Raw genomic sequence first — 144,179 nt, 5'->3', positions numbered from 1 at the left:
TTTCAATTAATTATCCTTTTGATTTCTGTTTTTCTTTTCTGATGCATTCATTCTTTAATTTTAAAACAGAAAATAAAGTTTGAAAACCACGTGCTTCACCCCCCTCTCACGTGCGTAATCGATCCAACATATCATAAAAAGACTCTGACATCTTTTACAAAATAAGCCTGCAATCTCTATGATTTAACATGCTAGAAGCTTCGAAAGCACATTTTATCTATAGAATATTTTATGTCCTCCATGACACAAAATGCTAAAAAGGGATGTGAGGTCGTTGGCCCACGGGACCCACATAGGTTCTCTTGGCCCAGTTGTCGAGTCCCTGATATAATCCGACCGACAACCACTCGTGGGAATCACTAGCTCGACCTTGTTGAGCATAGTTGGTGATTTGATCTTCACTCGGCCTCCTCATTTGGCTCAAGCGCACAATATGTCTAATCCATCCATAAGTCTGATCGGTCAAGCTAGTTAATACTTAGCTTCAGGCCTTGTCCCTGCACCAAAGATCGAGACATGAAATCTGCTTGGTTAGCATATTCGGTCGGGTGACTTCTCGATTCGTCATAAACTTCGCCTATGTGTAAGGAGACTGATAATTAACCTCGAGGCCCGATCGACCATAGGGTCTGTTCAACTATGAAGTCCAATCGGATGAGCTCCCGATTCGATTGATGGCTTAGAAGTTTAATTATCTCTTGACTTTGACCGTCTCGTCAACAAACCTCCTAGATTTTGACCTGCGTTCAGGGGTCCATCCTAACCATCCTATCAGGAACCTTTTGAATCGAGTCGAGCTGAGTTCTATACCACTTTCGACAAATCCAAACACTGAACTGCTACAACCTTAACTAAAGCTGGTAGTAGGAAGTAAATTTTGTAATGATTGAGTCTGTGTTTATAATTAAGAGCGGAGCCATGTATTGTGGGGGTCCGACGAGCTGAGAAAGAGGAGAAAGGAATTGTTTATGATCCTGTCCGAAAGCTGAGTCGGACGAAGGCTGGTCACGACGACCTAGATGTTGACGAAAAGTCATGGGGGGATTCGGCTCCCACGGGCGGCTGACGCTGCTGCAGGCCCCTGCACACACTCAGACGATCCTCTTCGTTAGAGACCAAAACCCCAAGGAAAAAGTCCCCAGGTCAGGCCCTCCGACGCTCAAGTCAGGTACTTTTTCCCCAGAAAAGACGCAGAGAGAAAGAAACGAATGCCAGTGAAAAGTTGTGGAGAGGAAAAAATGACGAGAGAGCGTACCCGCGTACGAAGAAGCCTCCTCTTTTTATGCCCTCGCCTCCTTCTAGAACCTGCAACTATGTCAGAAAGCGTTAGACGCTGGATTTTGTCGCGTAGTCCCGGACACCTGTCGTACTGCTATTGATTGTGAAAGCATCTTCTCGTTTAGGGACCTCGGCCTTTACACATGGGTTTTGTCTTGTAATGAAGGACATATGTCAGGCTGCTATTAGTTATAAGGGCATCTTTTCGCTTAGAAACATCCGCCTTCGCACATATCGCTGATATGTAATGATTACCCCTTGACAGACAATTGTGCTTCTCCGACTCTCGCACGGCTTAGCTCATCCGATCTATTGTGGCCTGTGTCCGCCTCGCATCCTCCGATCAGATCCGGCCTCTAAGTGTCACCTGCGAGTCGGGCTGTCTCTAAACAGCTCTGCCGATCCCGACCTATGCCCTGCGCTTTGTGTTTCCTGGCCTTCGAATCGCAGGCCTATAGATCGAGCTGTCTCTAAATAGCTCTGCCGCTCCTGACCTGTGATTTGTACTTCCTGACCTTCGAATCGCAGGCCTATAGATCGAGCTGTCTCTAAGCAGCTCTGCCGATCCCGACCTGTGATTTGTACTTCCTGGCCTTCGAATCGTAGGTCTGTAGATCGAGCTGTCTCTAAATAGCTCTGTCAATCCCGACTTGTGACCTATGTTCCGCCTGTCGTCTCCCTTCTTCTTTCTACTGCTTCGCCCCCTTGATCAACAAGTCTGTCTGGCCTCTGACTATCCCATATGCTTGACTTTGACTGTCCAGTCAGCTTGACTATTGACTGCCACATCACCTTGACTTTTGACCGTTATATGACCTTGACCCCTCTCATCCTTTCCTTTTGGGCTCCTCCATTGCCAGCCGTATCAGTTTATAATTAGCAATTTTTTCCGATCAGCCATGTTGACTCCGCCATTGTTTATACTCATATTATTATACTTATGTTTACAGAAATATGACTAACAGGATTATCCAATATTGCACGAGATATAGTACGCCATTAACATACAAATCACGTGGAAAACACAGAATATTGATTGTAAAGCTCTCTAATGTCTTTGTTCTTACTACGCAACAACGTAACTAGCAAATATTCTCACCAAAGGATTGTTTAGCAGTCTAGGCCTAATTTTAAACTTCTTGTAAGCCAATTGGACACGTTTAATATCTATACATTGGAATATTCTACCATATTTTGGTAAATAAATATAGAATGTTTTGCCAAATAAAACATATTTTGTTTCACTAGAATAATCTGCCATAATTTGCAGTTTCTTGTTTCTAATTGATGAGATCTAGAGATGGAATGACTCAATAAATTAACAACGATTGAGTACTTTCGACCGGCTAGATACTCTTCGGGGTTGACTTTCTTTCAGTCGAGAAGTTAGCCTTACCAGGTAGGTCGGAAAATCAGCTCTGCTCAGTAGGTTGGGAGATCAACTTTCTTCACGTGGTCAGCTTCCAATTGCCAAGCACCAAAGAATCTTCGAACAAAGGTATAGAAAGGTTCAAAGAAAATGTTAGAAGAGGGCAAGACGAGTCTTGTCAAAGCGCTTTTGATGCTCTAAGTTAGATCTTAAAGAAAAGGATGGAAATATTGATAGAGAAAAATAAATAATAAAAAGAGTAAAAAATAATTAAATGGTTTGCCTTGGTAATTACAATCAGTTAATAGAAAGTGAAAGGATGATGCTTATTTCAAAAAGTACACCTCTTCTTTTTCTTATCGAGCGATATTTGCTTGGTGATCGATGCTTCAATAATCACATTCTTGGATGATCGACGCTATAGCAATTGCTGGGTTGAATCAGAGTTCTGTTGGATCGAGACCACGCTAGAGGGGAGGTGAATAACGTTCATGGCTATTTCTTATAATTCGTAAAACAAATGAGTAAAAACGCAGCGGAATGAAGAAATAACAAACACAGAGAGACAAGGAGATTTACTTCGTTCGGAGCTTAAGGCGACTCATACTCGAAGGCCCGCGATCCTTGATCGCTTTCCGTGGGCAACAACTATAAGCACGATAAAAATATTACAGACTAATTACAATTCAAAGTAGTAAACAGATTATACCGACAACAAAAACTAAATCTGAAGCTCCGGGTTGTCGGGGTGTCGTTGCAGCACTTTCTGGATCGAGTCGTTAGCAGCTTGTCATAGAGAGATTGCTTAGAAGATTGTTATACTGAAGCTGCACCTCGACCCTTCTTTTATATGAAGTTCCGGGCGCCTGGATCCCTTCTGGGCGCCTGGAGTGTGACGTGACCAACCAACCAGGATGCTCCACGTGGCGAAGTCGCGGCAGGGATAAAGTTTGGTCCCGGGCGCCCGGACAGCCTTTTTCCAGCAGGTTGCTCACCTGCAAACAAAGGTTAGTCCGAGCAAAATCCCCTGCAAGACAGTGTTAGAATAAGATAAAACATTGTAAAGAAGAATTGGCAGTCTTCGGACTGTCCGAGTCTGATTTCGGATTTCCAACCGGAAATCATAGGTCGACCCGATGCCTACTGTTCCCTCTACGGGGAACGCGTCCTCACCTACTCCACTCAGGAGATTTACCTGTTGCCAGTCAATCCTCACCCGACGCTTCCGGACTTCTGCTGGACATCCGCTTCCCGGCTAGTCCAGTCTTTCACCGGTTCGCGACACGGGACTTTCCACCTAGGGTTACCACCCCTAGGATTTTTCACCTGCCAACCACAGACTTTCGCACAGGGTTACCACCCCCTATGACCTAGGGTTACCACCCCCTAGGGTTTTCCATCTGCCTAACCGCAGCTAGGACTTTCCTGAAATACTCATTCAAACATGTTAGATCACACACTAACTTAACTTTGAATCCTTTGCCATTATCAAAACTAAGGTTCGATCGTCGGATGCTTCTGCACCAACAATCTCCCCCTTTTTGATAATGGCAACCGAAATTCAATGTTAAGTAAAAATTATGCAGTTATATATAAGCACAAGAAGCGTGATATAAAAAATAAGCATAAACATAGCTCCCCATTAATACAGGCTCCCTTTAAAATATTTTCTTTGAATTTCTATTTTATTTCTTTCTTTGAATTTCTCTACTCTCCCCCTTTGCCATATATCAAAAATGAGCTAGTTTTGAAAAACCTAATTTTTCAAGACAGAATTTTAGCAGAAAACCTTTTAACTTGGGCAAGGAGCGAGGTAATATAGCAATATTTTTCAAAATTTTCAACCTCAGAAATTTAACAAAGTTTTCAACTTCAGAAATTTAACAAAGTTTTCAACTTCAGAAATTTAACAAAGTTTTCAACTTCAGAAATTTTAAGCAAAAAAAATTTTTAACTTCAGAAATTTTCTAACAAAAATATTCAAATTCAAAAATTTGCTAACAAGATTTTCAACTTCAGAAATTTTCAAACAAAATTTTCCGCTTTAAAGATTTTCAAGCAGAATTTTCAAAAATTTCTTGAAAGAAAATATTCAGGTTTTTAAAGAAAATTTCCAAAGGAAAAAAAATTTTCAAAGCTTTAAATAATTTTCAAAAACCTTGACGAATTTTCGAAGAGGTTTCAGCTTAAATAACTTTTTAAGAAAACAATTCAGAATAGAGGATACTAGAAAATTTGGAGAAAGTTTTTAAAAAGGCTGCTTTGAAATGTGTTTCAAAAATACTTAAGGCAAAGGAGAAGCGATAACCTTATTTGTTAATAGCTTGTCATTTTGTTTTAGTAAGGTATCAGAGCCCTAAAGTCCAAGTATGAGTAAAGATTTGGTTTTGATCAGGTATCAGAGCCCTTAAGTACAAGCATGCTTAAACTTTAATATTGCCTCTAGAGAACATCTTGCCAATTAGCTAAGTTTAGAAAATAATTTAACTAAGTTTAGTTAGAGAAAACTTAATTAAGCTTTGAAAACATTTAGCTTATAGAGGAGTTATAATTTAAAGGTCAGGTCATAAATAATTTTAATTTTTAAAATAGCTTGAATTTTTGAAGATATGCCGAAACTAGTTTTTAATTTTGAGGTCAAGTCAAAAAAATTTTTAAAAAAACTAATTTTAAAACCGACTCAAAATCACTCCCCCTTAATTAATGCCTTAATAAATTTTTGAGTTCAGGAGTTCAAGCATGAGAGGTTAAAAAAAAATTATTTTCCTAATTTTCCATCTCACTCATTCTAGAGTAACAAGCATGTTTAGCATATGAGTGAGTGTGAGATGGAGTTTACTTTAATTTACAACATTGAAAATATCAGTTAGAATTTCAAATAGGTGACCATTATTTTGAAGATTTAAAAATTAATTGAGTTTAGAATTTCAAGGAATTTAATAATCTTCTAAAAAGGGTTTTGAAATTAATTTTTCAGGGGATTTTTCAAATGATTTGAAATGATTTTGAAAAGATTTCTCAAATAAATTTTAAAAGAATTTTGAAATTAAGTTTTAAAGATTTTGAAATGATTTTGATCAAATAAATTTTAAAAGAATTTTGAAATTAAGTTTTAAAGATTTTGAAATGATTTTGAAAAGATTTCTCAAAATTTTAAAAGAATTTTGAAATTAAGTTTTAAAGATTTTGAAAAGATTTTTCAAACAATTTTTAAAGGAATTTTGAAATTAAGTTTTAAAGATTTTGAAAAGATTTTTCAAATAATTTTTAAAGGAATTTTGAAATAATTTTGAAATTGAGTTTAAAAGATTTTTAAATAATTTTGAAATAATTTTGAAATTGAGTTTAAAAGATTTTTAAAATAATTTTGAAATTGAGTTTAAAAGTTTTTTAAATAATTTTGAAATAATTTTGAAATTGAGTTTAAAAGATTTTTTTTAATAATTTTGAAATTGAGTTTAAAAGTTTTTTAAATAATTTTGAAATAATTTTGAAATTGAGTTTAAAAGATTTTTGAAATAATTTTGAAAATATTTCTCAAATAAATTTTAAAAGAATTTTGAAATTAAATTTTAAAGATTTTGAAATGATTTTGAAAAGATTTCTCAAAATTTTAAAAGAATTTTGAAATTAAGTTTTAAAGAACTTAGTCATCTCACCCGATCTAAATTTTCGATCAGGTAATCCTATAATTGTTGTGAGATGAATTGAGGTTCAGTTTAAGGAGTTGGTTTAACTTTGTGTTAGATTCAGGTTTAGTCTTGGGTTTAACAAGTAAGCATTCTTTGGATAAACTTCTGGGCTATGGTGAGTCACAAGGAACTCATTAAAGTAACCATACCTTCGAGGTTTTCCAAATAGTCCTACTCATTGAGCTTAATACTAAACCTTGGTCTAACTAGTTAGGATCCATTTAAGGGTAGCTTCGGTCAGTTCCACTTGGCCAAATGCACCAGGTCGAAGCCATATCTTCCTAGACATGCGATGCCCAAGCTTCCCTAACGTACTATCATCCAAAAACTTCACCAGTACCGTGGGTCAAGTTAAACCTAGCCCATTTTATCTAACCTTAATTACCCTGCCGGGTAATCTGCTCTTGGTTACCCTTATCGGGTGGATTAAGTTCGGAGGTGCCAGATAATCTGGAGCCTTCCTTTGGATTTTAATTTGATTTAATTAACTTCGAATTTAACTTGATTTTAATTTGATTTAATTTAATTTGCATTTTAATTATTTAATTTCGATATTTTGAATTTCTGAATTTAATTTCGAATTTTATATTTTTGAATTTATTATTATTATTATTTTTTGAATTTAAATTTTTAATATCGTTTTTCTTTTTGCTCCCCCTGGATCATGGCCTCGATATGGTCTATCGAGGTAGTGTATTTGATCCTTCGGGACCCAATATTGACCAAGTTCAACTTGATTGATCAATTTGGACTTGGGGACCCATGCTTGGACTGAGTTACTACTTTGTTTGTATATTAAGGATAAGTAAGATTTATATTTACTTTTATATCCCAGCCCAGTTCTATTGTAAATGGCCCTTTGTGTCCCAAGAATTAAATCCAAGTTCTTGGAGCCCAAAGAAAACCGTTCTAAGGTAGTTTTTAAATTTTTAACCTGATTTTTTAGACTTGAATTTTCTTCCTCAAGTTTTTGAACTTGAGTTGGAAATTCGATCGACTCTGATCGATCGGGTTTAGTGTCAACACTTCTTTAAGGATGATTATTTCCTTTAGAAGTGACTTAACTTTCAGGTTTGACTTAGCTAATTTGCGCAATAAATAACTAACTAAAATGTTTAACCGGGAGATGCTTACAGCGGGGTCTGGTCCTTCGGAAACGGATACGGATCCGTGGCTTTGCTCCGACTCCGCCTCAGACTCGCTCTCGCTTCCGGATTCGACGATTTGGTCCCGGCCCATTAATGCGAGTAGACTCGTCTGTTCGAGCTCGTCGTCGTCGTCCTCCGATGAAGATTCGTCCCATGTTGTCTTAAGGACCTTTTTCTTTCTTTGCTTTTTGACCTCCTTCAGGTTAGGGCAGTTGGATTTGATGTGCCATTTTTGGTTGCACCCGTAGCATGTAACTTCAAACTTCATCTTTGAGTTCTGTGAACCTTCCTTCGTTTTCACTGCCTTCTTTAGATCTCTTTTGTTGAAGCCCTTCGTCTTGTAGAGCTTCTTTACGAGGTTTATCAGCTCGGTTGTAATTTCAATGTCTTCATCGTCTGAGTCTGGTTCATCTTCCGACTCTGGTTCCGTTCTTCGTCGTGATCTCGGTTCTCGTGTTCGACTTGTACCTGCAACCAACGCAATACCTTTCTCGGTTGGTTGTGCATTAGTCTGCTCATGAAGTTCAAATTCACAAAATAGTTCGTCTAATTTTAATGAAGACAAGTCCTTGGAAACTTTGTAGGCATCTACCATTGATGCCCACAATGTATTCCTTGGAAATGAGTTTAAAGCATACCTTATGACGTCCCGATTCTCTATCTTCTGCCCGATTCCGTGAAGAGAATTGAGGATGTCTTGGATTCTCGCATGTAGGGAATTCGCCGTCTCGCCTTCCTGCATCTTTAGATTATATAATTTATTAAGTAAAAGATCTCTTTTACTTACCTTGGCGTCGTTAGTGCCTTCGTGGAGTTCGACTAGATTTTCCCAGAGCTCCTTTGCGGAAGAGAACGGGCCGACCCTGTTGAGTTCTTCTTTGGAAAGGTCGCACTGGAGGGTGCAGGTAGCTTTGGCGTCGGCTTCCACCTTTTTGATTAGAGGGGCGTCCCACTTCTCGCAGGGAGTTGGTTTGTCGTCGTCATCGGAAGGTAGCTGAAGTCCCGTCTTAATGATCATCCATGTTTCGAACTGGATCTTCAGATACGTCTCCATTCTTCCCTTCCAGTAACCGAAATCATCTCCGGAGAATAGTGGGGGACGAACAGTACTGAACCCCTCTTGTTGAGTCATTTGTATTATGCAACAAGAACAACAAAAATATATGTTCCAAGACTAAGTCTTGGATTAGTAGTGCGGGAATAAAGAATAGTAATAATAACGAGCTCGAATGGTGTTGTACCAACTTCGAGAAAAAGCCGATTCGATAAAAGAATTAGAATAAAGCTATAAGGCTAGATTCTAATTGACTCCGAAAAATATAAAATATCACGAAAAATTTGTTTTGAAAGGTGGTTGCACCAATTCAAAACGTCCCCGCTCTGATACCAATTGTTGGATCGAGACCACGCTAGAGGGGGGGTGAATAGCGTTCGTGGCTATTTCTTATGATTCATAAAACAAATGAGTAAAAGCGCAGCGGAATGAAGAAATAACAAACACAGAGAGACAAGGAGATTTACTTCGTTCGGAGCCTAAGGCGACTCCTACTCGAAGGCCCGCGATCCTTGATCGCTTTCCGTGGGCAACAACTATAAGCACGATAAAAATATTACAGACTAATTACAATTCAAAGCAGTAAACAGATTATACCGACAACAAAAACTAAATCTGAAGCTCCAGGTTGTCGAGGTGTCGTTGCAGCACTTTCTGGATCGAGTCGTTAGCAGCTTGTCGTAGAGAGATTGCTTAGAAGATTGTTATACTGAAGCTGCACCTCGACCCTTCTTTTATATGAAGTTCCGAGCGCCTGGATCCCTTCCGGGCGCCTGGAGTGTGACGTGGCCAACCAACCAAGATGCTCCACGTGGCGAAGTCACGGCAGGGATAAAGTTTGGTCCCGGGCGCCCGGACAGCCTTTTTCCAGTAGGTTCCTCACCTGCAAACAAAGGTTAGTCCGAGCAAAATCCCCTGCAAGACAGTGTTAGAATAAGATAAAACATTGTAAAGAAGAATTGACAGTCTTCGGACTATCCGAGTCTGACTTCGGATTTCCAACCAGAAATCCTAGGTCGACCCGACGCCTACTGTTCCCTCTACGGGGAACGCGTCCTCACCTACTCCACTCAGGAGATTTACCTGTTGCCAGTCGATCCTCCAGATTGACTGGACTTTTGCTTAGCACTCGATGCTTCCGGACTTCCTGCTGGACATCCGCTTCCCGGTTAGTCCAGTCTTTCACCTGGTTCGCGACACCAGGACTTTCCACCTAGGGTTACCACCCCCTAGGATTTTTGCCTGAAGCCATCGACCTGCCAAGACTTTCCGCATAGGGTTACCACCCCCTATGACCTAGGGTTACCACCCCCTAGGGTTTTCCACCTGCCTAACCGCAGCTAGGACTTTCCTGAAATACTCATTCAAACATGTTAGATCACACACTAACTTAACTTTGAATCCTTTGTCATTATCAAAACTAAGGTTCGATCGTCAGATGCTTCTACACCAACAAGTTCCAATTTGGGCGGATCAAACTTGAATGTGACTCGAACGTAAATTAAAATCAGAGTTCCATATTCCTCTACCATTGCTATATTCATTTAGTCCTTCAATTAAAATCAAATAGAATTAAATTAATTGAAACCGAATAAATTGAGATGTTTTGAATCAACTGAATCGACTAAAATTTTAATAAAAATTGAATAAATTGAACTGATAAAAAATTATCGATTAATTCGATCGAAAATTAAATTAATCAATTTTTTTAATAATGATGAATTTAATCAAAATTGAAATAGAATTTTGTTAACAATACCGATTCACTTTAGTTTATTCAATTTAACCGAATAAGGAATTTAAAATTTTAAACTGAATAAATTAATTTTTTTAAAGAAATTGAAATACCAAAATAATTGAATCAAATTTTCAAGTTTGATTGATTTGTTTGGTTTAAATGAATTTTTATTTACCCCTAAATGGGACATCAACACTCACATAGAACTTAAAAAGGAATTGAAATGTGAATATAAACTAATGAAATTGTAGTAAACAGAGCGAGAGCCATATAAACTAAGGAAAGTGGAAGTGATTTCTTTTCATTACCTTTATTTTTGTTTATTTTCCCATAAGATAGTAAACACAGCCTTGGAGTTGAGGACATTCTTTTTGTTTATTTTCCCCTAAGATAGTAAACACAGCCTTGGTGTTTATTTTCCCCTAAGATAGTAAACACAGCCTTGGTGTTGAGGTAGTAATTCTAGATTAAATTGTATTTATCGTTAAAATCTATTGTTGCATTTAAATAAAGGTAGTAATTCTAAGCGACATTTGTTTACAGAGTATAAAACAGTCAAATGAGAGTGTGCATATGTGAAACAAAAATATTTTTCAAAAGGGAAAATAATGATACATTGTAAAAAACATTCACTAGCTAGGAAAAAAAATATAAACTGAAATACATCTGAGTGCATATGCAAATTGCCTAGATTGTAAGTATAGCAAATCCCTTGCAATCATTCTAGCTATACAAATGCCTAGAACATTCACCGAACCTAGATGAAGTCTTAATTTTAAAATCATAAAACAAATACCGTGAAGAGATATGACAAGTTTAATTGCAATTAGCAAATTATGGCAGGGCGTGTGTAGCACTACAATCCTGTCAAAACAATTGAATACTTGCCTGTATGGCAAATCCTAGATCAAGTGTTTGTGCCAGAAGTTAACTTTAATAGATAAAACAAGACAGAGAACTTAGCAAGCCAGCTAGAAAGATTCAGTTTGAGTATACCAGCATTCTAGAGGGTTAAAGGCTAGGTAACAAGGAAACATTACTTAAAAGATGAGAGTATGGTTATACTTGGAGGAACAACATAGCGACCAGGAAAAAAAAAAGAAGACATTATATGAACAACAAGTACAACAAATTGAATCTTCTACTATCTTGATGACATTAAGACCGTTGAAATATGAATAAGATCCAAAGTTGAACATAGAATAATTGGGATTTAGTAGCTAACATTTGTAATAATAGTGAAGCCTTTCTCTAAAATTAAGAGTGAAACACTATAGAAAACTACTTAATAGAATCAAAATGAGAATTTTATCAGTATCAACTATAAGTATCCCGTGGTAGTTTTTAGTATGATTAACCAAGTCAAGTTAGTGTTGGAGTGTATACTGAAAGCCTAATCTTTTGTAAACATTTATGTTAAATAAAGAATCACATTTGGTCAATTTATCTACATTTGATTGTAGTTGTTCAATTAATTTATATTGTAGATAATATAGTATGTGGTGTCACATATAGAAGATGATGCTATCAGTACCTTATAAATTATAAACAGTAGCTCACGACCAAAATGGAAAGGAACAAACCATTGGAAGGTCGTAGTGTAATTAGGAATTAGTTTATCTTGACTATATAATTACACTAGTACACTTAGAGTGTATTGAGTAGGACCATTTGAGGACGTTTCTTTTATACTGACTTTATAAAGGAACAAAGATCTCAGTTATTATGGAAGTGTGTGCTCTTAATCCTAATATAATAACAAGCACATATATTTGATATTTATTTCTTTAATTTATCAATGGGTGAGATTTAGTTCGATGAATCAATAAGCCCGATAAATTGGGAAATAGTATCACTTATAGTGTGTGTTGTTGATTATAGAAGGAAGCTGTGTCCTAGAGATACTAGGTTGATAATGTCCTCAAGAGGAGCTCATAAGGATTGTCATGTTAAACCCTGCAGGTGGACTTAGTCCGACATGATGATAAGGTTGAGTGGTACTACTCTTGGACTAAGATATTAATTAAATGAGTTGTCAGTAACTCACTTAATTAGTGGACATTCGATATCTTAAACACAGGGAGACTAACACACTCATAATAAGAAGGAGCCCAAAAATGTAATTTGGGATTTGTGCGGTAGTTCAATAATAGTTCTCTAGTGGAATGAATTATTATTGATAAAATTAAGTTGTGTGTTCGGGGCGAACACGGGATGCTTAATTTTATCGGGAGACCAAAATCAATTCCTCCTCTCGGTCCCTATCGTAGCCTCTTATTTATAGAGTACTATACCCACCTTCTATACCCACCTAAAGGGGGCCGGCCAAGCTAGCTTGGGAACCAAGCTAGGGCCGGCCTAAGCATTGTTTAGGGTGGCCGACCCTAGCTTGAACCCAAGCTAGAGGGGGTCGGCCACATTAAATTAAAAAAAGAATTTTAATTTTAATTTTTTATTATGTGGAAGATATAATTTATTACAGAGAATTAAAATAAAAATATCTCTCTTTAAAAGATCTACAAAAGATTAAAAGAAAGAGATTAGATCTCTTTCCTTATTTGTAGATTGGAAAGATATTTTATTTTTTTTCTTTGAAAATTATTCACATGTAGAAAATTAAGATTATAGAAATTTCTTTTTATCAACCATGAAGGGATTTTAAAAGGAAATTTTATTTTTTTAAATTTCCAAAGGCAAATAAGGAAGTTTTAATTGTTGATTAAAACTCTCCTAATTTTTCTATTTGAGGTGGCCGGCCATGATTAGTTGATTAAGAAATTTTATTAAATTTTTCTTAATTAATTATTGTCAAAGAAAGTTAATGAAATTTTATTATAAATAAATTTCCTTATTTGCTAAAGCCAAGGAATATAAAAGAAGGGGTAGGGGTGCTTTCATGGGTGACAACCTCTATTATTCTCCCTCTCCTATTCCTTGGTGTGGCCGGTCAACATCTTCTCCCTCTCTTCCTCTTGTGGTGGCCGAACCTCTCTCTCCCCTTGGAGCTCTCGTGGTGGCCGGATACTACTTGGAGAAAAAGAAGAAGAATGAGAGAAAGCTAGCATCTCTTGGAGCTTGGTTGGTGTTTTGATTTTCTTCCTTGGTGAAGCTTCCTTATTGTGGACGAACCTAGCTTGGAGGAGAAGAAGGTGGTTGGTGGTTTCTCATCTCGGAAGATCGTTGCCCACACAACGTCCGAGGTTAGAAGAGGAATACGGTAGAAGATCAAGAGGTCTTTCTAGAAGGTATAACTAGTAGTTTTTCCTTTTCCGCATCATACTAGTTATTTTGGAAATAATACCAAATACAAGAGGCTTACGTTCTAGTATTTCGAATATGTTTTTTCGAAGTTGTGTTCTTTTGTTTTATTTTTCCTTGTGATTTGATTGTTCTTTTCGGTTAACCTAAAGTTATTTTAGGAAATTAAATATTAGATTTCTATAAAAGGTTTTGTCTAGTCGGTGGTGGTTGTTCCCATATCCAAGAAGGTCATGTGCCTCGCCATGTCAATACTGGGAACCAATTATGGAAATTAATATTTAATGGAATTAATAACTTCAGGTGATTTGGGTCGAACGTGTTAAGTTCCGCAGGAGATCCAAGTCAAAACCTAAAAGAACAAATAGATTAAGTTTTGGATCAAACGTGTTAAGTTCCGCAGGCGATCTAAAATTTAATTTAAAAGAATACATGGTAGCTAGGAAAAGGTTCAGACCTTTGTACAAAATTTTTGTACAGTGGAACCTCTAGGCTTTCCGAGTAGCAACCAACAGTTAGGTCCTGTCATATTTGATCCTTGTGTGTAAGTGTGTAGGTGTTAGACATTGCATTAGTTGCAACGTTAGGAAGTTGAAGGGGTGTCCATGCAACTTTATCTTTCTCCCTTAACCTTCATCTTTCTCCTTTATGTGTCATTAATGCATCGGTTGCATATCAGTAGATTCTCCTCTTATATATAGTGTCCAAGAGCAATCGTGAAAAAAAGGAGAGAGAGTGGTGCGCAGTAGAGGCGACGATGGGCAAAGGAGCAAAGGAGAACATATTGTCGGGATTTGATTTATGATCTTGCAAAGAGCTTTCCGATCTGTGATTGCTCTTCTGACAACAAGCGAAAAGAACTTGTCGAGATTTGACTCGTCGTCTTCAAGTTCGTCTCGGGAGATCACTGTAAGTGTTTACCATTGTTTACAGATTTGTTTTATATTTCATGCTGTTAGAACTAATAATGGTATTAGAGCGATTAGTTCTAAGTGCATGAAAAATCCCTAAGCCCCCAGAGCTATGGTGCAGCTGCAGGGTATCTAGGTTGTCACCTAGGCACCCGCTGTTCGAGCCCCGGCTATGACGAATTTGCAGCAATTTTTCCTCCAAATGGGGCATGCAACTAAAGGATACTAGGCTCCTAGGCTGCCCATTGCGAGCGCTTCCAAATTTACCCTGATGGCCAGTGGAAAACTTTCGTGGGACTGGGGCGGTCACCCCAGGCTCGACGTTACCCAGCCTGGTTAATCATTTTATGAAAAATCCCTGAAATTCCCTCAGTTTTTTTATTTTGCCCATGATTTTGTTGACGAAATTATAATCTACCAGTTGAACGCAATCGCCATCTGCGATTAACGTTGATAGGCGACCTGCTTCCGTGGCCAGCAAACGCAGATGACCGTGTTGAAAGACTGGCGATTGGTTGGCTACCATATTTGTTATGAGAAATAGGAGCACGGGCGAAAAAAAGTAAAAAGGGAAAAACGAGAAAGATGAACAGTGATTTTTAACGACACAGTAAATTTTTTTTTTCATGTTTTAATCGATACTCAATTGATTCATTTAAATCAATTAATTTTACGACACAGTGATTCATGTGCTTAATCATCATGTGCTTAATCGATTCATCAATCGATTGAATGCGTGTCAAAAATTTTTTGTCATGTTTTAACTGATTAATTAAACTATTCATTCAATTGAATCGATTGAATAAAATCTTAACCGACTCAAAAGAAAAAAAATGAGATGAACAATGATTTTGACGAAGCCGAGTGAGTTAAAAGAAAATCAAACATTTTGCGTGCAAACATTTAGTTAAAATTAATTAAATACATTTGTTAATTAATAAATGTAAATGCATATTTAATTAATTTATGATTTAATTAATTAAAAATTGAACTCACCAATTTAGTCTAGTCAAATTCAGGTCTAATTTAAATAATTATTTGATTTAATCAGACCAATTTAATTCATTAATACCAAGGTCTAGTTCAGACCATTGGTTGGTTTAACCAGATCAATTTATTATTGAATTAATTGGGGTGGTTTGATTACATGAGATGGGATGATAAAATAACTAGATTTGTTCTATTGGGTTAGATTTAATCAAAAAAGATTTGATTTGTTCTAATATGTTAGACTTAATCCAATGAACATTGATTTGATCAAACAAACCTTAATTTGATCAATAGGTCTGAGATTAACTTAAATGAGCTTAAATTAAATAATAATAGAACATAGGTAAGAAATTCATATCCAATTAGATTAATTCTAACGAGGACAATGGACTAAACTTAGGATCTGGATTCCCGATCGACCGGTCCAATGGTCAGTCGACTTAGACTCCTAAAATTGAGAAGATTTATTTTTCTTGATTTATAATGATGGTTCTATGCCTGTATAAATTGAATTAAACCCATTTTGTACTAGTTTGTCAGTTTTGTACTGACTTATTTAATTTTAATTTTTCAGATGGCATGGACGATTACCACATTGACTCGTCGCGAAGTGCGGTAAAACCAGCTTAGGGAGGAGATTCAGGAGATAGAGTATAACTCTGCTTATGGAGTCGACAGACATGTTAAACGGCTTGATAGACTATTTTAAAAACTTGAGCAAGAGGAGTTTCCAGTCCTAGATAGTTATAGGATTTGGGCTTTGATGCGTTCATTGCCAAAGTATCCTAGGGTGATAGCAGACTATATATGGGGTTGTCATAAAGGACGTGTCATATATTCAGAATTGTGTGAGGAACTACTTTACCATATGGCTAAAGAGGATCCTGAAGAGTTAGACAAGGACCCGGAAATGTTCGAGGAAGATCTAGAAATAGATCCGATTGAGAATCTTGAAACTGTCCCACCTGAGATTACCCCAAATGAGTCTAGGTTGAAAGGGATTGATCCGGAGGTAACGACGGGGGACCCCCTTTGAGGGACGTCAACGCCACGTGGAGGTCAAAAGTCAAACGGCCGATCGGAGAAGGGGACGCCGACCGGAGAAGAGGAGGCCGACCGGACGAGCGGGATCCTAGCGGAAGCAAAGACACCCCGGCGGGGAGCCGGGGTTCCGACGCTCATGCTGAACAGGGTCGTATGGTCGCTTGGCCAAAGGTATAACGTAGCAATACTGCTAACAGTCTCCACAGAGCACACGACCCAGGAACCTCCCGAGCGGACCAGCACATACGACCGACCGTACATGAGGGGATTGCCGACCGGACGGGCACTCGGCATGGAGTAAGAAGAGACAAAAAGACAAGGGAACATCTTCTGACAGCGGGTATGTTCAGCGACCAGGCCATACGCAGGATCTTACGACAGAGGGTTCCACTGTCCCATCAGAGATGTGCTCGGACTGTAACAGTATGGTGTCAGGTAAACTCTTCTGACAAGCCCATACTGAGGTATGGTTAGAGGACATGTATTCGCCTCGGTATGTGTGCATGAGCCTCTTCACAGCTCTATATAAGGGGCCTCACACTTCGCCTGAGGTACACAATCCTTTATTTTGGAAGCCACTTCCTTCGTTTCCTTTTGCCTGACTTGAGCGTCGGAGGGTCATCGCCGGGAACCCCTTCCCGGCCCGACTTCTTTGCAGGTTCGCCGGAGCTCCATACGGTCAGTCATAAAGCCACATCATCGGTTTGGAGAGCGCTACGTGCCCAGCGTCCATCGATTCAGCGTTCGGACAGGATCAATTTGGCGCCGTCTGTGGGAACGCACCTGCATCCGAGCGGAAGCAATGGACGAAGCTGGACGACCGCATACAGTGACGCTCTCCACGGAGGAGCTCGACGCTCTGATCGAGTCAAGGGCAGCTAAGCTCATGGAACAACAGAAACAGAAGGCACAAGCCGAGCGGATGGAGCAACAAGCGACGTCCGGGTCGGCAGGCCGAGCGGAGGCACCGCCTACTACGGTTCCCTTTCACCGGGCCCTATTCCGTACGCCTCCCGAAGTTGCAGCAGTTCACCGTGATCGAGGATCTTCATCTGACGAGGCACCCACGCGAGACAACAGAAAAGGCAAGGCTCCCCGAACGGACGCCTCCCCCGAGCGGATCAACCCATAATTTTCAGAGGCTATCCTGCGAGACCCTCTGCCAAAGCATTATGTTCCACCGACGATCGGGGAATACAATGGAACCACCGACCCGGACGATCATTTGGGTAAGTTCGACAACACTGCTACCCTACACCAATACACAGATGGAGTAAAGTGCCGGGTATTCCTTACCACTCTCTCGGGATTGGCACAACGGTGGTTTCGGAGGCTGCCAGACGGATCCATCACAAGTTTTAAGGACTTCCGCACGACCTTCCTCCACCATTATGCAAGCAGTTGGCGTTATCAGAAGACCAATGTCAGTCTATTCGCCATCAAACAAGAGCCCAGAGAATCGCTCCGAGCTTACATCCAGTAATTCAACCGGGTGGTCATGGATATTCCAACGGCCACCTCGGAAACAATGATGAATGCATTCACTCAGGGTCTGACAGATGGTGACTTCTTCCGCTCGCTCATTCGAAAGTCGCCCCGGGATTATGATCATATGCTACATCGGGCCAACGAGTACATCAACGTGGAGGAAGCCCAAGCGGCCTAAAGGAAAGAAGCTCCAACCGAGCGGCAATCCCCTGCCGAGCGGAAGCCTCACACTGGTCACCAGCCGCCCAGAGGACCGTGAGTTGAAGCAGCCCGCCCTCAGCCACATGCAAGATCCCACGCCATTCAAGAGGTATCTGCCGAGCGGCCCAAACCAAAAAAGAAGGTATGGACCCCAATGTTTTGCTCATTCCACCGGGCGGACACGCATAATACGAGAGATTGCCGGAGCCTTCCCCTGATCGCCTACCCCGTGCCTCGAGGTGGCCACCGTCGATCGCCATCATCCGACAGGCGACAACAACACCATGAGGCCGATCGAAGACAGTCTCTCGAGCGGCATCATCCTCAGAGGCACGATGACAATCCCCGAGTATCTAAGGAGCGGCCTAGGCCGTCCGCTCGGGAGGAAGAAAATAGAAGCAACACGTCCCGCAGCGAAATCAATATCATCGCTGGCGGGCCGACCGGAGGTGACTCCAACAGAGCACGGAAAGCAAGTGTCAGGCAGCTACAGATCCACGTGGTCGGCTGTAGCCAAGAACGGGCGAGCGGACCCAAAATCAGCTTCGGACCTAGGGACTTGGAGGGAGTCAAAGTGCCACATGACGACGCTCTCCTCATCAAAGCGGTAATAGCTAACTACACTATTCACCGCGTTTTCATTGATACAGGAAGCTCGGTCAACATTATATTCAAAAAGACCTTCGACCAATTGCAAATTGATCGAGCCGAGCTGCTGCCCATGATGACCTCCCTCTACGGGTTTACGGGCAATGAAGTTCTATCGGTCGAACAGGTCCGACTGGCTATTTCGCTGGGGGAGGAGCCACTCAGAAAGACTCGGACTGCCAACTTCGTAGTGGTCGACTCTCCTTCAGCATACAATGTTATTTTGGGGCGACCGGGGCTCAGCGAGTTCCAAGCGGCCGTCTCTACCTTCCACCAGAAAATCAAGTTCCCCGTGGAAGATAAAGTGGGAGAAGTACGAGGAGACCAGCTGGCGGCTCGGCGATGCTACATCGAGATGGTCCGAGCTGAAGCTAATTCCGCTCGGAAGACGCCACGGACCGAGGTGAACGCTATAACCGAAAAATCACCCTCTTTGGTTTATGAAGAAAAAGAGGAAGTGCAGATTCACCCGACCCGAGCGGAGGCCACCACATTCATTGCAGCCGATCTGGAGGCAAGCGAGAAAGAGGAAGTGATCAAATGTCTCCAGAGAAACTGTGATGTCTTCGTTTGGTCAACACATGAGCTGCCCGGAATTTCGCCGAGTATAGCGCAACACGAGCTCCACGTCTGACCGGACGCTCGGCCGGTGAAGCAAAGGAAGAGGGACTTCAGCGCCGAACAAAATGCCATCATCCGAGTGATCGATGAAGAGCGAGCCAAAGCGTCCGTCCGGCTGATGGCGTACAGGCAAAGAATGAAGCAGAACTACAATCGGTGCGTGATCCCTAGAGCGTTCCAAGTCAGCGACCTAGTCTGGAAGAAAGTAAAGTCGGTCGGCGGCGTTGGCAAACTGGAGGCTCCTTGGGCGGGTCCCTTCAAAGTCATCGAAAAACTCCGCTCGGGTGCTTGTTATTTGGAAGATGAGGACGGGCAGCGGCTGGATCGACCATGGAGCGCAAATCATCTCCAGCCATACCGAGCTAGGTGAGAGGTGCGCTGGTGTAATTCATTTTGTGTATCTCTTAGTCGCCTGTGTTCTCTTAATGCAAGAAGCAAAATGATAAGATAAACGCATTTGGCAATCTTCGCCAAACGGAAGTGTTGAAAGTAGAGCGGAAGACCGTCGAGCTCCGACGTTAAAAATCGAGAGTCGAGCCGGCGACTATAAACCCTCCGAGCGGAAGACCGTCGAGCTCCGACGTTAAAAATCGAGAGTCGAGCCGGCGACTATAAACCGGCGACTATAAACCCTCCGAGCGGAAGACCGTCGAGCTCCGACGTTAAAAATCGAGAGTCGAGCCGGCGACTATAAACCCTCCGAGCGGAAGACCATCGAGCTCCGACGTTAAAAATCGAGAGTCGAGCCGGCGACTATAAACCCTCCGACCGGAAGACCGTCGAGCTCCGACGTTAAAAATCGAGAGTCAAGCCGGCGACTATAAACCCTCTGGCTGGACAAATGCAATAAAGATGTTTCACTGGTGAGTCGTTTAGTCGATCGGCCGAGTACCCAAAAGTACTTCGTCAACGTCCAGCGAACAACCTCTTTTGTCGAGATAGGATATATTCAGCCGAGCGGACTAGCTATGCAAAATACTTCGTAAAAATCCCTTTCGAACGCAAGGGAGGAGGGATGAAAAGTGAATCACGGGGAAAGGAGGAAACATGAACGGAAGTTGGGTAGCCGAGCAGACATCACACGTATTGACTTGCACAAAAAAAAAAGGCAAGCAAAAGGATGGCATATCATTAGAGAAATTAAAGCCGAACGGTCGAATTACAAAAAGGATAGTTTTTGGCCGAGCGGCCGAATTACATATAAACTTCTATTCTAGATAATCGTAAAGGTCCTTCGGGATGTTGTCGAGGAGCGCCACTTGATCTGCTGCCGGGATGAGAGCGGAGTTGGGAAGAAGACCCTTGGACTTCAAATATGTCGTGGTGGCGGTCATAGCAAGGTCGAAGGCAGTGTACATCCGTTCGCAGACTTTCTCTGAAAATTCAGTCGAACGGATGTAGTTTGGCCGCAGGGCTGCGACTCGGCCAGGCTCAGCGTCTTGATATTCCTTGAATGCCGCTTGGGAGGCTGCGAGGGACTCCTATAGAGTTTTCAGCTCTTCCTTATGCTTATTTGCATCAGCCGAGCGACCCGCCTTCTCTCCATCGAGCTGCTCCATCAGCTCTTTCACTTTCTGCTCCAGGCCACGAGCCTCTACATTCTTCTTCTCCAGATCCGAGATAGCTGTCTTCTTTCGCTCAGTCTCCAGGTTTATCTTGCGATCCAAGGATTTATTCAGGCGATCAAGTTCGGCCAGATTATGAGCTTGGTCGGCCGTCTTCTTCCGTTCGGCCTCCAACAGATTTTGAGTCTTTTTGAGCTCCTTCTACAGCTCGACATACGATGGGCCTTGGGAAGGAGCGCCGCCCGAACTCCGCAGCCTTTTGAGCTCCTCGTCCACCATGGCGAGCCGATTGGAGACAGCAATCTCCTCCACCCATCTCTGGCACAAACGAAAATTATTAAGGGCCGATCGGAAAGAATGCATAAAAAGCTTAGGAAGAAAATGCACTTACCCCAGTGGCCTGTTGCATGTGGCTATTGGCCAAGTTGCTGAGTGGAATCATCGCCACACGTGCCCGGGCGTCAGCCCACATTTCGACTAGAGGCCCCTTCAAAATGATCGTGTGCTCGGGCGCGGTAGGCCGATCGGCTTCGGGCATTAATTCCTTGGTGGGGAGATGCAAGGAGACCCGGACGGTGCAGCGCCGACCGGGGGTCGTCTGGGCGGAAGCCGGAGAAGGATCGGAAGCCGGCGCAGAGAACTGGGATAAAATTGTTGAACGCTGGACTCGGCGGGGAGCGGGCGGAAGGACGTTAACTAAAACGGCCTCAAGAGGGTCCGCCGACGCGTCCAATTGTGATGGGGTCCGATCGGACGATATCGCCTCGACTGCTGGGGCTTTGCCTCGAGAATCAGCCGTGGTCCGCTCAGAAGGATGGACCACCAATGTAGCCGAGCGGAGTGGTGTCTCCGTGCGGCGCCGCTTTTGTCGGGTGGGTCGCTCTTCCTCTTGAGCCGAGCCTTCCTCCCGGGTGGAAGGCTCTCGACTAGCAGTTGTGCCAGCCGCTGGCTCCGGGAGAGAAGCCTGAGCGGCCGACTCCCCTGCATTGGTATCACTCTCTTCTTCATTAGAGCCGACCGGCTGTATGCCAAGCGTCTCCATCTCTTTGGTCGCCGCGGCCTCGAGCGCCGCCGCCTTCCTCTTCAAAATACCAGTCATCACCGACTCCATGACAATGTTTGATGCAAAGGAAAATAGAGAAAATCAGTTAGCAATTAAAACGAATGCACAAAGTAAAATTCTTACCGAAGCCGCTCGGAAGGGGGGTCCTGATCGGACTCAGACCGAATATATACATCACCCCTTCAGGCAGGAATTTGTTGATGTCAAACCTCAGACCGGCCAGCATGTTGGCAGCATGAAGATAGTCCGGTTGGGTTTTGAACCTTTTGAGCTCTGGTGAGGTGGGTGGTCCGATCTGCCACTTCGTTAGGAAGGGGGCCCGCTCGGGAAGGCGAATATAAAAGTAAAATTCTTTCCAATGCTTATTGGAGGAGGGTAGTTTATTGAAGAAAACTAAACCAGGCCGAGCCTGGAACATGTAAGTGCCCAACTCGGACTGTTTAGGGTAATAGAAATAGTAGAAGATATCCGGTCGGAGGGGAATGTTATGGATTTTGAATAGGACGATGACGCCGCATAGAAGGAAGAAAGTGTTGGGGACTAGGCTTCCGAGCGGAATGCCGAAAAAGTTGCAAACTTCAACGATGAAGGGATGAATGGGGAGTCGCAGACCGACAGTGAACTGGTCGCGGAAAACATAAAAGGCGCCGCGCGGCGGTTTGTGTGGCCAAGCGGAGGGAGTGGGTAAGATAATTTCGAGGTCAGAAGGGATGTCAAAACTATTTATCAGAATGTCGACGTCGCGCCGATCGAAGCTGACTCCATGGTGGTATACCATGGGCCAAGGGCTTGGTCTTGTGGCTGGGAAGAGCTAGCCATTGTCCGAGCGGACGAATCCAAAAAAGGCGAAGGAAAGGTAGAGAATAGGAGAAAGAAGACAGCAAACGAAACGATGCCCCGAGGATCGAAACTCGGGAAAGAAATGCAAAGAAAACACAAGAACCAAAGAGAGAAAGAAGGAGAACCTTACGACGAAGAAGAGGATCGAGGGAAGAGCACCGGAGATCGCCGAAAACAGGAGAGCGAGATCGCCAGAAATTTGGAATGCGAGAAGCAACGGTGAGCACGCGACAGTAGAAGTGAGGTGAAGGGAAGAAGAGAAGGCTTTATAGGGTGGAGCCCGAGCGTCCTCCACCGTCGGATCCAGGTCACGAGAATCGGAGCACGCATCGCGTCGTCCATTTCAAACCGCCTCGGTCTCATCACCCGCGGCGCCGCCGCCGTACGATGACGATAGCAAGGCCACGTGGCATTCCATCACGGGTGAGCATTTAATGAGCGCCTTAACGAGGCACAGAGCGCGTGCTCGACCTTAATGATGGAGATTGGCGAAAACTTCGAAAAGATACCGAGAAGGGTTGGTGTTGACTGGCGTTTTAACTGCTACCCGTGGGGGTCGAGCGGAGGACAGTTGCTTATGGACGCCGCTCGGCGAAACTGATGGTTCAGTCAGTCGGACTAATCGCCTCTTTCGACTAGACTTGAAGGGGAGGCAAGTGATCCGGAGGTAACGACGGGGGACCTCCTTTGAGGGAAGTCAACGCCACGTGGAGGTCAAAAGTCAAACGGCCAATCGGAGAAGGGGACGCCGACCGGAGAAGAGGAGGCCGACCGGACGAGCGGGATCCTAGCGGAAGCAAAGACACCCCGGCGGGGAGCCGGGGTTTCGACGCTCATGCTGAACAGGGTCGTATGGCCACTCGGCCAAAGGTATAACGTAGCAATACTACTAACAGTCTCCATAGAGCGCACGACCCGGGAACCTCCCAAGCGGACCATCACATACGACCGACCGGACGTGAGGGGATTGCCGACCGGACGGGCACTCGGCATGGAGTAAGAAAAGACAAAAGGACAAGGGAACATCTTCTGACAGCGGGTATGTTCAGCGACCAGGCCATACGCAGGATCTTACGACAGAGGGTTCCACTGTCCCATCAGAGATGTGCTCGGACTGTAGCAGTATGGTGTCAGGTAAACTCTTCTGACAAGCCCATACTGAGGTATGGTTAGAGGACACGTATTCGCCTCGGTATGTGTGTGTGAGCCTCTTCACAGCTCTATATAAGGGGCCTCACACTTCGCCTGAGGTACACAATCCTTCATTTTGGAAGCCACTTCCTTCGTTTCCTTTTGCCTGACTTGAGCGTCGGAGGGTCGTCGCCGGGAACCCCTTCCCGGCCCGACTTCTTTGCAGGTTCGCCGGAGCTCCATACGGTCAGTCATAGAGCCACGTCATCGGTTTGGAGAGCGCTACGTGCCCAGCGTCCATTGATTCAGCATTCGGATAGGATCAGGGATAATGTTGGCCACTACACTAGTGTTTGTCCTAGTGGGAGTGGTGTTGGCCTATCTAATTTATTAGAATTCTTTTATGAAAAGTTATGTTGAAAGGGATAATGTTGGCCACTGCATTGGTGTTGGCCTATCTAGTTTATGTACAAACAATATTAGCCCATTTAGTTTTTGAGTCGTGTAATAATTTTTGTCGTTATGTACGAACAGAGTTATTTTATGAAAAGTTATGTTATGTGTTAACAAACTTGAAAATGATTAGTTCATTTCATGATTCGTTCATGTTCAATTCAATGATTAGTTCATATTCCATGATTAGTTCATGTTTAGTTCATTTTATATATGATTAGTTCATATAAAAATAATTAGTTAATTAGAAGGGATATGTGTAATATAATTGATCAATGTTGATTGAATTGACACATACAAATGATGAGTGGAAACATAGTTATCACTTAATTTTGTAAACCGATTTTAATTTACACAGAGTCAATAATTAATTAAATACATATGAATTACACTGAAATAATAAATAATGTGTTTATTTATGTGGATTATGGCAACTAAAAACATCATAGCTGAACTTAATAAAGGAGAAAAATTATATAAGGATAATTACAAAATCTGGAACCTCAAGATACAATACATTCTTGAGGAACAAGAAGTTCTAGAGGCTGTAAATCAATTTATGGATGAACTGACTAATGGTTCTATAGCACAGCATAGACGTGACCTTGATACGTATAAGATATGGAAAAGAAATGACTCCACTGCTAAGGGAATATTGATTAGTTCAATAGTGGATGACCTAGTATTTGAGTATGAGCTATTACTATCGGCTCATGCTGTCTGGGTAGCCCTTAGAGAGAAGTTCATTGGAGTAAGTCTCCGTCAGCTAACAATTAAGTTTGATAGCTGTAAAGAACACTCAAATGTTACCATGACCCAACATCTAAGGGAGATGAGTAACATGATTAGAGAGTTTAAGACTACTGGTCATGCATTGACTGATGAACAACAAGTTCAGGAAGTTATCCGTTCCCTTCCTGATTCTTGGGAAATGATGAAGCAGAACCTTACCCACAATGAGAGTATTAAGAATTTCATTGATGCCTCACGCTATGTTGAACTTGAGGCAGAGATGATTGAATCTGTAAGGATTTCTGGTCAAACTTTTGTAGCTAAAGGTTCTAGTTCTTAGAATAAGAAAAAAATGATTTGAGAAAGGGAAGGGAAGAGGAAAGGAGGCTAGCGCTGTTGCTACGAAAAACCAAATCAAGAAAAAAGGAAATAAATATGGATAAAGACCTAACAGCAAGTTGACTTGCTATAACTGTGGCAAGAAGAATCATTTTACTCGGAATTCTAGCGATCCTAAAAAGGTAGATCCATCTTTATCTTCTTTCCATGAGCATTATGTTACAAGTACAGTGTTGTTAGTTGATTCTTATCATTTGTGGATTATAGATTCAGGAGTAACGAACCATGTAGCTCGTGATCGAGCTACATATGTGAAGTACCATCGGGTACTAGCTGGCAACAAATGGATATATGTGGAAAATAATGTAAGAATTGAAGTTAAATGAATTGACACTTATAAGCTCAATCTATGTGGTAGACGGACCTTGTTTCTACATGATATCTTATATGCTCCTGAGATTAGATAGAATATGGTTTCCGTCACTTGTCTTCTTGATTTAGGTTATTGTGTATTTATAGTCATTATGTGGAACTTCGAATTAACTATTTGTTAATTGGGCATGATTATGTAACAAATGGTTTTATGGTTCTTGATATAGAATCAATTAATAATGATGGTTGTTTTTCAAACATTGCTCTTACTAATAATACTGATATTAATGATGAAATTTGGTATGCTAGACTAGGACATATAGGACAAGAACAAATGGATAGATTAGCTAAAGAGTGCCCTTTAGGTGCTCATACTAAGATTGATTTGTCTATATATGAGTATTATTTTGCTAGAAAGGCAACTAGAAAATCATTTGGTAAGACTATTAGGGTTGAATCATCATTGCAATTAATTCATTCGGATATTTGTGGTCCAATGAATGTGAAAGCTAGAAATGGAAGTTCTTATTTCATTATATCTATTGATGACTTCACACATTATGGTCGTGTGTCTTTGATTTCTCACAAATCTGAAACATTAGATTGCTTCATTCATTACTTGAATGAAGTTGAAAATCAATTAGAATATAAGGTTAAAACCTTGTGCACTGACTATGGAGGTGAATATTTGTCTAATCACTTCAAGACAATGTGTAATGAGAAAGGGATTATTAGACAGCTAAATATCTCTGTAATACCACAACATAATGGGATTACTAAAAGAAGAAATAAGACTCTTTTTAAAATGATTAGGTCTATGATGGTGCAGGCTAATTTACCGGTCTCCTATTAGGGAAATGCATTATTAGTTGTGACCTACATACTTAACAAAGTACCTTCAAAGTCAGTTTTATCTACCTCATATGAATATTGACAGGTAGAAAAATCATATTTGAATAATTTAAGACTTGGGGTCAGCTGCCTACATTCATGATAAGACTCACAAATATGGAAAATTAGAACCTAAAGATAAGAAGTGTATCTTTATAAGGTATTCTGAGACTTCTAAGGGTTATGTCTTCATTGATGAGCGACAAGATGGAACCATATCTAAAATAGAGTCAAGAGATGCTACTTTTCTCTAAACTGAATTCCTAACATGAGGTGAAGTTGATAAGACAATTCCTCTATATGCAATAGAGGAGGAGGATAATGTTCCTTTATCAACAAATCAAGAGATGCTTGAATCTAGTCAACCTAGTGGGAGTAATTTATCAATGAATGAGTCAGTTTCTCAACAGTCTAACGTACGAAGAAGTAGTTGTCAGATTATTCCTTAGAGAAGGTTTGATATTGAGAATGAGGCATTGATGATTCTCCTAGTTGATGATGAGGAACCTCAAATAGTTGAGGAAGTTTTGAGAAGTTCAGTAAGTGAAAAATGGAAAATTATAATGGATGAGGAGATGAAGTCAATGAGAAAGAATCAAGCTTGGGATTTAGTCAATCTTCCTTTGGGTCAAAAGACTATTGGGAATAAGTGGATTCTCAAAATAAAGAGGAAAGCAAATGGATCGATTAATCGATACAAAGCTCGATTAGTTGTAAAAGGATATACCCAATTAGGGATATTAATTTTGAAGAGACATGCTCCCCCGTTGTGAAGCTTGTGTTAATACGTGTCATTCTACCTATAGTAGCCCAATTTAACATAGAATTACATCAGATGGATGTAAAAATAACTTTCCTTAATGATAATATTGAAGAGAAAATCTACATGGTACAGCCAAAAGGTTATATTGTTGAAGGCTAAGAAAATAGAGTATGTAAACTTGAGAAGTCTATATATAGGTTAAAGCAATCATCAAGATAATGGAACATAAGATTTAATGAAGTCATTTTATCTTATGGTTTCAAAATGATCAATGAGAATCATTATGTTTATCTAACAAAGAAAAAAAAAAAAGTTTGTCATTTTATCATTATATGTTGATGATATACTAATAGATAGAAGTGACATAAAGTTTATGATAGAAGTTAAATCATGGCTTTTATCATAATTTGACATAATAGATATGGGAGAAGCTGAGTATATCTTAGGAGTGAAGATCATGAGAGAACGATCAAAAAAAAACTTTTGGGTTTATCTCAAGAGGCTTATATCACTAAGATGCTACAATGCTTAAATATGTCATATTGCAACACTGAACAAACACCTATAGCGAGAGGTATTATTTTAAGTAAAAGTATGTATCCCAAGACTCCTGAAGAAATAGATGAAATGGAAAAAGAATCATATGCTAGTGCAATTGGTAGTTTAATGTATACTATGTTATGTACTCGTCCTGATATAACCTATGTTGTTGGCTTAGTTAGCCGTTTCCAGTCAAACCTAGGATCAAAACACTGGAAAGCGATGAAGAGGATATTAAAATACCTTAAAGAACAATAGATTATTGTATCTGTTTCCAAGGATCTAAGATGAGCCTAAGGGCTATATAGATGCAGATTAAATAGGAGACCTTAATGACAGAAAATCCACATCTGACTATGTCTTCTTGTTGAATGATGGCACCATCTCATGGACAGGCCCGGACCTTTAATGTAAATTGTGAGGCAAGTGCCTCGGGCCCATAAATTTTAGGGGCACCAAAATTTTAAAAATAATATATATATATATATATATATATATATATATATATATATATATGAGAGTTGTGATATGTTGCGCGACACTACTGTGCGCATCGTGCAACATATCAACTTTCTCTTCTTTTTTTTTAATTATTTTATTTTAAAGATTTTGATTTCTTTATATAAAATCTTAATATATAGATATATCCCCTAAACACATTACAATACTCTGTAAATACTTAAATTTATTTTATTTTTAATTTTTCCTTTTAATTAAATACTGTAATCCAATTAGGAAGGGTTGAATACTATAGGTAAAATTTTAAAAAAGAAAATTAGTTTAAAAATTATAACCCAATTGAGAAGTCTGAACCCTAGAAAATAAATCTTAAAAAATAATTTATTTAAAAAATTTAAAAAATAAAGAAATTTTGATTAAAAAAAATCAATATTTCCTTTTATAAATCCCTAATACATTAATATACCCCCTCAACATACTACAATACTCCGTAAATACTTAAATTTATTTCATTTTTAATTTTTCTTTTAACTAAATACTATAATCTAATTGAAAAACCTGAACCTAGAGGTAAAATCTTTAAAAAAAAATTTAATTTAAAAATTATCATCCAATAAGGAAGTCTGAACTCTACAAATAAAATTTAAAAAAAAATATTTTAATTATTTTTTAATTCAAAATTTAAAAAAAAAAAATAATGAAATTTGATTTACTGCGCAACGTGCACAGTTCGCAACTGTACGCATCGCACAGTAGATTATATATATATATATATACTTTTATTTATTTATTTATTTATTCTTTTTCTTGCCCTAAACACTCTTGCTTCTCCTCTCTGTATACCACATCATGTTCCCCCTCTGCAACGGTAGAAGTGCTGCAAGCCGCCTCCGCCATTTCGCCATCAGCTGTACCTCTACGGCTCTGTGTCATTGCTATTGCTCCCATCGACGACTCAACAAATTCACCTTCTTCCGCTCACCTTGACGGCTTGGCCTCCCCTTCCCCCATTTAATCAATACTTTCGCTTCTAAAACTAAGAGGCGAGCAATATTCAAGTGACATACATTGGTTTGGAAGATGAATTTTATATTTTGTTTTGATCATTTTGATTTTATTAATATTTGCTTGTAACATATTATTTTGTATGATATATTTTTTTATCTTCTATTTCTAGAATTAAAAATATTGTTATATTTACATTGATTGAAAAATATATGAATGTCAAATTTTGAGGGCATCATTTTTTGTGCTCGCCTCAGGCCCCAAAATCACAGGTCCGGCACTGCTCATGGAATAGCAAGAAGCAGGCTTATGTAGTATTGTCGATAATGGAAGCTGTGTGGCTTCACTTGTGTAGCCTTATCGATAATAGAAGCTATATGGCTTGACCTTTATAGCCTTGTCAACAATAGAAGTTGTGTGGCTTGTGCAGTCGTTGTGAAAGAGGTTGTCTAGTTAAGAAGGTTCCTGAAGTATCTGAAAATTGCTGAGAACAGTGGGGATCCTGTTACAGTGTACTTTGACAATCAAGCTACTATAGTTTTTTCCAAAGATCCCAAATATCACAGCAAAGGCAAGCATATAGAAATTAAGTATAATTTTGTAAGGGATATTGTTGACAAGAAAAAAATAGTTCTTGAGTGCATCCCTACACGTAATATACTTGTCGATCCTTTTACTAAGTCATTGACTAAATAGTCATTTCAAGGATATGAGAAGTCTTTATGACTTTGTAAAATATAACACGTGGTTAAATACCATGATCTATTCAGTGTATATATCTTTGTTACATTTGAAAAAAAAATCTTGATAAATATGTTGGCAGAATGAGATTGGTCCACTCATATGGGCAATCATCTCTATTTGTGAAGTATAAATAGAGGTAAGACCGTTGCTTATTGGACAGTTTATGTAGCTGTGAAAAGAGACATACCCATAAGTTAAGGTCACCTTGATAATTGTGTCAAGATGAAATCATTTATGTAATGATCAAAATAAATGAGCTCACCATTTACTGAATCTTCTTAAGGTCATATTAGAATTCATATGTTGAATTCAGGATTAGACATTAGGTATGTCTAGATCAAAATATGTACGATGTTAAATTTTGAGAAAAATATGCGCTCTTTTTAGTAAAGAGAATAACATCGTAGCATGTGATTCATACCACATGTACTATGGCGACAATAAGGATTGTAGAAGAATGAATCTCTACTTCTCTACTATGTGAGACCCTTGAGATTATAAGTTAATCTCAATCTTACCCTAAGTGACTATTTAGCTATCTACTTAAAGTTCTGATTAGTGTCTACTATTTTAGCATGTTTCCTATTGGCTATAGATGATTCAGTCTATGGAGCATAACTACGAAAGTGACTGATTAGAATGAATAGATTCTAGCTAAAAAGGAAGATTAAGATTGATTTACATCTATGATATTTATTCACTGGTACCAGTTATATTTTTGTTCAGTACATAAAATATAATTGTGAATAACTGTGTTGATTGGAGATGTTGAATATGCTCTTGACATAATGATCATTATGAGATATTAGAGATATTCATATTGATGTAAATGATTTAATATGGGGTAAATGCAAGTTATTGATATCTCTGATTCGTTCTATATAGCAGCTATGTAAGGTGCAACAATCTTCTTAACAATAATTGCTCAGTGTGCTTGTCGTCGCATAAACCAATTTCCCTAATGTATGGAATGGATATTCTCATTTGGTCATTGTGACTAATTAATGTTTTGCTCTGGTCTTTGTGATATGATTATCTTGTAGTCTATGTGACTGACATGATCTATGTAGTCATATAACCTTTATGGATTGACTTGGATAAATGGAAAATGTTGGACATTGCATTAGTTGCAACCTTAGGAAGATGAAGGGGTGCCCATTCACCTTCATTTTTCCCCACTATGTGCCATTAATGTATCAGTTGCATATTAGTAGATTCTCCTCTTATATATAACGTCCAAGAGTAATCGTGAAAAAAAAAGGAGAGAGAGTGGTGCGCAATGGAGGCGACGGTGGGAAAAGGAGCAAAGGAGAACATACTGTCGGGATTTAGTTTGTGATCTTGCTAAGAGTTTTCCGTTTTGTGATCACTCTTCCGACAACAAGTAAGAAGAACTTGTCGAGATTTGGCTCATCGTTTTCAAGTTCATCTCGGGAGATCACTGTAAGTGCTTACCATTGTTTACAGATTTGTTCTGTATTTCATGTTGTTAGAACTAATAGCAGGAACTTAGGAGCACAAGAAGTCAAGTGAAAGGCGCAGCTAACAAGAAGGATAGCATGAGAAAGAATCGACGGGCTTAGTGCATCCGAGGGCCGAAGTGCTACAGAAGAGTACGCTGGCAGACGAGAAAGAAATGCTCGACATTTCCGAGGGACAAGAAATCGGAGCAGAAGATTACTCGAGGTGAAAGCCGGAGTTGAATTCGGGTGAGCTCAACTCTGGAAGGTCAGAGCATCACCCAATGAAGATCAGCTAAGGAGCTTATTTGCTTCGGGAAGGCGCCTTCAATTGCTTGGAAGGTGCCTTTCATGAATAGTATTGAAGGTGCCTTCCAGCCTATTGAAGGTGCGTTCAGATGACCATTGGCCGAAGATAAGGTTTATCTTCGACTATAAAATTTCTCTGATTGAAGGAGCCTTGAACCCAATTGAAGGCACCTTCTAGATTCGGATAGAGTTTTCTAGGGGCTATAAAAAGACCCCTTGAGCTAGGAAATAGACAACAAGTTCTGTATTCATTTCCTAGCAACTTTCTGAACTATCAAAGAGTGTAAGAGGCTTCTCCATCTTCAACAAAGGAGATCTTTCTAGTGCTTTCATCTATCTTGGATTAACAACCACCTACGTTGTAACCAAGTAAATTCTGGTCTTCTTATGCATTTCTTTTATAAGTTGTTATTTCTTTTATGTTAATTATTTTGATAAATTAATTGTGCTTACTAATCAAAGTCAAAAGAGCGAGAAAGGGTTGAATTTTATTTCAGGCTATTCACCCCCCCCCCCCCCCTCAACGCCCCCTCTAGCCGGCTGCATTGGGACTAACAAGTGGTATCAGAGCAAGGACTCTTCAGAAGGACTAACTACCAACTGAAGCATAAAGACGATGGCCAGATCCAATATCTACCCGCCGAAATTCGAGGAAGACTTCGCAACGTGAAAAAATGCATAGAGGTATTCTTCATGATCAATTTTGAAAGTTTGTTAATTATAAAATACAATTTTGTAGTACCTAAGGATCAACAAGAAGTAGACAAAGAAGAGTACATATGGACGAAGAAGGAACAAGCCAACTTCATGGCTAATGACAAAGCAAAATTCCATCTGCTTAGCGTCCTTCCGCCTTAGGAGGTCAGCCAGATCGGAGGTTACGACTTTGTAAAAGAGCTCTTGGAGAAATTCTTGGAATTTCACGAGGACACTTGGGAAGTAAAATTAGCGAGATGGGATATCCTCCAAATTCAACCAATGAATCTCCGGATGAACAAGGGAGAGAAGGTAGCTCAACTTCATGCTAACATCAAAGATCTGATCACCCAGTTCAACAACCTCAGAGAAAAGGTAACAAATTATGACTCTTTAAGGTACGCACTTAACACCTTTCCAAGAACTCCAGAGTGGTCAGCCTTAGTAGATGCTTACAACATCTCTAAGGACCTCGAGATAAATACGCTTGAAAGTTTATTCTCTATTTTTGAACTTCATGAGTCTCGTTGTGCAGATACTCAAGACATAGAAAAATCAACAACATTGCCCTAATTTGTATTTTTTAATGCTTAAATTTACTTCACTATGTTTGTTATTCCCTAACTTGTATTATTCACAATAAAAAGAGAGAAATTGTAAATACCCCATGGTAATTTTGGTGTGATCAACTAAGACAAGTTAGGTCTTGTTGTATTTGATCCTTGTGTCTAAGTGTGTAAGAACATAAGAGTACAAGAAGTCGAGCGAAAGATGTATCTAGTGAGAAGGATGGCACGGGAAAGAGTCAACGGGTTCGGTGCGTTCGAGGGACGAGGTGTTACGGAAGAGTAAGCTGGTGAACGAGAAGGATGTGCGCAGTATTTCCGAGGGATGAGAAGCCGCTGTAGAAGATTGTTCAAGAAGAAGGCCGGAGTTGGGTTCGGGTGAGATCAACTCTCGAAGGCCGAAATTGGGTTCAGGTGAGCTCAACTCTGGAAGGCCAGAACATCACCCAGATCAACTAAGGAGTCGATCTACTACAAGAAAGGCACCTTCAATGGCTTGGAAGACGTCTTCATGAACAGTATTAAAAGGCCCCTTCTAACCTGTTGAAGGCGCCATCAAATGACCATTGGCGAAGATAAGGTTTATCTTCGATGATAAAATTTTTCTGATTGAAGACGCCTTGTGTTGGATATATGTGAATGGAGAAAAGGTGGAATAAGAAAGATGTTTCATTATGAATGAGACTTTAGTTCCACATTGGAAGTTTCAAGGTATATTGATTAGTCTATATTGATTCACATGCATTAATGATATGAACAAATGTATGGGGAGAGACTCTCTCTCATGCGTGAGTGCACAAGGGGGGCGTAAATCCAAGGCCCGGATTGCACTGAACCAAGTCGACTCATGTGCGAGCATGACCTGCACACACCAAATGCTGGACCGGTCGGGGCAAAGTTTGGCTAAGTGGAACAACCAATATTTTGCTACGTAAATCTTTTTACTGCTTATTTAAGTGTGTAATAGATGCATTAAATTAAGATTAATGCAGAATTTAAATAGTCGAGTGAAATGTTGATGTTTCACAACTTGGCAAGTAATAATCATTAATCGATCATTAACATTGCCCATTGGTGTGAGCTTCTATATAAGGAGGCTGCGATCATTACAAAAGAACTTACGCACACAAAAGCTGGAGCTCTCCACCTATGTTTCCCTCCTCCTTTATCGTGCATGTCTTGCTCGACAGTATACCCGTGATAGCAGTCAGATAATGCTCAGTTCACCGTGACCACCAGTGCTTGGTGTGCATCATGGATAATCATTGTATCATGTGAAATAGACGACCCTAGAAACTATCGAAGGACAACTGGAGATGGGACGAATATGTTTCAAGGAAACTGTGTCCATCACAGGCCTCATCCGCTCATTCACTCATCTGCTCTAGTCGCTCATCCGTTCTGCTCATTCGCTCAGCTCATCCGCTCATCCCTTTGCTCACTCATCCGCTCTGCTTGCTCACTCATCTACTCATCCGCTCTGCTTGCTCATTCGCTCATCCGCTTTACTTACTCGCTCAGTCGCTCAGCCACTCGGCCTCTTTACCCGCCCAATCTCGTTCCCGACCATTTGCATGCTCTGCCTGCTTAGCTACTGCGCAGTCTTCACTCAACACTTGGAAAAAATCAACCCCTGCTGGAATCCTGAGATTATCTGCTCAGGTCATCTCGACAGATAAGTTGAATTTAATTTAGTGTAATTTAAATTCAGCTAATTCCCCAAATCTCCAGCAGATTGTCGAATAATCTTGAAATAGATTCTAGTTCTGTTGAGATTATCACAGAACAAAGTGTTGAGATACAACAGACTCAACACCTAAAGGCCCCATCTGTCCCAATTGGAACTGCGTCAATCAACAATGGGGGAAGGCCAGAGAAGTTCACTCCAGTGAACTTCAAGAGGTGATAGTAGAAGATGCTCTTCTACTTGACCACGCTCAATTTTGCTCGGTTCTTGACCGAGGACCCTCCCAAGCGTGTTGAGAATGCTGATACGTAGACCATCAGTGTAGTGGAGGTATGGACTCATTCTGAGTTCCTTTGCCAAAACTACATCCTAAATTGTCTTACCGACTCACTGTACGCTGTGTATAGCATGAAGAGAATGACTAAGGAGCTGTGAGAGTCCCTAGACAAGAAGTATAAGACGGAGGATGCAGAAGCCAAGAAGTTCATCATGGGATGATTCCTGGCTTACAAGATGGTTGACTCCAAGATGGTGATCAGTCAAGTCCAGGAGCTTCAGGTGATCTTGCACGAGATCCACTTAGAAAGGATGGTTTTGAGTGAAACCTTCCAAGTGGCTTCTATCATTGAGAAGCTACATTCCAGCTGGAAAGACTTCAAGAACTACCAGAAGCATAAGCGAAAGGAGATGAATGTGGAAGAACTCATTGTTAGACTTCGCATCGAAGAAGATAACAAGAGTTTAGAAAGGAAGTTATTCTCTCAGGCTACTATGACAGCCAATGTGGTCCAACGTGCTCGATCACGGTCAAAACTTGAAACGAAAGAACCCTAAGTCTTCCAAGATGGGACCTAGAGGAGGCATCAGTAAAAATAAGTTCTCTGGGAAGTGCTTCAACTGTGACCGAGTCAGTCACAAATCTTCGGAGTGTAGAAAGCTGAAGAAGAAGCAGGAGGCCAATCTGAATAAGGGACTAGAAATGGAGGATCTTTGCACCGTGGTCTCTGAATTGAACCTGGTAGGTTTAAACCCATGATAATGGTGGATTGATACTGGAGCCAATAGACATGTCTGTTACAATAAGGAGCTACTCTATAATTTTGAAGAAGTCAATAGAGATAAACTGTTCACGATGAACTTAGCAACCTCGTACATCATGAGCCAAGGAAAAGTGGTACTGAAGATGACCTCGAGTAAGGACTTTACTCTAAATAATGCGTTGTATATTCCAGAGATTCGGAAGAATCTAGTATCCTAATAACTGTTAAGCAAGCATAACTTTTGCATTGTCTTTAATTCGAACAAAGTTATGCTGTCCAAAAATGGAATGTTTGTTGGAAGATGTTATATATCTGATGGGCTATTTAAGTTCAATGTAATGACCATAGGCCTAAGATAAATAAAAATAAAAGTTCTTCCACTTATATGCATGAGTCTTCTTATTTGTAGTATGGTAGACTAGAACATGTTAACTACGATGTGTTACGTAGATTAATAAACATACAAAGGATACCTACATTCCACCTTGACCCAAAATATAAGTGTGAGATTTGTGTTGAAGTGAAAATGATAAGGTCATCCCTTCAATATGTTGAGAGAAGCAACGAACCACTCGGGCTAATTCACACCGACGTGTGCGACCTCAAAGGTACTCTAAGACGTGGTGGGAACAAATACTTCATCATTTTTTTAGATGATAACATAAATATTATTATGTATATCTTCTCAAAAGTAAGGATGAAGCTATAGAGAAATTTGCTCTCTATAAGAATGAGATTGAAAACATACTTAATCGAAAGATTAAGGTGGTTCGAAGTGACTGAGACAGTGAATATGTATCACCATTAGCTGAGTTATGTGTTGAACATGGGATTAGACACGAAATAATAGCTCCATATACTCCTCAACAAAATGGAATTGTTGAGCGTAGGAATCAAACTCTAAAGAAGATGATGAATGTTCTTCTATTAAACTCTGGACTGCTAGAGTTCATGTGGAGGGGAAGCTGTGTTAATAGCTAATTACCTTTTAAATAAGGTGCCCCGCGAGAAAATAGATAAGAGCCCTTAGGGTTATAAATGAACCAAGAGTTCGTGAACAAGCTTAATGTTCAGCTTGGTAAAAACTTATTTATGTTCGTTCAATATAGACAAGATTAATTAAACAAACAAGCTTGAACAACTCATTAAGCTAAACAAACAAACTTGAATATATATGTGTTCATCTCGTTAACGTTCGTGAGTAACGTTCGTGAACAACGTTCGTGAACAACGTTCGTGAACAACGTTCATGAACAATGTTCACGAACCATATTCATTAATAAAACCATTTTCAATATGTTAAATAAATAATGAAATAAAATACATAAATAAATTTAAATTATCAAACTCAATAACCAATCAAACAACTAAAAGTTTCAAATAATCAAACAAGCTTGAATTGAGAGCTCGATAACATTTAAGCAAACCAAGCTCGAACCAAGCTCAAGACAAATTCGAACTAAGCTCAAGCCAAGCTTAAATTGAGAGCTTGATAACATCTAAATGAACCAAACTCAAGCCAAGCTTCAAATAAGCTCAATCTTATAAAAAATAAATCAAGCCAATCTTGAACAATCATTTCAAAAGCTTGGTTCATTTTAAGCTCGGCTCGGCTCGGCTCGGTTCAGCTCAGTTACCTTATCAAATAAGCTTGAATACCCCAAAGCTCGGCTCGGCTTGTTTACAACCCTAAGAGCCCTTATGAGTTGTGGAATGGAAGACAACCGTCCTACAAATATTTACGAATGTGGGAGTATCTTGCCAAAGTGTTGGTGTCTGTTCCAAAAATAATTAAAATAGGATCAAAGATTGTTGATTATATATTTATAGAACATGCACATAATAGCAGTGTGTATCAGTTTTTTTGTCTATGAGTAACAAATACAAGATATACATAAGAACTCGATAATAGAATCGAGAAATATCTTGTTCTTCGAGCATGTGTTTACATATAAGACCCAAGAGGATGCTAGCTCCTTAAAACGGGCATATAAAATACAAGGCGAAGATGATGATGGTGAACCAGTCGAAGTTGAGCCTAGACAGAACAAAAGAGCTCAGGTAGAAAAATCCTACGAATCAGATTTTATCACTTTCATGTTGAAAAGTGTGCCCCAAAGTTACTCTGAAGTCGTAAGCTCTTCTGACGGACCTCACCAGAGAGAGACAATTACATTTGAGTTAGAATCTATCTTGTAAAATCACACTTGAAAACTTGTGGATCTTCCTCCGGGAAGTAAACCACTAGGTTGCAAGTGGATCTTCAAGAAGAAATGAAGATAGATGGTACAATTAATAAGTATAAGGTCAAATTGGTAATCAAAGGATACTGACAACGATAAGGCCTTGATTACTTTGATATGTATTCTTCGATGTCAAGAATAACTTCCATTAGAATATTGTTGACTATTACTGCTCTATAGAATCTCAAAATACATCTGATAGATGTAAAGACAGTCTTTCTAAATGGGGATTTAGAAGAGGAAATCTACATAGAGTAACCTGAAGAGTTTTATGTGCTGGGACAGAAAAGAATACAGGAGTTGTTATCTATTTCCTAGGTCTAGGGGTATTTTTATAGCCCCTAGAAAATATTATCCGTGACTTGAAGGCACCTTCTATAGGGCTGGAAGAAGCGAGGCGCCAAAGGATAAATCTTTTTTCCTTTGGCAACGGCTAAAATCAGCCTGGTTGAAGGTGCCTTCCATGTACATTGAAGGCATCTTCCATGAAGGGTTGAAGGCACCTTCCAAGCACATTAAAGGCACCTTCCATGAAGGCTTGCAATCGCCTTCAAGTGCTTGAAGGCGCCTTCTAGCAAAAGGATTCAGCAGCTACCGAGCTTCACTCTCTTCCTCTGACTCTTCTGCTTGGGTGATTTTGGCCAACCGAAATAGGGCTCACCCGAACCCATTTTCCGACCTTCTCCCTCGAGCAGGCTTCCGCTCTGGCTTCTCGTCCCTCGAACGTCGTGCATGTCCTTCTCATTCACCGGTGTACTCTTCCGCAGCATCTCGTCCCTCGGATGTACCCAACCCGTCGACTCCCTTCCCATGTCATCCTTCTCGTTAGCTGCGTCTTCCGCTTGACTTCTTGTGTTCCTAAGCTCCTGCACACTTAGACACAAGGTTTAAACACAATAGGACCTAACTCAACTTGGTTGATCACATCAAAACTACCACGGGTTCAAACATTATGTACCTGATGAGTTGTACATGACTAAACTTGGCCTACGCAGTAAGTAAACTAAGTAGATACATGAATAATCCCTGTGTTAAGCACTACAAAGGAATAACAAAAGTACTGAGGTACTTAAGGTATACTCATGAATATGGACTGCACTATATGAAATATCCTACTGTAATGAAGGATATATCGATGTAAGTCTGATATCAGACATAAAACACTCTAAGTCTAGGAGCGGATATATATTCACTTTAGAAGGTGCAACCATTTTTTTAAAATTTTCTAAGCAAACGGTAATAACCAGATCCACGATGAAATCTGAGTTTGTGACTCTTGACAAATGTGGTAAAGAGACTGAATGACTACGATAATTCTTAGAAGATATTCTGAGATGGCTAAAATTTGTGCCGGCAATTTGCATATATTGCGATAGTCAATTAGCAATCGGTCGGACACATAGTCATCTGTATAATGGAAAGTCTAGACATATACGTCGTGGACATAATACCATTAGACAACAACTCTCAATGGGAGTTATTATAGTTGACTATGTGAAGTCAAATAACCTAGCAGATCTGTTAACTAAGAGGTTAAACAGAGAGTTAGCTGTAAACTTATTGCGAGGACACCCAACCTATGCTGACTGGAGATCCCAAGAACTAAGTTTAAGGAACAACTAATTTGCACTGACTAAACACATTGTAGGGGATAATCCAATAAAGCAATGATCGGACCAAGATATTGTTAGGATGTATACTAAAAGTCTAGCTTTTGGTATAAACATTTATCTAGAAATAAGAATTGCATTGGTCAAATGTCTACATTTATGATAAATGTAGTTGTTCAATTAATTTATATTATAGATAACATGGTGTGTGGTGTCACACACAGAGGATCATGTTGTCAGTACCTTATAAATTATAAACAATAGCTCACGACCAAGATGGAAAGGAACAAACCATTGCAAGGTTGCAGTATAATTAGGTATTAGTTTATCTTAACTATATAATTACACTAGTACACTTAGAGTGTATTGAGTAGGACCATTAGAGGTCATTTCTTTTATACTGACTTTATAAAGGAACAAAGACCTCAGTTATTATGGAAGTGTGTGCTCTTAATCCTAATATAATAACAAGCACATATATTGATATTTATTTCTTTAATTTATCAATGGGTGAGAATTAGTTCGATAAATCAATAAGCTTGATAAGTTGAGAAATGATATCACTTATAGTGTGTGTTGTTGATTATAGAAGGAAACTGTGTCCTAGTAATCTAGGTTGAGAATGTCCCCAAGAGGAGCTCATAAGGATTGTCATGTTAAACCCTACAGGTGGACTTAGTTCGACATGACGATAAGGTTGAGTGGTACTACTCTTGGACTAAGATATTAATTAAATGAGTTGTCAGTAACTCACTTAATTAGTGGACATTCGACATCTTAAACACAGGGAGACTAACACACTCATAATAAGAAGGAGCCCAAAATATAATTTGGGATTGATGCGGTAGTTCAATAATAGTTCTCTAGTGGAATGAATTATTATTGATAAAATTAAGTTGTGTGTTCGGGGCGAACACGGGATGCTTAATTTTATCGGGAGACCAAAACCAATTCCTCCTCTCGGTCCCTATCGTAGCCTCTTGTATATAGAGATTTATACCCACCACATACCCACCTTCTTACCCATCCAATGGGGCCGACCAAGCTAGCTTGGAACCCAAGCTAGCCGGAACCCAAGACCAAGTGGATGAGTTGGTGGCTGGCCAAAGCTTGGGTCCCAAGCTTAGGTGGTCGGCCACTAGAATATTAAAAAGAATTTTTATTAAAATTATTTCTTATGTGGATATCATGGTTTTAAAAGAGAGTTTAAAAATTAAAAATTTCCTTTTATAGCTTTCTACAAAAGATTAAGAGAAGAGATTAATCTCTTTCCTTATTTGTAGATTAAAAGGATGGTTTTAATTTTTGGTAAAATCTTTCCTTATTTGTAAATCATCTACATGTTTAAAAGAGAGTTTAAAATTTGAAATCTTTCCTTATTTGTTGATTAAAAGGTAGATTTTAAATTTTAAGAAAACTTTCCTTTTTAACCATGTTCATGATTTAAAAGAGAGTTTAAAAAATTAAATATTCTCTTTTATAAGTTTCTACAAAAGATTAAGAAAATATTTGATATCTTTCCTTATTTGTAGATTAAAAGAGATTTTAATTTTTAGAGATAACTTTCTTTTTATCCACATGTTTAAAAGAAATATTTTAATTTATAAAATTTCCTTTTTATTAACCAATCATGAAGGGATAAAAATTATTGGAGAAATTTTTATAAATTTCCGGAAACAAATTAGGAAGTTTTAATTCTTGTTTTAATTAAAACTTTCCTTGATTTGGGGAGAAGAGTGGCCGGCCAAATAAATTGGAGAAGAGAAAATTATTTTTAATTAAATAAATTTTCCTTTTCATGGCAAAAGAATTAAGAAAGTTTTTATTTAAATTTCCTTATTTTCCAAGACCAAGGATTATAAAAGAGGGGGTAGAGGTGCCTTCATAGTGAACAACCTCTATTATTTTTCTCCCTCTTTTCTTCCTTGGTGTGGCCGACCCTTCTCTTTTCTCTTCTCTCCATCCTTGTGGCCGAACCTCACATCTTCTTGGAGATCAAGTGGTGACCGGATTCTAGCTTGGAGAAGAAGGAGAGAAAGCTTGTATCCCTTGGAGCATTGGTGGTGTTTTCTCTTCATCCTTGGAGAAGCTCTTGTTGTGGCCGAACCTTGCAAGGAGGAGAAGAAGGTGCTTTGGTGGTTTCTCATCTCAGAAGATCGTTGCCCACACAACGTCCGAGGTTAGAAGAGGAATACGGTAGAAGACCTAGAGGTTTTTGCTTGCAAAAGAAAAGGTATACTAGTATTTAATTTCCGTATCATACTAGTTCTATCTTCATGTAAAAATACCAAATACAAAAGGCATGTGATTCTAGTATTTTGAATTTGTTTTCGATGTTGTGTTCTTTTTTTTTTCTTTTCCTTGTGATTTGATTGTTCTTTTCAGTTGACCTAAAGTTATTTAAGGAAACTAAATATTAGCTTTCCTTAAAAGGCTTTGTCTAGGCAGTGGTGGTTGTTCCCATATCCAAGAAGGCCATGTGCCTCGCCATGCAGTCCTGGAAGCCAATTTTGAAAATTAATATTTAATGGAATTAATAACCTAGGTGATTTGGATCGAACGTGTTAAGTTCCGCAGGAGATCCAAGTCTAAACCTAAAAGAACAAATAGATTAAACTTTGGATCAAACGTGTTAAGTTCCGCAGGCGATCCAAGTTTAATTTAAAAGGTCACATGGTAGCTAGGAAAGGTTCAGACCTTTGTACAAAATTTTTGTATAGTGGAACCATTAGGTTTTCCGAGTAGCAACCAACAATTGGTATCAGAGCTAGGGTTTTGCCTCTGTGTATTTGGTATTAGTTTAATTATGCACATGTCATACATAATTTAGGCAGGTTAATAGTAGGATGTGCTAACTTTGTGGATGCAGGATCCAACTATTATGGCTTATAGTTTTTATGTGTGTGATTGGACTCTTGGACATGTCAAGGGCATTTATGTGTGTGCATGATTGTATTATAAAATATAGCAGGAGCTGTATTTAGTTTTATTAGGATTTTATTTTTGATCTAGATACATGTACATTCCTTCGAGGAATATAGGATCGAAAAATGTAAAATTATATTTATGTCGCGGATCGAATCTTGCAAGGCATGGAACCTTTTGAGGACCAGAGGCGCAGCGGAACAAGGAGCAAGATGGATGCGACAACTAGACCCGGTGGCGGTGGCCAAAGATGGCAGTAGCTAGGGTTGGCAACACACGGAGGACAGCAATAGATAAAAGCCATAATAGTTGAAAATTAGTTTTTTTTTTATTTATTGCTTTTTATGTTGTGTTGTGTGTGTTTGTTAGTATACATGCTAAGTAGGCTAGCATAGTCAAAATTGCTCACTTTAAATAACTAAGTGGGAGAGGGATTTATTTTTTAAATAAATTCCACGACCTCCATTACTGGTTTATAAGTGATGCAACAAGCTTGCGCGTTAGCTCTGAGTGTCTTCCTCCATATCGGATGAGCTTGTTTGCGGATCACTAGCTTAAACTTCCATTTTGGATGACTATAGGAAGTTAATTAAGAGCGTGTGATCTTCCCCATCGGAAGGGGCACAATCTTATTAATGGACTTAGTGTCAAGTAATGGTATACACTTAGGCACGTCTAATAGTATCCTCCCCATCGGAGTCACTGCTATTATTTGTGTGGCCAAAGAAAACCAACTATTAATTTGTCAAATAAATAGGTTGACAAGATAATAAAATTAAAAACTCCTCTTACAAATATTTGATTTTGTATACGTCCACACTATCGTGGCATACAAAATTCAACGGTGTTTGAGGTAATTTTATTTGGTCATAAAGATTTATTGACAAGATAATTAATGGGTAAAACCCTCCTCTTACAAATGTTTAAATTTTGTATACGTCCACACTATCGTGGCATGCAAAATTTACGATGTTTAAGGTGTTGGTGAATTTAAATAATATTGTTTGAGGAATCAATGTTATTTTAAATTCAAAAATTTTTGACCAAATATTTGATCAAAGACAGATCAACTATTAATTTTATTCGTCATAAAGTAAAGTTGACGAGATAATAAAATTAATGGATAAAATCTCCTCTTTGATTTTGTATACGTCCACACTATCGTGGCATACAAAATTCATGGGGATTTTAAAGAATTGATCTTGACCAAATATTTTTGTGATTCTTAGGATTTAAAATGTTTGTCAATCCCCTAGTTATTATACTATAGAAAAGACTTAGTAGTCCCAATTGTAATGATTGGAAATAGGACTTGGACATTAAGGTTGACTGTCTTCTTAGAACTAAGAACAATATAGGTGTATTTAATTCATTAGTTGAAACATGTTTAGTGGTGTTATCTACCAGAACCTGGAGTGTGGATACAGATGCCATTAATCATGTCCGCAATTCATTGCAAGGTTCCAGGGAACCCGACAACTAAATGAAAATAAAAACACCGTCCACATGGGCACTGCTATAAAAGTGGCAGCTGTTGCAGTGGGAGATGTTTATCTTTTGATAAGAATAAAACATGGATTTTTGAGTAATTGTCTTTACGTACCAAGTTTAGAAAGAACTAGTTTTAAGTTTCTAAACTATTCAAAGAACTTGATATTCTACTTCTTTTAATAACAAAGTTGTTATCAAGAAAAAGAGAGAAGTTATCTGTTCTGGTACGTTGGTTGGCAATTTATAAATCCAATAACTCCCACGATGCAACAAATGGAAATTAGTAACACATCTTCTAACTATAAGAGAAAGAACCTTCAAAATGAACCAAACATATCTTTGGCATCTAAGGCTAGGTTATATTAACTTGAGTAGGATTCAAAGGATAATAATCGATGAACTCTTGGGTTCATTGGTAGAGGAAAATTTTCCAACCTGCGAGTCTTACTTGGAAGGAAAAATAACCAAGAAGCTTTTAAGTCTAAGGGGTTTGGAGCCAAAGATATAGGAATAGGTTCATTCTGATTTGTGAAGACTTTTGACTATCCAGGCAAGAGGTTGTTTCAAATATTTCGTCTATTTTATAGACAACTATTTGAGATATGGATACATTTACTTGATGTGCCGCAAGTCTAAGTGCTTTGATTAGTTCAAAGAGTACGAGGCTAATGTGGAGAAACATCAAAGTAAAAGTATCAAGACACTACGGTAAGATCGTAGTGGCAAGTACCTCTTAGGAGAATTTAGGAGTCACTTATCAGAAGTAGGGATTCAATCCCAACTAACTGCACCTGGTACACCCTAACAGAATGGTGTAGTAGAAAGAAGGTATAGGCTCTTATGGAATAATTAGATCGATGATGAGTTATTCAGAAAATTACCAAATTTGTTTTAAGGATATACACTGGAAACGGAAGTGAACATAGTACCTTCTAAGTCAGAACTCTCTACTCCCATAGAATTGCAGATTGGGCGTAAGTCTAGTCTGAAGCATATTCGGATTTGGGAGGTCTAGCACATGAGAGACACTGATAAAGTTGGACAGGAATTCACTTGTTTATGGGTTATCCTAGAGAAACAAAAGTAGGTTTATAGTCTTAAAAATCAGAAGGTCATTGTTAGCATCAATGACCGATTTTTAGAAAAGGACTATGTAATAAACCACAAGCCCATAAGTAAATTTGTTCTTAAAGAAATTATAAAGGACATGTCTAATCTAGTACCAACTGTACAAGATGAAATATCACAAGAAACTGTAACACGTATCATAAATGATACACGATTACAGACAGTGGCTCATCGTAGTGGGAGGGTTGTCAAGCAAACCTAAAAGATTCATATTTTGGGAGAGTTTTTGGACTTGATCCCAAATGAACATGAGCCTGATCCCTGACATATGATGAAGCATTCCAAGATAAAGATGCAGCATCTTGGCAAAGAGCAATGAATACAGAATTAGAATATATGTATTCTAATAAAATCTGGAAACTTGTAAAACCACCAAATGGTGTAAAAGCCATTGGGTGAAAATAGATCTATAATAGGAAAAGATGGATAGACAAGGTGGAAACTTTCAAAGCAAGGCTTGATGGAAAAGGAAACTTTTTTACTGGTAGTCATGCTTAAGTCTATCCGGATTCTTTTATCTATTTGGCAAGAAGATGTCAAGACAGCATTCCTTAATGAAAGTCTTGAAGAAAGCATCCATATAAAGCAACCAGAAGGGTTTATTGCAAAGGGAAAAGGGCATCTTGTGTGCAAGCTCAATCAGTCTATGGACTGAGGCAAGGCTTCAAGGTCTTGGAACATCCGATTTATCAAAGTAATCCAGACCTATGGATTTATTTAGTAAACGGATAAGTCTTGTGTATACAAAAAGTGTGATGGAAACGTGGTGGTATTTCTTGTACTATACGTAGATAACATTTTTGGTAGTTGGAAACAATATCAAAATGTTGTCAGAAGTAAGGGTATGGTTGTCCAAACAATTCGATATGAAGAACTTGGGAGAATGTATATATTCTTGGGATCAAAGTAATAAGGGATCGCAAGAAAAGAATATTTTACTTATCCCAAGCTTCATATATCGAAAAAATCCTTGCTCGTTTTAAGCATGCAAAACTCCAAGAAAGGTTTCTTACCTTTTTAGCATGGAGTAACTTTATCTAAAGAAATGTCTCCGTAGACATCAAAGGAGATAGAGGAAATAAAGGCAGTTCTTTATGCTTCGGCTGTCGGAAGCCTAATGTATGCTATGCACGAGATCAGAAATCTGTTTTGCCAAGGGCATAGTTAGCAGATATCAAAGTAACTCTGGACAAGGACATTGGACTGCAGTAAAGCATATATTGAAGTACCTTAAAGGCATTAGAGATTATATGCTAGCTTACAAGGCAGTTAATTTGGTCTCTGTGGGTTGCACGGATTTTGACTTCCAGTCGAATAGGGACAATAGTAAGTCAACCTCGGAGTTTTGTGTTTACTTTAGGAGGTAAAGTCATAACTATGGAAGAGTGATAAGCATAGGTGTTTTTCTGGACTCCACCATAGAAGCTGAGTATATGGCAAACCTCTGAGGTAGTCATAAAAGCTGGATGACTTGATAATCTCAAGATAGACTTAGATATGATTTCTGGTTTGTCCAAAGATTATTACAATTGTAATAATAGTGGTGCAGTAGCAAACTCGAAGAAACCATGAGTCTATAAGGCAAGTAAACACAATAGAGCGCAAGTACCACTCAATACGAGAAATCGTATAAATGAGGAGAAGTTGTTGCTGCCTAGATTGTATCAGATAATGACCTATAGATCTTTTCACAAAGGCCCTTAAGGCAAGAGCTTTTGATGGACATGTTGAAGGGTTGGGATTCAGATGTATGGCAGCAGATATGGCATCTTAGTCTTTTAGTATAAGTGGGAGATTGTTAGGATGTATACTAAAAGTCTAGCTTTTGGTATAAACATTTATCTAGAAATAAGAATCACATTGGTCAAATGTCTACATTTATGATAAATGTAGTTGTTCAATTAATTTATATTATAGATAACATGGTGTGTGGTGTCACACACAGAGGATCATGTTGTCAGTACATTATAAATTATAAACAGTAGCTCACCACCAAGATGGAAAGGAACAAACCATTGGAAGGTTGCAGTGTAATTAGGTATTAGTTTATCTTAACTATATAATTACACTAGTACACTTAGAGTGTATTGAGTAGGACCATTAGAGGTCGTTTCTTTTATACTGACTTTATAAAGGAACAAAGACCTCAGTTATTATAGAAGTGTGTGCTCTTAATCCTAATATAATAACAAGCACATATATTTGATATTTATTTCTTTAATTTATCAATGGGTGAGATTTAGTTCGATAAATCAATAAGCTTGATAAGTTGGGAAATTATATCACTTATAGTGTGTGTTGTTAATTATAGAAGGAAACTGTGTCCTAGTAATCTAGGTTGAGAATGTCCCCAAGAGGAGCTCATAAGGATTGTCATGTTAAACCCTGCAGGTGGACTTAGTCCGACATGACGATAAGGTTGAGTGGTACTACTCTTGGACTAAGATATTAATTAAATGAGTTGTCAGTAACTCACTTAATTAGTGGACATTCGACATCTTAAACACAGGGAGACTAACACACTCATAATAAGAAGGAGCCCAAAATGTAATTTGGGATTGATGCGGTAGTTCAATAATAGTTCTCTAGTAGAATGAATTATTATTGATAAAATTAAGTTGTGTGTTCGGGGCGAACACGGGATGCTTAATTTTATCGGGAGACCCAAACCAATTCCTCCTCTCGGTCCCTATCGTAGCCTCTTGTATATAGAGATTTATACCCACCACATACCCACCTTCTTACCCATCCAATGGGGCCGACCAAGCTAGCTTGGAACCCAAGCTAGGGCCGGCCAAGACCAAGTGGATGAGGCAAGTTGGTGGCCGGCCTAAGCTTGGGTCCCAAGCTTAGGTGGCCAGCCACTAGAATATTAAGGATTTTTATTAAAATTATTTTTTATGTGGATATCATGGTTTTAAAAGAGAGTTTAAAAATTAAAAATTTCCTTTTATAGCTTTCTACAAAAGATTAAGAGAAGAGATTAATCTCTTTCCTTATTTGTAGATTAAAATGATGGTTTTAATTTTTGGTAAAAACTTTCCTTATTTGTAAATCATCTACATGTTTAAAAGAGAGTTTAAAATTTGAACTCTTTCCTTATTTATTGATTAAAAGGTGGATTTTAAATTTTAAGAAAACTTTCCTTTTTAACCATGTTCATGATTTAAAAGAGAGTTTAAAAAATTAAATATTCTCTTTTATAAGTTTCTACAAAAGATTAAGAAAATATTTGATATCTTTTCTTATTTGTAGATTAAAAAAGATTTTAATTTTTAGAGATAACTTTCTTTTTATCCACATGTTTAAAAGAAATATTTTAATTTATAAAATTTCCTTTTTATTAACCAATCATGAAGGGATAAAAATTATTAGAGAAATTTTTATAAATTTCTGGAAACAAATTAGGAAGTTTTAATTCTTGTTTTAATTAAAACTTTCCTTGATTTGGGGAGAAGAGCGGCCGGCCAAATAAATTGGAGAAGAGAAAATTATTTTTAATTAAATAAATTTCCCTTTTCATGGAAAAAGAATTAAGAAAGTTTTTATTTAAATTTCCTTATTTGCCAAGACCAAGGATTATAAAAGAGGGGGTAGAGGTGTCTTCATAGTGAACAACCTCTATTATTTTTCTCCCTCTTTTCTTCCTTGGTGTGGCCGACCCTTCTCTTTTCTCTTCTCTCCATCCTTGTGGCCGAACCTCACATCTTCTTGGAGATCAAGTGGTGGCCGGATTCTAGCTTGGAGAAGAAGGAGATAAAGCTTGTATCTCTTGGAGCATTGGTGGTGTTTTCTCTTCATCCTTGGAGAAGCTCTTGTTGTGGTCGAACCTTGCAAGGAGGAGAAGAAGGTGCTTTGGTGGTTTCTCATCTCGGAAGATCGTTGCCCACTCAACGTCTGAGGTTAGAAGAGGAATACGGTAGAAGACCTAGAGGTTCTTGCTTGCAAAAGAAAAGGTATACTAGTATTTAATTTCCATATCATACTAGTTCTATCTTCATGTAAAAATACCAAATACAAAAGGCATGTGATTCTAGTATTTTGAATTTGTTTTCGATGTTGTGTTCTTTTGTTTTTCTTTTCTTTGTGATTTGATTGTTCTTTTCGGTTGACCTAAAGTTATTTAAGGAAATTAAATATTAGCTTTCCTTAAAAAGCTTTGTCTAGGCAGTGGTGGTTGTTCCCATATCCAAGAAGGCCATGTGCCTCGCCATGCAGTCCTGGAAGCCAATTTTGAAAATTAATATTTAATGGAATTAATAACCTAGGTGATTTGGATCGAACGTGTTAAGTTCCGCAGGAGATCCAAGTCTAAACCTAAAAGAACAAATAGATTAAACTTTGGATCAAACGTGTTAAGTTCCGCAGGCGATCCAAGTTTAATTTAAAAGGACACATGGTAGCTAGGAAAGGTTCAGACCTTTGTACAAAATTTTTGTACAGTGGAACCATTAGGTTTTCCGAGTAGCAACCAACAGATAAGTCGATGGGCTTTTAATGATCAAGAAGAGTAGATAGTTACTCTTGAGAGATCACCTATGTGAGAAAGAAGTGAGGTCACTTCAAAGAGAATTGGAAGCATAATTCTTAGAGTTTTTCACAGAACCAGACGTGTTTATGGCCAAGAACGAAAACATTGATGAAAACTGAGTTGTATCAGGAAAAGTCTTGGGTAAGATTTGACAATGCTTACTCAGATGGCAGAACAATTCAAGGACATTGTATTTACTGTCATCCAGTAATAAGTATTAACACATCCATATAACACTCGGGTCTTGTCCAAGTGCCAAAATTAGAAGTATTAACCCCAGCATTAGCTACATTCTTTGATTTTGGTGCCCCGTAGTTATGGTGCAGTGGTAGGGTATCCAAATTGTCACCCTGATATCCACGGTTCGAACCCCAGCTATGACGAATTTGTAGGAATTTTTCCTCCAAATGGGACATGCAACTAAAGGATGTTGGGCTCCTGGGCTGCCTGCTGCGAGCGCTTTCCGATTTACCTTGGTGACTGATGAGAAACTTCCGTGAGACTGGATCGACCATCCCAAATTTAATGTTACCTAACCTGATTAATTATTTAATTTTGATGGACCATTAGCCAAACCTAAAAAAAACAAAGCATTTAGTATCTCACAAGCACGAAACGAGAAAGGTAAGACACTCAAGATGGAGTAATCATAAGAATTTTGTGCTAAAAACATTTCTAAACATGAAATGATTTTTTTTAAGTATTTGAAAAATCCTTACAATAGCTTTATTGGTTTAGACTTGAAAATGCGTTAGGTGTAAAATAGCCGACATATAAAGATAAATTGTATTGTTATCATCACAATCTGGCATAACCATAGCACATTAAAACTACAACAATAAATATGTAAAATTGCTCCCAAAAAAAATATATGCAATTTGATGTTAAAACTGCCAGGCCTTAGGCTCTAAGCCCAAATGGAAGAAATTGTAAAATTGTTTCAACTATGTGAGAAATAAGAAATTCATGTAATAGGCCCCCAAATTATATTGTTGAATGATGGTACTATATAAATTCCATGCCAATTATAGTAAAATTTTGATATTGTATGATATACTAAAAATTTCTATATAAATATCATACAAATATCGAAAAATTTAATACGTATAATATTAACAATTCCTTATCATCAAGTGGAGTCAGATTCATGGATTTTTTGTTCCATTATGCTCTATGCATATCCTTATGTTATTCCAATTAGTCAAGTTATTTGTTATTAGATTAACTATAGTTTTTCTTTAATATTTCTTATTCCCTTACTGCTTCCACTCTAAAAAAATTCTACTCATCTATCAATAAAGTTATTTTGAACATGCCAATATCATCTCAATTTATTTTCTATCATAGCTATCAACAATAAAGCTATGCCTAGTTGCTCACGGATATTAAAATTTCTTTGATTTTAGATTTTCTTGCAATACTATACTACATTTTAGCAATGAATATGCTACTAAAGAAAATGACTAAAAATTTTTATTTTGAAAAGATGAAGAATCATATATACCCAATTTAATTATTTATTTTCCTGTTCTATTTGAATTTTACCTAAATTGAACTTTATATATTTTTTAAAAAAAATATGTTGTTCATGGCTAGGTGACATTGACAAGCCTTATGATTTAAGTTGGTAAAATTAACACTAATTTACAATGAACAAATACTAGGATGATGCTAATCATTACCAATCCATATAGGTCAAACTAGTTAGGTGAGTCAAATAGACCAAGTGATTCTGACAAGCAAGATTAGTTTGCTTGACGAGACAAGCAATATGAGTGGTCGAGTCAGCTAAATGAGCCGAGCAAGTTGAGCTATCTTGACAAGATATCCCAAGCTAGACATGCTAGGTGAATTGGATGAATTAGAACAAATCGGGTGTGGCAGATAACTGGGTCAAATTAGATAGATTGTGTAGGTACGTTTGGTGGATTAAGATGAATTGGACTTGTTGAATGCATAGGATGTCAAGGCTGACTATGTGATTAGAGAATTATATAGGTTAGGCGGACTGAGGAGACTGATTAGGTTGGCTAGGCAACTAAGTGAATTGGATAACAACACAAGTCAGGCGGATAAACCAAGCAAATTGGATAAGGCTAGTTACATTTGATAGACTAGGCCAAATGTGCTATACATGTTAGGCTGGGTGGATCAAGCATGTTAAATTGGTTAGATTACCCAAACATAGAATGAGTCATTGCACTTGTTATATCATTCTATTAATGCATTCAACAAAGAATTAGAATATTCCACTCAATATCTTCATTCATTCTCATTCCTATTCCATTCCATGTCACCCTAAGTTATAGAACATCTTAATGGCTTGGACACTTTTAAGTGACCTATACCTAATAGACGACTTGATTTCAATACGAGGGGAAATTCAAGATCTGGTCTAAAAGCAATCTAGCGAACAAACTCCAAAGACTAGACACATTCCTCTTCAAACGCGTCAATAAAGACTTGAATAGATCATAGGAAATCTAGGAGCAACAATCACTTGGGATTAGGGATCGGGAAAGAGAAAACGAACCAACGATCGAATGTAGAGAGGTCGAGACGGGGAGGAGAAGCCGCTGCAATGGACTGCTTATGTCTCCGCTCATCTACTTCCAAACTTTTCAAAATATATATAAAGTTTCAAATTTTAAAATTTTTTATTTAATTTAACTAATTAAATGCATTTAAGTTTTCTATGTCCATAATCCGGTTTAATTGGATAAATCGACGGAACCAGTTGAATTTAAAATTTCAATTTAATCAATTCAGTATTTCAATTTTTTTTTATCACTTTGATTTAATTTTTATTTTAAAATTTCTAATTCAGATAAACTGAATAAATCAAAAAAAAAATCTCCTATGATTTCATTATTATTTAAAAAAATCAATTTAGATTTCGATTAAATCTTTCATTATTCTAAAAAATTTGGTTAATTCAATTTTCAACAAAATTAACAGATATTTATCGGTTCAGATTGTTCAATTTTTATTGGATAATTTCATCGATTTGGTTAGTTCTAAAAAAAATTTGATAATTCAATTTTTTAATTAATTTGATTTGATTCAGTTCAGCTTTAACTGAATACTTACTCCTATTTCTATGTTCATAGTTTGTCAACACTTCCTCAAAGTTGAAGTTGAGTAATTAAGTATTTATAAAAATTTAGCGATTTTCATATAAGTTTTGGTATTTCATCCAAAACTGACTAATGACTTTAGAAAATTTGGAATCAATTCAAATCAAAATCAATATACTCTTGAGAACCTCATCAAATTTTTAAATTTTTAAATTTTTAAATAGTATAATCAATTAATCAATTTGGATGAAATTGATTGATGAACTTAGAGAACTTCGAATCATTTCAAAATAAAATAAATATACTCCTAAAAACCTCCGTAATATATCTATGTTTCATATATGAATTCAATAACATAAACTGAGAGTAGTGAATTTTTGAATTGGTAGAATAAAAATTTAAAAAAAGTGATTTCAATTTGTGCTATCAAATTTAGCTCCAAAGACATAAATAAATTTAAAGATTTTCAAAAATACATGATCAATTTTAATTTAAAATAATTCAGAAATTAATTGAATATAGTTCATGATTTAAATATTATAAAAACTGGATACATGATTTATTTAGATTAAAAAACTGAAAATTCATAGATTGAATTAAAACTGTCATTAATGCTATGATACATGAAATTGTTCGAGAAAGTTCTCATGTTTTAGGCGTTCGTCTGGATCACCACGAGCAAGTACGACTTCACGTGATTGCAAATTACACACAAGTCAAAGTCGACATAACACGAGATCTCTCACATACCATAAAAAAAGAAAGTCAATTGATCACGAGAAAGAAAGAAGGCGCGCCCGCCCGCGCTGACATTACTCAACAGCCCATTTAAAGCGTCGGTTTCTAGTTGATCAGCCACGAGCGCGATGACGCCAGCTCGACTCTCAGGAGATGCTCCCGAGTCTGGGTGTCACCTTTCCTCGCTCACATGAGCGCGCGGAGAATGCTTCCACGTGTCCGTCGCGCAAGGCCGACCCTCAACAGCCGTCCGCTTCGCTTTCGCAGCCTCGTCCGGCCAACGAACGACCCATGACATGCATGCTAACATGATGGCCCCACCTCCTTTTCTGCTCTGCGCAGTTTATTATAAATAGGCAGCTTGAGGCCTTCGCTCCTCCTCGTCGTCGTCGTCGTCTCCATCGTCGAACAATGGGTTGCTGGTCGCCGGTGGACGCCATGAAAGCTTACCTACGCACTCTTCAATTGGTCGGTTTCTAATTTTGTATGTAGATTTTGTTTTTGATAATTGGAATTGAAGAGCTAGCAATTGATTAATTAATTAATTAAGCGCGATGATTAATCGGATGTTGCATGCGATGAATTGTACAGTGCGAGGAATTCTACGAGTACTACGAGGAAGAGGAAGTGGGCATCGAGCCCATGTGCGTGGAGTACATCTCCGCCCTGGCGGCCGGCAACCGCGCCAGGGTCATGGTGGACGTGGAACCCGGCGGCATGTCGCCGTCCGTAATCGCGCTGGCTGCGGCGGCGCGGCAGACGGGCGGGCGGGTCGTCTGTGTGCGCCGCGAGCAGGAGGCAGGGGAGCTGCTGAGGAGGCAGGCCGAGGGGTTGGGCCTGGCGGACGTGGTGGAGTGCCGGGTGGCGGGGCGGCCGGGGGAGGCGGTGGAGCGGCTAAGGGGAGTGGACTTCGCGGTGGTGGACCGAGGGATGGGGGAGGAAGACTGCGAGGAGACGGTGGCGGCCGTGGACGCGGGCCCGCGCGGGGCGGTGGTGGTGGTGAGCAACCTGTTCGATGGCGGGAGGAGGTCGCCGGCGCAGGCGCCTCCTGCGGGAGGAAGGACGAGGGTGCAGATGAGAGGGAGATCGTCGTCGGTGGTGCTTCCGTTCGGCGGAGGGATGGAGGTGATACGAATTGTGGGAAGAAGGGGGGATGGAGATGGCGGTAGGAGGGGCAAGAGGAGGACTTTTGTGGTGTACTATGAAGATCGCGAGACAGTGCATGAAGATTGTGTAGACCTTGAATAAGGATGAAAAGATAGGGATAAAATTAAGGATCATTTTTCTATCTCCAATGTATATATATATGTAATTTTAAATAAATTTATGGATGAATTAAATGGTGGATGGAACAATAATCTACTGCTAAAATGAAAATTCTCATTGTTCAATTAATCTTTCCATTTATATCTTCACTTAAAGCTTTCTATAAGCTACGTGTCATATAACAACGACATTAAATCCGGGGAGTAAATCATTTCATCTAAACTTGCCAAAATTTCATCATTTATTTTTAGTTTCCAAGTTTCAACTGTGGTCAGAGTCGCATACTAGACAATTATGTTGCTCAGAATATAGTTTGCAATTAAAAATATATATTACTATATATTTAACTTGTGGATTTAGTCATATCAAGTGATCGTGCCGGAGTGGTTATCGGGCATGACTAGAAATCATGTGGGCTCTGCCCGCGCAGGTTCGAATCCTGCCGATCACGTTTTTAATGGTAAGTTCCTTAGTTTTTAATTATTAATTTTTTAACCGAAGAATGATTTTGTTCTCTTTTTTGTTTTTATTTTATCTGCACTTTTTAACATTAATATTTCTAACAGAACCATAAACACATCCTTTTAATTTTAGGTCGGGGCCAAAGATCCTAATGTTATTGAAGCATCCTTAAAAAAAAACATGCTCAATTCATCTTAAACAATATCCAATTGAATGAAAAATAAATTGGTAATCTAAATTAAATAAGTTGGCAATGTAACTGCTCAGAAATGCATAAGCTTCTTAAGGAAAAAACTTTTATTTTAAAATTTTTTTTCTTGTATAACTCTTACAAAATAGTTCATATATACCTTTTTCGAGTATTTGATTCCTTAGCAATACGTTGATATGTTATTATCCACCCATTACCTTTTTTTTTTTTTTTTCTAAATACCTTTTTATCTAGCTTTTCCTAATTTTTATCATACATATAAATAAACAATAATTAAGCAATTAACAGAACATTAGAACACAATATTATTACATGGAAGGGGGTTAAAAATATTAATAGGTACGTCAAAGTCTACTTTAAAAGGATAGGAATCATCGACCGTTCTTTTAAAAAGAGGTTATTATCAACTGAAAAGTTTATATTCATCGCCAATAATATATATTGGTAACAAAATAGAGCTATATATTTTGTAAAATTTCACTTTCTTCTTTCTGAATAACGTGTACAGCCGTTCTATCACATATAACATTTTTTTTCTTCGTATCATTAGGATCATGAAGTTTAATTTGTTTTCTTGAATGTAATCCTTTACAATTTTACACGCATCCAACTGTATAAGCGGTTCTTTTGTATCCTTGCATATAGTTAGCGTCGGACGCCTACTATCTGCAAGACGCTTAAGGTAAGAAATTAAATCATCCCTAAAGTACTAACTACCTCCCGCCCTATCGTACTTAAATTAGTACTTTGTAAGACTTTAGATCGAGGAGATATGACCGGTCGAGTATGAAATGCCAGGTCGGGATATATACTTGGGTCCGGAATACTCATGAATTTTTTTCAAGATCAAATCAGGGCCCCGTGCTCAGATTAAAATAGTTCAGACTCCACTGAGTTAAGACTAAGAAAAAGGCATAAAATCTAGAAAAAAAAAATGTAGCCACAACGGTAAGTACCCATTAATAGAGTACAATATAATGTTCATGCACAAGTCATTTGAATTCTACAAATACATCGTCGAGCATCTCTCTGAGCATGCGACGATGATCTAGATAATCTTCAAGAGGGATAGAGGACAAATACCCTTCCTCCTCAAGTTGTTGAAGTGCCCCCACCGCACCATAGGCCCGGACGTGACGAAGTGATCCCCCACCTGTGAGCCGAACTTTGGAGAGTGTAAATATTCTTCTCGGCTCGCTTGTAGGCGGTCACTCTCCCCAGCCTTGTAGGTCTCTAAGGCAATAACATAGCTCGATAAAGCAGATTGAGCCTGAGACAACTTTGCCTGCAGAGAACCCAGCTCTATTGCCTGAGACTCCAGATCCCGCCTCTGGTCCATGATAAGCAGATCCCGGGAACTCAGCTCTTGGGTCATACGATCCATCTCCTGCTTATGTGTAAGCTTGAAGTCCTCTAGAGCTTTTACCTCCCTCCATATCCGTGGGGCCGGCTCTAGGGGGGTCGTTGATGTGGCGGTTCCACATTTTTGAAGTCCTCTAGAGCTATATATCGCTTAGACAGTTCTGATTGAGTCTCTTGACACTTAGCCTCATATGTTTGCAAGAGAGCTTCAAGATTTTCCTTATTATCTCGGAGACAGTTGATCTCTGACTAGACCTCTTCCAAGGGTTGTTCCTGGGAGGCGCTCACTTTCTTCAAGGTCGCCACCTCCGCCCTAAGTCCGGACACGACTACAGCAGGGTCGGAGATTTGAGACTCTAGGTCTGCAACTCGATTCTTTAAGATCTTATTAAGCTAGTATATGTGCAGGATTGTTTGATTTAAGCAAAGAGACTGGGCAAACATCTGTTCATAATCATGTTGAAGTGAGAGCAGAAAGACAGAGTAGGAGGAGCATAACCACAAAAAAGAGTGGGAGCTTACCATAGTGGCAGTTTCAGAGGCCAAGTCCACCAAGTTAGGCAAAGTGTGTGTATCCATCGCCTGCATGGTGTGCTCCCATTGAGATGCTAATCGACCCCGCAATAGGATATTACGAGCAAGAGTGGCGAGAGAGCGACACAATCCCCACTCTATGGGCAGAGTGGCGCGGTAGAAGCAGTCCCGCTCGGGCTAGGCTGGGTGGAAGTGGACCTTGGTTGAGCAGATGGACCTGGCGGGGTAGAAACAGACCTTGGTTGAGCAAATGGACCTGGCGGGGTGGAAGTAGATCCTGATTGAGGAGATGGACCTGGCGGGGTGGAAGTAGATCCTGATTGAGGAGATGGACCAGTCGGGGTAGAAGCAGCCCCTGGTTGAACAGAAGGGTCAGACGAAGAAGGAGCAGGCCCAGGATGAAATAAAGGGATAGGTTGAGCAAACGCGGTCGGTCAAGGAGAAGGTCTGGCGGGGGCGCTAGATTTATGTTGCCGCCCCGGGTCAATTTCGTCTTTAGCAGCCGGAGCCTTCCCTCGTTCAGCTTCAGCCCTGGTTCGAGGCGGCCTAACAGGATCACTCGGGGGTTGTGGATCTGGATCGGACGTAGAGGCTGGTCGAGACGACGGAGAAGCAGTCGGGGCCTCAGGGTCCAGGCCTGGTCCCATAGGTTGGCATCTAATCTGTCGTGAAAGTGGCTGCTCATTTGAATCCGACTCCTCTGATAAAGTTCGGGGCAGACGAGCAAGAGGCACGGGAGGACCGTGCCTTGAGGGCTCAAGAGCGAAGCGAACGTGCGGGATTGCTCGAGCGGCCGACCAAGGAGCAGTTGAGGCGGTTGCCCCTATGGGAAGGGGAGCAAGGTGCGATAGACCCCTCCTATATAGTATTATGTGTTCCCCGACGATTTATTTCCAAATCACTCAGGGGAAGAAGCCTGATCGGAGACGCTCGAGCTAGAGTGTCAGCTGTAAGAAGAGCATCAAAATCAAAATAGGGAAACGAAAGTCAGTCGAGGTAGGGTAAGTCGTACCTAAGGAATGTGGTAGCTCTGAAAGAATGCGGCTCAGCCTGAATAGAAACAGTACATCCTCTGTCAACAATCTAAGCAGGTCCAATCGTCAACATCCCAGTTGTGCGGAGGCTTATGTAAAGTCAAGGTCTATCTGAAAATTACCTAAAGGTGGTGCCGGAGGTAGAGCTGAGCGCCACTAGGTAGGTCATTCTACGGCTAGGGGAAAACTGAGGAAGAAATATTTTTCTTTCCACTCCGAGTCTAAGGATGGGAGAGAAACAAAAAAGGTAGTCCGAGTGCGGGTCTTGAGACGGAAAAGGCCCTCACTGTGACGAGGAGGGGTACAAAAGTAGTGGAATAAGCGGGGAGTCTAAGATATGTCGCACACTTCGCAGAGGAGGACGAATCCAGACAAAATCCTCATAGAATTAGGGGAAAGTTGGCAGAGAGGGGTGCAGAAGTAACGACTCACTTGGAAGAAGAAAAGGTGAATGGGGAAGCGAAGGCCGACAACAACCTGCTCCTTGAAGAAGGTCACGTACCCTACCGGAGGTGAAGAGACCCGATGGAGCTCAGAAGGTATGATGATCTTCATGGCCATAGGAATCTCATATGAGAAGAGAAGATTGTCTAGATCTACGCCGGTGAAGGTTGACACTCCGGGAGCATAGGTAGGCGCAGGGGAATCCATAAGATGGTGTAAGCACGAAGCACAAGGGGTAGAGCACAGCTAGTACCAAAAAGAGGAAGGGAGACGAAAAGTTCACTAAAACAGAAGGGGAAGGGTATTTATAGCCGCCAAAGGGGGTACAGAGGGCCTCGTCATCAACGACCATCAAGCGATTTGATTTGAAGTAGCTGGCGTCAGCCATAAACTTGAAAACAACGATAGCCGTAGGATCCTTCTAGAAAACCACGCCAAGGAGGCGTGCTGTAAAAAGCGAAGGTAAGAAAATGATGGAGATAAAGGTTTATCGTGGCTTTGGGAATATGCGATGCTACAATAGCTTTCTCTTAAAACTCTCGAGTATCGGACGGGTACTTAATCGTGCGTAACTAGGTCAAGAGCCCTAGAGTAGACTGGTCAGACAAAGCAACTGATCGAGTCGCTCAATCACCCAATCCGGTCGGGACATTAAACAGACTAGTTGGAATAGATGCCCGGTCAGGTAAAAAACCCGACCGGTCGCATGTCTTGACACCTACACGAAGGCTAAGTTAGCAAAATCTCTGCAGGAGGGATAAGCACTTAGCAAACTACACGGACATATCCAGTAAGAAATAGCATGGACCATAGGAGAAAGTACTAAATGAACTATACAACGATACATTACAAAGACAGTCTGCCTAAGCATAGGTCTTTCACAATGCTCAAATCAAAGTCAGAAGAAAGGAAGCGCAAACTAGTCATCGAAAGAAGGAAAGACGTCATCAGAAAGCTTCTGGAGAAGGCGACCCCTGTCCAAGAAATCGTCAGGAGGGGCTGATCGAAGGTAGCCTTTCTCACAAAGTTGTAGCAGAGCACCCACACCACCGTAACAGACCATCTAGTCGATGAGACTGCCTATCTTCTCTCCAAATACTTTAGAAGCAAGGTAGGTGGCCTTATAAGCTTCCAGACGAGTAGTATCACCGGCCTGATAATCCTTTAGCTCATCCTTGGCCTTGTCTGTATCAGCTCGGACCAAGGCTAGCTCTTGGTGTGTGGTGGCGGCCTCGTCCTTGGCCTTAGAAAGGTCCTCTTGCAAAGACTTGAGGGTAGCCTTGGCTACCTCCCATTGCTTTTGAAGAGCAGCTTTGTGATCAGTGCTAGCGGACAGATCTGGATTTTTGCCTCCAAATATCTCGTTAGAGGAGTATGTGCTTCTTGTAATTCCTTTAGCTGCAAAGAGAGGGTAGTCACCTCAGCTTCCTTCTCCTCCAGATCAGCCAAAAATTGGGTGTGCCTCAGCCCTTCAGACTTGAGCTTGGACTCGCTAGTCTTCAGGGTTGTCTGCAAGGTTTGTACTTTCTCTGACTCTGCCTGAGCCAGATCCCAAGCAGTTTAGGCTTTTTCCCTGATAGTTTGAAGATAGAATCATATCGGGTTATCAAAGGTGGTCAGATAAAAAATGTGGTCGGTTGTAGTAGGAGATTCCAACTCTCGAGGGTCAGCCATCATGGACTCATTCTCTCGCTACAGGCTAGCCACGTACTGTGATATGCTTAGACCCATGGCACAGGTCTGTCAGGAGCAGGGAAAGATTAACCTTATCTCAAGGATCTGAAAAAGAGGCAGAGAAAACTCACTGATACCAGCTGTTGCGAGAACAGGTCAGCCAACTCCAGGGGCGGGCCTTCCAAAATTTGGTCGGCAGTAGCTTTCCATGAGTCCGCTAGAGCCCCGTGGAGTTGCACCTGGCCATGGTGGGGAGAGACACTGGCCGAGGAAAGGGGCCCCGCACCTAGATAGATTACAGTTGAAAGGAGGAGGTGAAAGCATACTTGCTCCGGAGGCGCTCCTTATGATGGAAAGAAGAGGCAGGTGCTGGAATTGGAGTAGGATGTGAAAGAGATGGGGTCGCGAAATCCTTGGGCTGGTCTCTTGCTCGAGAGATGGTCTGCTCTGGGACAAAAACTGGGATAGGAGAAGAGGTCGCAGCCTTTGTTACCGAAGGAGGGGTTACCTGAGCAGGGGTTTTTGCCTTGGCCTTGGAGGAAGTTTATGACAAGGGAGGTCTCGATGGAGAAGCTTGGACTGATGGGATGACTCGCTTTCTTTTGCGCTTGAGGTGCAAATGCTTCTCTGGAGGCGGAGAGGGGGTCCTTTCACTCGCGGTCGCTTCGGTAGGGAGCGATTTAGTTCCAAGGGTCTCGGGGTCCCGAGACGGTTGAGAGGAAGCCTCTGCTGAGGCGCTGGCAAGTGGGGTCTGAGGAACCTCATGACCCTCCAAAATCATTGGGCCTAGCCTCTTCAGAATATCGCTAGGCAGCTTAGAAGAATCAAGGGCGTAGGCGCGAAACATAACCGCTTCTGCAAAACAAAAAGAAGATACCTCAGTTAGCGAAGACCAAGAAGTGAGGACATGGGGTCTTACCAAAGGGAGCGCCCAAAGGCATCCGAATGGGGCTGAGCCCAAAAGTGTGTAGCACACTCTCTCGTAGCATAAAGGAGAGCTACAGTTGCACGCCCTCCAACTTTTCAGAAGTTGTGTGGCAAGATATGGTTGATGTTGATGATCGCGTAGCTCAAAGGGAGTGGGAAGAGTATAGCGTCACTCAGTGGGCCAGTATGTTGACTCGGGCAATTGGACATAAAAGAATATAGGCTTCCAACCTTTGTTGGAAGAAGACATCCCTTCAAAAAACTTGTACACGACCTTGGACTGCACCATGAAAACACTCGGCTCGGAGCGTTTGAGAGTGTAAAAATGGTGAAAAAGTTGTGGGGTCAGGGGAATTTGATATAGGCGACAAAGGATCACCATTCCGCACATGGCGCGAAAGACGTTGGAGGTGAATTGGGACAACGAAACGTCAAAGTACCTGCTCAAAGAGGAAAAGAACAGATTGATAGGAAAGCGAAGATTGCCAAGGAGCTGGTCCTTAAAAAAGATCACAAAACTGGCAGGAGGGGAGGAAGGATGGTCATCATGCCCCAGAGGACGAAGCTTGTAGGCCTCAGAAAGTTCCAAACTTGACCGAATTGCCCTAAGATCACTCTTATCCATGTCGGAACGGAAGTATGCATACCAGGGTACCTCCATCTCACCGGCCATTACAAGATCAAAAGGAGTGGGAGATGAAGAAGGAAGAGTACTTACAGAGGACAAAGGAAATGCATGAAGGAGAAGGCGAGTAAGCGAAAGCAAGAATGAAAAGAAAGGTCAAAGGAAGTCGAAGCGATAAGGAACGACGGCGGACAACCTTTAGGGTTTTTAAATCAAAATCCTTAAGAAGCATCGGAAAGCGAGTTGGACAACTGAAACGACATAGAACACGTCAGCCGTCAGATCGAGAAGTGGAAGTGATTTGGGGTCGCGTGCAAAAAACGTACGTCATACATTATGACGAGTTAAGTTCATGGGGCTCGTGTCATCTCCCTATGAATGGATATTTATGATGGAAATGACAAGAAAATCATGGAGGGGGATATGCGAACAGGAATGTCTTACCTTGTGAAGACCATACCTCGGGGGCTAAAAATTCCATGCGACTGCCTCGGAAAACGAAGAAGAAGACGGCGGGAAGTGTCACTCCAAATTTGGCGCCTTTACGCCTCCTCGAAATCAAACCATAGATGTTGCTCGTCCGACCCCACTTTTTTGGGAAAACCTTCGCATGAAGTCCTGGCCAGGTCTCCTGATCCATTCCTAGTCAGACCTCCAGATCTATTCCTGGTCAAGTCTCCAAATCAAGTCCTGATCAGACCTCTAGATCCATTCTTGGTCAAGTCTCCAAATCAAGTCCTAGTCAGACCTCCAGATCCCTTTATGGTCAAGCCTCCCGAACGCTTCCTGGTCAGACCTCCAGATTCATTTCTGGTCATGTCTCCAGATCAAGTCCTAGTCAGACCTCCAGATCCCTTCCTGGTCAGGTCTCTAAATCAAGTCCTGGTCAGATCTCCAGATCCATTCTTAGTCAGATCTCCAGATCCATTCTTAGTCAGATCTTCAGATCCATTCTTAGTCAAGTCTCCAGATCAAGTCCTGGTCAGGCCTACAGATCGCTTCCTGGTCAGACCTCCAGATCACTTCCTGGTCAGGTCTCCAGCTCAAGTCCTGGTCAGGCCTCCCGATCGCTTCCTAGTCAAGCCCCCAGATCACCTCTCGGTCGGGATTCCAGACTCTCGCCCCAGCTCGAGTTATAAGTGAGCCTGCTCTCATGACCAACGACCTCTCAGTCGGGATTCCAGACTTTGCCCCAGTGCGAGTTATAAGTGAGCATGCTCTCACGCCTCCAGACTCTCGCCTGAGCGTGAGTTATAAGTGAGCTTGCTCTCACGCTTCCGGACTCTCGCCCTAGTGTGAGTTATAAATGAGCATGATTTCATGACCAACGACCTCTCGATCGGGATTCTAGACTCTCGCCTCAGCGTGAGTTATAAGTGAGCATGCTCTTACGCCTCCAGACTCTCACCCCTAACGCGAGTTATAAGTGAGCTTGCTCTCACGCTTCCAGACTCTCGCTCCAGTGCGAGTTATAAGTGAGAATGCTCTCACGACCAACGACCTCTCGGTCGAGATTCTAAACTCTCACCCCAGTGTGAGTTATAAGTGAGCATGCTCTCATGCCTCCAGATTCTCGTCCTAGCGCGAGTTATAAGTGAGCTTGCTCTTACCCTTTCAGACTCTCGTCCCAGCGCGAGTTATAAGTGAGCTTGCTCTCACCCTTCCAGACTCTCGCCCCAGTGCGAGTTATAAGTGAGCATGTTCTCATGACCAACAACCTCTCGGTCGGGATTCTAGACTCTCGCTACAGTGCGAGTTATAAATGAGCATGCTCTCACGACCAACGACCTCTCGGTCGGGATTCCAGACTCTCGCTCCAGTGCGAGTTATAAGTGAGCATGCTCACGCCTCCAGACTCTCGCCCCAGCATGAGTTATAAGTGAGCATGCTCTCATGCTTTCAGACTCTCGCCCTAACGCGAGTTATAAGTGAGCTTGCTCTCACGCCTCCAGACTCTCACCCCAGTGTGAGTTATAAGTGAGCTTACTCTCATAACTAACGATTTCTCGATCGGGATTCCAGACCCTCACCCCGGCGTGAGTTATAAGTGAGCTTGTCTTCACGACCAATAACCCCTCGGGCAAGATTTCAAACTCTCGCCCTCGCATTTTAGCATGAGCTATAAACAAGTACACTGTCGCACTTAATAACTCATGGGTTAGCCTTTTACACTCTTATTCCCCGATGGGTTATTAGCAAACAAAGAAGTGCCAAGGAAGAAAGTAAAAAAGAAACAAAGACTGAAGTCCAACCAGATTTGCATTTATTTGGTAGAATACAAGGGACACCACTCAAAATCTCATTCCCACAATTAAGGACATCTAAGTAATCAGAACTTCGTTCTAGTGTCAGTAGCCGGTCGACACCTCGAGCAAAGGTGTTCTGCATGACCTACTTGCCTCGAGTAAGATCGCGCCTGAACTAGCTCTGCCTTGGTGAATTGAATAATGCAACGCTACTGAGTAATAGTTTCGTCTTTGAGTCGGTTCTCTTCTTAAAGGAGGGCTATGGAAGCGGCATGTTTCTCTTTTAAATAGAGCAGGAATTGGGCCTGGCTCTCCAGATCCGTATAAGCTTTCTGCTTCAATGCTACTTTAGCCCGGGCCCAAGACTTAGAGGCTAATCAAAGTTCCTCAATGTCTTGACGGAGAGAAGATTGAAGATCTCTATCATGCGTCATCTCGGCTAAAGCAATATCCTTTTGGTCAAGTAGTTGAGTCATATGGGCTAGTTGTTGGCACAGGGGAGACACCTCATCAGACTCAGAGGTAGATTTCATGGTCAGAAGGAGTCAGCAAGAAAAGTACAATGGTGCGGGGGGACTCAGCCCTTTTAAAGAGGGAGATGTGAAGAGTCGGCTTCAAAGGGTTGGTGTGACCTTTCTCTCGAGGTAGATTGGGTGATTAAACAGGTTACGTATCCGAGGATCTGGGGAAAGGAGTAGCATTTAAGGACATCATAGTGGAACAAGTAAACTAGAGCATGAGTCTAGTCAGTCGGATCTGAGCCTCCTTCGACTAGACTTGGGGGGAGGCTTGTGATACGGTGCATATTGGTGGGGTCCAACAAAGTTGGGTAGTCAAAAGTTAAGAGGACATGACAGTCAGAAGTCAAGGGGGTGTAACAGTCAGAAGTCAAGGGAACGTGGCAGTTAGAAGTCAAAGGGACGTGACAGTCAACATGTATGAAAAGAGAAAGTAGGACCGTGTGACGACATCAGCAACATGATTTCTAGGTGGGTTCTCGCGGACCAGGACTCCATATCTGAGACACCTTGGTCTAAGACCTAGTAGACAGTCGAGATGATACCTGAACTGGATCTGACTGGTCGAGCTCTCATGGCCTGGTTGTATCTAGGCCTAGTTCTCTTAGTAAGATAACTCCCAATCAACCAACTCCCGGTCGGCTCTTGGACGATCTTTCCACAGTTCCCGACCCCCAAGGTTTAGGCCAGGTATTATACCCAACTGATCATCCCGAGCTGTCCTATTCATACCCGGTTGAGACAAAAAGCGCTACATGACAACAGGGTCAGGGAATCGTAACCGTCTGTTAGAGAATAATTGCTGCGTGTCAAAGAATATTCCAACGGTTTGCAGTCATCTGCGAATGGAAGCTTCCTTCAGCCTACAGGAGGATGTCACGTGTCCTCCATCACTCGACAGGACCTGACACCCGACATTCTCTGATATCGATCAGCCTCCAGAGGTACGCACTGTCATATAAAAAGGGAGGTCCTTTCCCTTGCACAGGTATGCTCTCTCGTACATTCGCACTTGTCTTCTACTTTCTTTTTCTTTCGTACACTGTTCTTCTGGGGAAAAGTACATAACTTGAGTGTCGGATGACCTGTTTTGGGGACTTTTTTCCTGATTTCTGGCTTCTAACGTCCGTGTGTTTGTTTGAGTATGTGCAAGCTCAGGTACCACCGGCTCAGTCATCGTCGTCCGTCAGCACCACGTGGGAGTCCATTCTTGTAAGTGCATACGAGAAAGGTATCTCAGTCACCCATCCGTCAACGTCAATAATAACTCATCTGGCCTTATCTAATTCAGATTCCGAATAGAATCCAAAGTGAGCATGATAATCAAAACTTAAATGTAGTTGTAGAAGATGATCTCCTTGTCTCATTTAATTAAGGGGTAGTAATAATAGGTCTAGAATAGAGTAGCAGCAGAGCTCCAAACCACGTTACACCTTTCATGTTACTATGTTACCATTGCATTTTTTGTTTACGCTTTTGCATGTGCATTTTATGTTGCTTTAGCTCTCAAGAATTAAGCATCATCTATTCATCCTCTCTAGTCAGTCATGCCATACATAGTCTTCCAAATTCTTATTATTCCTTGATGGTTATAACCTGGTAGTGTTGCCAAGGCCCAAATTAATTGACACACTCTCCAAGGTTCATCAACACACTTTTCCAGAGAGAAAAGTTGGTTGAACAAACTTTACTAGATTGGTCGACCCAACTACTTTTGTATCATTGTTGGTCAATCCAACATTAGAGTGAGCAATAGACATTATTTACGGTGACACATTGAGCCTATATGAGATGATCCTTTCAGTTTGACCACAATCAAGAAGATCTTATGGAGGTGATAGAGGCTGCCAGGATATAGAGGGTGTAAAGTTGGGTAAGGAAGAAAGTGCACCCGTATAAGAGGCTCAGATATGTGAATTATAGCAACATGTCACATAAATTTCTACTTAGTCATCCCTCACACGTGGTTCATGAAGCTCAGTTTGCACTAAATAAAACTCAAGCTGATTAAAGCGATTTAGTTAAACACTTTCACTTCCTCAAGTTCAGATTGCATTAAATGCCTAATCTCATTCTATTATTTCTTGGCTTTTAGAGTACTTTAACTGCTTGGTCGACCTCCAATCATCTCCTTAAATGCTTGATTCAAGCGACACATGGGTGCAAGTCTATCAATTAAGGAGATATGTTCACTCTTGTTCATTAACAATGCATGTAGAAATGCTTTTGCGCATTTTTCTTTTGTTTTCTGATATTTAGGATCCATCTATACAAAACTTTATTTTTTTAGTTCTTATTCTAAAATGAAATAGCTTTTATTAATGAAGAACGTTCTAAAATCTAATTTACCTTGGAAGAAGACCGCTGTCACTCGGAAATCTCCTGGATCCGGTGGACAGCTGACGTTACTGGTTGGAACTACAATTCGCGACGGTGGAAGCGCGAAATCCTTGAAGAAACCTCTCCTTGGAAAGCTGTTGGAAGCGAAGATAATCTGCCAAGAATGTCAACCTAGATCTGCCCTCTTCACCGTGTCGGGCAAATTAAGGTTGTGTGATGCCAAAACCTCGAAGATCATCACATGGAAACTCTCAGATGAAGGGGAATTGGGTGCTGCTGGAATCTGAATCGCTGCCTTCTTCACCGTTTCCGGCAGAGACTTTGAGCTCCGGCTAGTGGTGATGTGAATGGAATGAACGCCGGAGAAGAACCAAGCTCGCTGCCCGTCGATAATTCGCCACCTTCTTCACCGTGTCCGGCAGGAACCCCGACTGGGATGCGAGGTGGATGAAGAACCCACTGAAGTAACCACTCCGGTGAAGCCCTGCGATCGTCGCTGCTATAGATCCGCCGGAAATCGCCGTCGTCGTCTTCGTGTCTTCGATCGAGAGAAGGAGGAAAGGGCGTCAGACTCGCGTGCCCTAGTCGATGCAAACGCCAGGAAGAGGGAAAGGATGTGGAGGACCAGCAGGCGGCGGTGAAGAGAAGAAGTGGTGCCACCGGCCGGAGAGAAGGAAGAAAGGAGAGGGAGGTGGTCGTGTGCCCTAGCGGCGCTGAGGAAGAAATCACGAGCCGACCGCTACTGTGTCGTGCGTGAGGAGAAGAAGAGGGTTTCTTAACGGGTTCCGGATCTTGGGTTTTGGTTGAGAAGGTAGATCTACTAAAGCTAAATCCGGTTCATTAAGGTAAGGTTCAAATTGGGCTTCAAATTGGATGAATTGGGCCTTTATGATTGGGTTTGAATTTGAGCTCTTAGAATGGGCTTGAGAAGAGTGGGCTTTAAGAGTTGAATTGTTTTTCTCTTTGAAATGAAATGAATCTCAACCTTAGCTTTGTGTCCAATTAATTTGACTTAGCTCATGTTTATGACATCTCTTTAATTACCTACAAAATCATGAAATAATGCCAAAATTAGAGAGAAATTATAATAAGCTCACAAATATATCCTAACTCATAAATCATGATATAGAGCAAAATTTAAATGAATGAGAGGATAAAAATACTAAGTATGAGAGCTAAAATATCACATAAAAATACCCATTATCAACCTGCCGCTGCTTGGGGGTTCGGTCGACCGATCCCGGTCAGTTCTAACCCTGCATAAAAATGTTAGTTTCCTACAAAACAAAGTTAGAATAGAAAAAAGAATAATAATTAGATTCAGTCTCACCGAGACCGGAATCTAGTCAAGATCTTGATTTAGAGTTCCGAAATGACTCTAAGTCGGATCAGCGCCTAAGTTCCCTTCCCGGGAACGTGTCCTCACAGTCACTCAACTCCAGTGACTTACCTTCACCCACCTGCCAGACGTCCGGTCAGCCCTTCGACCCGTCTAGATTTCATGCCAGCTATCCGGTCAGCCCATCGACCTAGCTGGGCTTCGTGCCAAATGTCCGGTCGGCCCGTCGTGTAACGTCCCGACCCTTTGGCATCTTGGGCGGCCCTTGTGGCGGCCCAACTGGAGGCCCTTATGTCGTCGGCCCATTTGGCGACCTCTAATGTCGTCGACCGACGACCCTTGGCCGTGTTGTTACTCACTAGGACTTTCTACCCCTGGCAGTGGATTTTTGCCTTCCCCAGGATTCGAACTCTAGACCTCCAGGCTAAGTAGTCGAGTTCATGAATCCTGGTAACCAAGTGAGCGCCAGGATTCGAACTCTAGACCTCCAGGCTAAGTAGTAGAGTTCGAATCCTGGGAAAGACAAAAATCCACTTCCAGGGGTAGAAAGTCCTAGTGAGTAACGGCATGACAAAAGAGTCGTCAATCGACGACATTAGAGGTCGTCAAATGGGCCGACGACATAAGGGCCGCCAGTTGGGCCGCCACAAGGGCCGCCCAAGAGGCCAAAGGGTCGGGTCGTTACACGTCGACCCGTTTGGATTTCGTGCCAGCTATCCGGTCGGCCCGTTGACCTAGCTGGGCTTCGTACCAGACATCCGATCAGCCCGTCGACCTGTCTGGACTTCTCTTGCACACTCAATCAAAGTGTTAGACAACAACAAAACTAACTTAACCTAATTTGTCATTCATCAAAATCTTAGTTAGACCGTTAGTTCTAACCGCACCAACAGTTATGGTGGAACAAGTAAACTAGAGCATGAGTCTAGTCAGTCGCACCTGAGCCTTCTTCGACTAGACTTGAGGGGAGGCTTGTGATACGGTACATAATGGTGGGGTCTAACAAAGTTGAGCAGTCAGAAGTCAAGAGGGCGTGACAGTCAAAAGTCAAGGGGACGTGACAGTCAAAAATCAAGAGGGCGTGACAGTCAGAAGTCAAAGGGGGTGTAGCAGTCAGAAGTCAAAGGGATGTGGCAGTCAACAGGTATGGAAAGAGGAAGTAGGACCGTGTGACGATGTCAGCAACATGATTCTCAGGTAGGTTCTCACGAACCAGGAGTCCAGATCTGAGACACCTTAGTCTAAGACCTAGTAGACAGTCGAGGTGATACTTGACTTGGATCTGACTGGTCGGGCTCTCATGGTCTGGTTGTATCTAGGCATAGTTCTCTCAGTAAGATAACTCCCGATCAGCCAACTCCCGGTCGGCTTTTGGACGATCTTTCCACAGCTCTCGGCCCCCAAGGTTTAGGTCAGGTATTATACCCGACTGATCATCCCGAGCTGCCCTATTCATACCCGGTCGAGACAAAAGGCGCTACATGACAACAGGGTCAGGGAATCGTAACCGCCTGTCAAAGAATAACTGTTGCATGTCAGAGAATATTCCAACGGTCTGCGGTTATCTACGAATGGAAGCTTCCTTTAGCCTACAAGAGGATGTCACGTGCCCTCCATCACTCGACAGGACCTGACACCCAACATTCTCTGACATCGGTCAGCCTCTAGAGGTACGCACTGTCATATAAAAAGGGAGATCATTTTCCTTCCGCAGGTACGCTCTCTCGCACATTCGCACTTGTCTTCTACTTTCTTTCTCCTTCGTACACTATTCTTCTGGGGAAAAAGTATCTAACTTGAGCGTCGGAGGGTCTGCTTCGGGGACTTTTTCCCTGGTTTCTGGCTTCTAATGTCCGTGTGCTTGTCTGAGTGTGCGCAGAGCTCAGGTACCGTCGGCTCAGTTATCGTCGTCCGTCAGCACCACATGGGAGTCCATTCTTGTAAGCTCATACGAGAAAGGTGTCTTAGTCACCTATCCATCAACGCCAGTAATAGCTCATCCGATCTTCATCTGACTCAGATTCCGGATAAGATCAAAAATGGGGCATGATAATCAAAACTTACATATAGTTGTAGAAGATGATCTCATTGTCTCATTTAATTAAGGGGTAGTAATACTAGCTCTAGAATAGAGTAGCAGCAGAGCTCCAAACCACATTACACCTTTCATGTTACTATGTTACCATTGCATTTATTGTTTACGCTTCTGCATGTGCATTTTATGTTGCTTTAGCTCTCAAGAATTAAGCATCATCTATCCACCCTCGCTAGCCAGTCATACCATACATAGTCTTCCAAATTCTTCTTATTTCTTGATTGTTATAACCTGGTAGTGTTGCCAAGGCCCAAATTAGTTGACACACTCTCCAAGGTTCATCAACCCACTTTTCCAAAGAGAAAAGTTGGTTGAACAAACTTTACTAGATTGGTCAACCCAACTACTTTTGTATCATTGTTGGTCAATCCAACATTAGAGTGAGCAATAGACATTATTTACTGTGACACATTGAGCCTATATGAAATGATCCTTTCAGTTTGACCACAATCAAGAAGATTTTATGGAGGTGATAGAGGCTGCCAGGATATAGAGGGTGTAAAGTTGGGTAAGGAAGAAAGTGCACCTGTATAAGAGGCTCAGATATGTAAATTATAGCAACATGTCACATAAATTTCTACTTAGTCATCCCTCACATGTGGTTCATGAAGCTCAGTTTGCACTAAATAAAACTCAAGCTGATTAAAGCGATTAGTTAAGCACTTTCACTTCCTCAAGTTCAGATTGCATTAAATGCCTAATCTCATTCTATTATTTCTTGGCTTTTAGAGTACTTTAACTGCTTGGTCGACCTCCAATCATCTCCTTAAATGCTTGATTCAAGAGACACATGGGTGCAAGTCTATCGATTAAGGAGATATGTTCACTCTTGTTCATTAACAATGCCTGTAGAAATGCTTTTGCGCATTTTTCTTTTGTTTTCTGATATTTAGGATCCATCTATACAAAACTTTATTTTTTAGTTCTTATTCTAAAATGAAATAGCTTTTATTAATGAAGAACGTTCTAAAATCTAATTTACCTTTTTTTTTTGTTTCTTTTACGCTGAGGAAACTATAAAAAAATTACTGATAGAAAATTCCGTCAGTGTATTCATTTAGTAAGAGAATTATGACGGGAAATCATTTGTTGAATAGTTATGTCAGAAACGATTTCACCGATAGAATTTAAATTCCATTGCAATATTTTCCAATGGAAATTCAATTTATGTAGCAATTTTTTCTCAACAAAAACAATGTTTTCGTTGGGAAATACCAACGGAAACATTGTTTTTATCGGTAATTTATAATAAGGATTATCGATGAAAATAGTATTTTCGTCGGTAGACATTGACGGAAATAAAATTTCTGTGGGTAATCCTTATTGTATATTGCTGACGAAAACAATGTTTCCTGACAAAAATACTATTTCCGTCGATAATTTACAATAAGGATTACCGACAGAAACAGTGCTTTTGTCGATAGACACCGACGGAAACGGTGCTTCTAAAATGCGGACTAGGGTCCTGGTCCACTGCAGTGATAGATAAAATTGAATGGACCGCACCTGCTAAACAGGCGGAGGCCATTAATCCACCTATCACTATCCCTGGTCCATGAGCAGACCAGGGCAAACGGGACTAGAGGATCCTGCCTGCTGCCAGTAAACACCGACGGAAATAGAATTTCTATTGGTAATCCTTAATTCCTTATTGTATATTACTGACAGAAACTGTGTTTTTGTCAGTAAATAGTGTTGATATACATCGACAAAATATCGATTTTGTCCGTAATATAAAAAAATCTCAAGCACCAATTTATATTCAGGATCTACCCTATTTATAATTTCTATATTTATATAAATCATCACAGACAATGACATTTCATAATCATGCAAGCAAACAAACATAATATCTATACATTCACAATCCATACATACACAATACAAACAAACAATCATCACATTTCACAATATATACAAACATCCATAATATCAAAAATATCCATAATATAAACAAACACAATCATCCATATCTAAACAAATACAGTCTAAATAAATTACAAACACAATAATAGAAGTAAACTAAACTATCCAAATATTTGTTTATTGGCCTTTTTGAGCATGTGATCATAATCTCTGGACGGCTTCCTTATGAACGATCGGAAGAAGTCTCCCTTGACGAGCCCTTGAGTGAATGCATTCATCATGATCTCGGATAAGACCGAGGGAATATTCATGCCCACCTGATTGAAGCGCTGAATATAAGCTCGTAGAACTTCTCTCGACCCTTGCTTCAAGGAAAATAGGCTGACGCTTGTCTTTTGATAACGTATGTTGCTCGCGAAATGGTGTAAAAAGGTCGTTCGGAAATCTTTGAAGCTTCTTATGGATCCATCCAGCAGCCTTCTGAACCAGCGTTGCGCCGAATCGGAAAGCGTGGTGAGGAAGACTCGGCATTTCACTCCATCCGTGTACTGGTGGAGTATGGCTTCGTTATCGAACCTATCTAGATGATCATCTGGATCGGTCAAACCGTTGTAGGACCCGATCGTCAGCGGGGGTGTAGTGCTTAGGGAGAGAATCTCGCAATATGTCCTCGTAGAACTGACGGTTGATCCGCTCGAGAGAAGTGTTGCCTCGAGGCGCCTTGCCCCAGGGATGGATCCAGGAATTTGAGTTGGGGGGGGCTTGAAATTAATGTAATAAATTATATATTATTATAAAAAATAGATGTATAACAAAAAAAAAGTCATTACATTATTTTATTCAACAAAGTTGTGCTCTACGAGATTTTAAAACATAAAATTCATCTATAATAGAATCTACATCTATATCCTTAGCTAAATCTCGTTCAATATAAAGTGTCAAACAATCTTCAAGAAATTCATCCTCCATTTTATTGCGAAGTCTTGTCTTCACATTCTTCATTGCTGAAAAGGCTCGCTCAGTAGTGGCAGTAGAAACAGGTAACGTCAAAACTAGATGAATCAATCTAGTCAACATAACATAAACCTTTGATCGTCCACTCTCAGTTAATTACTGACATAACTCAACAAGTGTAGAAGCCTTCAAATTTTGTATCACATCAAGTTTATAATGTACCAATTCATACTTCAAAGCAATGATATCTTGATTTGTGAAATCTTCAGGATAAAACTTCGTTGCAAGCTTGCAAATATCATCAGTGTTAATTGATTCAAACGAATTTTTAGGATCTAAAGCGGTACTAAGAGAAATAAGTTCCACGATGACTCATTAAATCGAGTATTTAACTCCACCAAGATAAAATCTATTGCTGCATTAAAAACATCAAAGTGGTAATGATGTTCAACTGTAGTTTGCTGACGGGAACGACCAATCTTATATAGACAATCAAAGTCAGGCACATCAATTTCATTTCTCGTACAAAAAACTTTCACTTCATGAAGAAATTCTTCCCACCCGCATTCTCTAAGTTCTTGAAGGATAGTTTTGGTAGTAGAGACAAATGTAACAGCAGACAAAATATCTTGAGATTTTCTTTGAAGAATTTGACAAAGAGTATCTATTGTTCTCATAATTTTATGCATTAAATGCAAAATGAACACAAATTCAAAACTTGCCATATTTCTATAAATCCCTCGAACTTCAGCCTTAGCCCTTCCATTTGGAGAATGGTCACTAAGAACTTCAAAAACTTTGCAAATTGCAGCATACATACCTATCAAGCTTTTTACTGAGTCATAGTGAGAACTCCAACGAGTAGCTCCCGCTCGATGCAAATTACCAATCTGATTAGCCCCACTTCCAGAATCACGTTCTCCAATTGCCAACATATGCTCGATTTCAATTCTCTGTGCAGTATGTAACTCAGCAATGCGTTTAGTATAAGAAGTAACAATATTTACTATATTATCCAAATGAGAAAAGAATTCCCAAATAACACTGACATCCTTGGTTGCAGAAACTAATGTGAGTTGTAATCGATGGGCAAAGCAATGGACATAGTATGCATAGGGACAATCTCTGAGAAATAATGCCTGAAGTCCATTCCATGCGCCACGCATATTGCTAGCACCATCATATCCTTGGCCTCTGATTTTCTTAACTTGTAGGTCATGATGAACAAGAACATTTGATATTTCTTTTTTCAGGTTCAATGAGGTACTATCGCTAACACTTTTAATGGCAAAAAATCTTTCTGTCAAAATCCCATAATTATTCACAAACCTCAAGATAATGGTCATTTGCTCTCGTTTAGATATATCTCGTGCTTCATCAACAAGAATACAGAAACATTTATCACTAACTTCTTCACGAACCATCTTTCGTACTCTATTAGCCATAATATGTAAAATCTCTTTCTGAATTTCTGGAGCAATATATTGAGCATTTTTTGGAGCATTCTCAAGTACAACTTCATCAATTTCTGTACTCATTTTTGCAAAAGCCTTTACTAATTCAAGAAAATTCCCATGATTAGATGAAGATAGAGATTCATCATTACCTCTAAAGGCACACCCTTGAAGAGCTAGCCAGCGAACAGTGACAATTGAGGTCCGCAAACGCAAACGATTTTTTTCTTTTTCCTCTTTAGATTGGGCATGCATGACATTATCAATATGTTGCGAGGGTCTCATCAAATTTTCAGCCTTTCTCTCGCACATAGTATGAGGCGAAGAAGCTGCAGAACCAATATGTGCAAGAAATGCACATGTTTTTCCTTGATTTACCCTTTTCCAATTGTCAAATCCTTCATTGACCAATGCTGAGATATTAGATGAATTAACATCATTCAGGAAAAGAAAACAATAAAAGCAATATGCCTTATTTGTTGAAGGCGAATACTCCAACCAATGAAATTTATGGAACCATTTTTTTTGAAACCGACGATTTTGACTTCCAAATTTTGTAGCCGGATACTCCAACATATCTGGTTGATAAGGCCCCATCTTTAGATATGAACATCTTATCTCATCTCGTTCATTAATATGATATTCACATATCTGTTTTCTTTTTCCTGGATCTCGTTCAATACAACTAGAGGATAACTGATGATCGTTGCTAGAAGAGGAAATTGAAGGAATTTGGACACTAAGAATTGGAAGACTTTCACTAGATTGATGTTGCATTTTAGGGACGGTGGGAATTGAAGTGCTTTCACTAGTTTGATGATCTCTTTTTCTTAAAATATGAGGCTATCATCTTTCCTTTCTTTACAGCAGATTGATGTTCCATTTTAAAATAGTTCAAGTTATATCCCTAAATAAATAATGAAATAACAATCGAATAAGTAAACAAGTAAAAGTAACAATAGATATGCTACAACTCGGAATAAAATAGACAAAATCAAAATCAAATGATTAACCATAAAAAACCAAGACGGTAGTAGCAGTCACAACGACAGCTGTTGTTAATTAGTTTTTGGTTTTCTATTTGGCCCTTATTTTCATCCATCTTCTCACAATATTCCCAGCATACATCTTTTTCTCGAACCAGAGGTAGCCAATTATCATAAGCAATCACTATTTGATTTTTAAATAGTGAAAAGTAATTGAAAATTCACTCATTAATCTGGAGAGCATTAAAGATGAGACCAAAGAAATGAAAATGGCAAGATGCAATATCTCATGTTTTGATGGCTCAAAATGATGCTTAATAGAATAATAGTGGTGATAAAACTAAGAAAGTTTAATGAAACTTACTGATGCTAGTGGAACAATCAACAATATCCAATATGCTCTCAGCTCTCCTCTCTGCAAAATTTGAGCAAAACAAAAATAAACAAATATTACCAACGCCCGAACGCCGTATTTTAAGAAAGGATAAATTATCATAGACTCATAGTCAATAGAGATTACAGATTAGAGAAGATGGGAAATCAAAATTCCTAAAGCAGTAAAGCACAACAGCCATTCTTAAATCCTGAAAAGCAACTCCTGAGAAAATACTAACCTTTCTTGATTTCTTCTGTCGATGATGGACGATGGTCAACCGTGGACGCCGACGCTTCCTTCTGAGTTCTCTTGCTGATGCGGTGATACCTTGCCGATTAGCCTATTCGCCGATCGCCGACTCATACGCACGAAGGACGAAGCGTCAAAGCCAGAAAGGCAGAAAAGCAAAAATTCCCTTGATCGCCGACTCTTTATTATATATATCCTTATAAAAATAATTTTTGGGCTGGGCTATAGCCCAGTATAGCCCTAAGGAAGATCCGTCTCTGCCTTGCCCTTTCGTGCGCCCCGAACAGGCGCTTCGTCCGAAGAAGATCCCTGTTCTTGGTTAGCTTGGGCTATCTCCGCGGGTGTTTGGGACAGTGCCTGATGAAAAGGTATGGGCGCGGGTGGTGCCTCGCCATGCGTGCCAATCGACAACCTATTCTACCCCCAGATAGAGAGTTGCTCCGGGCGGTCCTCCTGTACTGCTCGGCCTCCTGCTGCGGACATTGCTTGCTGTGCTTGCCGATCGGCTAGTGCCTTTTGTTGTTGCTGCTCGACTATTTTTGCGCTCGGGCATGCACGAGCAGGTCGAGTTCTTCTTGGGTGAGCGATACTTTGTAAAGTCGTCCAGCGTCTTCCATCCTCTCGTCTCGGATGCAGGTTACGTTCCCATAGACGATGCCAAATTTGATCCTGTCTGAGAGTCGAGATGACGGAAGCTAGGGATGTGGCACTCCGGTTGACAATGTGTGACTTCTCGCGACCCTGCAACCACAGTTGCGTCAATGCCGAGCTAGGGAAAGGGTCCCCGACGATGGCCCTCCGACGCTCAAGTCAGTCACCGATGATGTGTGGGAACAGAGCAAAGTAGTGAATAGTATCAGCAATAGTAGATTATCGCATCTAACACATACCTCCGTCGATGCTTGGACCCCCGCTTTATATAGGGCTCTTGTAGTGCACATGAATACTTCCCAAGGAGTGCACGCTTCTTGAAGCTCCTCCTGAAAAGATGTATCAGTAAAGTGTCCCTAGCACAATACCTTAACGAGCCGAGCATATCTCTGAAGTGACGGTGGAAGCTTCCGTCGTACGATCTTCTGTCTGAACCAGCCACCGACCATGCCGCCTGTCAGTGGCACATGCTCCCAAAAAGATAATATCCAGCTAGCAGTATCTTTTACTAGGCCGAGCGGGATAACGGCTCGAGGGATAACCGCTCAGCTCGGATGAGTCTGTTATCTGGCCGAGCGGGAAGGTCACTCGACCGACGCTTCCGTTGTCTTGAGAAAGCCGCTTGGCCACCCTTCTGTTTCTGCATAGCTCGGTCGTCAATCCGCTTTGTTCTTGTAGCTCTATATAAGGTCGAGCGGGGAAGCCGTTCAGTGTGCCCTTGTAGATACCTACAGTTTTTTTAAGCGTCGGAAAATCGGAATCTCACCGAGCTGTTATGATGTTGGATCGGGTCTTTTCTTATCCCGATCGGGCAAGCGTGCTACCCGATCGGCCGATGGTATAGGAACGCTTGACCACCTTTACTCTGACCTCCACCATGACAGCGAGGTAGACCCTCCCCCCCGCATCACTTAGTTTTGTTTGTACTTTACACTCAACTTAATCAATGGTGATTAAGTTATTTGGTTACCTTTAATCAAATTCCCTTAAATATATTGTTCAAACTAAATCATCAAAAATTTGAAGGTCGATTAAACCAACATAGAGATGGTCAATCTCACACTCTCAGTAATGAACTTATCACTATAAAGGGCGAAGGGGTGAGACAAAGACAATTGAGAGACGACATTTTCAAACTAGAATTTCTATAAACCCTTGATACGGAGGTCTCTACATCTAGATGGGATTTTTGAGATACACGAGGATTGTTGGGAGCCATAAACAAAGAAACAAGTTGAGATTCAATTTAGTAAGTTCGTCTCAAAAAAATTGTCAAACTGAGGAAACCTAAAAGCCACAACTCACTAAACAATGGAGACAAATTCTATTTTGTGCAAAGGATTGATATCAATATTTACCCACTTTGACAAAGCTACCATAACAACAATTGTTAAAACAGACTTTTAACATGTATGGGGATGGTTTCTTCAATGTGCATCTCAGATCTAAAACATGTAGTTTCCATTATATTACTATATTAATTTTTAGTCATTTTTACAATACCAGTATATTCTTTGAACAATTAACATTCTAATTATGTTATTATTTCAAAAAAAAATGATTTTAGTGATGGAAAAAATCATCCAAAATGTACAGCAAAATTAGCAAAAAAAAAAAAAAAAAATCTTCAGTGACCAATAAAGAAATTAGCAAAAAAATAATAATTTTCATCATAAAATTAGCAACAGAAAACTTTTATCACAAAATCCGTGGTTGAAAATTTTATTGTCACAAAAATCATAGTAAATTAATGACAAATATTGAATTTGTTGCAAAATTAGTGATAAAATTTTAAATTTATTACAAAATTAACAATGAATTTTGAATTTATTACAAAATTTGATAATGAATTTTGAATTCCTCGTTAATTTTAAAATGAATTTAAAGTTTGTTGCAAAACTTGACAACGAATTCAAAATTTGTCCAAATTTTGTAATGATTTACAATGAATTTTGAATTTGATCTAAATTTTGTAACGAATTTTGAATTCGTAGTAAATTTTGGAACAAATTTATCATGAATTCTTCAATGAATATATTTCGCCACATATTTTGTCACAAAATCACATTATATATGAAAAATTATGAAAGTATGAAGGGTGGTCGTTTGAAAGATATTCTCTTTCTCTTTACCTCTCTTCGATCGTAGATCTGGCAGTTGGACTATTGAATTTGTACATATCTACATAGATATGTGTCCTAGAGGCTAGATCTGCGTAACCCTATGGGGTCATGCATATATATGTCCAGATTTATGAGGTCTCCATATAATATAAAAACTTTGGCAACATGTTCATATATTTCTCTTCCTTTTATATTTTTTTATTATTTTTTATTTTATATAATTTTTCATATATGCCATTAGTTATGGCCCACATATTCATTTATAATACAAGTAATAAGTATATCAGTAAATGGAGTAGAATTTGGAGACAATATTAATTAAAAAATTTATTTTTATATAATTTTTTTGTGTATTATTACATGTCACCGGGACTATAGGTCACAGTAGGATATCCAGATTATCACCTAAGTACTCGTGGTTCAATTCCAAAAGATGTTGAACTTCTGGACTGGCAGTGCTTCCCGATTTACCCTTGTGGCCGATGAAAAACTTTTGTAGAATCGGACTGATAATCCCTAAAGATAATCAATCAGACTAATTAGAATTATCATTTCTTTTATTTGAAAAAAAAATTATTCATAAATTATAAATATGTTTCCTATTAATTATTAGTATTTTTTATTAGTTTTATATATGTAATTCTTATTTGATCCATATATTTATACTTTTTAAAATTTTTACTAATAATAACTCCTAAAATCTATAATTAAACAATAAATAAAATTACAAACATATAATAAAAAAAATTATTTAAAAATAAAAATAAAACTGATAAAAAATAAAATTGATAAAAAATAAAAAAAACTAGTTAAAAAGCACAAAACCAATAAAAAAATAAAACTAAATCAATAAAAGAGCGTAAATAAAATTAAAATAGGGTGGAGACAAGGAGAGGGTGTGTGAGGGGTGCGAAAAGCACCTCTTATATATATATTACCAACTTACCTTCTGTTTCTCAGCGCTGAAACCCTAAAAAAGTCGTCGCCTTCTTCTTCTTTCCGACATCGCGCCCTGTCGCCTGAGAGGTATCATTTTCGATCCGATCCGGCCGTACCGGAACGCCTGCTCTGGCCGTTCCACGTCCGTTCTTTTCTTCGTCAGGCAGGACGCCACGACCTGGACCCAGATGCCCCTCAGCCTCATCGTCAGTACATCCAGCTCCGCGTCCCTGAGACGAAAAGCCCGCCTTTCTCGCCATCGCATGCCCGCCATCCTTCACATCCTCCCACAGCGAGTTCCAGTTTCTCGTCAAGAGGTTCCCCGGCTCCACCGTCGCCCTTCTGTGCGGGCTTGTCATCGAGCTGAGTGTGGTCATGGAAAAGGGATTTCCGATGGACTGTATGTCGCCTCCTGACACCTTCCCTACTATTAGGGGTGTCAATTCGGGTGGGTCGGGTCGGGTTGGGTCGGGTTGAGTTTTTTTTTTTTAACTCAACCCGAACCCGAGTTCAACCCAAAACACCTCAACCCGAACCCGACCCATATAATCCGAAAATCCGATTCAAAATGACTTTTTTTTTTGCTATTTTCCCTATAATTCTTCGCTTTTATCTCAATACTCCATCATTATCATACAAACATGATATTAATATACATAAAAACATCTAAATTTTTAAAATAAAATTTGATTTAACCCCAAAAAAAATCCACAAAATCCTATATTTAAGTCAACCCGGGTCAACCCGAACCCGACCCGACCCAACCCGAAAATTTTTTACTCTCCAACCCTTCAACCCGAACCCGACCCGAACCCGAAAATGCCCAACCCGAATCTGATTTTTTTCGGGTCGACTCGGGTTGGGTCGTCGGGTCGGGTTCATTTTTGACACCCCTACCTACCATCCTCATATTTGCCACCGGATCTAGAATCAGATAGGGTTCTGTTCTTGTTTCCACATAAAAGTTACTACTACTTTTAAACTTTTCTTAAGACTAACTTTTTTGTTTGAAAATAATCCTTTGGCTGCATATTTGTCTTTCATTTAAAAGAGTTTCTTTTTCTATAGTTGTATTAGTATTTTTTTTTCCCTTTAACAATGGCCAAGTTAATTGAAATATGATGAAAAATTCACATTGTCTTAGTATTTTCCATAGGTTCTATTTCTCTATACTTCGATCTTTTTTTTCAAATGAAAAAAAAACTGTTTTAGTGAATATATATCAGTGGCAAAACAACAAATGCCCTATTAGACTCTATGAGATTAATCGAAGAAGAGGGTCATCAAAGAAAAGTTGGTTAACAATGATAAAAAAAAATACAATTCATTTAAATATAGATAACGATATAATAGGGGATCAAGTCAAATCACCTTGGAGAATCCATATAGCCGACTGTAATTAGTGAGATAAATATTTAGTTGTTGATGTTGATGTATAACAGTGGCAAATACTACCGAAATTGAACTAATTTGATTTGTATATGACACTACATATGGCTCAATAGGCGCATGAGATCCACTAGCTGACTCAAATATCTATTGTATTATCGGAGTTGATGTTCTTTACTGAATACTTAGGTATGATCATCGATGGCCTGATGAGATCCATATAGTTGACCCAAATATCTGTCTTACATAAGTAGTTGATGTTTGTTACTTTCATACCTAGGTACAATCATCTAATCTCTGATGACCTTTACATTTTGTTTGTTTCTTGGAACTATTGAAACATTTTTGGTTGACTCTATAACTTATTATCTGTTTATTTGTAGAATTTTGTACAAATCTCTACTATACTACATTTTTGAATTAGTTGTTGGCAGGTTTGCATTGTTTGTTAATGTGAGGTTGTAAGGTGATCCTTGGCCTATTTCAACCCCTAAGAATTCAACATATGTAACAGCTAAAATTCTGGCCTTTCCAGACAAAATGGAAGATACTAACACTTTAAGAGCATTTCTAGGTCTTCTAAATTATGCGAGACCCTATCTAAAAGATATAGGAAAAATTAGTGGACCTTTATACAATAAGACATCTTTGACTGGACAAAAACGCTTAAACCAACAAGATATTGCTTTAGTTCATCAAATCAAACAACTGGTTAAAACTATTCCTAAGTTAACTTTACCTCTTGACTCAGATTATTTAATTATTGAAACAGATGGTTGTGAGATTGGTTGGGACGGTAACTTATATCGTAAAACTTCCAAATATGAACCTAAATCAACAGAAGCCTTATGCCATTATGCCTCTGGGAAATACCACGAAAAAGGACACTTAACATCATTAGATTATGAAATTTTAGCTGTTATTTACTGCTTAGAAGCTTTTAAACTATTTATTTGTAACAAACCAGAAATCCTTATTAGAACAGACTGCGAAGCCATAGCCAGATATGGTCAATAAACTAAAACAGTCAGAAAAGGCCTCAGTACAAAGCGTTGGTTAAAATTTACAGATACTATAATCAATAAAAGACTTAAGATACAATGGGAACATATTAAAGGGGTTAATAATTCTTTAGCGGATACATTATCAAGATTGTTACATTAACATTTTAATTTTTAGTCCTTACAGGATGGACAGATCAAGGAAAGTTCGTACTTTTTCCACCAAAACCATGCGTTTTGGCACTCAAGATTTACAAACTTTTCACACAACTAGAAGATCATTTTCGCTTTGTTGGCAGAGACAGACTTGACCACATCCAAAATTATCTTATTGACAATATTTGACATATCCCTACACTTCCAGGAAGCTCTAGACATAAAATTGCAGTAATAAACGCTCTTTCCAACTACTTTCTTACCACTATCCAGAAACCAGCAGGAAAGAAAATTTTCTATTACGTAGTCTTTTCAGGACCCTAGGCAGGGGTATACTCTACATGGGAAGAAACAAACTTAGCCATTCAAAACCTAGAATATCCATACTTTAAAGGCTATTATTCACTTGAAGAGGCTTTTACATCAGCCAGAGCCCATCTAGGACCACATTTCTTTGTGAATACAACTCTACAAACAACACCAATACAAGCTACTAGTCCTAATACAAATACTTTTACTTATGCTCAAGTTGTGCAACATACTCCTGAGAATAGCCTGGCAGAACCTTCAACAGAACACACCAATACTCCTATCAGACCAGAGTACCTAACTTTGGCTCAACTTAAAGAACAAAATAAGACTATAGCTTTACAAAGAGCATCTGAGATGCGCTTGGCAGGCTTCCCAAATACTATTCCTGAGGATATTCATACTTATGTTCGCAGTCTGGCTGAAAAATCTACTTTACAAACGTTTATAGAATTATGTGAATCCCTAAAAGCTTTTCACAAAACACCTCCTGAAGGAATGACTATTGTATATGAAGCTGAGTTCAACCCAAAGCTTAAATGCCAAAAGAAAGGATCACCTTGTATAGAATCAGATAAATATGAATGTCAATGCCAGCTTCTCTATGCTTTTAGAAGAGCTAACATGGATTATGAATCCTACATTACTACGACTTACAAAGGGAGACAAATTACCCCTTTTACTCTTCTTGACTTCGGCCTCTTACATAAATTATGGATTCATGACCCAGATTCAGTTAAAGATTTCCCAAAGAAACTTGGTACTGTTATTTCTACTGCTTTGGAAGAAGAAGAAACGTTTGTAGTATGTACATTTGACAGTACTCCTCAAGAATGGATGGACCTCAAAATCGAGCCAACCCGACATTTAGTTAAAATTGACATAAATGAAGTTGGCAGTTACCAAGCCGAGCTACAAGACTATCCTACAGACCCAGACTGTGATTGGGAAGCTCCTCCCTCCTTCTCCGACCAACTTAAACACTGGAGAGTTTCAGTCCAAGGGACGCATTGGGGTTGGGACAGACTTGAAGATCCTGATACTTATATCCTGGTTGGAGAATCATTCACTGAAAAGATTTATTGGCCGAAAGATATGGGTACTAGGTTTTTCCCTTTTCACTTTACTACACAGCATACTACCCTGTTTCAACATTACCAGAAGAAGACAGAAAGAATGAGTAACAAGAGATTAGCAAGTTCCACCCTTTCAGCTAGAGCCTATTGAGCTGCCTTAGCCAGACACAGAGCACTAAACCAAGCTTCCAGCTCACAAGCACCATCTTTAGACTCAACCGGAGAAGACAACATTGATAATATGATGGGCAGCTAAGAATGACAACCATCGTACTCAACAATGCCACCACTACTACAACAACAGTACTCAACAGTGCCACCACCACTCACCAATGTCTCCGCTAAAACCAATACTACTTTCCACCTGTCTCTTTTGCAGATGCCTTCCTTTCAACACCTTCCTTCCACCTGTCTTACTTTCCAAGATGCTTTCCTTCTCTCCCAAGCAAATGTTTCCTTCCTCCCGAAGACATCTCTCCACTCTTGCCTATAAAAGGCCATCTTCCTCTACCTATCAAGGCATCCACTACGAGCAACTTTCTCTCTCTCTTTGCCTCCTCACACTCTCTCAACCTCCCTCTCCAGCTCCCTCTCAAAGCCCTTCCTTTCTGTCCGTAAGTATGTAAAATAAGTCAATTTCAGTATGTAATGTCTTTTAACTATTTCTGTTTCAGTATGTAAGAGTTTGCTTAGTATGTAAGAGTTTGCTTACGTTTGCTTGTCAATCTGTAAGATAGTTCTGCTGCTTAAACCATGTATGCATCTATAAAATACCTGGCTTAATAAAACATACTCTTATTTCATTTCTCTCTTCCATATCTTCTTCAGTCCTTATCTCAGTAACTCAAAGGTGAACAATAACTGTAAAAGAAAGTAAAGCAAAATAAGACCTGTGCTGGTTCAGGAAGGCTAACAAGCAGCCATCATCCTACATAGCGGGGGCATTTGGTTTTCTTATAGTTCTTTTACATGTGAGGCTCACTAGAAGACCCTCCTAGAAGTTAAAAAGAGAGAGTATATATATATATATATATATATATATATATATATCATTTTGACTGAAACCCACTGATCGACCTAGAGACCTCAGATTGTAGTCATTTCAGGTCCTGTGAATTTCTAAAATTGCAAGGAGTCCAAATATGCTCTCCATTGTTATTTTCGACATTTCTAGTGGTGGACCAGAGGTTTTAAAAAATCTAAATCTCTCTCTTGTTTTTACTATTGTTTGACCTAATATCTCCTCATATCAGGCCCAACGTGGTTCTGATATCCTATAATAGGTTTAAGAAAAAAAAGAAATAAAAAGATTAGCTAAAAAAGAGGACAAGAAAGAGAATATGCATAGTTGAAGAGAGAGAAATGATAAAAAAAAAAAAAAAATAGTTAAGTTTACCAGAGGATAAAATAAGAAGATCATTATAAAAAGGTATGTTATTTGGTAAATATCAAAGTAACGTAAACTTTTTGATAAATTTAGATCTCTACCTACGTTTTTTTTGGTAAATTGTCGAAAAATAAGAGTTGCCTTATAGGAAAGACAATGGGAATGAATCAATTCGAAAATGACCACACATTTTACGTAATATCCAAAATCAAGTACACAATTAAGTAAAATATTATTTTTATTAACTTTGCTCATCTACAAGGAGCCAACCAGAATAACCTAAACTTTTGGAAATAGTTTGTAAAAGAATAAAGTCCAGGTGTAAAAATGAGATTTTTGCAAAAGGAAACGACGGCTCGAATAAAGTCGACTCGGGGAGGCTCGAGCTTCGTTAGAGTGTCATGGTGGAAGGATTTCGCCGTTTTGGCTTCCACCCTAGTCCGTAACGTTCGGCCAGTTCTCTGCTCGCTGTGGGTTCTCTTCTCTCCCCCATTCCTCCTTGTCGTTGGGTCGTCCGTTGCTATGGAAGTCCCTTCTGTTATTGGACTCGATTATGTTTGGTTTTGATTTGGGAGAGGAATGCTGGCTTCTCGATTCTCTGATGATTGATCGAAGCGCAGTTTGATTGACAGAAAAATGAGGTGGGTTTGTGCTGCTTTTTAGGTTCTGCGTGGATTTTGGGATCTGTCGAGGTTTTAGGGATCCTTATCGAGGTAAAGGAGTCGATTTTAAACGTAAGTGACGCGGGTTTAATATGAGTAAGAAGTCAAACGAGGAGGATTTAGCGGAGGGCTACTGCTTCATTTGCAAGGATGGGGGAAATTTACGGGTGTGCGATTTCAGGTGACCCTGTTTCTTTCTCTTATTTTTTACTTGTGTATCTTTTGGTGCTTTTTTCTGCATGTGCTTCTTACCGCTATTCTATGTTAGCATGGTCAATCTCATGCATAATACGTCTCTCATTTTTTTTATAGTTTTGGTTATGGATTGTTGTATCATTCTTCGTTTTCTTTATCTCAAATACTTCAACTTTAATTAGTTCAACTTGCATAACTATTCAATTTGTGGGTCATGCTTAAATATGTGAATACCATATCATTGATATATTTTCTCTCATTATATTTTCTTCATAGCTACACCCAATTGCTCATAAATACAATATATATATATATATATAGGTTGTTGTTGTTGTTGTTGTAATGCAACCTCTCACACGTTCTCTTGCATCTCTAAGATCGGTCGTCCCATGTTTGATGTTACCTGACCTGGTTAATCATTTTTTGCATGATTATCTCTACCATTTTATTATTATTTATTTGTTGTCAATGCTCTAGCTCATAAAACATAATTGGTCACACCATAATCTTATATATATATTTTATTTAAGGACCATTCTGCAAGCACACAACAATCTAGAAGCCTCCATTCATTTTTTACCTTTAAGTATTTCTCCTATAAACAATGTTCTCATTGATTTTTTGTTGTTGAATAATGGATTCAAATATCATAAAATCTATTTGTAAATAGAAAAAATTGTAAATAATTTCTATCTATCCAAGTCCATCCATGTTATATGTTCTATTACTTTTCTTTCTTTAGTTGTTGCCTAAGTTTGTGTAGTCAACTATATTAATCTTATCCCTCTATTGAGATCTATGTGTAGCTATATTATCTCAATATTCAAATTAACTAATTATTTTTCTAATACAACATATAAAGTTATTTTAGATCTCCATGCATCCTTTACATCTTCCATTTTAATTGATTCAACTTGTTCAAGTATATCTTTATTACCTGTGAACGTGTCCATGCCTCCATGCCATTCCAACTTATTCTCTTTCATTTTATCACGTATTGTAGGTGCACCTAATTATTTCAACTTAATGATTTTTTTTTTTTCTATTTTATTCTCTTTAGTAATCCTCATATCCATCTTGATAATCTCATTTTTATTGAATTATTTTTTAAATACATGTTTTCTAACAATCCAATATTAGTCCATAAAAGATGGTTGGTCATACTGCAATCTTGTAGAACTATTCATTGGCCAATATAATAGGCTTGCAATAATTCCACAAATATAAGATCCTCTTTATATTACCTGTTCATGTTTCCCTATTAATGATATATTTATTAGTATCTCCTTCCCAGCAAATGATACACCTAAAATATTTAAAACATGAAATTTTTTATTCATCCAACTAAATTGTGCTCTAAATCCTTTCTTATTATTGCAACTATATTTCACATATTTAATTTTAGTTCGTCTTGAAACTACTAATTTCTAAAAATTTCTCCACAATTCAACATTCGACTTTCAACTATTACACTTTGATTGTTGAAGATACATATTTATTTTCAATCTTACTTAAGGTTAACGTTATAGTCTCAAAATCTCATGTTTTGTGATTATTTTGAATAAAATCTCATCAAATTTCAAAATAATACCTACCAAGGTGAGACTAATAATTGAATCTAGTTTCTAATTTATGAATTAAAAAAATTTATCTTCTTCTTCATTATCATCATTAAGCCATGTGTGAGTTAATGATTTAAGATTCACTACATGAGTTTTATCTCTTCATTAAGCATAATGAATTATTATATACTACTCATATTCAAATTAATTAAATAATTTTTATTACATTGACTAATAAAATTTAACTCTTTTAACTATACAATCTCTTGGTCACCTTCAAATATGGTTTTCCCATCTCAATATATATTTTTTTCATTTCTAGTAACTCAATGCATGCATCAAACTATTCTTATTCCTACTACATTATTATTATTTTTTATTATAGTTCTATTCTACCTAGCATTTGTTTCATAGCATATGATGTATCATATGGTCTTATAAAAATTTCCTTTAACTTAGAGGAATATCCTTGCTATTTTGACAACCCATTCTTTGCCTTATCGATGATGTCTTTTTTAATATCCCTTGTTAAATAATTGTTCAAGATGTCTAAAACTTTCACTTACAATGAATTCTTTTCCATCAATCCTAACTACTCCATTAATCTTTCTTATTACTCAAATTACATTCCACATTTAATTTTAATTCTACTTACCCTAAAATCCATAAGATTTTTAAACTTTTCCTCCATAATTAATCTTTGAATTTTATTTAATATATTAGTTAACACAATATTGCCATTAAATAACATATATCAAATTGTCAGGTTATCAAGTGGTAGTGGAAATGAGATAGGGAGCATACGGTTGGTCCTTGATCTAAACTTATAACCATTGGAAAATCATTCGTCACACTTACAATAGTTCTAGTACTGGTAACAAAATTTATCATACTTATCTTTTATCACATTATAATGATATAGACTCATAACTAAATGCTGATGAGACAACAATTATATGAAATTTAGTAGTTGTACCTTGCTAGTTCTAACTTCTAACACTAGAAATTATACTATTATATGACTTTGTACATACCAATGTACTCTTCTTGATGCCAATTTTTTAATAAGATCCACCATCTTAATTTTCTAGTAACTCTTATATATTATTTTTCCAAGTATGAAAATGTTAGGCATTTATTCAGCTTGCTGATACAAGCATATATATAATGCATATGATAAGGGAATAATACTAGTTAGGTAAAAATTGAATCAAGAAGATTTTGAAGAAGTTTCTCAACTAGAGAAAAATGTTAAAGAGTGAAGGAAGTTGTTAATCATTGTAAGAAAACATAGAATATAAAATCTGGATGAAACACTGTTCTTTTGTTAAAATTTATACAGTTTGAGAGTAGACTATTAAAGAGTTAGGTAGAAGATTGTGTCAAGAGAATTTGGAAGAAGTCTCTTAACTACAGGAAAATGTTAAAGAGTGAAGGAGGATGTTAATCATTGTAAGAAAACTTGAAATCTAGAATCCGGATGAAACACCTTATAAATGAGAACTTTAGTGTTCTTTTATTAGAATTCATATAGTTTGAGACTAGACTATTTAGGCTTTCATAATTTTAGCAAGTTGCTAGTAAACAAAATGAAACGTATCTTTGCTGGTGAAATTATTATAGTTCTTTGCTTGGTGAAAATAAAATTATTATAGTTCTTTGCTAAAATGTTATATAGAGATATATATAATCTTAGTTTAAGTACTTCTTAGAAATTTAAACCATAGAACACAAGGACTAAAAAAATGTGTTTCAAAAAATGAGTGAACACATTTAAGCTAGATAGATTGATCTTTGGATGATTCTATTGCTTGTGAATCCATTTTGCATATCAACTCGTTATTTAAATGTCAAACCAATGTTCAAAATCTTGAGTCGTGTCAAAATTTCGATCTTTGAATGGGATAGTACTTGTTTTGTATTGTGTTGATAGTGCCAATAATGAATTAGAATTGAAGAAAGAAGAAGATTAAACATAGGAAGGAGACATTGCCTATGTTAGGTATGGTTTTAAATCTTGTACCATGCGGTCAAAGAGTTGAAACATATTTTGTAAATTACTAAAATTCCATACCACTCAGCATAGACATTGTCTCCTTCCTTTACTTCATTTCCTTCCTCCTTAACCTCAAATTTGTCATTGATGCAAGGGATACCCCCATGGGTGTGGTGTAGTCATAAAACACTTAGAGGAACAATAAAGGACGAGAGTTTAAATCCTAAATAGAGATGAATATCCTGGAGGTCGGCTTCTTAGTGTGCAGAAGCTGTGCTCTGGATTTACTTGATAGTCAAATGGGGAGGGGGTAGGGGGAGAGAGAGAGAAGGCCGCCTACCTCTAGGATTAGTCGAGCGAAGTCCGGACACCTTGATTGGCAAAAAAAAAATATATATACAAGGGACCATCCAAATTCTGTATACTTAAGTTCTGTGCAGTATGTTTTGACCTCTTCTTGTCTTCAACTTTTATGCAATTGGAAGCTTGCCTTTATGGGAATTATTTTTAATTGTGCATGCATGATAAATTGGAATATTCTTTTTTATTGGCTGTAGCATGTTGCATCTTGAATAGTTTGGACCATTGTAAAGTTTTTGCTTACCTGTGAAAAATGCAAAATTAAGATCAAGAGATATTCTGGAACAAACAGTACTAAATCATTCAATGGTCCTTCTAGGAATTGTCTTAAGGCTTACCATCCTGATTGTTTAGATAAGGATCCGATCTTCTTGGAGAGTGATGAATGCTGGACATGTGGTAAATATCTAATACCCTGTTCCTATACATCTTTTCTATCAGTTGCTGTTTGCAGGTTTCTTATGCTAGGAACAGATACATAGTATTTACTTCTTGTTTGGACAAGCATCTTACTATATAATTTTGTTTAAAGTTGGAGCACAAAGCTTCAAGCTGACGAGTAAAAATGTAGCAAATAAACCAATGGTGAATTTTGAAGGCGATAATAGCCACCTAATTGAAACATTTTGTGCCAAAAGTTGGAAAATTGTGCTTCTCTTATCAAGTTCATTGGGAAGAGAAATCCATGCTATCACCTGGTTATTAGACGATAATCTCTCTCTAGACTCTAGAGTTACTAACCTTGAGGAAACTGATACAGTTATTCCATGGCATTTTCATGGAAAAGTACAATGCATTTTATGTCATGCCTCTAAGATCTTGTCATAGAGTGTGATCCTATGTGCAACCTGTGTGGTTGCCTGAGTAGATGCATCAATGGGACATGCCCAGGCTGCTCCCTCTCAGCATAAATGAAACAAAAAAAAAAAGATTTAATTTGTTCTTCATTAATAAAAGCTATTTCATTTTATAATAAGTACTAACAAATAAAGTTTTGTATAGGCTCCGCTTGGATCCTAAATATCAGAAAATAACCGAAAAATGCGCAAAAATATTTCTACAGGCATTGTTAATGAACAAGAGTGAACATATCTCCTTAATTGATGGACTTGCATTCATGTGTCTCTTGAATCAAGCATTTAAGGAGATGCTTGGAGGTTGAGCACGCAGTTAAAGTAATCCAAGAAGTAATAGAATGAGATTAGGCATTTAATGCAAGCTAGAACTTGAGGAAGTGAGAGTGCTTAACTGAATCACTTTACTCAGCTTGAGTTTTATCTAGTTCAAACTGAGCTTCATGAACCACGTGAGGGATGACTAAGTAGAAATTTACCCGACACGTTGCTATAATTCACATATCCGAGCCTCTTAAACGGGTGCACATTCTTCCTTACCCAACTTTACAACCTCTATGTCATGGCAGTCTCTATCACCTCCATAAGATCTTCTTGATTGTGGTCGAATTGAAAGGATCATCTCATATATTATAGGCTCAATGTGTCATGCTGTAAATGATGTCTATTGCAAGCTCTAATGTTGGATTGACCAACAATGATACAAAGTTGTTGGGCCGATCAATTTAGTAAAGTTTGTTCAACGAACTTTTCTCTCTAGAAAAGTGTGTTGATGAACCTTGGAGCAGTTTGGATCCTCTGTCCCCATTTCTCTCTGTCCCCGTGTCCCACTGTCGATCGGACGGGTCAGATTACATCTCAATGCATCATGACATCTTTAAGATGTGTGCAGTATCCTTGTGAAGTGCAAGGCATCCTTGAGATGTAATCTGACCCGTCCGATCGGCAGTGGGACACGGGGACAGTGAGAAATGGGGACAGAGGATCTGAACTAACCTTGGAGAGTTTGTGTCAACTAAATTGGGCCATGGCAACACTACCAGGTTATAACAACTTATACACCTCCATTACACTTGAATTAAGCTACACAACCAAGAAATAAGAAGAATTTGGAAGACTATGTATGGTATGGCTGGCTAGAGAGGGTGGATAGATGATGCTTAATTCTTGATGAATCCTTTTGCAAACTCATTAAAATACAAGGGTTAGTAACAAAGTGAAATACATGTAACATTGTATTGTGGTAGCTATAGCAACATAAAATGCACATGCAAAAGCATAAACAATAAATGCAATGCTAACATGAAAGGTGTAATGTGGTTTGGAGCTCTGTTGCTACTCTATTCTAGACCTACTATTACTAATTAATATGAGACAATGAGATAATCTTCTTCAACTACATTTAAGTTTTGATTATCATGCTTCACTTTGGTTTGACATAGCCGTCTTTGCTGATACAATCTATGTGGCAGGTTGGCATTATTGCTGTATTTGTAAAAGAGCAGCTGCTATCCAATGTTATTGCTGCCCAAAGTCAGTATGTGGCACCGACTCATGTATAAAGGAAGCTGTTTTTGTGCAAGTTAAAAAAAAGGCAAAGGGTTTTTGTAGTCACTGTTTGAAGCTAGCAATTTTAATTGAAGAAAATAAGGATGTTGATTCAGATGGGGTACGCTCTGTATAAATCTCTTAATAGATAATGCATGAATTTCTTTGGCATTAAGTAGTTGCATTTATGCAGTCATAGTTGATTTTAGATGGATTTAAAATCTTTATTTGAAACATTTATGTATCTTTTCAACTTTGAAATTCATGATTCTTTTGCCTCCTTTGCAATATCTTGTTTAATGAAGACAAAGAGCTTGCTATGCAAGTAGTGTGATTTGTTTTGGTGATATTTCTCTTTCCAATGGTGTGATATTGATGTTACGACGTGCTACTTTTTAATATTCTAAGTAAATATGTTCATATCGAGTTGAAAGCCATTTTCTCCAGGGAAAGATAGACTTTAAAGATACCACTACATATGAGTTTTTGTTCAAGGATTATTGGGAAATCATCAAGGATCAGGAAAAATTTACACTTGTTGATCTTCAGACAGCAAATGCTCTTCTTAAAAGAGGTGAAAATTGTCAGACTGGATCAGATTCAGATGAACTTGAGGAGGTGGAATCTGATTTTGATGAGTTTAAAGACAATTTCAATAATGGGTTGGCAATTTTTGACGATTTGAAAGGCATGTCTGTTAGATCAAAGAAGCGGCAAAAGAGATCCAGGCCAAAGAAAAAGGAGTTTGTTGGTTGGGGTTCAGTAGAGCTGATTGGCTTTCTTGCATCTTTTGGTAAGGATACAAAAGAACCACTTACACAGTTGGATGCGTGTGAAATTGTAAAGGATTACATTCAAGAAAACAAACTTCATGATCCTAATGATAAGAAGAAAAAAAATGTTATATGTGATGAACGGCTGCACACTTTATTCAGAAAGAAGAAAGTGAAATTTCACAAAATATACAGCTTACTGGAAAGTCACTTTGCTTCAAGTGATAACTCAGACGATGAGTTGTCCTTTAGTTCGGAAGAGGGTGATGATGCATTTGGTGGGCGTAAGAAACAAAAGAAAAACAATGATTACCAATTTGATACATCACATCTGAAGAATCAAAAGAGAGACCTTTCTGCATTGTATAAATCTCACTATGCCTCCATAGTTAGCGAGAACATCAATTTGGTTTATATGAGGCGATCTTTAATTGTAGAACTTCTTAAAGATCCTGATACCTTTGAAGCTAAAGTTTCTAGATGTTTTGTGAGAGTCAAACTTGATCCAAAATATTTCTACTCTCTGGCTGAAAAGATGTACGTGCTCGGGCAGGTTACAGGTTAGCCCTTTTGCATGCATTTCAAATTTTTAATGACATTTTTGTCCTTTTTTATATTGAGCAATGTTGTTAGCTCTAACCTTTGAACCGCTGAACTGGCAGTGAGGCAACAATGTTTTTTGTCATGTAGTATTAATAAATTTTTGAAAGTTTTCTTGCTTATGGGTGCAAAATATACTACTAACTATGCGATGCATGACTTGAAATTTCGAGCTCTGTTGTATAGTTGGCATGAATATCCACTCCTATGCTTCCCATGCCAAGTTCTGTATCCTGTCGACACTGAGCACACTTCAACACGAGTCAAAATGTTTCAAGATGAGTTGAAATGAATTCAACTAATAATATCTGCACTAATTTTTGTTAGTTAACATGTCTTTTTTACTTTGTTTTTCTGAAATTTTACTTCAAGAAAATATCTTATTGCTATGATCTTATTTTCAGACTGAAATAGCTTAAATGAAAGAAGATTATAAGAGGAAAACTATGTAAATTCATCTCATTATGCTCTAATACATGTTGAAGTGTGCGGACAAGAAGGTGACATGATATTGTCCTGTCATTTTTGATTTAATTAACCATCAATTTTTAATTTTCTTACTTTTAAAGTTAAAAAAAAAGTAGAAAGGGATTAGAAGAACAAAACTTAATTGAATATTTGAATTCATCTTATCATCCACATCTTAGAAAATGTGGTAAAATTTTATTTAATTTGCTATCTAATTGCTATAGTCTATTTTTAAAAGGAAATAAACCCAAGTAGGGGTTAAAAAAAATAAAATCCACATGAATTGTTTCAACATGTTTCGATGTATGTTACGTGTCAACATATTATAGTACCAAAACTTTACCATTTTGGCCACAGATCAAAACCGTAAAAGGAAAGATACTAAATCTCGGGAGGGTGTATAGACCTAAAAAGCTACATATTTTAATTGTAAATCCTTTCATTGATCTCAAGCTTACTAAATCTCAAAAATGTGACAAGGGATGATATGAAACTGAATTGCAAACAATTTATGTTTCTGTTTGACAGGTGTTAAAAATGTCTCTCAAACATACAAGATAGGGGAAATGTCCACAGCTATAGTTCTACGTGTATCCAATATGCACAAGGATGTTCCAATATATATGCTATCTGATGATGACTTTCAGGAGGTATGCACAATGGTATTTGAATACTTGGATGTGTATTGTTGAAAAAAATGTTTCTATTTACTTTTGAAATTCTAACATAATTCATCACACTCCGTAAGGTATATTAGTTGTCTATGAATGTTGTTTAAGGTTTGTTGGGCTAACCTTGAAGTCCATATGCGTATTATAATATCTTTATTCTCCTATGCTTGTTTAAGAGTTGCATAATTTATTTGTAGGATGAATGTGAAGATCTATGCAAGTTAGCAAATAAAGGCGTTTTCAATAGGCCTACTGTTGTAAGTTCATTCCTCCAAGATTCCATTCTCTATAATGAAATATTTCTCTATGCCCATGTCTGATATTTTGCACTGTGTTTTTCTAATTTTTCTTTTATGACGAAATATTTCTTAATATTCTTCTGATAATTGTTATTGTGCACTATAGAAGGTGTTAGCCAAAGGTTCTCAGTGTTCATTTTCTTAAAGATGCTCATTGTTTATGTGTCAGATAATGTTGTCTTGTTTATGTGTCAGATGATGTTATCGGTGTTGCATCCTTCTTATTTATGATGTTAAATATTTCGGGAATGATTCCATCATTCTATGTATGTATACGAACTTAGCATTAGGATTATTTTTATACTAAGATCTAGTTTACTTCGAAAGGAGGCGATCAGAAAGAAATGGATTGGAAATAGTTTTTTCTTTCTTGGAAAGCAATAGTTGGAAAATAGCCTTTACACGAGTTTGCCTGAAGGGAGGAAACGATAGAAGAAAGGAAGAGCGCTAGGGAAGGGAGAATATATATATATATATATATATATAGAGAGAGAGAGAGAGAGAGAGAGAGAGAGAGTTTAGGGTCTAAGCTAAAGAAATTTAAAAAAAAATAAATTACACATGGTGCTTACAAGGTAAGTAGGGTAACAACCTCTTTCTCTCTATATATCTAGGCTCATGATATCCTAGGCGTCTCTCACATCCAAAACACTTGAGGCGTCCATGCGCCTCAAGTAATGAGGGGCACCCATGCTATCATGAGCTTGTATATATATAGAAGTAAGTGTTGTGCTGGGCAGCCCCTGCATGCACTCGGTGCCCACAGGGGTGTGCAGGGTATCACCCCTACACACCCACTTTAATTTTGTTGTTCTTGAGGACTATATGGTTATATTAATCTTTTTAACACAAGCCACACATGCACACCCGCCCAAGAAAATAGAATGGAAGGTATCTTCTAAAAATATTATAGTATATGCCAATTTATAATAAATCTTCTCTCCCACCTTAGCCAACAAAGATACTAAAATTACACTATATATTCTTCTCCAATGAGATTCAATCTGCTTGCATAATCACATTATTCATAATTGAATCATTTATGGATATTGATGTTGTTTTATCATATTCAAATTGTGATCCTTCTAGTCTACCTCCTAAGTGAAAAAAGAGCACTTGCAAATAATATTCAATTGTCATATGTCAGGGGTGTAATTTCCACTTATCAACAGGTACCCCACTTGATGATAGTGTGATGAGGACCATTAAAACATCATATGAACAATAGAAAAATAAAACCAAATTAGGAATCAACATGTTGAGATCTTTGAGCAATTATATGTACTAGCTGAAACTAATTATAACCTTTTTCTACAAAATGAAAACTGTACCGTGTAAAACATCATATGAACAAAAGAAAAAAACAATGAAATAAAACCAAATCAGGAATCAACAGGTTGAGATCTCATATAAAATTCAGCAGTTAACATCATCCATCCTTCCAAGTAGACATAGTGAAAAAAACCGCATCTACCCTTGGTGTTTTCCATCCTTTTTATATCTTCTACCCATTCTGAGTTATCAAAGATAGGTTTCACTTGATTTACTGAAAATTAAGATCAGGATTTCCTTTCCAATTTGTGCAAGAAGTGGCTATACTAGTCCATGAGGTTCAAGTGAATGTCAATGTATCCACTCTTCCCTTGCGTACGAAAGAAAGCAACTTGAACTCTTATCCAACTTTATTTTTGTGTCAAGGCTCACCCTTTTATAACTATTGTTGCTAAGTTAGTCATTTGAAATAAGTAATAGTAATAGTGAACACGACAACAACCAAGTCTTATCCCATAGGTAGGGTCAGCTATATAGATCCTTCTACGCCATTGAGCTCTATCCCTATTATATTATCATTTATATTTAAATAAATTTTATCTTGTTTTATTATTGCTAACTAAGTTTTTTTTTTTGATTTTCTTGGTTTGATGTGCACATTTGTCATATTTTTACATTGCCTAACTAAAGCATCTATTTGTCGTCTACATACATATTTGTATTATTTTAAACGTGTCTCTCGGAGTTTTCCTTCAATAGGTGCAACTCTGACTTTTTTTTCCTAATATTTTCATTTCTTATCTTGTTCATCCTTGTATGTCCTCTTTTTGTAACTCTTATCTTCTAGTCATGTACTCAAGTCATATCTCAATATTCAGCTCTATATAACATAACACGTCTAATTGCGGTTTTGTAAAAATTTTTTTTAGTCTTAGAAGTACTTTACAATCACAAAGAATACTTAACGCTCTTCTCCGTTTCAATCATCCCGATTGTATTAAGACATCTCTCTCAATCTCTCCATCCTTTTAAAAAATGATCTTGAATACTTAAAGCTCCCCGTTACATCATCTCTTATCTTAACAATTGTCTCATTACGTCTCATATTACTAAACTTAAATTCTATATATTCTGTTTTTACTCTACTGGGCCTAATTTTTTTTAACATTTACTCCTTCACGGGTCTCATCTACTAAAACAATATCATTTGCTAACAACTAACATCACAGTACTGTATCTTCGATGTGTCCGGTGAGTTCGTTAATAGTCAATACAAAAGAAAAAAAAACATTGTAGGTGTTTGGTGCAGGATAATCAAATTTGTGTTTTGATATTGACAAAGGGTTCAAAGTTGAGCCGTGTTGATCTAATGAGGTTGACTAAGTGTCGATCCTATAGTAGGAACTCCAGTTGTTTACACTTGGTTAATTGGTTCAGAAGCAAGTTTACAATATGTGTTCTAGTATCCTTTAACAGTGTCAATCAGGATAGGTCGACATATATCATCCATGTGTTGGGCGGATATGTGTAGATCGAAAGATGAGGGTGACATGGGATTTAGAGACTTGCGGGTGTGGAGCCTAGCCCTCATGACTAAGGTTCTCAGGAGGATTCAAGAGAAGGAGGATGCATTATGGATCAAGTGGATACATCATACCTTCTTTAGTCGCATTGATCTGTGGACGTGGGAGTTGCTCATTCAGATTCCCCGCTGATCAAACGCTTGTTGCACATACGAGATCTTATCCTAGAGGTTGTTAGACGAAGATTGGCCAAGTGGTTTGCATAGGATGGAGGAGTAGCTCGGGCTTACGACTTCTTCAGAAGCTCTCTAGTCCTAGGGTGCCATGGCTCGGGTAGTGTGGAAACTTGTCGTTCAGCCGAGCCATGCAGTCACCTTTTGGATGCTGGCGCAGCTAAGGCTTCCCACTAAAGATCGAAAGGAGTATATAGACGATTGACAATGCACTTTTTGCGGACATGTGCCAAAGACACAGGAGTATCTGTTCTTCTAGTGCCCCTCTATTATAGACCTATGGTGGAGGATTTGAAGTTGATTTTAAATGCGCCCAGAGATGTTGACCTATTGGAGGATGATTTGTGTCTTTGGACAACATTACTGTGGGAGTAGGGCGGTGACAAAGGCTCGTCATTTGACCTTATCATCACTGAGACATTATGTGTGGAGAGCCCAAAATCGTAGTTTGTTTTTGTGAGGGACAATTAAATGTGGAAAGGATATTCAGAAGTGTGCAAATATATGTATACATGTCTTTAGGTATCTATACATTATCTAGATAGACCCAAAAACTTCATTTTGTATATTTTGGATACATGATATTCCATTTTCACTTATCCGAAAAAAGGGAGAAGCAAAGGAAGAAGAGTAGGGATAGAAAGAAGTAGAAAAAGAGTAAGAAGTTTAATGGGTATGAGGTTATGCTAAGGGGTACATTCTTGATCCTTAGTAAAGGATTATTGTTGATTGAAAAGCTGCTTATGTTCTCTGTAATGATCAGGGTTTTTTTTGTAGCCATTGCGTGATGTGCTGCGACGACCCAGATTAATTTCTGTGATGATCAGTGATTGGCTACTTCAAGCTCCTTACAGTGTAGCGTAGCAAATCAAATGTGCTGTCAAGCTTGGCTCTAATCCTCATCCACCTGCCATTTGGTTTTGCTTGGAAATGAGCCAAGAGCCTGAGACGTACATATGTATTTCCCAATACAGATGATACCTTGATTTCAAGCGGCATGTGTGGCACTTGAAGCGATGGTTTGGATCGAGTACCTAGCATTGACAACAGTTGAAGCAATGGATAAGAGTAAAATGGCATGTGCTGGCCATTTCTTGGTTTTTAGTGTTTTCTGTTGATATTCAATGGTATGGTTTATATATATGCGTTTTTAATTTTTATGAAAATGTCAAATGTCTTTCATTAGAATTGGCTCTTGGCGTATTTTGTTTTTGTTGAAACTAAATCTTCTAAAATTGTTTAAGCTCTTTTTGGTATCTGCTTTTTTGGTGAAATTGGAAGATGTTCCATGAAATTGAGCATTTGGAGTATGGTTGACAGGTTACAGCAGTAATCCCCTCAGCATACTGTTCGTTCATGAGATGTGCATGAATGGTTATAAACTCTGCAAAGGAAAAAGAATGTCATTTTATTGATCTACATCCTTGAGTAACGGTAGAGAGAAAATGATTGACAAAATTTATTTAAGTATTGTTTGTATTCTGCATCAAGTTATCCGAGGCAGACGAATGGGGTTAAATGGAATTCTCTTATTAACCATTGCTTGTGCTTTATGGATTATTGATTCAAATGGCTGACATAGGTTGTGCATCTTTCATCAATTTGGATATCATCCTTTTTGAACGGCTCCTACGTATGCATATACATAGTTTAGTCCATCCCTATTTTATTGGTTGCATACTGTTTAGTTTGGATAATAAGATTGCTATTTTAAATGGAATTCCTGCTAAAATTTTATTTTGCTCGAGTGACATCTGGTTGTATGTAATTTTATAATTTGTATAGCTTATCCTGTATCATGTTATTTTTATGAAGTTTTGTTGTTTTGACAGGCAGATCTTGAGGAGAAGGTCAGAAGTATTCATGCTGACATAATGAACCATGTATGTCATTATGTTTCTTTGAAAGAACATGTATTTCTATTTGGTCACTTAGAAATACAACAATTAAATTTTATGATAGTTATATTAGTTAACCCATTTTGATAATTGGTGAAAAAGTTTGCCACTCATCATAAAATACTAGTACCACAAACTTATGTTTTTTGGCCTCTAAGGGCAAAGTTCTTCTCACACCTATACTATCATGTCAAATTACCTATTACTTTCTACAATGACTGTTAACTCTACACAACAACTCTAGATTTCTTGCAAGTGATTCATGAATGACCCAAATAAGGGATTTCTCTAAAATACCAAATCTATTGCTCTTATCAAGAGATGAAGTGAGAACCAAGAGAAGAGGAGAGATTACAAAAGTTGAAGCCTTCAAATCTTGTACAAGCTCGTGGATTTTCTTTTGGCGTTTTTGTAGCAATAGAGCACAACAAAATGACTATGCAATGGTGTGTCTCAATGGCTGAAACAACTCAAAGCCTCATATATCCTCTGGTCAAGCATTCACTTGGAAAAAGCTGAAACATATGACTTCAATTGGCTGAACCAAGGTTCCAGTTAACTATTTGAATATAATTTGAATGTTGAAAATCTAACAATACTAATCATAGTTGGCTGAACATATCTCCTCAAGGTTTCAATCCCGGACTGGAACAATATGATTTTGGTATTATATCATGCCGATATAGTTTCGGTATTTCTTTAAATTTTAAATATAAATGTATATTAGTTTAATTAATATTTGATTATTAAATATGTTTTATATTTTGAGATGTTGAATTTATATTTTAATATTATCTTATAAGATAATGCCTATTAATTTTTATATATATATTTTTAAAAAAAGTAATTCTCAAAATTCAAAACTAAATTTAAAATTATAAAATCATTTGAAAAGTTAAAAATAATTCTAAAATTATTTGAAATGTTTAAAAATTATATATATATATATATTTTAATTTTAGATTATTTTAAATTTATATTTAATTTTATTAATATTTATTAATTTTTAAAATTGTTTAAAAATTTTGAAGTAATTTTTAATATTTTATAACTATTATTAATAATAGTTTATTTATAAATAAATACATATTTAAAAAATAAAAAATTAATTAAACAAAAAAAATTTACAGTTGTAGTGATCTGAGAGTTTTAAGAATATATAAAATTTTTTTAGAATTTAGATAAATTTTTATATATTTTAATGTGATAATTCAAGTAGTATTTTAAGAAATATGTTTGACTATCTATTTAAGTTAGGTGTTGATTGAATTCATTAAAAAGAATAATAACATAGCTAAGAGACAAATAAATAAATAAATTTATTATATATTTTTAGAATTAAAATAAATTAATATATAATTAATTAGATAATTTTATTAGAGTTTAATTAAGTCTCTTTGGATTATTCTTATCATAGCTAGGAGTTACTTGGGACAATTAACCTAAGTTCAGTTTTAATTAAAAAATGTGACACGTCGTAATCTCTGGTGCTATTGTCGGGGTTGCACGACCCCTTCGGCGTGGCTGCTATGGTGTGTGACACCTCTGCCGCTGGTGTCGGGTCATGCCGGTTCCGGTTGGCAGACGGAACGTCGTCCGTTTTGACCGGCTCAGAACGATATTTCAATCCTTAAATCTCCTAGATGATTAAACATCATCTAGTCAATTGGTTCCAATTCCCAGTTCTAGTTAACTGAAATATGTCCAATCGACTAACATTGGTTGAGAAATTATATGAGCCACATAAGTTACCCTAAGGTCTTGGCCATAAGCTATTAATAAAAGCATGACCCACATAAGTTACCCTAAGGTCTTGGCCATAAGCTATTAACAAAAGCATGACCCCCTGAGCACTCTTAAGTTGAACTAATAGTTAACCATGTCATTGGTCGAGCCTTGAAAGCCTTGCCTCCACTCCAACTCCCTACAAACGAAACCATAGGTCGTTGACAATGTTCCGACACATAAGTCCATGAGGGGACCCCAATAATAATATCACTAAGTTATAAGGATTCAAAACATAAATCAACCCTAATGAAACTCTACCTAGGCAATCATACCATCAATACAATTTAATTTGAAAATACACCTAAGATTACAACACACAATTTAATACAACATCACATAGCTTCAATTCCTTCTCTAGGGTCAATGACCATCCATGAGTTTGAAGCTTCTTATGCCTCTAATACAAATTTAACTTAGTTTGTATTGCTAAACCATCAAAATGTTGTAGTTAAAGCAAATCTCAAGGGAAGAAACTATAGTCCCAATAATTTGTGTTGTATATCTATTTTTAAGTATGTAACGTACAAGGATCTAATTGTACTTATCTTTAATCTAATTACATGTTGGTAGAATAATGCCTAGGCCATTGATTTTGGTGAGATTATTCTCCATTAATGGTATCTGAGCTACCTTTATTTATTCTCTTGGAATTGTGAGTCACCCTTTCATGTCTCCTTCCATCACGATGGGGGAAGCATACATCTATGTGTCTCCCTTTTAAGAATTGCCCATGCATACACTTCTCTGTCGTTGCCTCTGTTCCTCCACCTACTTGTCATTTGCAACCATTGTCTTTTTTGGTTTGTCACCATGCTAAGAACTTAAGATGCAAGGCTATCCCTATTGTTGCAAGAGCTTTTGGGATTGTCTACTTTAGATTCACATGTCGAACACATTCACTTTCTTCCATATTGATACAGTGTTCACCATATTCTTCCTTTATTGATAATGCAATTTCCTTAAAACCCTGAAGCACACTGTTACACCTGTTGGAGGATATAACCACTTTTTGTAAGAAATTTTCATTGTATTTTTGTTGTTTATTACCATAGAAAGGATGAGAAAAATAGAACTTATGCATTTTGGATTTATGCTGGTTAATGACTCAAGATGAGTTAGAAACATAGGATAATGAAAACTAGTATCTTGAATTTGACAATTGCATGGAAAGGACTAATAATTATTAGTGCTACTTTGACAAGTGATTGATCTCATTCTTATTCTCTATCAGTTTGAGATTTATTCGGTCACACTAGCTATTTTCTTTATGTAAGAGCATATTGATAAATTACTTACAGTATCATGCTAATCTGTACACACATGCCGGAATTTAAATGAATTTTAATTTATAATTCTTGTTTAGTTATTTTTTTACTTATAGTATATAGAAATTAAAAAAATCATTTGCATAGAATTTTGAGCAATAAGTTACAAAGTATCATATTTCAATTATTAATTACACCTTGTTAATAGCAAAAGAAGTGTCGTGTAGTGGATGAGGGCATAGGTTCTTTGAACATTGTTGTGATATCAACCCATACTTTTCTAAGACTTATATTAAATAACTCTTTTTGGACATCTGATATTGAAACTAATTTTTTCATTTGTTCATCAATATATCTTAGTTTATCATTGAGAGTTAGACTTGGATTGCTACCATTAGATCTAGAACCAAAACCAGAACGAATACACATACAAGATACGGATGCACATAATTCTCTAAGCTTTAACACCTAATTCCCTAAGTTTTAATATAATGGATCATTGTATGGTGCATCAAAACTGTAACAGGAAGGATAAGAGTATAATAAACCTTGATTGGGATCAACCTTGGCTAGGCTCTCTCACGTATCATAATAACCATGAGCTTTATTTAGTTGGCTATCCTTATATCAAGTTTGACGTTGGCTAAAGTTTAGCGCTATTTATGTATGGACATACCTCTGGTGTTGTAGTCGAGGAAATATAAGTTTTACCACCATTCAGTGTATTTCCAATGTCATCATCGACTTCAACACTTAGTTGACCAAAGTATGTATATCAAACTTTAATAGTTGGAGTCAAGATGCATATTTTTCTATTCAATTTCTCTATGGTAATAGTCATGGAGCATATATGACTTTGATGAGCTATAAAAGGGAAGGAAGTCAAAGTAGCTAAAGAATATGACATCTTGTATTAAAGGTAGCTTGGTCTTTAAATCTAAGTTGAAATTAATATGCTAGTTGTACAAAGGATGATTTTGGAGGTACTACTAAACATTGAGACAGTGACTAGCAAAGTAATGAGGGCCAAGCATGTCGAGCACTAGTGGCAACCTACACCTATTTGGTTGTGAGCACAGGAATAGGTTGTTTAGGTTTTTAGAAGTTGTTGGTTGCGAAAGCAGCGTCGTGAAAAGGAAGAAATGTGTCAAGAGGATCCCTTGATTGCTCTCAGTTGAGGGAGTTTTGTAGAGTGACAAGGAAGAGATGTTGACGTTAGAGTGGGTGCTTGGTTATTGGCATTTGATGTTGCTTTTGGTGAAGGGTTGCAGGGTGAGCGTAAGGGCTCAACAAAGAAATTGCCATTTATGAGATATTAGATAAGGGGAGGGTATGTTTGATGCTTTTTGTTTGTCTTAAGAGGGAGAAAGATATCTCACATAAGAGCAGGTGGGAATGAACATAAGTCCTCGTCATGAATCAATGATAAACATGAATAAGAGCTAGCGACTTTGATAGCATGTGAAGGGGAAATTTTGTGTTCTCAACATAGCTAGGCTGGCTTGTCTACACATATATCCGTTATATTCCAGAGATTCATAATTAGGTCTTTGTATTTTTATAATAATACAATAAGTCCTCAATATATGCTTTTATACTATAAGAATCATAAAGTTTTGAATTTTTCATAATAATTCTAGAAATTGAAAATTAAACATAAATGTGAAATATAACATTCAAAATTTTAGCAAATTATAAGATATTATAATCCTATGCTTTGATCCTATTATCTCTACTATTTGTTTCTATCAACTCTTTGTTCCTTAGTAGGATCTTGATCTCTTGACAGCCTTGATCTAAACCCTTCTTGATTATGGGATCCTGCTTTCTACCTTGACCTTTCTATTTGTATGATCTTGCACATTCTCATAAGTGTATTGTCTTGCACATTCTCTTTCCGATTACTTATCCTATACCTTGTCATCGCAATATTCTACTTTCATTTATTCTTCAACATTAATCAAGGTTCCTCAAACCATGGTTTGAAATCTCATACTTTGCTCGGTGAAATGGTTGAAACATATCATTTCAATAAATTACCAAAAGTCGATACTATTCAACACTGAGACAATTTCTCTTATGTCATTGTGCCAATCTTGGACGAGTATCATTGCACATCAACACTCAACACCCCTTAAATACTGAAATTGAGATATATTGTTATTTTTTATTTTGTAATTTCTCTCCATATAACGTCAAAATTGTAATATTCCAGATGGAAAGCAAATATTGAATTTAACTGTGTATGTAACTGTGGTATCTTTTTCTTCCTTTGGCCTCTAATTTACTATTAATACTGTATATCAGAATATCGGCACGATACTGTTTCAATATCGTTCGTTCTGGTCAAGACTAAAACACATGCATGACTCAACATTTCGAACCTGAAACTATCGTAGAGGTTCTATATTTAATCCAAGACGGTGACAAGTTATAGAAGATGAAATGACATCATTGCATTTTAACTATGTTAATTGAGTTGGTGTGTCTAACATGGATGTGGATCCGAGTGTTCAACACAACTATTTTCAAGGTTGAGGGGTTGATGAAAAGTCCAAGTATGAAAGACTGCAAACATATGGAAATTAATTTCTCTTTGAAGTCCTTCAAAGAAGTTTTGTTGTTGGGTACAAGTGGGAGCTTATAGCTAAACTATCTGCTTTGTTCGTAATCTCAAAGCTTGATTGGCGGTAAAAGAACATATATAGAATGTTGGCTATATGAATATATTTTCTACTAGTGCCAAGGACATTATGTCTCTCATATTGATATCACTTTGGTAATTATCTCCTGATGTCCACTGGTGCATTGGTTAGAGATCATGAATTATGATTTTCCATAAAAATCTGTGTAGGTTGAAATAATCCCCAGAGTATGATTTCAAAAATTTAGTGTTACATTTAGTTTGGTACTATAAGAAATAACATATTACTCAAGTTTTTACATTATTCTCAATCTGGGAAATGAGTCTTCTCATTGACAATGTAGAACTGATTATTTTACAGATGAAGGCATTACATGCATCACAAGGTTGAAAGTCTACCACCTATTAGCACGATGCCAATGACTTAGAATACATAGATATTTTTTAAACTTCGAGGTTACTCAACAAGTGCAGACAATCTCACAGTGAAGATACTAGTTGGACATGTTTCAAGAGACTAATTTCGAAAGTGCTACGATTCTAATAATATTTTGGCTTTGAATATCAGACTAATATGCTAGGGGAGTCCTTATCGGATATAAGGAAATGTTATACATTAGTTAATAAATTGAACTATCTAGCATAGATAGACTTGACATCTCCTTTGTCAAGGCCAGTGGAAGTCAATTTTGAGTGTTATTTGATACCTCAAGGCTGTCCGAAGCAAGGGTGTCTTATGTCAAGGTTGCGGTCACCTTCAAATTATAGATGTATAATGGGCTAGTGCTTCTATAAATTCAAGACCCAAATTGCCTTATTAGGTTGCCAGATGACCCAGATCAAGCACAGATGCAAAACATAGGCTATGACTCTTGTCACATGTGAGTTTGTTTCACTCAAACAGTTGCAATGAACTAATGTAACTATATTGTGAGAATCAACCTTCCTTGCACATTCTCTCCAATTTTCTTTCATAAGTGGTCAAACACAGAGATAGATTGTCATTTTCTTAGATAGATGGTGCTAAGTAGATTGTTACATTGTTTTATAGTTTCAATTATGAGTTTGCAGTCTTGCTAGTTAAATCTTTGGGAAGTCCTAGAATTGAATACACATATAACATGTTACATTACTATCATGTCTTATCCAGCTCAAGGAGGGAGTTCTGAGGACCTCTTTCAAATATATAATTGTACAGGGATCTGGACCTATAATTTCCCTAATCTAATATATATGTTTAATTAAAGGGGGTTCCTAAGTCATTAATTGTGATAAGATTGTTCCCCATTACTTATGTATTCACGAGGAGGGCATACAACATATCAAGCTCCATCATTTTGTTGTCTATATTTCATATCTTTTAATTTACCTGCTATGAAGTTGATTAAGTTCCTTTCCTACAGTGGATTGACAAGGAAATTTTGAAGTTACAGAAACTGATTGATCAAGCAAATGAAAAAGGATGGCGTAGAGAATATCCTTCAAATGTGGAAATATGTACAAGCATCATATGCAGTGTTTATACAATTGCTTTTATTGCTTGCTTCTTTAGCACATATCACATTCATGCTGTGGAATAAATTAAAATTGAAAATTGTATTTATATTATTTCTCCTTGACAATTTCTGGGTAATGGGTATTACACTATTTCAGTATATTGACAAAAGAGAAAAACTTCTTATGCCAGAAGAGAGAAATCGTCTTCTTCAAGAAATTCCAGATGTTGTTGTCGATACCTGCCAAATTGAGGAACATAGGAATAGTCCACTAAATTCTCCTCCAGAAAAGAAAGGTTGTCTGCAATAGTATCCATTCAACTTGGTGTTGTCAGATTGCAATCTTATTTGTCCTTGATATGCATCTTTATTCAATTTATTGGCTATATTATTTTATAGGAACTGTCTGTTTTATTATATCATTTCTGCTGTGAATCAGAATACTCTGATTAGGCCTAATGAATCAACATCTGTTCCTTAAATAACATTTCTAAATCCCTTTATATGATCTTATAACAACATTCTGTTGTAGCAAATGATATGATGTATTTGTGAAGGCAAGCAAGTTTTTGGGTTGTTACTATGCGTTTTATGTTTTCATTTATTCTTTTTGGATTATAGTATTTTCCCTGCTTCTAAATACTTAGCCTATTTGTTCATGCATATCATTTTTCTTTTCTACACAAATTTCTACTTATCATCTATTCCCCATTCGAAAACCAAAACCCCCTCTGCCCCTCTTCCCTGGTCTGAAACTATCAAAACTCGACTAACCCTATCTCATTCCTTTGTTATCCACAGCGATGAATACATTGTTGAAGGAACCAAGTCGATCCTTCCTAATTCCTCTGATTGCCCTCATCAACCTCATTCCGAAGCTGTGACATTTTTGGTTGGCTAATTCGAAGGGCTCCACCTGCCCATTCCCCCTGTTTACACCCATATCCTGACCTTTTTTAAAATCCCCTTAAAACAACTCCCAAGTCCCAAGTCCCAAGTCCCAAGTCCCAACTCCTTTCGTATCCTAGCAGGCACCATTATTGTTTTCAAATATCTTGGTCTTTCTCTATCTCCCGTCCTCTTCCACTGCTTATATCAATTAAAAATGGCGGAGCAATTGTATTCTTTTTTCTGCTCAATTGTCATGGCAACTAATTATTTTTGCATATGGGCATAGGTTTTTGTTGAATAGGATCTCCATATCACATGGTGCTAAAAATCTTTGAAAATTTGATGAAAGCAAAATATAATGAGCACAATTTGTAATAAAGCCATAGTAAAATACTGACTCAAAATATAAAACCAAATCAGAACTCTAATACGAATTGAAATGACATGCTCTAAATTGACCCTTTCCTTTGGTAGGACTGAGTTCATATAGCGGCATGGCAACTCTATTAGCTTTCATTATGTTGACCATTTAAAAAGTTACAAAGGTGCCAAATAATGCTTGCAACTTATCCAATATCTCCCATTTAGTCACTAATTCACAACAAGAATTATGGTTTTTTTTTTTTGGATTGCTAATTTTATACCTCACTTTGTAATACTTAATTATTGTGTGGCATTGGGTGGTTAGAAACCCATCTCTTACATAATGTCATGTCTTATATTGACTTTGTTTGAGATTTAAATCCTATCCTGGGGTATGGGAAAGAAAATTCATACCAAATGTGAGCTAAGTGGTCAGGAACGAATCCATTCATATATTGGATCTACAAATTGGTGTGATTTTCTAACACCACACTCGCCCTCACCCTCACAGTCAAGAAATATCAAATTTGTACTGTGAATCAGGAAAGTGGAAAAACATAGTCGAGCTTGTAGGACAAAAGGGCTTAGTACTCAAGGAAATTAGTTGAAATTTTTTTTTGCTATGTGCTTGTGCCTGCAGTTAAGAATAAAAGTAATAATACTAATTTTAGTAATTATTTTGATTAGTTTTGGCCATCATGAACCAATGAGTTTAGAATTCAAACCACTATAGAAGTATCTATATATCTTTACGTTAAAGAATCGTCAATCAAATTCTATTATATCAAATGATTCCTTTTAGCATTTCTTCATTCTTCTCCTCCATCTCCTTCAAGGAGATTGATGTTGTCTCCCTAAGAACACTAGTTATCTTCACCTGTGGATCTCGTTTTGTGTTCCTCTAACATGTGTGGTCTCAGTTTTTTTATTGCCATCTTAAATATGATTAGGTGTTAATTCCTCGAGCTTATTTTGTTAACAAAATGTCTTCTGTACTTCTGTAACTTAATAATCAAAATTTTGTTATAAATTGGGTTCTGGTATTCTCAATTGATGTTGTAACACTTGTAACTAGCATGAATGGAATTTCGACAGTTCAGATATCTCAATAATTAGAATGACTACAATCATATTACAGAAACATGTTTGACTCTGATTCAATTTTTTGTGTGCAGATAATGGATCTGCAGTCCATCTAGTCACAGCAAGATTTCCAGGTCTGTTACCTCATGCTATCAATTAAATTTTCATCACACAGTGAATTGGAAGAAGTGGCATTGTTCAATCAGGTTTATATTTGAACTGTTCAGGACAAGGAGTTGCAATCCACCAAACCAATGATGAAATGACTCTTGCAGGTTTGCCAACTTGCATTTATTATAAAATTTTGTTTGTAGTTTGATGCTTCCAAAAAATTTAGCAACTTCAAGTTTTTAGAACTAAGGGATGAAACATTTTAATAGGAATCTGCTGCCTTTTTTTTGCCAGGACTTTCATCTATCTAAGGGTATCTTCCTAGGAGGATCTAATATCTTTGCCACTAAAACTGGATCCCATTTTGTTTTCATCATGCTCAACATTTTTATTTTCCTATTTCTATTGACATTGTGTTTATGATTTCTGCATCATTTTTCTGAATTTTGTTTTTCTAGAATGATGGGTTATCATCGCTGAGCTAACTTACCTATCCAGTGTTAGCATGCTTGTAATAACTTAAGCATGGTATACTGACCAAAAGAATCCATAGACATAAGTTCTATATTTTATCTTCCTCTTGTTCTTTGATTCACAAAATATAAATAAATTGGATAGTAGTAGAAGTGTTTGGGGATATTTTTGTCTTTCAAGGACCTACTGCTTTTAAAAATATTTGTGGCTCTTGTAGAAGACAGTTAATATTGCATAGTCTGGTTGCATGCGCTCAGCATCTTATTTTCCCAAAATCTTCTTCTATTGCCCTGATTTGGGAGAAGAATAGTTTGATTTTCACAATCTTTTATTAGTTTCCATTATGATAAATTATACATCTTAATTTATTTCGATATGGTACTTATTATATACTGAAAATCCTCTATTTCATTCTTAGAAAATCACTGTTTCTTAAATTCCTGGGATTAATTGCAATAGCTCGAAGTGAACTAGAATTAATAGTCCAATTTGGAGAGAGAAAATTACTAGTGAACCATGTTAATTATTTACAGGTACTAAACATCAGTTCAGACCTTTATGTAAATGTTCATGGAACTAGTCTAGAGAATTGCTATTTACTTGGGATTCTTACTTTGGTGGTGATCAAATTTTGGTTGCCTATATGTGCTTGCATCTGATGTTGGTAGGGTAGGGAAGCAAGCATCATGTAAAGGTTCCTTGCCTTTGTTCCATTAAGTGCTCCTTAGGTCCCAAATGAGCACACTATGCCAAACTCTTTACCAAAGTCTTCCTCCCATTCACTTGTTAAATCACTTTCTTCTATAATGAACTCTTTTTCTTTTGAACTCATTATTCCTCCCTTCTGTTCACCTTTGTCAATTATTTTCAATAGAATAGGTGAAACTTCTCTACTCTAAAAGCCCAATTAGAAAGGCATGACATCAGTAGCAAAAGGAAAAAAGCATAGAGTCGATTCCTATTATGCTCCCACAAGTGCGCGGTTGCGTCGAAGAGTTATTGAATCCATAGGGACTGTGGTTAAGCACTAGTGAGGTTGTGAAGGAAGTTAGCTAGGCTATCGAAAGTTGGTTTTAGTTTCTACTCTAAGGAATGATAGAGAAAGAAAAGAGGGAGGAGAGGTCCAAGAGTTTTAGGGGTGAAGGGAATGCTACTCTAGGGTTTCGGTTTTATTGTAACGCTAGTTGATGCACTATGAATTGTCTATCTCTTACCCTCGATGTGTGTGCTTTGTAGGGATCCTAACTAGATACCGGTGCAGATGCACCGGAGTGCTTCTCCCATTGGCATCCAGTGCCATTAAGTAGAAGAGGTAACATGGAGAGCCCGGCTGTTAAGGAACCCACTGGTCACACGAGGGCTCCCGGTCATATTCTCCATATTGCACAGATCACTTCCTAACACGGAATTGGGAGAAACTCATTAAACACTATTAGACAAGAATTGCCCTCCATTTTAAGGCGATGCCTGAGATGTTCGGTTGTTAAGGGAACCAATTGTCACATGAGGGCCCCCGGTCATACTATCTCATGCATCTCTCCTACACGGCTATCAATCTATACAATGGTTCAATTAAACGACACATACAAGTAATAGATTCCCACACACACATTCAATCAAACACAAACAAGGCACAAACATGTCATAGAACAAGAGATATCCAAATACATAGTGTTTACATCAATAATTGCGCTACAATTACTCCTTACATCCTAGAGTACGGAGATCTGCTCCATGAACAAAGGAAAGGACATCATAGACATGAAAAATAGGCAAGTATCAACTCGATCTACAAGATGGAGAAGGAAACTTAGCCCGATGTGGAAGTTCGTTGTCGTTGAGATCCAATCCTTGTTTCGGAGGTAGACGGGATGGAGATTTTCGACTTCGGATTGTCAATTCTTGGCCGGGACGGTGTTGGATCTAGCCCTCTTGGAGGAAGAACCCTCCTCCCTTCGGAAAAGGGGAGAAGTCCCCTTTTTATAGGCGAGGGACATGGTCGTGCCTTGCGTTTTTGCCACAAGGGGGGACAGCTGAGGCACGGCCGTGCCACATTGGCATAGCCTACCCCTGGGGCGTTCGGCCATATGAGGCATGACCTGCCTTGTAAGATGCAGCAGGAGGAGGTACAGCCGTGCCTCCTAGGCACAGCCCTGCCGTGTATAGTTCATCAGAAGAGACATGCCCATGTGGATTTCGTTGGGGAGCTTCAAAAGGGCTTGGTGAGACACGGTCGTGTCTCTAGGCATGACATGGCCATGTGTCTTGTTGAATTTGTCTTCCAAAGCATGTTTTTGTTCCAAAATGTCTCTAAACGACGTCCTGTCATGAAAAACAAAGAGAGGGCACATCTCCGAACAAAATAGAGCAATCATGCTGATAAATGATAGAAAGGGATGCAAGAACGTAAACCGTAAACAGGAAATGCATGTGAATGTGTATCAAATAATGTCTAAAAACATATACAATCTATGCGCATCAATTCCAAATCTTCTCACAAGAGGGGACTACTCGGCAAAGTCAGAGAAGAACAAGGGATACAAGTATAAGTACTACTTGCACTCTTAAGTTGTCACTCTTATATTTTTAGTAGGAAATACACTTTTAGCTTTTTTTTTCTCTTTTGAACTTTCAATTTCTCTTGTACAATGAATAAATTGATTTGGTTGTGTAATTGATGGAACTTTTGATTTAAAACTTGACATTGTTTTTTTTCCAGAGACAAACTTGAAATGCTTTTGTTCATCAATCTCAATTTACTCGATTGTTGTAGAAAATCAAACGTCAAAAGACATTACGCAAGACATTAATTCAACAAGCAGCGGTCAAGTAGTTGAAACCAAAGGTGGAGAAGTTCCAAACTCTAACTCAACTAACCAGACACCAGTGAGTCTCCTATTCGGAATGAAGGATAAAATATGGCATTACACCGACCCTTCTGGCAATGAGCAAGGGCCATTTAACATGGTATGTTTAAAGTATTGGATGGAACAAGGCTATTTTGGTGAAGATTTCAAGGTCTGGCGAGCAATTCAGTCACGAGAAGATGCCATGTTACTGACTGATGCACTTGGTCTTTGTCAATAGTGTCTTCTGCTTTATTTATGATCCATTTCACTGCCATCAGCAAATCCACTTCTACTGAATCATATCCGACTGTACACCAGACCTCTCACCCTTTCTTGAGATTGAATTGCAGCGGTATTATATTTCCAAGATGCAGCAAGGAACTCAGCATCCTGTATGTTGATATTGGTTGCATCTTTGGGGCTCATTATTGGCCAGGTTAATCTTATTTTAGATTGCATCCTAAGAAGTAAAAGTCTTGAAATGATAATTTAGACTTTTACTAAAGCATTCGATTGCATTTTGAACATGGATGGGATGGTTAAGTAATAGCTGAATTATGCTTTCTGTTGAAGCTACCTTGTAATTATGGTTGCGCTGTGCTTGTTGCTGATAATTACATGCGTTTTTTAAAAATCCTTTTTGGAATTAGCTTTTCTAGTGCCGAGTCATTTATGTAAGTTTTAAGCTGTTCCTCTGTATCATGTGTGTAGGTGGTCTCTCATGTGTGCAATGGGTTTTGATGCCTAAATTTCCCTTCTTTTGGTGATGGGAATTATTAATGCAGAGAATCTATAATAAGAGCTACAATGAACCATGTTGATTTCTTCCTCTTCTTTTTCAGTCTGCATCAGCCATTTTACATACCGTTAATCTTAGGAAATTGTTGGCCTGAGGATACGGTGCGCCATGCTAAGTTTGTGTTCGTTTCCACAGATCATTAGGGAAGGAAGCATAGATTGACTGATATTGTTGTAGGATCATGTGTTCTAAAAAATTATATTTATGTTTGCATTGCATAACTTGTTTAATTACAACTCAAAACATAAATCTACACGCGTATTAATATTGCATGCAAATTCAAAAAATCAAGTGGAAGTTAATTCTGAAAGATTGGAAAAGTGATGGGTGAATATCGTTTATTTGTTTATTTGTTTATTTTTTTTTCTTATTAAGATAAAATTAAAGTTACATATAGAGACACAGATGGTTATTTAATTCAGAGTATGTGCTGACTCTTATTTCAAGATCTACAATTCTTGATTGTATTGTTGCGATTTTTGATAGCATTGTTAGATAATCTATTAATTTTTTTGTAAAAAAAAATTCAGAAAAGAGGTACTTCATAGAATGATGCTTATAAGAACCATGCAAGTTAAAAGTAAATGTATTGACAAATAAGATTTAAGATGAAGATCGTTGGAGATCTTCGGCGCCATAACTTGCATACAGAGTTGAGGCGTAGAGTTGTAGTAGTACAAATAGAGAGAACGAAGATTAGAAGATTGTACAGAAGTTCTCTTGGTTCGGAGCTCTAGTTGGTTCAGAGCTCTAGGTGGACTTATATAAGCTGTGTTTGGTCGATCGAAAAAGTCTTCTGTTGACTAATCCTTTTGGTTGATCGATTTACCTAGTGGTTGAGTGATCATGCATCCTTCCTTGTTTGTTGAGATATGATCTTCACGTCATTAATGTCATTTAATATTCGGTCGATCAATTCTTGAATTTTCCAATGCCAAGATCGAATCTGCCACTATAATTATTAAATTAGGTCCGGTCGACCAATCCCTAGGTTCGGTCGACCCATCAGCCTAACTTCCAAGTTTACTCTGCGCGATCTGAACCCTGGCGCATTAGCTAGGTTCGGTCAACTGAACCTCTTGTTCGGTCGATCGACCCTTCAGTTTGCAATACAAAGTTAGCACAGTAATATAATGTTGCATAAGTAAGAAAAGACAGTAAGACTTATCTTGATCTCAACTTGGAAATCTCCTAGTTTCTTTAATTAGATCAGTGACCTAGAGTTTGTCTCTTCTCGGGACACGACCTCCTTGTCGATTTACTCCAGTTGTTTACCTCAATCTACCTGCCAAACATTTGGTACTCAAGACCTATTTGGACTTTTTCTGCTGATCACCTGCTCCACTAAAACTTTTTCTGTAATTTTAAATTAGCCAACAACAGTAATAGTAATGCAAAATATTATAGTAAATTAAACTTACTACCCCTAGGGCCATGGTGTTATGGTAGGACATCCAAGTTATCCCCTAGGTACCTGCGGTTTGAACCCCAGCTACGGTGTATTTGCAAGAATGTTTCCTCCAAATGGGGAGGGGGGGGGGGCGTAATCAAAGGATGTTGGGTTTCTGGGCTGCCCGCCGCGTGCGCTTCTCGATTTATCCTGGTGGTCGGTGAGAAACTTTCGTGGGACCGGACCGATCATCCCAGGGATAGTCAATGAGGCTAACTGGGATTATCATTTTTTTTATAGTAAATTAAACTTACTATTCGATCAACCTTATTTAGAGTTTACTCCTTTAAAACTTCTTGTTACCTAAGATTACCTCCCCTTGAAGTTTTCACCATCTTGTTTTACTCAATAGGACCTAGGGTTACCTCCTTTTAAGATTTTCTCTACTTGACTTGACTTATCACGACTTAGAGTTATCTCCCCTAAGATTTTCCTCTTTACTTAGGATTACTTTCCTCTAAGATTTTTTTTTTGTCAAGCATCAGATCACCTTAATCTATTTGGATTTACTAATCACTTAGTATATTTCTCACCTTTACTAATCATTCGATCAATCTTAATCTGATTAGATTTCATTAAATATATTATTAAATAAATATTAAAACTCTGGATGTCGATTGTATCTCTAAATTCATGTTTACACAAGTCTTAACCTATCATATTATTACGTTATGAAGCTAAAACCTAGAGCATTTATGCTATAGTTGAAGTTAGTCATGTTTAATAAGTTTTACTAAAAATGAAACTCATAAAATTGTCATATCATCTTTTGCCACCCTTAGAAGTAAACTATTTTTGCTAAATTGTGGTTGGCATAGAGTAGATAAATGAAAATGCAAGCTGGCAATATTGCTTGTTAAGGTATGCATTTGTATTAAAAACAAATGGTGTGACTGATGATAATAATATGACAAAATTCTATTATTTAAAATTAATTTCCTTCTCTGAATCCTTATGGACTTAATAATTTGTAAACTCACTGTTTATTTTTAATTTTATTTCCTTTCAAATCCAGCCACCAGATAACTACAAAAACGAGCATGTGAGTCCTAGTATGATACCAGATACGGGGATAAGATATGATAGAAGTCAATTATCACGATAAAGATTAAAGTTAAACTGATGAACGTCAAAACTCAGAAGAGTGGAAGATGGTTACATTGACTGATCGGATAAATTAGTGACTAGTGGGCAGGAGATTCATTCGAGCGGATCGCCCGTCCGGCTCGGGATAAGGCGGTGGCATCTCTCGACACCGAGTGTTTTAGGAAACATTGAGGTATCGAGTATAGAAGAGCTCGTCCGATCAAGAGGGACAAGTCACCACTCGATATTATCATACAGAAGAGTAGTCAAAACCGACTGAGCGGAGGAGTCTTGGTGTCGAGCGGCTGATCCGTTCGGACAAGCTGCAGGACACTTGGACCGTGCACGTTGGAATGTAGGGGGCGTGACCACAAACATGTTGGAGAACGTGACCACTCACATATTAGAGAACGTGCCCATACTTCGAGAAATGTGCAAATCGTCCATCAGAACTCTATATAAAGGAGGATCCATCACCAGTGGAGATACGCATGATCTACTTTTTACACATAATTCTACTATTGCTTCACTTCTTCTTCATATTTCGATGACTGACTTGAGCGTTAGAGAACCAATGTCGGGGACCCTTTCCCTAACTCGGTACTACATCATCTGTTTTGTAGAGTGAAATAAAATTCACATTCGATCAGTGAAACTGCTATATCCTAGCTTTCCAAGTTACACACTTTCAATCAGGATCAATAGCTAACATCAGGAGTGGTTAACTCTAAGGACATTAAAAAATGTCTAATGTGAAATTCAAATCCTCACACTTACCATCCCAGAGTGGCCCAAGAGGCTTCAAATGGTCTTAAAAAAATAAAAATAAAAATAAAATTAATAATTTTAATTCATCTCATTGGATATCTTTGGAAGTGACGAGATCAGTCTTATGAATTTTTTTTTACCAGTTATTAGGATAAATCAAAAAGTACACATGATGATTAACCTAGAAGTCTAGTATCAATATGAATATCCTATCATGACACCATAGCCTCAGAGATTTCAAATGATTTCTTTAAAAAAAATGATAATCCCAATTAGTCTCATTGACTATCCCTGGGTGACTGGCTCGGCCTCATAGAAATTTTCCACTGGTTATCAGGGTAAATTGAAAAGTGCACGCGGTGACTAGTCCAGAAGCCCAACATCCTTTGGTTACACCATCCATTTGGAGGAAAAATTAATATAAATATATCGTAACTGAGATTCAAACCACGAGTACCTGGATGACAACCTAGATATCCTACGCAGCACCATGGTCCTAGGGACCCTCAAATGATCTCTTTAAAAATAATAATTAAGCAGACTGGGTAACGTCGAACCTGGAGTGACCGACTTAACCCCATAAAAATTTTTCACCGACCATTAAAATAAATTGAAAAACACTCGCAGCGGATAGTATAGGAGTCTATCATCTTTTAATTGCGTGCACCTCAAATGATCTCCTTAGTACCATGACTAGGTAGTGAACACCTTCAAATTGGAAAATTTTAGAGGATGGTAAATATTATTTTCAGTTCAATTTTGGTTTGAGTAATGATATGTAAAGAGAAATTTCAGAAAAAATTTCAAGAATAGACATATAAATTCATAATCCATCATTTTTTTTTACTTTTATGAATCCCATTGTATATGTCTATTCTTAAATTTTTCATCTCCATATCATTTTTCTGTTAATTTATAATTTATAATTTCTTTTTTGATTTCTGTTTGGGATGCTGAATATTTAACCAGCGTCGGCCACATTCCAGTCTTAGCCATCCTTCTTGGCCCTATTGCTTGCTTTCCCAAACTCGCATCATCAAAATCCAAATCTTTCTACCGATCAAAATCATCACTCGATTCCACTCCTCGCGAGACAATCTTCACGAAAACATCTCAAAATCCGATCTTTCGGCAACGCCTGCTTTCAAAATCCGATCTTGCCTCTTCCTCCTCCTCCTCCTCCTCCTCCTATCCTCCGCCGTAACCCTCTCCTCCGCCGGCGGGCGACCCTCCGCCTACGATATGCTGGAGAAGTTCGATTTCCCCAAGGGAATACTGCCGGAGGGCGTGCGGAGCTACGAGCTGAAGGACGACGGTAGCTTCACGGTGTTCCTGGCCAGCAATTGCGAATACAAGGTGGACGGCGGGTACCTTCTCAAGTACGACAGCAAGATCACCGGGAAGGTGGACGCCAGGGCGCTGACCGACGTGAAGGGGGTCAGCGTCAAGGTCCTCTTCGCCTGGTTCAGCATCGGCAGCGTCGCCCGGAGCGACGCCGACCTCAACTTCTATGTCGGCCCTCTCTCCGCCACCTTCCCCGTCGCCAACTTCGAGGAGTGCCCGCGGTGCCGGTGCGGCTTCGACTGCGCCACCGCCGCCAGCATCGCCACCCAGTCGGCCGAATCGTGAACCTGGCTTCAAAAGATGCTGGGATAACATAAATGAATAATTTTTTGTGCCATCTTATGAATTAGAATCAAAAGTCCCGTAAAATTACTGTTATGATACTCAAAAATAACGGGATCAGGTATATATTTCTTTTTCGTTAAATTGCTTCTCTTCCATCAACTTACGCTTCTCAAAATAGTAAAGATAGGATCTTGAAGTTCTCAGTGGAGACAATGGAGATCAAGGATGATAGTTTGAAGACCTCAATCCACAGTGCTGTCGCTGAGAAAGTGAATTTTCTGGGAATGGAGCTTCAGGCAGTTCCTCCTTCAAGTTCATCGTCGATGGGAAGAACAGTTCAGTCCGTGAGTCGAAGTCGCCATCAAAATAACTAGAACGCTTACAAACTTCATCAGTCCGGTCGACCAGTCCTTTCTTGGGGACGAAGGGAATTAATCCTCCTCTTCATTTCTAGTCAGCTTCCACAAATCCAAAGTCTGGTCTCGCACAAACCTCAGATGCTAAGAATTCCAAAAGCCAAGTCGAGATCAAAATCCCCTAATATACTACCAGAGGTTCCAAACTGCCGTTTGTCCTCACTTTCTATGAGGATTCAGGAGGTAGATTAAAAAAGAAGAAACCACAGTCCTCCAATCTCAGTTCTCGATCCTCCTCAGCCAATCCAACAAAATCATACCTTTCACCCAAAATCAGAAGATACACGGATCCAACCCAAGTCCACGAGACAAAAACCGATATTGGGGAGCCGAACTCACCTACGGAACAAGTCCTCCCTTCTTCTCTCGCTCCGATCTCCACGGCGAATTTAGGTCGCCGGCGCTTTGCGGCGCCGACCGAACTACGATAGATTGAACCGAGGCGAAGCGACGAAGGGGAAACAGCCGGTTCAAAATTATTTTTAAACAATAAAAATCGCGAAAAATAAATTAAAAAAAAATAAAATTGTTATTTATTTAAGATCACTGATATAATTTTAAAAATTATATAAAATATTTTAACAAATAAAAGAAAACCTAGAATATGTATTTCAAAATATTTTTTTTTTTTAAAAAAATGGTTTATGGGTTTATACAAATTTATGAAGAACATCCAATCAGCGGGAACCCCACGGATCGCCATCCACTAAACTCATCCTAACCGTTCGAGATTATCTAATCCGACGAACAGTAACAACTCGGCGCCTAAAATCTCGAAACCTTCGAATTCCTGATTCCAATCCCGCCTTTTTCCCCTCTATTTAACGCCCCCTTCGCCGCTGTGCCACTCCGTACCTGCTCTCGATCGCTCAATTCGCCCTTTGGTTCGTGGATTCCTCGTCGGCTAGGCAAGCGATGGCGAGGACGAAGCAGACGGCTCGCAAGTCTACCGGTGGCAAGGCCCCCAGGAAGCAGCTGGCGACTAAAGCGGCGAGAAAGTCGGCCCCGGCGACCGGCGGCGTGAAGAAGCCCCATCGTTTCCGCCCGGGGACGGTGGCGCTCCGGGAGATCCGAAAGTACCAGAAGAGTACCGAGCTGCTCATCCGCAAGCTGCCCTTCCAGCGGCTCGTTCGCGAGATCGCGCAGGACTTCAAGACCGACCTCCGGTTCCAAAGCTCGGCCGTGGCGGCGCTACAGGAGGCGGCCGAAGCGTACCTCGTCGGCCTTTTCGAAGACACCAATCTGTGCGCCATCCACGCCAAGAGGGTCACCATCATGCCCAAGGACATCCAGCTTGCTCGTCGCATCCGTGGTGAGAGAGCTTGAGTGCGATTTCTCTGTACGATGTTGCCTTCTCTAGGCTTTTCCCGAAGGCTCGATGGATTTTTCTTAACATTACGTGTTGCTTATCTTTGACTGGTTAATATGAAATTCTAATAGTCTACATATCTAGAGTTTTATTACTTCGTTTCTAGCTGGTTGTTGCTGCTGTTCTAAACTTTTAATAATGCTTCGTTTGATATTTTTCTTCTTTTGAATTATTCTACAAGAATAGTCTATTGAATCCTTTCATTTGATCTGAATAACCATTTTCATGCCTTAAACCTTCTCAATTATTGCTGTGTGAGTGTGATCTTTTACGCATATCAGAATTGAATAGACGACCTCTACAAAATTATATCTTATTGGAAAAGGTTTCATGTGTAAGTTTGGTCGAGGCTTCTACTGTGCAAAAATAAATAAAATGCTGACAAGTTAGGTTTTAATTAATCCCGAACTAATCCTTGTTAGTTAATTCAGTTGATGTATTTAGCACGCATCAACGTCCCACGTCAGATTTTAATTGTTTCTGTAGTTTTTTCTTCTTTGTTTCTTTGTGGCCGGATCCTTTGGATAGTAATTATTGATTTATTTTTGGATTAGGGGTTGTTAATAGGTGGGTTTCTATGGATTCTATCTGTAAAATAGGTGTGGTTTATTACTTCGTTTCTAGCTGGTTGTTGCTGCTGTTCTAAACTTTTAATAATGCTTCGTTTGATATTTTTCTTCTTTTGAATTATTCTACAAGAATAGTCTATTGAATCCTTTCATTTGATCTGAATAACCATTTTCATGCCTTAAACCTTCTCAATTATTGCTGTGTGAGTGTGATCTTTTACGCATATCAGAATTGAATAGACGACGTCTACAAAATTATATCTTATTGGAAAAGGTTTCATGTGTAAGTTTGGTCGAGGCTTCTACTGTGCAAAAATAAATAAAATGCTGACAAGTTAGGTTTTAATTAATCCCGAACTAATCCTTGTTAGTTAATTCAGTTGATGTATTTAGCACGCATCAACGTCCCACGTCAGATTTTAATTGTTTCTGTAGTTTTTTCTTCTTTGTTTCTTTGTGGCCGGATCCTTTGGATAGTAATTATTGATTTATTTTTGGATTAGGGGTTGTTAATAGGTGGGTTTCTATGGATTCTATCTGTAAAATAGGTGTGGTTAATGAAATTCTACTTATGAATGAAGTGGTTTATCTTTTAAATCGTATTTTGTGGTCTAAAAGATTTGATTTTTGTTTTTTGTTTGGCACAATGTTATAATTAAAAAATGTAAATAGTTTTGTCTAATAATAATAATAATAGTAGGAGAAAGTTGAGAATGTAAACAACAAAGATAAATTATGCTTCATTTTTGTTAGTAAATTATTTATTGATTAAAATATAACTTAAAATACCTGTGTTATTAACTCATTATCTCTTAAATTGTAATCGATTATATTCGAAAGTGTCAAGCTGTGAATTCGAGATGTGGTGATTTTGCTGATTGAATGAAGATCTCATTTTTCTTTCCAAAATAAATCAAATTAGGGAATGAGTTTTTGATATTGGTCCTTCGATATTCAAATTAACAATAGTAAAAGGAGAATTTGAAAATAATAGAGATAGAGGTAAATTTTATTTTTATTCATACATAATATATTATTTTATATCTTTTTTTAATGATCCTCTATTTTTCCTTGTTTAATAATATTAATTATTGATAGAAGATATTTTTATCTTGATTTCTTTACATTCAACGATAGATGGAGTGTGTTTTTTTTTTTATTTTCTTCTATTAAGAATTTGTTTTTTTTATCTTTTATTATTTTATCGGTTCATTATTAATATGTACAATGCCAATTCCATATCCCAAGTTGGACGGGTGGCTTGCTCGACTCATTCTCCTGTCGACCAAGCTGACTAGACATTGGTACATCCAGATGGTCGATCGGACAGTGGTTCCTTCCATAGGTTGTTGTAGTCACTTCCTGCTCGAGTCGGCCTAGCTTATGCCATGATGTTGATTGTCTTGACTTTGACCTACATCGTGATAATTGATCCATACCAGGTAGGCTTCTCCTTATCGCCGTATCACAAGTCTTTCCCTCGAGTCTAGTCGAAAAAGACTGCAAGTCCGACTGATGCATCAAGTGATTTCCATGTCCGATTGGACTGTGCTCAGTCCTTAATCGCCAATCGACCCATAAGACAACGTCATTCGGCTTTATTTGCCATGTTTGTGCCTATAGATCTCTCGGGTTACAAGGACGTTGATTGGGACAATAAGCATCACTGACATGCCCCCCGTGTCGATCGGAACGATGAGCAACAGCACTTGGCGGCTAAATTCCCTTTCCTTATGCGTCCTTAGGTTAGCACTGTCTTCGTTGACGTCATCCAAATTTTTCGAAGTCCATGCAAATTTTTGATAATTATGGTCAAGCACGCTGCCATACTTTTCTAATCAAGTTCATTAATGCTATCCAGTGACCGAATGGCACGTGCCCTATGTTGTCGCCGCTCGCTTGATGTGATAGGTGGATATCCGTTTGCAACGCGACGTGCGCTTTTTCAAACTCAGGTTTGATGAATGTCAAAATAAGGTTAAGTTTGTTTCAATGTGATCTAACATTTTGACGAAATGTGCAGGAGAAGCCCAACTAGGTCGACGGACCGATTGGATAGTTGACACGAAGCCCAGCTAGGTCGACGGGCTGACCTGATAGTTGGCACGAAGCTCAGCTAGGTCGACGAGTCGACTGGATAGTTGGTACAAAGCCTAGTTAGGTCGACGGGCTGACCTGATAGCTGACACAAAGTCAAGCTAGGCCAACGGGTTGACCTGATAGCTGGCACGAAGTCCAGATAGGTCGACGGGTTGATCTGATAGCTGACACGAAGTCCAGTTAGGCCGACGGGTTGACTTGATAGCTGACACGAAGTCCAGACAGGTCGATGGGCTGACCGAATATCTAACAGATAAGTTAAGGTAAGTCACTGGAGGAGAGTAACTTGGTGAGGACGTGTTCTCCGTTCGAGGGAACAGTAGACATCGATCCAACTTAGAACTATTTAGAGAATCTAAGTTGAGATCGTGACTAGATTCCGGTCTCGGTGAGATGGAATCTAACTACTATTCTTTTACTATCATTGTGTTAACACTTTGTTTTGCAAGGTAGTATAAATTTGCATTTTACCTCGGACTAACATTTTCTTGCAAGAAATGGATTGCTGGAAAATGGTGGTCCGGGCGTCCGGAGTGCAATTCTTATCTCGACAGCTAGGCGAGCGCTGATTGGCTGGCGGATGTCACGGTCCAGGCGCTCGGAAGGGATCCGGAGTAGGAGTGATTGCCCAATGAAAGTACTCGACAGAAGGGCGCTGGAGTGCAATTCTTTTCTTTGTTGTCGGTATTGTTTTGATTATTTTTGTTCTTAAATTTGTAACATCTTACGAATTATTAGTGATTGTCCAACGAAAGTACTCAACGAGTGCGGGCCTTGGAGTAGGAGTCGACGAAGTCTCCGAAACAAGTAAAAATAATTTGTGTTAGCATTGTCATTCGTATTTCTGTTGCGTATTTAATTCGAAATTTTAAATTTCTATCCCCCCTCTAGCGACCTCTTCGATCTAACAAGTGGTATCAGAGCAGGTGCCGCTCTGATTTGGTGCAACCACCAATCAGACAAAGGGGATGATTTTTTTTTCTTTTCGGTTTTCAGTTTTATGATATAATCCAAACTGGTATTATTAGTTTTTTGGAAATTATTTTTTTTCGTTGCAAGTAAGCTGAACTGGTACAACACCAATTCAGTTTTTATTTTATTTTTTTAATTTCATCCCATACTATAAATCCAAGACAAAGTCTTGGGATTCATTTTCTTTTCTCTCCTTATGTGCAGAATCAATGTCTCAAATCGAAAGTTTGAACACAGTTCGTCCACCTCGGTTCAACGGTGACGTCTTTCCTTACTGGAAGAAACGTTTGGAAGTCTACTTAAAGACCGATTTCGACTAGTGGTTCAGTGTCACTCGTGACTACAAGGCACCTGTCGACAACTCCGGAAATCCATTGGACCCGGAACAATGGAATCCGGACATGAAGAAGAAAGTCCAGACGGATTTCAAAGAGGTTAACACATTGCAATGTGGGCTGACGAAGGAAGAACTGAACCGAGTGGGACCACACTAGAACACAAAAGAACTATGGGACAAGCTCGTCGAACTTCACGAGGGAACCATCGACGCCAAGGTAACCAAGCGAGACCTTCTATTAAATAAGTTATTTAATATTAAGATGCAGGAAGGAGAATCCGTGAGTCAGCTTTACGTGAGGATCAAGGATATCCTCAACGGACTTCACGCTATCGACCACCAAATGGAGAACCACGATTTGATCAGCTACGCTCTAAACACGTTTCCTTGAAATGCATTGTCGGCATCCATCGTGGATGCCTACAAGATTTCGAAGAATCTTTCTAAATTAAAGTTAGATGAGCTGTTTTGTGAACTTGAGTTACACAAGCAAACTAATGCCCGAATCGAGAAAGGTATCGCTTTGTTTGTAGGTTCTTCCAAGGAAAGGACGAAGGCTAAGCTTGAACCTGAAGATGAGTCTGACCAAGTTTCAGAGGACGAAGAGTACCTGGTGAACTTGGTAAGAAAGATGTTCACCAGGAGAAAGAAGAACTTCAGCAGAAAGGACCTGCAGAAGATCAACTCCACAACTGAACCAAGAAACGTGACCTATTTCGGATGCAACAAGAAGGACCACTACAAGAAAGAGTGCCCAAAATTGAAGAACGACAAGTCAAAGGCAACTAAGAAGAAGACACTTAAAGCAGCGTGGGGTGATTCGTCCTCAGAAGAATCAGAAGCCGAAGAGCAGAGGCATCAAAACCACCTCGCGTTGATGACCCGCGAATCTCAATCGGAGGATGAATCAGAAGACGGGTCCGAACTCGAATCGAGCCACGAGTCCGTACTCATTTCCGAAAATCCCAAGGAGGTATACCTTAGTTTAAATAAAAAGTTTTTTAAAATTATTGCATGTTTAGATAGAAAGTTAACTGCAGTTGAAAATCAAAATAAAATGCTCCTTGAGGAGAACTAACACCTCAAGGAACAAATTACAATTCTAATCCAAATCAAGTTTTAACACTTGAGGAGGAAAATTCAACACTAAAAACTGAAATCATAAAACTAAAAGGGCTTTTAGAAAAATTTACAGTGAGATCTAAAAATTTAGACCTTATCTTAGACAGTCAAAAGGCTGTTTACAATAAATCTGGACTTGGACACAAATCAAATTCTAATAAATCATTTATATCTCTAATAACCTAAAACAAACCACAAACTAAAGCTTGAGTTCTGAAAGCGTGTCTAAATACGCAAGTAAGATTAAATCAATACTATGTACCTAAAAATAAAATATACTATGTGAAATCAATTAAACCAAAGCAAAATCCTAAATCAACTAAACCTAAACCAAACCATAGTAATAACTATAAAACCTACTTAAACCAAGATTATCATCAAGTTGATTACAATTATAAAAGTAATCAACATAAACCAAAACTAAAATTTAACCCAGATCAATAATTCAGGGGAAGGCTCCAAACTAGTTGACACCTTCAAAATTAACCTACCCGGCAGGATAATTAGGATTAGTTTAAAAAGTGACTCAATTTAACTTGACCTACGGTATTGGTGAAGTTTTTGATGATAGTAGGTTAGGGAAGCTCAGTTTATGCATGTCTAGGAAGATATGATTTTGATCTGGTGCATTTAACTTAATGAAATTAACTGAAGCTACCTCTTACGGATCCTAGCTAGTTAGACCAAGTATTTGTACGAAGTTCAATGGATAAGACTATTTGGAAAATCTCGAAAGCATGGTTACTTTAATGATGTCCAAGTGACTCACCATAGCCCAGAAGTTTATCCAAAGAATGCCTATATGTTGAGCCCAAAGTTAAACCTGAATCTAACACAAAGTTAAATCAACCCTAAAAATTGAACTTAACTTCATCTTACAAAAAATTATAGGTTTTCCTGATTGAAAATATAGATCGAGTGAAATGACTAAGGATTTCGAATCGAATGGAATCAAATTAAAATTAAATTAAAATTAAAATAAAATTAGAATTAAATTTAAAATTAAATATATTTTAAAATTCAATTTCAAATTATTTTTTTAAAAAAAATTTAACTTAAAAAATTATTTAAAAAATTAATTTAACTTAAAAAATTATTTTAAAAATTAATTTAACTTTAAAAATTATTTTAAAAATTAATTTAATTTTTATTAATTTATCTTAAAAAATTATTTAAAAAATTAATTTTACTTAGAAATTATTTTAAAAATTAATTTAACTTAAAAAAATTATTTTAAAAATAAATTTAATTTTAAAAAATAATTTAAATTTTAAAAAATTATTTTAATTTAAAAAATTATTTTAAAAATTAATTTAATATAAAATATTATTTGAAAAATTAATTTAACTGAAAACAATTATTTTAAAAATTAATTTAACTTAAAAAAATTATTTTAAACATTAATTTAATTTAAAAATTATTTAAAAATTAATTTAACTTAAATTTTTTTTTTCAAAATTAATTTTAGTTAAAAAAGGTATTTTAAAAATTAATTTAATTTAAAAAATTATTTTGAAGATTAATTTAACTGCGAAAAATTATTTTAATAATTATTTTAACTCAGAAAATTATTTTAAAAATTAATTTAATTAAAAAAATTATTTTAAATTTAAAAATTAATTTAACTTAAAAAAATTAGTTTAAAAATTAATTTAATTTAAATAATTATTTTAAAAATTAATTTAACTTAAAAAAATTATTTTAAAAATTAATTTAACTTTTATTAATTTAACTTAAAATTTTAATTTAAAAATTTATTTTAAAAATTAATCTAACTTTAAAAATTATCTTAAAAAATTAATCTAACTTAAAAATTATTTTAAATTTAATTTAACTTAAAAACCATTTAAAAATCTTTACCTAAACAGTTAAACTTAAAATCATTTCAAGTAAAATTAAATTTAAACTCAAACTAATTTTAATTCCTATCTGTTGTAGGAAACCAAGTGAATTTTGGACAGTGGTTACTTCAAATGTATGACTGGGGATCACACCAAATTCACTGAACTAATCTACAAAGAATTATGAACAGTTGCCTTTGGGAATAACGGTAAACTCAAGATAATTGGTATAGGTAATATTGAACTTAGAACTGACTTTATTATTACAAATGTATTACTCGTTGAAAATTTCAAGTATAATATTCTTAGTATTAGTCAATTATGTGACACTTGATATAATGTTAGGTTTTTATCTTCGGAATGCTTAATCAAGCACTTAGATAACCCTTCTATAAGTTTAAAAGGGTTTAGACAAGACAATATCTATACAATTAACATAATCACTTCTTCAATTAAGTATTACTTAACACAAAAAAAAGGAACTTGGTTATGACATAGAAGAATGTCACACACTAACTTCAGAAATATAAGTAAATTAAATGAATTCATTAGAGGATTACCAAAATTATCTAACTTAGACTCAATAATTTGTAATGCTTGTCAACAAGGAAAACAAACAAAATCTACTCACAAGCCAACTAATCAATTTCAAATAAACTCAATACTAGAACTTTTACACTTAGACTTATTTGACTTCCATGGGGCCAAATGAATAAATGGTAGCTTATATTGTCTAGTAATAATAGACAATTATTCTAGATTCACCTAGGTAAAATTCTTACAAAATAAAGATGAAACATTTGAAATCTTTACAATTTTTTGTAAACAAGTTGAAAATGAAAAAGTCCTAAAAATTAAAAGAATTAGAAGTGATAATAGAAGTGAATTTAAAAATCATAACTTCAACCAATTTTGTCTTGAAAATAGATATCATCACGAATTCTCGTGTCCTAAAACACCTCAACAAAATGGAATTGTAGAAAGAAAAAATAGAACTTTACTTGAAGCCTCTAGGACAATGTTAAATGAATGTAACTTACCTAAATAGTTTTGGGCAGAAGCTGTTAGTATAACATGTTATGTGCAAAATAGAACCATAAGAGTCAACCCAAATCACCCAATTGACCAAATAATTGGTGATCCAGACCTAAGGGTTCAGACTAGGTCATCATTTAGAAACCTAAGTCAAATATCCCTAATTTCTAAAATTGAACCCAAGTTTATAGCTGAATCCTTACTTGACTCAGACTGGATTATAACTATGCAAGAAGAACTAGCTCAATTTGAAAGAAACCAAGTCTGGGACTTAGTACCACCACCTAAAAATAAAAAGATAATATAAACAAAATGGGTGTTCAGAAATAAACTAAGCCAAACTAGGGAAAACACTAGAAATAAAGCTAGGCTAGTTGCTAAAGGGTTTAGTCAAGTAGAGGGGCTTGACTACGATGAAACATATGCCCCAGTAGCTAGACTAGAGTTCATTAGAATGTTACTTAGTTATGCGGCCCATAAAGGGTTCAAGCTCTATCAGATGGATGTCAAATCTACCTTTCTAAATGGACTAATAAAAGAAAAAATCTATGTAGGTCAGCCACCTGGGTTTGAAAGTTTAGACCATCTTGACTATGTCTTTAAACTAAAGAAAGCCTTATACTGACTTAAGCAAGCACCTAGGCCATGGTATGAAAGGTTGATCTCTTATCTAATATCAAAGAATTCCACCAAGGTCAAGTTGACCCAACCCTATTTGTCAAATCAATCCAGGAGGATATCTTTATAGCTCAAGTTTATGTGGATGATATAATCTTTGGGTCAACTAACTCAGAATTTTTGCAAAACTTTATAACCCTAATGGAACAAGAATTTGAAATGAGTTTAGTAGGTAAATTAACTTACTTTTTAGGATTACAAATCAAGCAAACAAATAAAGATAACTACATTTATCAACAAAAATATATTAAAGAATTACTTAAAACATTCGGGATGGATAATACTAAAGATATAAAAACACCTATGGCTGTTAACACAATCTTAGATGATGACCCTAATGGCAAACCTGTTGATTTAAAATACTATAGGAGTGCCATAGGTAGCCTACTGTACTTAACTACAAGTCGACCTGATATTTTATTTGCAGTTAGTATGTGTGCTAGATACCAAACCTGTGCTAAAGAATCTCATTTGACTCAAGTCAAAAGAATCTTTAGATATCTTAAAGGAACATCAACTGTAGGAATTTGGTATCCTAGGACAAACAATTTCAAACTAATAGGGTATTCTAACTCGGATTACGCTGGCTGTAAATTAAACCGTAAGAGTACAAGTGATGGATGTCAATTGCTGGGCTCATCGTTTGTTAGCTGGTTTAGTAGAAAGCAACACTGTGTTGCCCTATTTACTACTGAGTCAGAATAGATAGCTATAGGAGAATGTATCGCACAATTATTATGGATGATGCACACCTTAAAAGATTTTAATTTAAACTTTACAAAAGTAACAATATTAATTGATAATGTTAGCTCAATTAATTTAACAAAAAATCCTGTGCATCATTCACGAACCAAACACATTGAAATTATGCATCACTTCATCAGGGATCATGTCACTAAAAAAGATATTGAACTCAAATACATTGAGTCCAAGTCTAATTTAGCTGACATATTCACTAAACTCCTCCTTGAAAGTGGTTTAGTAATCTACGTTGTAAATTAGGAATATGCTCAATAGACTAGGATTTTTAAATTGCAAAATTATTTTCAAAAATTGTCTTTACAATTCTAGGGTAAAACTTTTTATATTTCTCAAAATCCCCCATTTTTAGAATTTTTGAAAATCAACTTTAGCCTTAGAATAGATCAATCCCTTAGCAAGCATGCTGCTATAGATCTAAGGTTTGAGCATCCCACCAACACATTAGGGCTAATTTGTTTGTGTATTTCTGGACTTAGAAAGGGATGAGATGTATAGACAGATTGCCTAGACTTAAAGATGCTTATATCAGTGCATCGACGTAAGTCTGGGCGTTAAAAACCAAACAAATATTAATTAGGTTAAGTACTTCAACTTAGTCAAATACTAACTGAATACAATTAGTTTAATCTGACTAGTCAAGTGAAAGCTATTATCCTTTGATAGTTATAGTAAGTAACTAATAGTTAGACAATTTTTTTTAATGTCAGGTTTAGGGGGAGGATTAATTGTTTTCATACTTATTATTTTCTCTTCTTTGAAAATATTTTTGCAAAATTATTTTTGAAAAAGTATTTTTCATTTCCTTAAAAATACCTTAGCAAAATTATTTTGGAAATTGCTTTACTTTTGTAAATTTTAATTTTTGAAAATTAGCCTTCATAAACTTATTTTTTGAAAATGGCTTTCATAAACCTATTTTTGAAAATTAAATTTTATGATACTTGTTTTTGATAAATGTTTTGAAAATTTACTTTAATTTTACAAGCCTATGTTTGAAAACTCGTATTTTACAAAACTTGTTTTTTGAAGATACTCTGAAAATTATCTCAATTTTGCAAACCTATTTAATTTTATAAAGTTAGTAGATTTTTGCCTTAGTATTTCTGATAAAAAGTTAAGCTATTTAAAAAACTTAGCAATTTTGAAAAAGATAAAGGTTATTAAAAACTATTTCTGATCTTTTTAATAACTTTTTCAAAGTTTTCCTTTAACTTATTTCTTCTAAGTTAACTCCCCTACGTCAACCTGAATATTTTGTATTATCATAATTCTTTCGTGTTAAATTTTATTTCAAAGTTAACTTATTTTCTGTTGTCAATATGAAAATTATCTATGTTTGCTATTTTTTTTTATGAATGCCAAAGGGAGAGGATTAGGTGGTTTAAGTTAGTTAGCAGCAAAATACCAAACATAAAACAAGGCTAACTTAAAAACCATGTCTTATACTTGCTTTTGTTTTTGCATATTTTTTTACTAACTTAACTCAGGTTGTCATTGCATTAAAAAGGGAGAGATTGTTGGTGCGGTTAGCACTGACAGTCTAACTAAGGTTTTGATGAATGACAAAATAAGGTTAAGTTAGTTCCAATGCGATCTAACACTTTGACGAAGTGTGCAGGAGAAGCCCAGTTAGGTCGACGGGCCAACCAGATAGCTAGCACGAAGCCTAGTTAGGTCGACGGGTTGACCTGATAGCTGGCACAAAGCCCAGCTAGATCTAAGGGTTGACCGAATAGCTGGCACGAAGTCCAACTAGGTCGACGGGCTGACCTGATAGCTGGCATGAAGTCCAGCTATGTTGACGGACTGACCTGATAGCTGGTACGAAGTCCAGATAGGTCGACGGGGTGACTTGATAACTGGCACAAAGTCCAACTAGGTCGATGGGCTAATATGATAGCTGGCAAGAAGTCTAGATAAGTGGGCTGACCAGATGTCTGGCAGGTAAGTTAAGGTAAGTCATTGGAGGGGAGTGACTTGGTGAGGACGCGTTCCCCATTCGAGGGAACAGTAGCTGTCGATCCAACTTAGAACTATTTCGGGAATCTAAGTTGAGATCGTGACTAGATTCAGGTCTCGGTGAGATGAAATCTAATTACTACTCTTTTACTATAATTGTGCTAACACTTTATTTTGCAGGGTGGTATAAATTTGTATTTTGTCTCGGACTAACATTTTCTTGCAGGAAATGAATTGCTGGAAAATGGTGGTCCGGACGCCTAGAAGGGATCCGGGTGCCCGGAGTGCAATTCTTATCTCGACAGCTAGGCGAGCGCTGATTGGCTGGCCGATGTCACGATCCAGGTGCCAAGAGAGTGCCTATAAAAAGAAGACCTCCACGGAGCATCACAGCAAGAACTGCTTCTACGATTGCTCCATTGCGCTTTGCTCCTGTGACGCTACAAAGCCTCTCCAACAACCTGTGCTCGAATTTCTTTTCTTTATTGTCGGTATTGTTTTGATTATTCTTGTACTTACATTTGTAACATCTTGCGAATTATTAGTGATTGTCCAACGAAAGCACTCGACGAGTGCGGGCCTTGGAGTAGGAGTCGACGAAGGCTCCGAACCAAGTAAAAACAATTTGTGTTAGCATTGTCATTCGTATTTCCGCTGCGTACTTAATTTGAAATTTTAAATCGCTATTCACCCCCCTTCTAGCGAGCTCTATGATCTAACGGGATATGCTTCTAGGTTTCCATAACTTTGGATCGGACGACTGAGGTCGATCAACCGGGAGATTTATAATCCTTGCGTGCATCGCCATCTTCCTCACTTCGCATCTTCGAGCTTCCTAGCAACACTGCGTCCTTCTTCCTTTCCAGCGATCTTCCTTGTAAGCTCCCTCTTCCTTTCAATCGAATCCTTTCGTTGCTCTTCGATTTCTTAGTTTTCGATGGCAAGTACCCCGCGATCCCTCGTCCCTGTCCCTGTGCTCTGGTACACTTCCATCGAGTCCAGGTTTGACGGGGGCGATGCTGAGAGTTTACAAGCTGCTTATGAGCTTCCTCCTGGTTATGAAATTGTTCTCCCTTCTTCTTTTGATCGGTCAAGTTAACCACCACCGGGTTGTTTATGCTTCTTTAGAGATCAATTCACCGCTGGTCTGCAGTTCCCGGTCCACCCATTAATCCCGAGTTTGTAAATACTTTTGTCTCTCTCTCCACCAATTAATCCCGAACTCTTTTAGAAAAAAAGGTAGATCCACTACCTTAGCGGTCCCCCTAGTAATCCCGAACTCTTTTAGTCTGTTGTGCGGGGTTGCCGTCCTTTTCCTTATGTCTCGAGCGGGTGCCTCATCCGAGGAAGATCCCCGATCTCTATCCTCTCAGGCCCTTTTTTCTGTTGGAGTCCATAACAGTGTTCGATGGTATGTGACCGACGCATTAAGGACTTCCCCATAGGTTCCGATCGACTTTTTGTTCGGTTTTCGAGTGGAAATTTGTTCCGCTCGGTCTCCTCGCTCATCCTAGCGACCTGCCGCTGAGGCTGCAGGCTCTTGTGCTTTGCGTTTGGCCAACGCTTGTTGGCGCTCGACCAACGTCTATTGGCGCTCGACTAGCGCTTGTTGGCACTCGACCAGCTTAAGTCATGGTATTGACTGTCTTGACTTTGACCTATATGACAATTGATCCGTTTTAGATAGACTCTTCTTTATAATCGCTTCAGTAATCATTTATTTTTTAAATATTAATATTATATTCACGTAGGATTGTGATTTTATGTAGAATTAATTTGGAATTAAAATGGTTAGATTGAGATTGACTGTAGTAAAATAGAATTCATCTTATCAAAAAATTTTAAAATTTAATTTAGTATTTAATAGAATAATCAAATTACTTTAATAAATTAAAATAATAATAATTATTATTATTATTATTAATGATATTAATTATAATAATAGGTTAAAAATATATATAATAAATCATTATAATTTATTTATGATTTTTAAAATTTAAAATAAATTTATATATATATTTTAATTAACTAAGATTACAATTAAAAATCTAAAATTTACTTCCCCTCACCTACATGCTCGTTGCTCACCGCTCTCCTCATTGTGCGCTCGCTGTTGCTGCTCCTCTCATTTCTATGTCTGTCCATTGTTGTTGCTCCTCTCATTTGTTGCCACCCTCACCTGTCATTGATAGCGGTTGGTTCATTGTTAGTAGTCGGAGAATAGCCTCCGTTGACTGTCAGAGACTGTTCTGTTGTGAGAAACTCGCGATGCTGAAATTTGTGTTTCCCCCTTCACAAGTCGTCGGCAATGTCTCCTTGTGAATGCCTGCATGTCCCCTTCACCTTCGTTACTTGCCGACGAGGACCACTCTATTGTCGTTGCCGCCGATGAGGATGCTGTTATTGGTTTTAGCGTGTTTAGAATCGTTTATAACTTAATCTGATAATGCAAACATTAACTTAGTAATTTCTCATTTGCGAGACAAATGGTAGGAGTGGTTTCACAAAGGAGTATGCAACGCTTGTTCATAATTATTGTAAAAAAAATTTGATTAATTAGATTAGATTAGTTAACCTTAAGCCTAGGCGACTTAGGACCACTTGCAGATGAAAATTATATCAACCAAAATTAAAATTAAAAAAATATTTATGAAATTTTGATATGGCATTGCTGAGTGAGTCAGTCAGATTTAGGACCACTTAAGAATGTGGATTAGGTAGGTATGTAGGTGGGCAGGCCGGTTGAGCTGCAGTCACGGTGCACCGAATCGGCACAGACAGACAGCCACTTGGGTTCTGTGATGATGAACAAGACCACGCGTCCCACCAAACACTTTGAATTAATAACTGTATCACGCCAATGATTTCACTCTAAAATAATGAGGATGACGATGAGGATGACAAAGAATTGTTTCCAATCCGAATTAGTTAAGCTCTCTCTATCAACAGGATTAGTGCGTCGTTGATAAAGATTAGGATTAGTTATCCAGTTAAGTTGAGAGGTTTGAGAGATGTTAAGATGTATAATCAGGACAAATATGTATATATACAAGTTCTTTTCTCTCAGTCACTTTAGTTTTGGTCTTTGCCCTTAATTTCAAGTTTGTCTGCCACTCCCGTAACCATCTATATATTTGCATGGTAGAAAAATCAAATAAAATTATTAAAAGAAACTATAAAAAAAACTTCAACTTTTTACTAAATCACCTTTACAAAATATGTATTTATTAATGTAGATTGTATTAATAATCTAATTTTGATATATGATAAATTAGTTAAAATTAGGTGTGATATTTGTCTAATCTTTTCTACTAAATGTGCAAATGTTGATGGGTTTGAGGGACCTGACAACAGGCTGAAATCCAGCTAATTCTGCAGGCCTGATAGATGGTGGGAAGTCCAGATAGATCCACGGGACGTGATATCTAGCAGGAAATCCGGTTGGGTCTGCGGGACCTGACAACCGGTCAAAGTCCTGTTGGGTCAGCGGACCTGACAACTGGCGGAAAGACCTAATGGTAGGGGTGAGCAATCAACCCGCCAAACCGATCAACCCGCTTATACCGACCCGACCCGAACCGAAAAAAAATAATCCGCCGGATATAGGGCCGGATGTAGGGTCCTAATATTGCATTATCTGATCTAGTAGGGTCGGATAGTTTTTTATCCTAATAACCGAACCAACCCGATCCGTGATCACCTCTACTTGTAGCAACTAATGTTGATAAGCTGTTACACGTTGTAGCAACTACTGCCGATAAGCTGCTACACGTTGTAATAGCTATTTTCGACTAGCTGCTATAACGTGTAATGAGTAATGTCTATTATCATTTTAAATTTTATTTTATTTTTGTTATATTTATATTTATATTTTATATTTCATTGGATATAGGGTCGGATATCCAAATAACTGACAACCCGTCGGATATCTGATACATAAGAACCGCCGGATATAGGGCCGGATGTAGGTCCTGATATTGCATTATCTGATCTAGTAGGGCCGGATAGTTTTTTACCCCAATAACCGAACCAACCCGATCCGTGATCACCCCTACCTAATGGGTCAGAGGCAAGTCAAGTAATTGCAAGTGGTAAGTGAAGGTAAGCAATTGGAGGAGAGATCAAGTGAGGACGTGTTCCTTATTGAGAGAATTGTAGGCGTTGATCCAATTTAGGTCCATTGGGAAGTTTAAGTTAAGATCTTGACTAGATTCTGGTCTCGAGGAGACATGATCGAATTACTACCCTATCTGCTATGTTGTGCTAACTCTGTTTTGTAGGGTAAATATAATTTTTATTGCTCGGACTAATATTTTCTTGCAGGGAGAAGGTTGTTGAAGAAAAGGACTCCAGGCGCCCGGACTAGTTCAGGGGCCTGGAGTAGGCTGGCCCAGGCGAGCCACAGGCGCCTAGGCAATCCGGGCGCCTGGACTCGCTCCAGGCACTCGGAATCGAAAAATTATCCACAAGCTGACCTAGAGCACATTGATTGGCCAAGTCACGTGGTCCAGGTGCCCGGAGGGGTTCCAGGCACCCAAAAATGACCTATTTAAAGGTCTTCGACTTGGATCTTCAGAACAACCATGACAACAAGTTTCTCTCTTGCTCGGTGCTCCAAAAATGCTCCTACGGCGCTGTGAAGCTCCTCTGACAACCGGCGACCAAGACTTTCTCATTTTGTTGTTGCTGGTAACTATTATTTCCAGTACTTGTACTTAACTCATGATGTAAACTTTTTGCGAACTGTTAGTGGATTGCCCAACGAAAGCATTCGACGAGTGCGGGCCTTGGAGTAGGAGTCGAAGGCTCTGAACCAAGTAAAACTCAGTTTGTTAACATTGATTTATCTCTCTTCTGCTGCGTACTTCGTTATAATTCGCTTTCGATTTTCGACAATCGCTATTCACCCCCTCTAGCGTTCTTTCCGATCCTACACTATTTTACACAGGGAAGTTTCAAAATAATCAAATTACGTACCTATTTTCGATTTTACACTATCAGTTGACTGGTGTTTTGGAATAGTCGAATCGATTTGATTCTGTATCGAAACATTCGATTTTTAATCAAATCAGTCGAACTGATTTTTAAATCAGTCAAACTCATTTTCTTTATTTTTTTTTATTTTTTTAAAATCAAAATCAATTTTAGATTAAATTGTTTAATAGACCAAATGACCTCAGATTTATATGAAACTAGTTCCTATATGTTCATCTATCTCTCTTAATTATATCTATGTCCTCAAATATCAATTTGATGTTTGGTACATCAACCGTTTTTGCCCAAAACCGGCTGATAGATCAAAAAACCTCAGATTGACATAAAATAAGTTCTTATATGTTTGTCTACCTCTCCTTACTCTCAAACATCAATTTAAACTAATATATTGAGAGCAATGATTTTTTGAACATGAATTAAAATTTTCAAACATATTCATGATTAAAAAATCATTGTTTTCAATATATTGGGTCAAATTAAGTTTGAGGGTATGAATATAATCAGGAAAGGTATATGAACTAGTTTTATGTCAATCCGAAGTCATTTGGTCTATTAGCCGATTTTGGGAAAAAATGGCCGATGGATCAAACGACCTCGGATTGACATGAAACTACGTCCTATGTGTTCGACTAGTTATCCTGATTATATTCATGCCCTCAAACATCATTTTGACCTAATATATTGAGAATAATAATTTTTTGAACTCAAAATATTTAAAATATTTAATTCGTGTTTAAAACTGGCTGATGGGCCAAACGCACGAACCAGTTTTAAATATTTTTGTGTTCAACAAATTATTGCTCTCAATATATTGGATTAAATTAAAGTTTGAGGGCATGAATATAATCAGGAGAGGTAGACAAATATATAGGAACTAGTTTCATGTCAATCCCAGGTCATTTGATCCATCAACTGTTTTTGCCCAAAACTGGCCGATGGAGTAAATGGCCTCAGATTGACAAGAAACTAGATTTTATGTGTTCGACTAGTTCTTCTGATTATATCCATACCTATCAAACATCAATTTAACCCAATATATTGAGAGCAATAATTTTTAAAACTAAAAAATATTTAAAAAATTAAATTCATGTTCAAAATCGGTTGATGGGCCAAACAACCTTGGATACATGAAAAAAGTTCTTATATGTCCGTCTATCTCTCCTGATTATATCCATGCCTTCAAATATCAATTTGACCCAATATATTGAGAGCAATATTTTTTTAACATGAATATATTTGAAAATTTTAATTCATGTTCAAAAAATCATTGTTTTCAATATATTGGGTAAAATTAAAGTGTGATGGCATGGATATAATTAGGATAACTAGTCGAACATATAGGAACAAGTTTCATGCCAATCCGAGGTCGTTTGATCCATCAATCATTTTTGCCCAAAACCGATTAATAGACCAAATGACCTTGGATTGACATGAAACTTGTTAATATGTGTTCGTCTACCTCTCTTGATTATATCCATGCCCTCAAACTTCAATTTGACCCAATATATTGAGAATAATGACTTTTTAAACATGAATATGTTTGAAAAATTTAATTTGTGTTTAAAAAAATCATTGCTCTTAATATATTAGGTTAAATTGATATTTAAGGACATGATTATAATCAGGATAACTAGTTGAACACATATGAACTAGTTTTATGTCAGTCCGAGGTCATTTGATCCATCAACCATTTTTTTCCCCAAAATCGACTGATAGACCAAATGACCTTGGATTGACATGAAACTAGTTCCTATGTATTCGTCTATCTTTCCTGATTATATTCATGCCCTCAAGTTTCAGTTTGACCAAATATATTAAGAGCAATGATTTTTTGAATATGAATTAAAATTTTCAAATATATTAGGTTAAATTGATATTTGAGGGCATAAATATAATTAGGATAACTAGTTGAACAAATAGGAACTAGTTGTATGTCAATCCGAGGTCATTTGATCTATCAGTCATTTTTACCTAAAATCGGATGATAGACCAAATGACGTCGGATTGAAATGAAACTGACTCCTATATATTTGTCTACCTCTCCTGATTATATACATGCCCTCAAACTTCAATTTGACCCAATATATTAAGAACAATGTTTTTTTAAACATAAATATGTTTGAAAAATTTAATTCATGTTCAAAAAATTATTTATCTCAATATATTAAGTTAAAGTGATGTTTGAGAGCATGGATATAATCAAGAGAGGTAGATGAACATATAAGAACTTGTTTCATGTCAATCCGAGGTCATTTGATCTATCAGCCGATTTTGGACAAAAATAGCTGATGTACCAAACGTTAAATTGATATTGAGAGTATGGATATAATCAAGAGAGATAGACGAATATATAGGAATTAGTTTCATATAAATCCGAGGTTGTTTGGTCTATTAACCAATTTAATCTAAAATTGATTTTAATTTTTAAAAGATAAAAAAAACAACGCAAATCAATTTAATTGGTTTAGAAATCAGTTCGACTAATTTAATTAAAAATTAAATGTTTCGATACAGAATTAAATTAATTGGACTGTTTCAAAATACTAGTCGACTAATAAAGTTAAAATATGAAATAGATATGTGATTTGATAATTTTAAAACTTCTCTATGTGAAATGGGTAGTTTGTAAACTTAAATATGTGGTTCAGTAAAAAGCTGAAGAAACTTTGACAACCGCACACTCAGATTTTTAGATTTTTTATTTAGCTTACATAATCTTCATAATATCAAATTTAGATAGAGTATTTCCATATACTTGCTCTCAAAAGTTTCTCTTTCTTCTTATTTTTTTTTCTATTCATTTGAAAATTTATTATTCTCAATTTAGGTTGTCACATTCATATTCGACATAAATATATTAAAAAGGCTCCCCAAAATATATTAATTTTAATTTAAAGTGATTCAAAGTTCTTTGAATCTATTAGTAAGGTTTGGAAAATTTAAAAGTTTTTTTTTTTAATTAGGTGAGTCTTAGAAATCCATTGACATTATTAGTTAGTGAGTATCATTGTTCTTGACCTTATAATAATTTTCTGATAAATTTTATCAAACCATACAAATTTATTATTACATTAAAGAGATTTTAAAATGTATATTAATTTTGGATGAAGTGATTTAGAGTTTTATGAATAGTTCAGCATTCAATTTTGTTTTAAACTAATTGATGAATTTATAGGTCGAACCACTTCAATTCAAAACTAATGTTAACTAATGTTGTCTTTAAATGTTTTTTAATATATCTATGTTCTGATGTTCTATGCAACATAAATTAGAAAAGAGAGACTTTTGAGAGTAGTATCAAAAGAAGGGTATAATTTGAATGTACTGTATGATTTTAATATTAAGAAAATTAATCAGCAATTTTATTCGAAATTAATTTATGAATTACAGGTCAAACCACTTCAATCCGAAATTAATGCTCTCTTTAAAATGATTTTTATTGACTTTTTTTTATTGATAGATTTTTATGAAGTTGATAGATTTTTATTGACATTTATAGAATTTTATATAGTTATAAAAAGAATTCTATGAAGTTCTATAGACTTTTTTACAAGACTTTCATAGACATTTGTAAATTTTATGGAAACTTATGAATTTACAAAAAAAAAAAAAATTAAGTTTCGTTATTGCTAATATGATAAACATCATTCCACAATAATTTTAAATCCAATAATATTATAATAATTTTAAATGTCTTTTATTTACAAATTGATATAAATTATCATGAGATATTGGTCAACCCTTTAATTTGTTCAAATTTTCAATAAAGTGTTGAATTGATAAATTTGATTAGTAATAAAATTAATAATATTATTATTAATTTGATTAGTAATAATATTATTAGAATAAATAAATATAAATATAAAAAATTTATTTAGGAATTTATAAAATAAAATTTATAGAGTATTTTTAGGGTCTAATTTCATTATAAATTATCTATTAAGTAAGTTGAGAATTAATTTGATTTATTAATATATATTTTATATTAAACCCAATGTTTCAAGTTTCTCTTCCCCGTAAGCACAATGCCACCATCCAAATCGACTTCGACTTTGACTTGTTCACGAGTAACTGATGGAAGCATCACTGGTCACTTCAAATAATTTTTCTATTTATTTTCCTCTTTTTCGGCACATCGCGGGCTTCATCGGATGATATTCCTCATTCTTTCCCATCACGTGCAACCGGAGAAAAATCTCCGCCAATAACCTGTCGTCGCTAGAGAAAAGGCTGCAAGCAGTTACTGTTCCATTTCAGTCGTTCTGATATGTTCTTTTACCGTTATAATGCCGGAGAACGATGTTTCAAGGCAAGCCACGTTATTTATTGGAACTTTGGAACAACGTGAGGTGTTCCCGTGGAGAAATGCCTGCTCTAGCCATTCCACTTTCGTTCTCACGAACCATTGCGAGATCACTCGACAAAATGCTTCAGAGGACTCTCAGCTGCGCACGAAATATATGCTGAGACGTTGATGCAGGCCGTCGAGAGGTAGAACAAGGATAGGACCTTTAGGATCAAAGAAATAATCAAAATCGAGAAGTGGGAAGAGAAATGACTGATTCGTAAAAAATTAAGGCAATTTAAAGTCTATAGAAATCTCAAAGGTGAGGAGAAGACTTTTTATTTTATTTTTAAAGTTATACCAAGTCTTTTGGAGAGCTCTTATGGGTTAAAATTTATATCTAAGAAATTTTGAAAAATCTATAAAAATCAATTGAAACTTTGGATATCAAAAGATTTTCATAGAGTTTTAAAAAGTCAAGTTTGAATACTACATGAGTTTCTAAAGCTCAATAAAATTCTAGTTTGGATACCACTATATTTTTATAAAGTCTATAAAAGTCTAGATTGAATACACCTAGACTTTTAAAATCCATAAAAGTCATTCAAAATAATTAAAAGTCCAACTTTTAATACACCCCCTTAGTGTATTTGATCATATCCGAAAGTCGATGAGACAGATGTTGGGGATGTGGTGCTCCCACTAATCTCCTGTGGACTTTGCTCCGACCTGCAACACAAGTGGCGTCAGTGCCGAGCTAGGGAAGGGGTCCCTAGCGATGACCCTTCGACACTCAAGTCAATCTCCGGTGAAGAAGAAGCAAAGAGCAGAGCAACAAGAAGACTATAGCACAACAGTAAAATATCGCATACTTCCGCCGATGCTTGGACCCCCCTTTATATAGAGCTCCTGTAGCGCGCATGCATGCTTCCCAAGGCGAGCACGTGTCCCCAAGTTTTCCTTGAAAAGACTCGTCAATAAAGTGTCCCTGACATAGTACCTTAACAGGCCGAGCATATATATGAAGTGATAGTGGAAGCTTCCGTCGTACAATCCTCTGTCTGACCATGCCACCTGTCAGCGACACTAGCTCCCAAAAGAATGTCAAAAGATAGCCTACTGTGTCTGTTGCTTGGTCGAGCAGAATAGCCACTCGGTTGGAATTCCACCGTCCGCATGTTGTCTATTGCTAGGTCAAGCGGGATAGCCACTCGGTCGGAATTCCACTGTCCGCCTATTCTATTGCTGGACCGAGCAGGATAGCCACTCAGCCGGAAATCCACTGTCCATGTGTTCTGTTGCTGGGTCGAGCAGGATAGCCACTCGACCAGAAGTTCACTGTCCGCGTGCTCGGCTGATGACGAGTTTGCTGCTAGGCCGAGTGGAAGAGCTGCTCGGCCTGGTTTCTGCATACTGCTCCGTTGAGCGTCGGTTGTTTGAATGCTCCCCGTGTCGAGGGTGACGATGGATCGGATCCTTCTCCTCGGTCGGGGCATGCTTTGCCTGACCGACCGATGCCCTATATGCGTTGACCGCCTTGACTTTGACCTCCTTTGACCTCCACCATGGCAGCAAGGTAGAGCCCCTCATTATCACCGCATAACAAGCCTCCCCCTCAAGTCTAGTCGAAGGCGAGGCTGTAAGTTTGACTGACTGGATAATTATCTGAGTATATTTCCTCCCGATCGACCTTCGACACTGTGTGGTTTCTGCTTGAGAGGCGACTTCACCCTGCCGGTCGGCCTGCTGAAGTTTGTCGTTCGACTGTAGGTAAGCTCCCCCCATCTGATCGGCACGATAAAGGTTTTCACTTATAAAACAACTCTCCTTGGGCTGTCTCGGGCGAGCATGAGCCAGCCGACGTCACCCAGATTTCTTGGAAATCGTGCAAATCTTCGCTCATTAAGGCTGAGCACGCTTCCACACCTTCGTAGTTTCTACTTGAGAGGCGACTTCACCCTGTCGGTCGGCCTGTTGAAGTTTGTCGTTCGGCTGTAGGTAAGCTCCCCTCATCCGATCGACACGACAAAGGTTTTCACTTGTAAAAAATCTCTCCTTGGGCTATCTCGGATGAGCGCGAGCCATGCTAATGTTACCCAGATTTCTTGGAAATCATGCAAATTTCCGCTCATTAAGGCTGAGTACGCTTCCACGCCTTCATTAATTGCCGACCTGTGGTAATGTGCCACGTGTCACGCCCGTTGCCACCACATGCCTGACGTGACAGGCCATTGATGTGACATTTGGTAATTTAAATTCAACCGTCCAATCACTGCCTTGGCTTCCGTAACCTAAATC

At 38.0% G+C, this 144,179-nt stretch overlaps 5 protein-coding genes and 1 non-coding gene across 8 annotated transcripts; 5 read left to right on the top strand and 1 right to left on the bottom strand.

Moving 5' to 3' along the window:
• Positions 1-54,235: 54,235 nt before the first annotated feature.
• Positions 54,236-55,178, top strand: LOC122049414. 2 transcript variants are annotated; one of them, XM_042610800.1, is made up of 2 exons: positions 54,236-54,306; positions 54,430-55,178. In XM_042610800.1, exons 1-2 carry the CDS (start codon positions 54,250-54,252, stop codon positions 55,084-55,086), a joined length of 714 nt encoding a protein of 237 aa, XP_042466734.1. In that variant the 5' UTR covers positions 54,236-54,249; the 3' UTR covers positions 55,087-55,178. The 2 variants fall into 2 exon arrangements, with proteins under 2 accessions (XP_042466734.1, XP_042466735.1); XM_042610801.1 differs by having other exon boundaries at positions 54,238-54,322.
• Positions 55,179-55,473: 295 nt separating this feature from the next.
• Positions 55,474-55,555, top strand: TRNAS-AGA. The gene has a single exon. It is a non-coding gene; the product is annotated as a tRNA-Ser (tRNA).
• An 18,515-nt stretch (positions 55,556-74,070) lies between these two features.
• On the bottom strand, positions 74,071-80,872 carry LOC122048556 (zinc finger MYM-type protein 1-like). The gene is made up of 4 exons (XM_042610109.1): positions 80,692-80,872; positions 79,980-80,090; positions 76,540-76,590; positions 74,071-75,602 (listed from the first exon to the last, which is right to left on the bottom strand). Exons 1-4 carry the CDS (start codon positions 80,870-80,872, stop codon positions 74,071-74,073), a joined length of 1,875 nt encoding a protein of 624 aa, XP_042466043.1.
• A 5,316-nt stretch (positions 80,873-86,188) lies between these two features.
• Positions 86,189-114,367, top strand: LOC122046755 (uncharacterized protein At5g08430-like). Of its 2 annotated transcripts, XM_042607610.1 has the most exons (12): positions 86,190-86,674; positions 90,926-91,005; positions 92,933-93,129; positions 93,456-94,341; positions 95,378-95,499; positions 95,718-95,777; positions 100,680-100,730; positions 107,846-107,916; positions 108,086-108,234; positions 110,368-110,409; positions 110,503-110,550; positions 113,634-114,367. In XM_042607610.1, the coding sequence occupies exons 1-12, from the start codon at positions 86,586-86,588 to the stop codon at positions 113,945-113,947; spliced, it is 2,109 nt and encodes a 702-aa protein (XP_042463544.1). In that variant the 5' UTR covers positions 86,190-86,585; the 3' UTR covers positions 113,948-114,367. The 2 variants fall into 2 exon arrangements, with proteins under 2 accessions (XP_042463545.1, XP_042463544.1); XM_042607611.1 differs by lacking the exon at positions 90,926-91,005 and having other exon boundaries at positions 86,189-86,674.
• A 4,405-nt stretch (positions 114,368-118,772) lies between these two features.
• Positions 118,773-119,582, top strand: LOC122049413 (the record flags this gene model as incomplete). Its single annotated transcript, XM_042610799.1, has 1 exon — positions 118,773-119,582. A coding segment is annotated over one exon (669 nt), but the record flags the coding sequence as incomplete, so codon positions are not given.
• A 1,127-nt stretch (positions 119,583-120,709) lies between these two features.
• LOC122049412 (histone H3.2) lies at positions 120,710-121,303 on the top strand. The gene has a single exon (XM_042610798.1). It carries the CDS (start codon positions 120,773-120,775, stop codon positions 121,181-121,183), a length of 411 nt encoding a protein of 136 aa, XP_042466732.1. The 5' UTR covers positions 120,710-120,772; the 3' UTR covers positions 121,184-121,303.
• The last annotated feature ends 22,876 nt before the right edge of the window (positions 121,304-144,179 follow it).

Source organism: Zingiber officinale, chromosome 2B (genome assembly GCF_018446385.1).
Source record: "Zingiber officinale cultivar Zhangliang chromosome 2B, Zo_v1.1, whole genome shotgun sequence".
NCBI classification, from domain to species: domain Eukaryota; kingdom Viridiplantae; phylum Streptophyta; class Magnoliopsida; order Zingiberales; family Zingiberaceae; genus Zingiber; species Zingiber officinale.
This window is presented reverse-complemented; position numbering and strand designations above follow the sequence as displayed.

What these genes read in the sequence shown, in the direction of transcription:
- LOC122049412 (XM_042610798.1), top strand. Translation starts at nt 120,773, where the DNA reads ATGGCGAGGACGAAGCAGACGGCTCGCAAGTCTACCGGTGGCAAGGCC.
- LOC122048556 (XM_042610109.1), bottom strand. Translation starts at nt 80,872, where the DNA reads ATGACAAGCCCGCACAGAAGGGCGACGGTGGAGCCGGGGAACCTCTTG. An exon ending in TGAGGGGCATCTGGGTCCAG is followed by an intron (nt 80,091 to 80,691) that starts GTCGTGGCGTCC and finishes GATTATCTTTAG; the next exon opens with GGATTATCAGTCCGATTCTA. An exon ending in ATTGAACCACGAGTACTTAG is followed by an intron (nt 76,591 to 79,979) that starts GTGATAATCTGG and finishes CAAATTTTGCAG; the next exon opens with AGAGGAGAGCTGAGAGCATA.
- LOC122046755 (XM_042607610.1), top strand. Translation starts at nt 86,586, where the DNA reads ATGAGTAAGAAGTCAAACGAGGAGGATTTAGCGGAGGGCTACTGCTTC. An exon ending in TTCTCCTCCAGAAAAGAAAG is followed by an intron (nt 108,235 to 110,367) that starts GTTGTCTGCAAT and finishes TTTTGTGTGCAG; the next exon opens with ATAATGGATCTGCAGTCCAT. An exon ending in AGTCACAGCAAGATTTCCAG is followed by an intron (nt 110,410 to 110,502) that starts GTCTGTTACCTC and finishes TGAACTGTTCAG; the next exon opens with GACAAGGAGTTGCAATCCAC.
- LOC122049414 (XM_042610800.1), top strand. Translation starts at nt 54,250, where the DNA reads ATGGGTTGCTGGTCGCCGGTGGACGCCATGAAAGCTTACCTACGCACT. An exon ending in ACCTACGCACTCTTCAATTG is followed by an intron (nt 54,307 to 54,429) that starts GTCGGTTTCTAA and finishes TGAATTGTACAG; the next exon opens with TGCGAGGAATTCTACGAGTA.